Consider the following 140,517-nt stretch of genomic DNA (forward strand, 5'->3'; position numbering starts at 1 on the left):
AAACAAATTTTCTTTTAATGAACCCAAAATTTCAATTCTGGCACTTTTTGTTAATTGATAGTAGTTTCATTAATCAAAGTGCATAAGTGTGGAATGTAATGTATCATAAAGATACAACTCAGGGATTCCAATTTACTGCTTAGGATTTTACAAACAGGTTTTTGTATTTTTTCCTTCTCACTGAAGAGCATAAAAATTACTTTGAAAGTAATTTGATAAATCTCAATTCCAAAACTTTGGAAGAGAGGACTTTTTTATTGCTCTATATATGCATATTTGGCTGGTGGTCTTGAAATTAGATCATAACACATATTAAACATCTGAATTTTGGACTTTATATCCTAATTTACATGTATTAAGAATAAAATCAGCAAATAATAAGAAAAATTAGAAAATCAATTCGAAGATAAAGGTTCAAGCAAATATAATTCAGCAGGAAATTTGCGAGCATGAGGAACGGGCTTTGCTATAGAATACTAAAAAATTACTAATTTTTAAAATTGAAACCAGCTCTATCAAAACATTTCTCTATATAAGCATGAACAACACACATTACTTAATCCCCAAAAACCTATAATAATTATGTTACATTTATTTATTTTATTTGTGTGTATTTTGCTTTTTTAGTGCTGCTATAGAGATTGTAAAAAATAAATTGTATACATGTAAATATAAAATACTGTTTATTACAATAATATAAATACATAATTTCTTCATTCAATAAAATTAATTTTCTACGTCAATTCATCTTCAAGATTCCTGAATCTATATGCTGCATTATTTCTTTCTTCATTCATATTTAAATAATTATAAATGTGGGCCTGTAAATGTACATAAATAATTAAAATTATCTGCACAAAATACCTAAATATAATATATTTATACCTAAGTTTCTAATATTTTTACAATATAGTATGTTAAAACTGATAAACCAAACTACGATTTTGAAAGACTGACCATCACAGTTAAAATCAGAATAGTAAAAATGTTGCAGAAATAGATATATTATGTAGCCAATATGATGCTAATGCTAATAAACAGTGTACCAGAAAAGTATCATTATAATTTTTTATTATAGTATCAGTTTTTCTTGGATTCAGTTTAGTTTTTGGATAATTTTTTTATTTAATTACCCTTATTTTTTGTCAGTAGTTTCAAATTTTGCATTTATTTGACTTCTGACATCAAATGTTAAATGCTGCAGGTTTATAAAGATATCCTAAAAAATATGAAAAGACAATGTAAAAAATTGGAAAAAAAATTACTACAGCTTATAGCTTCAAGGAAGACTTTTTTAAATGAAGAAAAACACCTAAAATTAATTCTTGAAAAACAGATGGAAAATGATGCAATTCTTCTTAACCGACGATGAATATTAAAAATCACAAATCGTTCAGTACATAAATTTCATAGCTCATCTAACAAAGAATATTAATTCCTGACTCACTCAGGCATAATACCAGAAACTTACAGAAAAACAGAATTTCGAATTTTACTATGATTAAGTTTTAATAATAAATCATTTTGTAACATTTATCTTTATTTATATATGATGATCTTTTTTTTTTTATTTCTATGAGTCTTTAGAATTTTTGGTTTTACATTAAAAAAATTAAAAATTGAATAAAAAATGATATTAACAAGAATTCTGTCTTTTAAGTATTAGCTTATATATAATAAATAAGTACTGATGATTTGATGATCCAAACTTGATTGCTGAAATGGACAAAGCACATTTACAAAATATCTAGACTAAGCTAACCATCACCTTTAACAATCAGTATTAGGTATGCTTTATTCTTCATATACCTTGCCATTGCTTTTTTTCCCTCTGTTTTGTAAATAATATACTATGAAGGATGCATAATGTATTCAGATTCTCAAAAATCTGATAGAAAAACTAGATTTGAAAACTTTGACAGTAATAAATGCAGCAGATCTACAGATCCCCAAACTGGACACTACCAAGTATTGTACTCTTTATTAGAGGATAGTTTCTTTCTTGGTTTAAACCTCTCAGTGCCATAATTGAGTTTATCCGGTTATCAGATTTTTGTCACTTGGCATATATTAGCTTATAATTTAAGATATTTTGCTTTCTTAACTTTTTTAATAATGTAAATATCATCTTAATGAATGTAAGTTTATGAAAATGGAGATTAAAAAGAGTAATTACACAAATTCAACTAATAGATACTCTTTCAATATAGGTCTTCGTGACAGACCTAAAATCCCACACCACTTGAAGGTTAACAATGGTGCCATAATTGGCTATTTATCACATTTCTAACATGATGAAACTATTATGATTACACCTAATGAGCAGTACTTCAGAAACTAACTAGTATGTATGTTATACAGACAGAAAACCCCATTCAATGGGAATCAAACCTAAGATAAACTATCGATGTTTAGCAGTCTTATACATTTAATTGATGTTCAGCATATTGGCTTGTGCAGAATAAAACATTACACTTATTAATTCCTACTCGTTATTATATTAACAATTTAGCTATTAATTATGGGAATTAAAAATTTTCAAACCATCATAAAGCACAAAATTAGAGAATTTTGTCATCTTATTCATTTTAATGAATATTTTTTTAACTTTTAAACATATAAAATTGTTTTTCATTTTTCTACATTTTCAAATTAAGCATTGGATGATTTGGACAGCCTTTTCATTGTAAAGTTACAGTTACAGTTAATGCCAATTAATTGCACATAATAAAGATTTGCAATTGCAACTAAATATATGCTGCTTCCTCTGAGCTATTACATACCTGCCAACCAAGAACTAATTTCATTTTCTGCAGTGCTTTGATTTTCTTGAAATATCCAAGAGCTCTGTTACTCATTGATACAGCAGCAGCAAGCGTGTCTAAAAAGGGAGGAACATTGCCAATGCAAAGAATTTAGTACAATATACATATATGAAATATAATATATGTATATATATGATATGTGACTAATATATATGAAACTATACAAATCTATATATAGATATGCACATAAATATATTAAATAAAGCAAAATAAATACTATATATATTGCAACATATGTACAATAATCTTTACAATATATTTATTACATCAGATTTATCAGCCAATACATATTTACTTAAAATTAAACTTGCCTTTATCTGAAGCATTTAGCAAAATACTGGCAGTTTATGGCTTCTGTGAATGTAGAACCTTTTAAGCAATACTTTTTCAACATCCTTATGCTCAAATTTATGATGCTCACTTTAATGAAGAATGAATGTTTTACGTTTACAGTTCAACAAATGAAAAATGGTGCAAAGTTTTGGCACAATAAATTTTCATCAACGTAGAATGAAAAAAAATTAGATTAAAGAATAAGAAGCATAAGTTGAAAAAGTTGAAAAGGAAAATTATTTCATCATCGACTTGTCCTGAACGATGATGCCCAAGAAGAATGTCATTCCTGCTGCCAAAAATATGCTTATGGTGTGCTCTGGTTTTCCAAGAATTCGGCATTTCATCTATCTTATACAAATTTTGTTTGAAGCAAGAAAGATGAAAAAGTAATTAAAGACATTTATATCAGCATATGAGTGCACAGTATAATCTGTGCAAAGGTATCTTAACAACCTATATGTGGATGATTTCAAACTAGTATTTTTTCAGTTAGAACATGCAAAAATTAAAGAAAAAAATGCATTAAAAAATCAAAATTACCTATGATGTTTATCATATTCCATTTTCATGTTTAGAAATTTACTACAATTTCATATAATAAAATTATACACACAAAAAATAAGGCAAGATGAAAAAGGAGTCTATATATATAAAAAATTTTCTATGGCGTAGCGTTGAGATGTACAAAAGTGCATAATATATATAGCAGCCAGTTTGGAGGTTAAGACCAAGGAAGCGTCGTGTAAACATCTGCCCTCCAAGTGGTCACCAATTATATAAACAACATCCCAGCATGACAGGTTGACTTGGATCCATCTGTATATATGGAAAGACAACTGCTGTAACTATGCTTATGCTCAGCAAAAATTTGTCTGTACATGATCTCATTAGTGGCTGTTTTGACGTAACTGTGGTAAATGTCAAGTAGCTGGATTTGTGCATTTTCCCATGGTGGGATCTCAAAATGCTGTACTGCTTGTGGAAACTTATCAGACAAGGAGAATTCTTCAATGAGAGGATGAAATCTGACAGGAAAAGAAGGCCCACAGGATGGACGTGGTTCAAATAAAAAGTCACAGCTATTATCAAGTAAACACAGTTTATAAGTGTGATGGTTCTTAAGAGTCAACATAAAGGCTCTGGACAGGAGATGTCCTGAAGGCTGCAGAACAAATCCGCAGAGCCTAATGATGAACAGGATCTAGTTTTAACAACACTGAAACCGAGTGGATCCAAAAACAACTGAACCATAGCCCAGTCTTGAGCAAACAAGAGCTCTGTAAATACAAAGCATAGAGCAACACTCTGCACCCCAGGAGGTATTCGCCAGGACTTTTAAAATATTTAAAAATTTTGTACACTTCTTTCTCAAGTTTCAGACACGAGAAAAGAAAATCCATTTTCAGTCGAACATCACCCCTAAAAATTTTACTTCAGGTGCAACTGGAATCACTGACCCACTGAGATATAATTCAGGCTCAGGATGGAGACCTTGCTTTCTACACAAGTGCACACTTCCATTTAGAAAACGTAAATCCTTGTCTGTTTGCCCATTCCTGGATTCTGTTAAAAGCGATCTGGAGCTGCCTCTCTACATGTCTCATATCTACACCTTGACAGCTAATTTGTAGATCATTAACATATAAAGATCCTGAAATGGTGGGAGGAAGTTGTTTCAATACAGAATTTATTTTTAGGCTAAACAGGGTTATACTAAGGACACAGCCTTGAGCCACACTCTCTTCCTGTTTGAAAACTTCTGATAAAACAGAGCCAATCCTTACTTGAAATGTTCTAGCTTCCAAAAAATTCTGAATGAAAAATGGTAGGTTGCCACGCAAGACACTATCATGAAGATCACGAAGTATACCATATGTCCATGCCTTATCATAAGCTTTCTCTACATCAAACAAAATTTAGATAAGGGGATTTCTTCTTACAAAAGCTTTATGAACAGATGTCTCCAAAAGAAGCATGTTATCTATCATTGTTCTTCACTTTCAAAAACAGCTTTGATAAGGCGAAATTATATTATTCTTCTCCAAGAAATAGACTAAGCGGCTGTTTACCATTTTTTCAAACAGTTTGCATACGCAACTAGTAAGGGCAATTGGCTGATAGTTCGAGGGATTTCTTGGGTCTTTCCTGACTTAGCAATTGGAATCACAACAGCTCTCCTCCATGCAATGGGAAAAGTTCACTCCTTCCACATCCTATTGGAAAGAGTGAGAAGGGCAATCAGTGATTTATAGGACAGATGCTTCAGCATTTCGTAATACACACCATCAGGACCCGGACAAGATCTACGAGTCTGCAACAAAGCTCTCTTTAACAAGGAGAATTCTTCAATGAGAGGATGAAATCTGACAGGAAAAGAAGGCACACAGGATGGACGTGCTTCAAATAAAAAGTCACAGCTATTATCAAGTAAACACAGTTTATAAGGATGGTCAAGTTGAGACAATATATTAAAATTACTATGCAGCAGCATAGTAAAATCTCTATTATAAGGCTCAAAGTTGGAAGAGTTGAAAGCGATGGGACTTCTCTCAGAGTGTTACTTGATAGAAAGAAATGAAGGTGAGTAATTTCTGCTGGAAGAAATGGCAGCAAATATCTCACCAATAGTATTCGCAATTCTTCTATGGAGCTAATCATTCAGCCATCTTTTTCCAAACAGGAAAGTGAGTGGTCTTTATATATTTCGCATCTTTTTTAACTCTTTCGCAAACCCACTTACTTGGCATAGAGGATGTTATTGACGACACATATGAAATCCAGGAATCTCTCTAGCTTTGCCTTCTTACTTTTCATGCACTTGCTTTAGCTCTTTTAAATGCTATAAGGTTTCGCAAAGTAGGCAAAAATCAGTGAAAAATTCCCCAAGCTTTTTCACTGCTTCACGGCAGTCACGATTCCACCATGGTTTTGAATACTTTAGCATTTTCCCTGATGTTCTAGGTATGGAGAGCATAGCTGCCTGAATAATAATATTATTGACTGCTTCAAATGTGTCATCAATTTGCACATCTTCTACTATGTTCTCTGTGAGCTCTGCATTGGAAGAGAAGAATTCCCAGTCTGCCCTATCAAGTATGAACTGAGGGGATCTCCACATGGGGTTTGCTCCTCTTTGTGCAAGAGATACAAAAATGGGATAATGATCTCTTGTAAAGATCATGTCCCACACTAAAAGTGCAAAATAGCAAAAGAGATGGTGATCAGATGGCAAGGTCAAGAGAGTGGAAAGCCTTTCAAGGTTCATGAAAGTAAGTATCATGCCCATTATTCAGGAGACAAAGGCTTATGATCTTCAACCATCTGCTCAATTTGTCTTCCTCGAGAATTTGTGTCTTTACTTCCACAGAGTGGACTATGGCTCTTAAAATCTCCTATTATGATAAAGGGCTCAGGCAGCTGCTCTATAAGACCATTTAAATCTTGCTGATCAATGCGCTCATTTGGAGGCAAATACAGAGAAACGACTGAAACAATATCAAAATTTGCTTGATTAGCGGCAACTTGGAGGGATGTTGTTAAAGAAAGTGCATTTGATGGATAGTCCAGTGAGGTGAGGAGACCTACACCTCCACTGGCACACTCACCTGCTAGGTTATCCTTCCTGGCGAAACAAAACCTCTGAAGTTTTGCTTGTTGTTCTGGTTTCAGATTTGTTTCCTGTATTGCTAAGCACACAGGATGATAAGCATTGATTATAGCTTTGATGTCTAGGAAATTTCTGTGGAAACTGCGACAGTTCCGTGAGACAAGGGGGACCATTATTGATTAATTTTTTTTCTTTCTGCGCTGTTTTTTAGTTTTTCGTGGAAGTAGATGCCTGGGAACTTCTAGACCATCTTCATATTTCCCTACTATCTGAATCCGCAGATTCAGAAATCCTCCCATCAAGAGAGATATTGCTGGGACTTCTATTTCTATTAATTATTTTCTTAGTGGCATTTTTTGGTTTATTTTTTTGGGAGGAATGACTGTTTCTTTCTTTTTCTTTTTTTTTTGGAGGGGTGGGGGTACTAAACGAGTTGGGTTTTCTTTTTTCTTGTTGTTTCTAATCGGTTGGGTTTTATTTGGTAGAGTCTGTGTACCAACTGAAGTTTGGGTGGCAACTGTACGAGATGTTTCAGAGCATTGGCATAAGATGTATTTGGCCGAACCTGTGTGCTTTGGACTAATTTTCTGGCTTCAGCATAGGTGATGTTCCTAGTTATTTTTGCAGGCTGCACTTCTTTTTCTGATTTCCATTTTGGGCACAAGCGAGAAAATGCTGGGTGCTCTCCCTTGCAATTTATACACAAAGGCTTAGTGGTACAATTATCACAATTGTGACCAACCTATGAGCATTGCGCACATGTGAGGCTACCATGAAAAAACATCTTAGAATGGCCGAAGCTCTGGCATTAGAAGCATCGCATAGGATTTGGAATATACGGTCTTACAGCACAATTTAGGTATCCAGCCTTAATATTCTTAGGCAGATGAGGCGAGTTGAAGGTCAGGATCACGTGTTTCGTATCGATCAACTGACCTTCCTTACGCATCTTGATCCGCTTAACACCACAGACATTTTGGTCAGACAGCTCAGATGCGATCTCTTCTTCAGAAACACAGAGAAGGTCGACGTCTGAAATTACACTGCAACAATTATTCAACATCTTATATGCTGTTACAGTGACATTCGTTTGCCCAAGTTTGGTTACTTGAAGTAAGGAAGCAGACTGGTTACCTAAAGTTGTGCCAATAAACAAGTTTCCGGAGCAGAGACACTTTATATTTCTGGGCTCACCAATACAGGAATGGATGTATTGATTTATCAGAAAAGGAGACATCTTTTGCAGCTTGCCAGAAGGACAAGAGACAACAAGGAAAAGGGGACTATTGTTAAGATTATTTGCGTTTGCATCTGTACGTACCTTTTTAGCAGATTTTTCAGAACTACTGACACTTTGAGCGATGAGACAGACTTCAAAGTCTTTAATCATGTATATATTTGAATTAGCCATATTTAAGGCAGAAATTATCCAAACCCAGCAGCTCCACCCACCACAGAGTCCAACAAGGGGACGCAGAAAACTGCACCAGGGTTAACTGGGTCTATACGCAATCTGAAGCCCCCACAGTCAGATCTCCCGAAAGCTTATCCCCCAAGCCACTGTCTTTAAGGACACGTGACCAGCTGATTGACACTAGCGGAGACAACTAAGTGCCTCCCGTTTCAGTCTGACGCAGAGGCCACAGCAGTGTGTTGGGGACAGTACATCGCCCCTCAACTACCAGGACCCTCCTTTCCAGCCTTATGGGTCACAATGCACAGCAAACACGTAGGTGGTTTTCTCTCTGTGAGAAACTCTAAACAAAGGGATATGGCAGAATCTCACTTTGAGCCCAAACCTCTGAAAAGGAAAACCACAATGGCAGAAGAAATGAAAATAGTACAGAAAAGAAGAGATGAAAAGGAAGGGAGGAAATATCACTAAGAGCTCCAGGATCATGACCTGCGTCTCCCCAAGAAAGTGATCTCTTGAAGGGCTAGGTTACCTCAGGATTGCCACACCCGTACTCACAGAAAGTGAGCCCCTGAAGGATCACCTACATTGATGCTGAAGAAGACTATTTTGAACACTCCTAAAATTCTGTAAGCGTAACTTTAAAAACCTAAGCGTATCTACAAAATTTCAGAGTGATCCTGGTATACTGTATAATGACTTAGATGCTGATGCATAAAAATGTTAGTCATAGTGGCTGATTTAATATTTCTTTATTCTTGAGAATTACATTCTTAATATGAATTTCATAGTGAAATTGGCACAATCTGTACGCCTGTTCTTGATCACATTTTACTTTTTCTACATCTTTATAACAATGAATTTTAATAAAGTAAAGAAAGTTCAAGAGCAGAGAGCAAGCAAGTTGTTAGTATGGAGGTGAAAGATAAGATATGATGAGTTTAAAATAAAAACTGTTCAGAATGATTTAGTTTTGGTTTAGCTTTATTTTGATTGGTTATCATTAAGTTTCAATTTGAAAATCTGAAATTATTACTGGCTGAAGCATTATGAAAGTATCTGTGTTATTAATGTTAGGTAAGAATCATATGACATGGTGTTATTTTGAAATGATATTTTTAAGAGCAATTAATTACTTTCACTTACTACTTTTAGGACAGAAAAAAGCAATAATCAAATTAAAATAAATAGTTAAGGAACTATTATGAATGAAAGTTAGAATTTTAATTTACATATTTTTTATCTTACATATCCCCTTTAAATAGAAAAGGCTTAGCAACAGAAAGACTCAAGATATCAAGTGGTAGGAAATAAAGTTAAATAATATGGTATGGAAACTATAAATTATAAAATTGTGAACTAAATAATAATTTTTAAACAAATGGAGAATATAAATTTGAGCATTGTATTTTTGATAATAAACTCTTAAATGTTCTATTGAAATTTCAGGCATCAGTACAATTTGAAAAGTTCTCTTTTTTAAGAGCCCAAATAATTACCAGGATTCTTTACAGAAAGTCTTTTAAACTTCTCTCATGTCACATATTATGAAAAATACCGAACTTTGCACATCTACTTATTTTAATGCTTTATAACAAATTATCAAAACTTATAATATTCAAATTCCCACCTCTAAATGAAACAATCAAAAACACTAGAAGATAAAGATTTTTCAACTCACTAATTTAATGCTATTTTTAATACCACTTCATTATTCAGACTTTCAGTTAAAAAGCTTTAGTTAAGCATGCTTTTGCTGTTTAAACATATACAAAAAATAAATAAATAAAATAAAATAAAACTGCAAACTTGCATACAATAATTCAATTCCAACTCAAAGCGTTCATTAATTGTACATAAGCACTTAAGTATTAGATAATGAAAAACTGCAATTATTCTAGGATTGCAATTACATTGTAACAATTTCTACTGCACACCAACAGTTTTTACAAAAATTTACAACCTACACATATGAAAATTTCTAAATATTTTTGGAAAAAAAAAAAAAAAAAAAAAAAAAAAAAAAAAAAAACTTCTAATACTAAGTTGTAGTAAAATAAAGCTAGATAGAGATACATTTCATAAACAGGTTTGACATTGATTTAATATCTGAGAAAACTAAACAAATAATACTATATTTTGGCTAAAAAAAAGTTATACCTTTCTTAGATGAATCAGCAGATTTATCTTTGCTTTCTATAGCATCATATGCTAAACATCTTGCATACAAGAAACAGCAACAACCTTTGTCATAACAAGTGCCATGAGTGAGCAATGAGATAAAGATTCCATCAAGTAAATGTAATGCTTGTTTAGGAAGACCCAACTCAAGCTACAAATGAAACATATTGTATGCATGATTTATTACATAATAATTAAAAAATTTTCAGTTTTTATCTACCTACCTTTTTTTTTTTTTTTTTTAAATACACTCAAATACCGAAAATCTGCCGACCTGAAATCCGACAACTCCTGAAATCTGCGTTGCCTCTCAGAATATAAACATTAAGTTTATGGGTTCCGGAAACCGCAACATTGAGTAAGAAATATCGAAGAAAAAAATACTTACTGAATAATGACTCATAATTAACGAATAATAATGAGTCAAAATGGAAATACAAATTTATTGATATAAAAACGTTAAAATAAATAAGATAAGTTTTTTTTTTTTTCCCCTTCTAATCTGCATCGAGGTAAAAAAGCAGACGATTCAATCAACTCTTTGTTCAAATTCACGATTCACGTTGTTGTGAGCTTTGTTCTTTCATTTCACGAGATTGTTTGATTGTTTAGAGCTGCTTTTTTTTTATCCGGATATTTTGTGGATAAATTAAGAATATTTTTAATTTCAGCCCTTTTTAATACAATGACAAATAAGAAACAAACTCGTGATGTTATTGCTTGCAACGTTGAAAAACGTAAACACGTTGCATTGACGGTAATGCAAAAAGTGCAAATTCTGCAAAAGATGGAAGCATGTGCTACTCCTCAATTTATAGCAAAATGGTATGTAATTGTGACACGATCGTGTATGATATATGGAAAAATAAAGAAAAGTTGTTGAAATTTTACAGCAACAGTGATTCTAACACCGGAATCTGAAACCAGAAATCTTTGCATGAGGCAAAATCGGTAAACCTCGATGCTGTGTACATATAATACAATTAATAATATAATCAATTTATATATGTAATAGTAATTTAATGCATATAATAAATTAGTGCAATAATGTATATAGGAATTTAATTAAATGTATCTAATACGCATTATTCATTTTGCATTTTTAGTCCGAATCTTATGCTTTATCTTTTCTGTCCTGAAATCCGCACAACCTCTGGTCCCAAGCTTTGCGGATTTCTGGAATTCTACTGTACTGCCAAAACTTTTTAGAATAAGACTAACACAAAATTCTAAAAGCTTTTAAACTATGATAAAGGAATTAAAATTTTCTAGTGATAGCAACAAAAATATTTTACTTAAGAAATCTTGAAGATTTTCTGCTGGGGGGGGGACAATACAGTGTTAATTTAAATACTAATATATAAACACAATAAGAATTAGCAAGTGAGAAAAAATATCAGTACTTTCCAATTATCCACAACCTTACTAAAAAGTTCACAAAAAGTATTCAACAGACAAAGCAGTATATTGCCAAATTAACTATGGGGTAACCAACTGTAAGATTAAAAAACTTATATAACACCAAGAAGGCGAATTTCAGCAAATGTGGACTTTGGTGCAGAAGCGCTAGCAAAAGAAACTCGCCAAGATGGGCAGTTGGGTGAAGGAGAAAAAAGAGGAGGTGTGGTGCGCATGAGTTGGTATATTCTGCCAAAGTTCTCTTCTGTAAAATTTAGTTATTATTTTTTTATGTGTGTCTGCAAAATAAATTCACATATCGTGAAGCTGGTGTGTTCATTATTGATCAGCCATTTATTATGAATTAGTAAGTTCTTCTATGTCGTGGAATAGTGCAGTGTAAAAACCAAAATTACAGGTAAACTTCACTCCTATAATGTCCACAAAAAATATGTATGCTGCAACTAAAGTATGCACACAGTCTGTTTTGGCTGATACACAGAGCCCAAGTTGTACAATGCTGATTTTGTGCAATTTTTCTTGAAAATAGATTGTTGGGTACACGTAGGAAGAACAGTGCAAAAAAGAAACCCATGCAAAACATGCCTAATTTGGCTGGTTTTCAGTGTCAAAGTTAAATGATGCTGAGTTTGTGCAACTCTCTGATGTTTTCTGAAGAAAAAACAGCAGCACAAAAAGTAACAATTTGTCCAAAAAAAAAAAAAAAAAAAAAGTATTTTACTACCAACATTTCTTGACTGACTGCTCTTGTATAGTTAGTGCACCACTATTTTGAAAACGGCTATTGCCCTTTTTATTACCTTGGTGAGAAATTAGTAACCAATGAGTTTTCAAATGCTCTCCAAAGTTGCCAGTGTGTTCGCAACTTTATAGTGGAAGTGCAGATAATCAGAAAAGTAACAAAATATCAATATCTGTATTCCAACAAAAATCACAGAATTTTTCTCTGCAATAATTACATATGGTCATGAGGAGCAAATAGAAAAGTTAAAACCATTTAAAAAGACATATTTTTAGGAAATCCTTTTCTGGCATAATTATTACCTGTACAGATGCTACTTGAACTGTTGTAATGGCTTCAAGAAGTAGTAGATGATGAGCTTTGCATTTTGCAAGGCATGTCATTAAAGATGGAAGTGCTACTATATAGTTTGGTGTTGTGCACAAGAGTTCAGCTCTCAAAAGAAGGGCTCTGCAACATTTAAAATAATTACAAATAAACCATTTGTTATATAAAAGAATGAGAAAATACAAATAAAAACTATCTTGAGAATAATAAAATCTTAATTATTCTGAAAATTTACTTAGGGTTTGGAATTTAATAGCAATCACAATGGTATTCAGAAAGCACAGATTCATTTTATGATTTTTCAGTAAAGGTTCAAACATAATATGGGACCACTTCCCATCTGTGAAAGAGTTTCATAACACAATCCTAACTTCAGATTTGTTGCAGCAAATTGTACACATGTAGAAACAAATATCTCATAAACATTTTTTGAATCAGGATATAAAATCAGAAGATAAGAACCAGAAAATATGCAAAGATGGTACATTATTTCCTAACTTCATCTTGTGAGCAGGTTACACACTACATTAGCAACATGAAAATGAATCATATGGTGCAACCCTAGTTGATGCTTGTTGCCCACGTTCCATTTGAAAGTATTCATCCACATCCTTACTGAGCTATATGGTTATCTTCCACAAAATTATACAATACTCTGATAGTAATCTTTCCCAGAAAGAGCTTCTCAAAATTTCAACTCAAATCCACTTTAATTCATTCAAGTCAGCTTTAATTCAAGAAATGCATTTGTTACTCAATCAACTCTGCATTGTGCACAGATTGCATACTGTTAATGCAGAGCACAAGGAAAGGCAATAACCATAACACCACAAGAGGAAGCTCTAATCTCATATGATAGCACTGTGACCCTTTTTCCCCATTATGATAATTACCATAATGGTAAGAAGATAATAAAGGGGATATTGCACTCATCCAACTAAAAATGGGAAAGTAGTTGCCACCCTATGCACTTTTTTTTTTCCAGTGGTTTTTGTTCCAGTTGCATGTTTGACAACTATCCTTTTTCAATTTAAATTGAAATGACAATTTGCTCTTCTGCTGAAGTATATTTAGGGGGAAAAAAAAAATATTACTAAAAATGTGAAAAGCTCCTCAGTTACTTTGAGATTATGCATTCAGCATGTATGCAATTTAAGATCAGTGATTTAGATTATACATTTCTTATTACTTTACTATTTTGTAGTTTTCCACGAAAACTCTGCTATAAAAAAATTTACAATTACTAGCTGGAAATATATTTTGTTTATATAAGACAAAATTCTTGGTAATAATCTATTCCAAATCTAGCAGGTCCATTAGATGAATTTAGCTTTACCAGGCTACATACGACATATATAAGGTAAAGCAGCAAACAACCAGATAGTGAGATAGTAGACCTCAAATAAAAGTTGTGTTGGTTTTATGTTAAGATCAATATCTTATACTGTATATAAAAAGATGTGAATATGCAGGAGAGGCACAAATAAGGCATACTTCTAAGGCATACGAAAAGCTTTTACCTTTCAACACTCAACAGGTGACTATCATATAAATATTTTGATATTTTCTTTTAAATTACTTCTAATTCTTGTAATTACCTTATCTATATGAATTACATCATGTAATTCCACAGTATTGAAGATCATCTTACATATATATAAAACAACAAAAATGGATGTAGAAGGCGATAAAATGAGCAATGAAAAATACATAATAGATAGAACATTTATAATTAAATATTCAGTAATGCCAAAAACAATTTTGTAAACTTATCACAGAAAGATATATCAAATTCAGGTCTTTGATAAGTCTATATTTTAATTCAATTTATTACTTTCTACTTAGAAAACTTTATGAGCCAAATTGCCAGTACTGGTGTTGACAAGATGCATAAATGCTGTGCTTTAGTATCTTAGCACAAATACTAGTAAGTAGTTTTGAGTTATAGAATTTTTTTTTTTTTAATATATATAATAAAGTTTTCATTTACCTGCATATTTATCTTCTCAATCAGAACTGCTTCAAGAGTTTTCATACTTAAATTTGGTTAAAATTCAATCTGTATTTTTTTTTTTTTTTTTTCAATAATAGAAAAAAATTCTTTTGCAAGTTGCACTTGAATGAGGTATTATTAAAGGAGCAACCATTACAGTCTGCAATATTTTGTATTAATACACCCATTCATATCTTTTAATTTTGCAATTTATCAACTATATATGATGTGCGATGTGCAGTTAAAAAAAGCTCACACTGAAATGAAAAATACCTTCACTTCACTTTTATTCAACTCAACATTTAAAAAATATAATCTTGTTTCTGCATCAATCACTAAATTTTCTTTTTGTTTATTTCAACAGTTCTTGGGGTAAGAATTTCCATTCTTCAAGGTTTCTTCCGTTCAATCTGTTTCGGTTGTCTGGTGTTCTGCAGAGCGAAAGATTATACCACGAGATATCTTCTCAATCAGAACTGGCACATCTTCAATGGGATTTGAATCAGGGAAGAACACTGGTCAATCCATTCTGTGGATATCTTAACTTTCCAGGAGCTTTTCAAGAGCATGAAACCTGAGCAGCCATGCATTATAACCATAGAAAGAAAGCCAGAATCAATGGCACCTCAGAAAAGATGCATGTGAGGGAGGATAACTTCATTGCAATAACAATCTCTGATAAGTAACAATATGCGATTACGATATTTGCTAAAAATGCAGAGCTTCATCTGTCTGTTCAGCAAATTGCCTCCTCATACAAGCATGCCAGGACCACCACAATAGTCACTTTTCCTGATGTTAGTAGAATGATGATGTAGAAGCATATACCTAACTCTCTCCATATCAAATGGTGCCAAGAATCGTTTTTCAGACTGAAATGACTCTCATCAGTAAAGAGGACGTGACTCCATTGATGAGGTGCCCAGTCTTTGTGTTCTCTACACCACTATAATTGGTGCTGCTGATATGCTGTGTTAATGATACGTGACATTCAGGACAGTGGGCAAATAAAGTCATCTGTTGTTCGGTTAACTTGCACAGCTGCTAAGCAATTTCTGTGTAGGGTTTCGAATGTGCTATGTAGGGTTTCGAACTCTTTTGCCCGCAGTTCGATAACGATCATCATTTAAGGCTGTTTTCCTTGGTCGATCACCACCAACTTTTCTTACAGCTGCATCTGGCATCTAGAAAGCTTTCTGAGCTCGTGAAACAGCACTTTTATCAACTTGAAACTCTTGGGCAGCAGACATCAAACTACATCATCCTAAAGCTTGCCAATCATTCTACCCCATATAAAGGCATCCTGATGTTTTCTTGAGCCATACTACACACACAATCTCACTTTCATTTGCACAAGAATGGCTGGAAATGAGCTTTCCTTTCTTCTTTTTAAACTGCCCTGACTCCTTGTGTTTTGCATGCTCTGACATACCCTTTGACATCATACTACTGCTATCCGCATATGCATCACTTTTCTATTTAATTCGCTTTTCATAGTACTTATCACATAAAGTTTTTTACAACAATTTCATGCTTTTATGCAGAAAAATGAATTTATTGCTTACATTTTGCACATTACTATAGTACTGCAACTGCTGATTTTTAACTGAGTTTTTTTTTAAATTTATTATATGATAAAATTAAAAAGTATTTATCAAATAAATTCAAAATATTTACCACATAAATCCTACTAAATAAGAAAGTTGTAGAGATATTATGATTTTTAGAAGCAAGAGACATGAAAAATGAGCATTGCCCTCACCGGGACTCGAATCACGGACCTTTCGAATACTCGCCGAGTGTGCTCACCAGTACACCATGAAGGCATGCCAAGAAGGGAGGGGGGGGGCGACAAATACCTTATAAAGTAAATGATCACATCCAGGCCTATAATGATTTTTGTTCTTCCATTTTGTTGCTCCCCATGCATGTTCAATGATTTACACATGAATTCTAGGTTGAAGTTCAATAAAATCATACATAAGCCTCGCTTTTAGGTGACTAAACCTACATTTTCCAGTTCTTCTGTTTCGTGGCCCTTCTAGCAATCAATATGCTGCACTGCCTCAATTTACATTTTCTTCGATATCTTACAACAGATATTTGGCTCCTCTATATGGGGGAGGGGGAAGAAAGAAATTTCTTGTTTCCATTAAAACAAGTCTTTCTGTTTATTGATAAATTCCATCAAACACTCCACTGAGGTAGAAAACATTGATCAATATTCCTTTTCTCTTTGTAAACAAATTTCACTGACCTTGATAATAAGACTAAGTCTACTAAATTCTTCTTTTTCCTTCCTCCTTTCATCTTCAAAATAATTTCAAATCTCTTAAGTCACTGTTTCAACAAACAACTATTTAATGACATATTGAGTTTGTCTTTTTAGAATTGAATCGATATAAACTATGTTGGCCACATAAATCATATCACAGTTGCAATAGAAATATAACTACCTTGTTGAATTCCAGCATTTTTCTTGCAAATTTTGCATGCAAACCTGATCTTTTTTCCTATGATATACAACTTCATTTCATGAAACTATGAAAACCTTCAAGAGGCTAGAATAATTCTATAATTTCTGAAAACAGTAAATAGCAGGAGATTCTGCATTTGGCAAATCATGAAGATGCACACTGAATAAAAAGGATGGAGAACAATTAATTAGCATAAACTAACTAATTATATGCTACAAAAGGATGAAAAAAAACATGGTTGCCACTGAAAACACGAATATGATACTATACATTGACTTGCAGTTATTTACTGACTACAACGATTATTTCCATTTCTGGGTTGGACATTGGCTATTTTAATATAAATCTTTATGCAATGCTGTCTGTAACTGGTAAGTCCTACTCAGACAGATAAAATAAAGGGAAAATTAACAAAATTCTTTATAAGTGGCTATTTCTTCAAATCTAAAATAGTTTTGAGTTTTATCAACCATTTCACTTCAATAAATATTACATGTAAATAACTATCAGCTAAATTGAAGCATTTTATATACTTTTATTTGCCTGCAACAAACATTCATTGGTATATACCATAAATAAATACTGCTATGCAAACATTTTGGGCAGAAAAGAGGAAAACAGATATGTGGAACAACACACAATGTGAATAAGAGCAAATAAACATAATTTCAATAATTAAAATTGTTTTTTTTTTCAACAAACCTGACATAGAAATGAGGAGCTACTGTATGTGAGGCTTCACACCCCTCAAGAAGCTTTTTAAGTGTTTTATCAGCTTCAGCAAAATTGCCTTGGTTTAAGAACAGCTGTGCTTTTCTGAAATATAATGGAGGGGGAAAAATAAAAATTTATATTCAAACAAATAAAAATATATGATTAAGTATATCTCTATACAGTCAAATTTCAGTTTAACCAATTCCCCTCTCCACATAACAGTTAAGGAAAAATCTTAATTCAATGGATATTTTATTGAGTGTCAAAAAAGTATCAAATTATTTTGGAAGAATGACACAATAGTGATGTTTAAATTAAGTATCATTATTATTCATATGCAAGTTTGAATTGTCTTCATTTCAAACACAAAAGTAAAAAAGTTGCATGAGCCTTCCCACCAAACTGTGTAAGAAAATCACAAATATAGACATGTAAATAATCCAATCATAAAAAAGGAAGTTTTTAATATGTTATGTGAAATGAATTCTCCCATGCGAACGCACCTGCATATGTCTCTGTAAATGGTTACAGATTTTGTGACTAGAATATTACAAAGATGTTTTTACATAATGACTTTTCACCTCAGTTCATAACCTGAACATCTTTTCTCTAATGAAAACAATGCACAGATGATAATTTATGTCAATAGCTGAGGTAATAGCATCATCAAAGAAAGCATTACAAGTTCTGACAAAAGATGATCACATAAAAACTTTCAAAAGCTACATGAGCACCAGCAAAAGTGTACAAAAGAGGATTATTTTGAAGATGTTTATGCATAGCTATTTTGAACTATTCAAGATTAAGAACTACATCCCTAGTCTTTGAACTTTTGCCTCCTGCCACGTACTTTATTCAGTGCAGCCAAAAATTAAAGTTTTCTCATGGAAATACAAATTACAAAACTTATAGAAGAGTGTCTTATCGCTTTTCAAACAAATGCCATAGGATATATTCCAAAATCCTAAGATGTCATATTTGTACCTTGTGTTTACTCAAAAAAGCTGTAAACATGTAAGATAATTTTATTACTATCAATCTTGCATAAAACTAATACTCTGAACCAATTCCTTCACAAAGTTATGCAGAATAATGAAAGAATTAAAAAAACTGCAAAATAAAATAAGTTAAAAGCTTTAAAATCAGATAATAGCTTAATCTAACCTGAAAAACAGATCTAGATTTTAATACATAGTAATGATAGGAAAAAAAAAAAAAAAAAAAAAAAAAAAAAAAAAAAAAAAAAAAGCAATTGCTAAGACAAATTAATTATGAACTAACTGACAAATATTTAACAATTATTTCAAAAGCTACAGATAGAAAAATCACATAATAATACCACAAAAATTTAAAGCCAATGTTTAGGCTAAAATACTGCAATAAATAAAAACTTAAATGTAATCAAAAAACTTCAATTTGCAGTCTAACACCTCAAAGACTTTACCATTAACATTCCAAAATGTTAATAAAATATCTTAAAATTCTAATATAAGCATCATAAAATTTAAAAAAAAAAAAAAAAACTGCTTCGTATGCTGGTTTTAGTTTAATGCCTTTAAGCAATTTTAAGTTAAATGGTTATAATTAACTTACCAGTTTTAGAATTAATCCTCCAGGAATTCAAGACATGGAGCATAAACTCACATATCAGATATGTTAAAAAAGTATCCACACTTTATTTCCCCTCCCACAGACTCAGCTTATTCAACTTTGTCACCTCTGAAGAACTCTTCATTCCCAGGGCCATTTTATTTCATATAGCAAATTTGATTAAATTCTCGTGGGATCGCATATAACAGTTCTTTTTGAAAACTTACTTTAATCTCATTGATTATATTGAATCTACATTATTTGAATATTAATTTTGATTGCATTCCTCTGCATCAAATTCAGTTTCAGCATTAGAAAAATTCTACAATAAAACATTTTGCAGAGTAGGAAGCTTGGGAAACATAGGTGTATCTGTTTTAGCACAAAAAGTATGAATTAAATATATGGGGAGCTGCATTATCACAATGAAGGAACTAAGATTTGTTTTATCCTATTTTTTTACCTTTTTCTGCAGTTTTCTCTTCGTCATTTCAAGAGTTCAAGATTATCAATGATTCATTATTTGTCCTTCTGGCAAAAATTCACGACATATTACATCAATATATATATATATATATAAAAAAAAGGTCGAGATGATTTTGATCTAATCTGTAACATTTTTTGCCCTTTACAGTCTATACTGAAGACTGCTTTTGTTTTAATATGAAAGCCATAAACTCATATATCATCACTAGGGCTAAGTTTTCCCACGAAATCTTTCATTCCCATGAATTCTCATTTGCATGATCCAAAAGCTCCTGGAAAAATGCAATGCGATTATTTTCCTGATCCTCAGCCAACAGATATGCAGCAAATTTTTGCAGCAATATGACAAATTTCCAATTTCTCAATTAAAATATAGTAACATTCAACTGAAATGTTGCAATCATCAGTGATTTTGTGTATAGTCAATCAATGATTTAAATGCACAATTTTATGAATTTCAGCTACAAGGATTTTTGTCAATTAAGGTTGATAGACACTCTGAATGGAAATCATTATTGTTTGGTTGTTCGCCATCTTTGAATCATTTAAATCTTTTATAACATCACTTAGAAATTAAACAATGGTACCATTAATTTGTTTGGATCTCTGTAAATTTCTTCCTACATTTAATCATACTAATACACTGTTCATAAAACTGATCTACTTTGAAATTCATAAAACTGACACAACAAGCACTTAAAAAAATGACATAACACAATGATTAATTAATTTTAAATACCCAACAAATGAGAAGAACTTTATGAAGATTACTGTCATGCAATGTCATCTACTGGACATCACTATGAAATCACACTGGCATGCTATTAATAAAGTACAGGAACTTTTTGAATACATCTTCTATTTAAATTGGGCTGTTTAAAGTAATAATGCCAAGTAGTAAAAGCAAGACTTAATATATTATTTCATCAAATACTTTCATAAGAAGTTTTATAGCTTATTTAATATATAAAAGACTTAATTACTTAAGGCATAGTTTCGCATTTCACTAGATTGCTTGCACATAAGGCTTGCAATAAATATTTTCCTTAAATCTTGATAATTTTTACTTTACTACGAAGTGAAACCCATTTGGAAAATAATAAATATGATAAATAAATTTTCCTACAAGAGATTAGAAATCATTTCATTATTTCTTTCTCAGAAAAAGGAGATAATTATTATGCTAAAGCTATTATTAAAATTTTTATTCTTGCATATAATAACTGATTCATACCTTAAACGAGATTCCTCCACATCAAATATGGAAATACCTTTCTGCATCTGCTGAGCTTTTGACCATTTACCATGGAATAATGCTTTCTCAAATTTGATTAATAAGTCAGCTAGTTGCCATATGTTACTATACTCAGAATGAGGAGGGAATAGTTCTCTTGCTAAAACTAATACTTTAGCAGATTCACTAAAAAGACCCTAAAGCAAAATACAAATGAATTCAATAAATATTTAAAATTAAGGATAAATTCAACCCTTCAACCACCTGCATCAAGGTCAAATATTGCCTAATTTTGGAAATCAGAAAATACATTTAAATAAAATGATATTTAAAAACCTAAAGAGAGAGTTCTTTTCATTAAGGAGGGGCAAAATTTGTTAAGAAATTTTACTCTAATTCATATACTTTAATGAATAATGTAAAATACATTACATAATGCATTAACTACATATATTACATTCATATTTTCTTATCCACATTAAAATTTGCTACTGATTAGTATCAAATTTCAAATATTACTAAAATTTTTGCCTTTGAGAAATTTAAAATTTTAATTCACAATATATGAATTTAATAATTTAATCCATTAAATCAAAATCAAATGGCTTTATTCCAAGTTAAAAAAATTTACTTTGTTCTATTTAATCTATTGTTTGCTAATCTAAACAAATGAAAGAACTAAGCAATATCTGGCTTCGTACTGTTGGATCTAACTTTACAGTTAGAAGAAATAAAAATAGTTGAAGTATATATAACTACCACATCAGTAAAATATAAAGCAATAAAATACATAAAAGAAGTTCCATAAAGTACATTAACAATAAATACTACATATAATGAATAAAATATTTAAATTATATTAAAAATCATTAAAAAGTTGCATTTTTTAAAGCAAAATAAATAAGAACACATTGAATAAATATTCACAAATTTAATAAAATATATGAAAATCTTTACCTCTGCAGCATAATATACTGCCATATTTCTTAATGCTAGACAAGTACCTTCTCCAATATGATATACTCCACCACGAACAGGATCAGAAGTATTCATAAACAGCAACATTTGACTTGCTAAATTCATCATCATGCTGAAAAATATTTTTTACTTAAGAAAGTTTACTATGTAACTAAGACGAAATACAATAAAGAAATATTAGAATATTTAATGAGATCTTCGAATTTTAAGAAAATGTGACTGATAAATATATTTGACACAAACAACAGCACTTGTTAATAATTTTCAAAATTTACTATTTATTTATTTTCAACCATCATAAAAATCAATAATGAGTGTCATAATATATTTCCTAATCTTCAATTACAGCATTAAGCATCAAATATATAACTTCTACCTATAATTTAACATCTGAAAACATTCTATTGTGATAATGTACACAAGAAATAATAATTTAAGGTAATATACAAAATCATAAACGAAGTATAAAAAACTATAAAAAATATTTAAAAAAATTAATACTTTCAAATTTAAGAATCTGAAAATTCCATATGAAACTAAACATAAAATGAAATCACATTACTAAGTAATTTTAAATTAAACATAGCTTAAATTTTAGATCCTTTTTTTTTAATGAATAAATTTTACTTAAATACTTCATTTCAATTCAGTTATTGGGACCAGATTCAGAAATGTATGTAAGTAGACATATATGTATGCGTGCATGTATTTACGTACATATGTATGTGTGTGTGTCTGTATACACATATACATACACATAAAAAAGGTTTGTATAAAAAGTATTGGGAACAATGCTTTCCGATGCGATTGTACATCAGAGCATGCTCACATGGTGGTGGAGGATATGACCTTCAATATGTGTCAGTTACTTGTGAGCATTCGTTCAGGCTAGATCGTGTTTTTAGTGGACACTTGTCCAGTGACTTAGTTCGAACACAAAATGCAGCAAACAACTGAACAGTGATATGCCATTAAATTTTGTACTGAGTACAGAGACAATTGTAAGATTTGCCAAGTATTATGCCAAGTAAGAATGAAAGAATGTCAAAAACTACAGTTTTTAATCAAGATCTTCGCAGATGGCCAAGAGAGTTTATATGATGAGCCCTGCCTTGGGCACCCATTAATGTCAAGAACTAAAGAAAATGTACAACGTGTGCATGAAGTGCTCAGACCGTCCATCAAGTGAGTGCTGGTCGCAGATGAAATTGGCATTGATAAGATAACTGTGCACAACATTATCACTGAAAATTTGACAATATGATGCACTCGACCTATCACGAAGGTCTTGATAGATAAGGAAAAGCACAGGCAAGTGTCTGCATGCAAAGACCTGCATCATGTAACATGATATGTTGTAGAAGACCCCAGCTTTTTAGACAACATAATCATGGGAAGGGAAACTTTGATATTTAAAAAACAAAGCAACAAAGTTCCAAATGGCATACTTTGGCATCACCTCACCCAAAAAAGGCTCAGATGAGTAAATCCAGAGTAAAAGCTATGCTCATCATTTTCTTGAACACTAAGGGGGTGGTTCACTACCAATTCATACCTCAGGGGCAGACAGTGAATGGTGGTTTTTACCTAGAAGAACTAAAAAGACTGAAGAGAAGGGTCAACCAGGTGAGGCCAGCCATCGGTGGAAATTGCATCACAGCAATGCAACCAGCCACACCTGCTCCAAGGTTACAGATTACCTGATGATAAATGTCATCGTGAAGATTCCACAACCTCCCTACAGTCCCAACTTGACACCAGCAGATTTTTCCCTATTCTGAAAAATGAAATCGTTTTTCAAAATACACCATCATGGGACCCTAAGTACTGTCAATGAAGCTTGCACACATACTCCTAAGAATATTCCAGAATCTACCTACCAGGGAGCCTTTGAGTTGCAGAAAATGCCAATGGCAAAAGTGTTTTGATACTCAAGGGATGTATTTTGAAGACTTTTGAGGTATTGTAGTAATATCTCAAATAATTTTTTTTCCCTTAAATGTTTCCCAATACTTTTTCATACAAATCCTGAACATATACACATGCATACATATATTTATCATTGCAGCCCCAATAACAGTAAAATACCAATATTTCTATTACATAATAATATTACTATTAAAATATTTTATTGCAAATTAAATGAATAACTTAAAAAATAAACCACATGTTGGTGTTATGCACTAAAATAAAAATGAAATAATAATAAATTAACACAGTAATTATGTCTACCTGTGTCCATAATAAGACCATAATCCAGCCCGTAAAGTATAAGCAGGACCTAACATATCAGTCATAGAATGTTGACAATTCTGGACATCACTTTTTGTTAACAAATCAAAAACACTATGAAAAAAAATATGTACAAAGGAATTCAGAAAACAAATAAAATTCATACTAACATGAAGAAATAAAAAGATATAAGTTAATTTTTAAGGAAAGAATTTCACACTACCTTGCAGGCAGAGCAGTAGTGAAGGATTTCAGCTTTGTCAAGGCCTGTATGCCAAGAGAGGCTAAGCACTACAAAAATAAATTTTTCCTAAATAAAATAAGTAATAAAACACAGTATATATATATATATATATAATGTTGTATGATCTTAATATATATATATATATGTGTGTGTGTGTGTGTGTGTGTGTATGTGTGTAAGGAAAATAAAGAATACGTAAAAGATAAAATTTAAATTAGCAGCATAAATTAACTTCTCTTCTCTATTCTAAAAATAGTAATCGCTCTCTGCACTACATCATTTTGAGATTAATCCATGTCATACGACTCTTACATAATTCAGATGATGTAAATGGAACTAAAACTCAAGCAGCCAATAATAATTTTGCAGCAGCATTAATTACCCAATCAAAATGCATTGAGAATAAAAACTAACTCAAATATTTCACCCTGAACATAAAACACTTGCTTGCTACTCTTCTGCTTAGCTGGTCTGCTCACTGCTACTTCCTTCTTACTGCAAAGTTATCAAAAATGTAAACCTCTTGAAATAGGCATAAATAATGTGCCAACTTGTTTGTGACCGCAACACGTCTACTGAATTGAAATGAAGATTAATCTGATTCGGTTCCCAGTTTCCTATTCTTTAAGGATAAACATTTTTACACCATCAAAATCCCTGCTGTTGATTACTTAAAGTTTGTTTCTATTATACATATATATGTAAAATATCTATTTTTAAACTTATAAATTAATAGCAGCCCTTTAACAACTGCCTTCATTCTAAATATAACAGAGCAATAATTTTTCTAACTGAAGGAAAAAGTTCCATCATTTAATCTCTATTGCTCACTTATTGATGAAATCTTAAACCAACATCTGGACATTAGCCTGTCATGTGATCTAAAATGCAATCTGGTATAAAAGGTAATTGCCTTAACTCTCTCTCTTTTATCCACATCAAGTGCTCATTATGTCATGTGCCTTCAGGCATCACTTCATTGAAGCAGCAATGTTGCTCCTAGCAATAGCCCGATCATAATATCGAGTCTAAGTCCCTCTCTCTTTTGCTTCTTTCTGCTACATTGCCTTGTTGCTAACCACATAGCATTTTTTTAGCCATTTTCTTCCATTGTTTAAGAAGATGTAAGCTGTATAAAATTGTGGGGTGCATAGCACACCCACAGTGATGATTTGCATCATTAAGGAATAAAATTATGTGCAGAATTTAGGCTATGTCTGTCTTTGAGTGTCATCTTTTTAACTATACAGTAAAACCATCACTAATCTGTTACAACTTTCTCTCCAAGTCATCTTATTATATATACATTTAACATAGGTACAATTAACTTAAGGAGTAAGGATTTTCATGTACATAAATGATTGTACAAATTCAAAACAACATAAACAGAAGAAAAAACATTCTTTTTAAGTTAATAAATGAATTCTTACCCAAAGTCCAAGTTCAGTTGATTTTGCAATAGATCTCTCAATCAAAATTTCTTTGTTATCAACAGTTAATCTGTACAGCCATGCCTTAAAAATATGAAAATCACGAAAATCAATATTAAAAACAAAGATTTAAAGTCTTAAATCAAATCTTCAAGTCATCATTAGGCTAACAACAGTTTACCAATTTTACTTAAACTAATACTTATTTTACCTGAAAACTTAAGATTAACACTTCTTTCATGTAAACATTAAAGATAATCAATATTTTGTGAAATATTTTATTTTATCAATACCATTTCATTTTTTCTCTCCCCTTTTTTATTACAAATTATAATTCAGCTTTCCTCTTCGATAATTTATATATAAGTTTAGGTTTGGCAAGAATTTTAAAGTAGAACTTTAAACTTATAAAACTTGAGTAATAATTAAATTTATATTTCGTAGTTTAATTTGTTACATTTTCAATTGGAAGGATTTACATAAAAGAACTCTGCTAGACTTACCAGAGAATACTGAAGACAGACATTATCATTTACTTCTTGAGCAACCATTATTGCTTCATTCAAAGCAGCTAGTGCTTCGTCCCTATTGGTAAAAAAAATCTAATTAAAACTCTTAGATTTAATTAACATCATTTGGTGTGACCAGAACAGCATCATTCAATCTACACCAGTAGTATAATTAAATCTAACAAGTTTGAATTTGGGTAAAGCTTTTATTTGAATTACACATTTCTTTAACAGTTAAGCCAAGAATTCATTATAAAACAACATATCATATTTATTTCCTTATTCCCTAATCCCATGCCCAGCTTTCCAAACTTCTGACTTACAGTGGTGATGAATAAGATACAATGGCTAGCAAAATATACTATTTAAGTAAAAAGAATATTTTCAAAAGCAATATTGTGAGAGCAATTTGAAAGTTTTGGAAAGTATGTGGACATTGAGCTAAGGGAAAATTCTATTTATTATCCACAACCTAATAGAACCATAGAGTGAGTTAATCGAACAATGAAAGAAAGCATATCGTCTTTTACATATCTTTATAGAATGGTCAGATAGGCTAACATTTTTTAAACTTCATTATAATAACTCATAACTCAGAGCATATAGTTCAGGTTTTACTCCTGCACAATTATGTTTTGATAGAGAATTAAATATACTTAGGGATATACAAAATTATCCATCAGTAGTTGAAAATTCTTCACAGTGCTTGATTTGTCAGAAAGCAGACAGAGCATTATAGCAACCAGAAATTTAGTCAAACTAAATGAGGAAAAGTACTTTAAGAACAAAGAAAAAAATGTGAAAGGCAGAGAAAGGCCAAAATTCAAGATCAGGTATTTTTCAAAATTTTACAACCACCTCATACTTTGCAAGAGAAATATACTAGACCTTTCAAAATGATAAGACTTTTTTGCAGTGACAATTACTTAATTTAAAATATAAATAATTATAAAACTAAAAAAATTCCTATTAGTAAATTATTCAAACAGGTTATTCGAGAGCTGAGCTCTCGAATCACTAGCTAGTAGTAGCTAGAAAGCTATCACAAAATGTCCTGAAAATGAAAACCTATTGACATAGACCTATTACCATTAAATCTGTCTGTCTCATAAAAGAATCTTAAAGTGTGTTAACAGGTATTAATTGATTATTGTACAGATATACCATGCCTAAAATTAGGATGAAATTGTATGCATTAATTAAACTCTGTAATTTAAATTACTTATGTAGTAAATATATATAAACAATTGTGTAGTGTCAAAGCACAAAAGCATACAATTGTGAAAATAGCATAATTTTGTAAAAGTGCAATGTCAGATCATAAATGCACTTAAATTGTGAATATATCCTGCAAAAATTGAAAGTGTGGAGATAGATCATACATGTGTGAATAGTGAAAGTGTAGTGGCAATGTGGTAAGAAATAACATCAGAGTGTGTCTAGAAAGACTTGTGGCAACACTGCAGTGATTTCAAGTCTTCAGTTTCTACGATATGACTGTGCTTTTTCTTCAATGGCTGGAGAGAATGTTAGCGTAATCCTCACACTTTTTTAAAATCAAATTTCCTATTCTACTTTGTGATAATGATACTTGGTTAAAATATCTCATCTGACTGGTTTTTTTTGCCCTTTTGAAACAAGAGGCAGCTGAGAAGTGTATGGCGGCGGAACTTTTCTTTGCTTGTCATGCGTAATTGTTTCAGAAGAAAGTTCTTTCACTTTTAGTACCTTTTATATAAAAAAGAATTTATTAAATGTTTGCAAAGTGATATATATAAACCCATTCTTCCTGAAGTTGCAGTCAACTGTTAGAAATATCAACATGAATAATAAAGTTTTCATGAATCTTGAAGAATGAAGGAAGTTTTTGTGCCATTCTCATCGCTCTGTCAAGACATGAGGTAGGTGACTGACCTTCATTTCACTGCACAGAGCAATCCAGAAGAATAATATTTGATCACCATTCATCCATGATGAATTCTAGTTGAAATGGCATATGCCAAATGCCCGAAATATAACAAGGATGCATCCAGATAACCATTTGTTTCCAGTATTACAATTCAGAACGACAGGGTTGCCACTCAAACAGAAGAATGAAATTCCCTGACTTTTCCAGGTTTTCCAGGTATGTTTCGAGAAAATTCCAGTCTATCCGCGTAATGTACGTTGGCTGTGCTAAGAGGTAAATTAATTATGGTATTACTTGTACTGTGTAGCAAATTCACTTAATTACTCAGTAAATCCCAGAGGACATTTATTCTTAATTATTCTTGGTACACTTTGTTTGATAATTTTGTTTACTTTTCTGCTTAAAAAACTTAATAAGATTTAAGATCTATACATTGGATAACAACTGTACGTTTTATTTAATTATTACTCACGATCATCCCCAGTTCAACACGAGGCTAATCCGGTTCTTATAAATCACAACGCAATGCTAAAAGTTAGGTTAGATTTTAGGTAAATTTAATTTGTGTGAGGTGTATTCTTAAAAGGCACCTTAACACTTGAAAACACAAATATAATTATAATAGGAGTTGTTTTCTCCACTGAAGATTGAGATTAGAATCTGCCCAATCTGGAATAAAATAAGCTAAACGAAAGAAAGAAATCTATTTAATGATATTTTTTTACTAAACTGAGGTATTTTATATTTATTTTGCAGCATACACAAGGAAAAAATATGTGCATTAAATTTCATGATGTCATCATACTGCTAGAATTAATTTCAGGATTATGCCAGAGAAAATTTCCTGAAATTTGGAAATATTATTTACTAATGATAAATAAATTTAGAGGGAAGAAGCAACATTAAATGATATGAATAACATAAAAATAAAGATAATTACTTTAAAATTTAATTAGAATAATCAACGATATTTTAGCGAATATACAGTGTCTCACAAAAGTGATGGGACACTTGTGCTTTACAAAAGGAAACTGTAATAAAATAAATTAAAAAACATGTAAACATTTTTTGTGGGTGTGTTTCATACTTAAATTTAGTAACATTTATTACATAGCATACATTTTCTCAAAATATTAAAATATTAAATTAATAAAAATACAATTGTTTAGAACGGAGCAAAAAATGGCTCACATAAGTGATGGGACACCATTAGATACTACTACATACTACAATAAAAATATTTTTTGGGGTTTTTATTTTTACTCAAAAGCAATTAGCAATAATTTATAAAATCGTCTGCAGTATTTCTCTCCAGTTTGTTTTGGAATTTTAGTGTTTTTTAGCTCTGTGCAGGCATGAATGCTAAACGAAAAGAAACTTTGCCTGAAATTCGAAAATTAGTTATTAATTTGCATATTGAACCTGGAAAATCTATTAGAGAAACTGCTGAAACAGTTAACATGAGTCATTCAACAGGTTTCAATATCATTAAACGATATAAAAAGAATCATATGATTCAGGATAAAAGAAGACCTGGCCGACCATCAAAGCTATCCAATGGAATAAAGCGAATTATTGTTCAAATATTAAAAAAAAAAAAAATCCAAGAATGAGTGCTCCTAAAGTTGCTGCTGATTTACAAGCATTATATGGAGTAATTGTTAAACCTGAGACTATTAGAAGAGTAATTCGATCTGCTGGATATCACGGTAGAGCAGCCGGGAAAAAATTCTTCGTAAGTGAAAAGAATAGAAAACTCAGACTGGCTTTCGCAAAATCCAACATAAATAAGAACTCTGATCACTGGAATGAAGTTATATTTGCCGATAAGAGTAAATTTAATATATTTGGTTCTGACGATAGAATCTTGGTGTAGAGAAAACCCAGGAAAGAATTTCTCAAACAGAACTTGGTGCCAACAGTAAAACATGGTGGAGGAGAAGTTATGGTATGGGGGTATATGTCATCTGCTGGAGTTGGTAATCTTGTTTTTATTGACAGTATAATGAATCAGTAGAAGTATATTGACATTTTAAATCAAAATTTGAAATCTTCAGTACAAAAATTGATCCTTCATAACGATTTTAAATTCTACCAGGACAATGACCCCAAGCACACTGCTTTGAACGTTAGACTCTGGCTGCTGTATAACTGTCCTGAAATAATAAAAACACAATCTCCAGACTTAAATCTCATAGAGAATATTTGGCAAGAATTGGAATCAAGAATTCGCAAACACACCATTTCTTCAAACCAACAATCAAAATCACTGCTTCAAGAAGAATGGGGTAAAATCGCTCCAGAAATCACAAAAAAATTAGTCGAATCCATCCCAAGAAGATTTAAATCACGTTTTAAAAGTAAAAGGAAATCAATCAAAATATTAAAACATTTTAAGAAGTAAAATTTTTGGATAAATATTTGATGGAAAAGTAAGTGTCCCATCACTTATGTGAGCCATTTTTTGCTCCTTTCTAAACAATTGTATTTTTATTAAATACTATTTTAATATTTTGAGAAAATGTATGTTATGTAATAATTGTTACTAAATTTAAGTATGAAACACACCCACAAAAAATTTTTACATGTTTTTTTAAATTTATTTTACTACAGTTCCCTTTCGTAAAGCACAAGTGTCCCATCACTTTTGTGAGACACTGTAGTTATATTACATGGTTATCCTAGATGATTGATTACTATTTTTTTATTTTACTGCAAAATGACAAGGTATTTATTAAAAAGAAAAGAAAAAAAAAAAAAAAAAGATTTTTCGGCAAAATCCTAGTATACGATATGGCCTTTGCATGATTTTGAAAATTGTCGCCAAGAACAAAATGACCCGTTTACTGCTCATCATCATGTCGCCAGATCCCGCTGTACCATACATGGAGATTATTCTGACCAAAGAACGTCTATGTAAAAAGCGGAGGGAAAATTTGCCAAGGGATTTGATGACAGAACGGCCAGAATTTCCCTCTCCGCGATGTGTAAAGGAAATTGAGAAACACGTGTTAAGAAGAAACGTTCTTTGACAAAAAAGAAAACTACGAAAATCCGTTTTTAAATTATTGCGAAAAATCCAAGAAGAAACGTTTTATCAAAGAACGTTTTTTCTTGGATTTTTCGCAATAATTTTAAGAACGGATTTTTGTAGATTTCCCCCCCCTCAAAATAACTAATCCATGAATTAATTTACTTGCGCCAAAAAATATTTTCTTTTCCTTTAAAGACATTTTAAACGATATTCATTTTATGACCTCTTGATAACATGACCTTCGAACTTCGACACCGGTTTCGAGCTTTGGCGACAGATATATCGCGCATGCACAGCTGTGTTCCATCATAGCGGGAACGCTATGATGGAACCGAGCCACGTCTGTTGCAGAGAGGTTTTCCTTCTTTACAATACATATTTTTTTAAATTCTAACCTTCATGGTACCATATACTAGGATCAAACCCATTTTGTTTTATACGAGAACAGATACTTTCTTTAGTTCATGCACTGCACATGCGATTCTCGAGGTTACTGGAAACCAAAAGTTGCGGGAAACTTGCTTTGCCTTTCTAAAAAGACAATCAAATTGGAGCTGCGAAAATTGGCTCTATGCCAGCTGCCCGAATGACACTCACGTGATACACAATTTGCCAAAAAAGTGATCTCTTCCGACGTCGGCGCAAAACTCGCCTTTTTTGGCGGGATCGTTGTATGAAATTCCCTGACTTTTCCAGATTTTGACAAAAATACTTAAATTCCCTGACTTTTCCCTAAATTTTTTGGTCAATTTCTGAATTCCCTGACTTTTTCTGTTTTTCCCGGTTTTCCAGATAGCGTGGCAACCCTGGAACGATAAACTTGCAACCTTTTATGTGATGTGAGATTAACAGGCAGTTTTTTTTCTGGTCTTATGATGAGTATCATGCACTATAATTATAAAAGCTTGTTTCCACTACTGTGTACGCATTGCAGTTCATATGCGTTTCTCCAATCAAGTGAATTCACTTTGATTGACATCTGCAATTGGGTCGATGAGCAGTGACAGATGACGGACGAATATAAGTTCAACTATGTTGAACTACTATCTGTATGTCTGCAAATTCATTGGGGCCACATGCATACCTGCCAACCTCTAAAGATAAAAATTCAGAAGATTTCTTCCCCAAATTCAGAAGATTTCTCCAAAATTCAGAAGAACACGAAGAATTAATATCATGCTTTGATATTAAAAAAATAAAATTTATACAAATAGAAAAAAAAAATTGTACTTACATTAGTAAATCTCAATTAAGTAGTAACTAAAAAATTTATTAGGAAACATAAAACAAGAACTTAATGTTACACAAAATTATTGCAATGAATTTAGAGTGCATTTTTTGGCTTTAGCCAAAAATTCTTTGGAAAATTTCCTGTCAGAACAATTAGTTTCCTCTTAACATTTAGCAATTAAAATGTTTTCTAGAGTTTTTGGTGAAATTGAAGAACGAAACATAGTTTTGTTTTTCTTCCCAACACTGAAGACTCTCTCGCACTCAGCATTACTGTGTGGAATTACAAGAATAGCACATAAAACTCTTGCTAGTCTATCGTATTTTGGTGTTCCATCAGCTCTTTTTATTCTTTTTAAGGTACCAACAAGGACATCAAGTCTATCTTCTCCAGAAATGGCAAAGTCTTCAAACTGTGCAGCAGAAAATTGGTTCTGTAGTTCATCTAAAGCATCATTATGGCATTCATTTTCTTTAATTGTTAACAAAAATGGAAATTTATCAATAAAAAAACAAATCTTTTCAAAAGATGAATTTTCAATTTGTTTCAAATTTGCCACTTCAGCATTTAAAAGAACTTCATTTTGCAAAGGAAACTTCCTTACAATGTAATCATAGGCTGAGGAAAAGTACTTTCTAACACATTAAAAAAATTCTTTTTTCTCATGATCTTTCAAAGAATTAACAAGTTCCCTGGTTTGATTTCCAATTATAAGATCATTGTCATCCTTTTGATTTGCCAAATTATTATAGGCAACACGAATCAACACACTGTTTTTCACAACGGACGGTTTTACAAACTTAGTATAAAGTTCTTTCAAAAGATCATTAAGAATTTGGATAAGCAGGGGAGATTTTGGCAAAGCTGATTGTAGAAGTGTATTTACACTTTCAAAAATCTTAATGGTACTTAACACAAAACTACAATATGCTTTGTTCAAATCCGAAGAAAGAAGATAGAAAATCCTTTCCTCCCAGCTAATAGAAGACTGTTTCTTCTTCCCTTCAACTTCTTTAACAAAGTTGACCTTTGAGGAGTCTTCTAAGCATTTTCTTTTTAAAGGGTTTGATTCTGTGTGTTGGCTTTTCCCTTTTAAAGCATTTTGATTAGAAGCAAAGTTGGTTTTCGGAATCTTATATACTGACAAATTTGATGGGATCTGTGGTTTCGTTTTGGTCTCATCGTGGAAATATTTTAGCAATGCATCCCACTGTTCAATAAACCTTCCTAGCGCTCTGCCTAAGGATAACCATCTCGTGCATACGTGTTTCAGAATTTTTCTCATTTCACCAGAGCACAGTTCTTGGAAATTCTTTAGGTTTTCCTTCCTATTCACACTTTTTTCCAGATAGAAAAACACATCAATCAGAAGCTGGTCAATATTTAATGGTAAAGCAGCTGCAGCTTTTTCTGCTGCCAAATTAATTAAGTGGCATGAGCATCCATTAACAATTAATTCATTTTGTTCTTTTTTGAGGAAAGAGGCTACACCCTTTCTGTCGCCCACTATGACATGAGCATTATCTGCACCAAATGAAATGCAGTTTGATATTGGGATGTTAAGTTGTTTCAACTCATTAATTACCAAGGAGGCAATATTTTCCCCCGTAGCGTCTCTATTTAACAATGGAAGATGCAAAAGATGAGTTTTCATTTCATTAGAAACATCACAGAATTATGTGACAACGATGGGGTAAAGCTTCCAATCGCTGTCGTTGCTGCCATCGATTGACACCGAAAATGCTGAATTCTGGAGTGCAGCTATCGTTTTACTTTGTGCATCGCAAGCAATTTCGTTCACAGTAGAAGATGTTTTCGTGCGAGCACAAGCATATTTCTGAGCAATCTTGGAGTCGGGAAACATCCGTCTGAAAAGTTGACCGGCATGATCGGCAGCGCTTAGCGGCACGTTGTGTTCGATGAGGAATGCATTAAACAAACACTCTGCCAAAATGACCTCGGCATCCAAATTCGTAGCCGAATTTGAAAAAAAATCATCCACTTTCTTTGACGTTGTCGAAGCCGAAGCATTAACTTCATGCTTTTTAGACTTAACATGCTTCACAATGTCGCTTCTTCCACCGTGACTTATTATGAAGTTACACACGCACACGTTGCAAAATGCATAGTTATTTCCTTTGAAGGATTCTTTAATTGTTGGAAATTCGGCTGATATTGAGAATACGTTTTTTTTTAACTCAATTCGTAACAACGACATATTAAGAAAATTCGTAGCACATGAAAAAAAAAAAAAAAAAAAAAAAAAAAACAGAATGTGACAATCCACGCTCGCTGAGTAATTCCTTTGCTGCTGAAGCGAACGCGAAAAAAATAATCTGGCGCCCACAAAGAAAAGAGTGGGAGAAACAAGTTCAGCGCATTGGATTGGCTGGTTAAGCGGCGAGTTGTTAGAAACCGCAGGTTACTGGATTCGAAGTAGTCGGTAGTTGGCGGTAAAACACGATGCAATTGGCAAAAATCACTGAATTAGCGAAAAATTCTAAAATTTCAACAAAAATCACTAAAAACACTTGAAAAAGGAAAAAAATCGTAAAAAATGGATTACGATCATAAAATCGTAAAGACAAACGCATTTTCGTAAAAATTATGAAAAATTCGTAAAAGTTGGCAGGTATGCACATGGTAAAAAAGGAGCAATCAGGTGTTGTCACCAAAAACTAATGGCAAAAGTAGCGATGAACGCTGGCTTAGGGAAAGAATGTTTTGCTATAAAATACTTATTTCTGAATTAACATTATAGCAAAAAATCTGCGTACTGAAAAAAAAAAAAAAAAAAAAAAAATCAGCTGAATTTAGGTAAAAAAAACATAAGAAAAGTAAGATAACTGGAACTACAACACTAGTTCGCAGAGAGCAGTGATTACAGTCAAGAAAATCAGGTGCAATAAATATAATTCCAAGTCCATGAAATAGCAAATTTTGTCCTGACTATTATTTCCTAGTTCTGCATACACATTTCCCTTTAATAAAAATGAATGTCTGACTATTTCAAACTGCTACAGTAAATCAGATATGGTATTAAAAGATTTGTTATTTTTTTAAACAGATAAAAACTAAAAATGTTAATTATAAATTAAATTTGATAGCCTTTTAAATATTCCACTGCATTAAAGAGCATGTTAAATTTGTATTTCTGTATTTATAAATATACCTTTTTGGCTAACATATATTTGTATGCACATGGAATATATTTTTAGCAGACCGTTTAACTGCAATAGGAATGCCACTTTAAAAATTAATGTTTTTCGTAAGAAATGTCCTAGAAGCTGAAGAACAAACTCTGGTGAATTTTTTAGATGACAGCACACTGAAATAGAACCAAAAAATTTAGTTTTATAAATTCATTTACTTGATGATGTATATAAGCTAAAATTGCTAATTACATCAGTGTCGGGATAGCATAGTGGTAAAGCTGAGGGTAGCGAAGGTTAACTTTTGGGGTTGTGAGTTTGAATCTCATACTCTTTTTCCACCCTGTTTATAACTTTCTTAGCTCTGTGTTCCAATTTAATCTATATTTGTGTTTTAAAATTTATTTCTATTATTATGTGCATTAAATATAATGTTTTATTTATGCTCTTATTTATTTAAATTTTCCCCTCAAGAATTTATTTAAAAAGTTTTAATACCAATCAATGCAGCTCAGTGCATATAAAAACTCTCAATACTTGTTGTTTGACTCAAATTAACATCTCAGCAAATGGGCTTGTCACATGACCATTTTCATGGTTTTTCCTATATTTATAGGTGAACCAGTTTCCCTTAGAATGTTTTCCATGAAGGCATGATTTATTTTAGGCAGACAACTCAAGTTGCTTTGCCATCATTCAATGAATCTAGCACAGTACTTTAACATTTAAACTTTAAAATTTACCAAACATTTTTTTTTTTTTTTTTAATGTAGCATTTCTAGCACAAAAATTCAGCTATGCAATTATCATTGTATGCTTTTTATTCATTACAGCTACAGTGAATTTTCATTTACAGAAATCAATATTTCAGTTAACATCCCTTCTGCAGAATGGCATATATGCATACATTTTCATGGACACATAGTCTAAATATGTGATACTTCAGAATCACTTCTAAATATATGATACAAAACCTTTTTTTTTTACTCATTAGACGGTAGCATTAATCAGAAATATTTTCATACTGGCATTGCACCATTTATAGATTTCATTTTTCAGTTTAAAAAATGCTTTCTCATTTGCTATTTTTATTTCATATGTTAGTTCATAAAACAGTTTAAAATATAAATGCTCTAAAGGCAACTCCATATTCAGATACAACAGCTATTTTTCTTTATTTTAAATATGCTAGGAGTGACATGTGTATACTAGGAGTAGATATCCAATTATAAAAGATAATCAATAAAGATTTTAGTTTAATGATATTATGAAGCAACTTTTATGATTTTGATTATTAGATATGACTTACAGCACACGTAAGTCAAAATTCGGTTGACTATGCAACTGAGTTTTCAATGTATAAAATCATAAATGGTTATGAACACTTTGTGAAATACTCTACATATTTTAATTTTCACTACAATAAAAATGCAAATATTAAAACTTATTACAGACAATCAAAAACTTTACTTTTTCAAATATCAAAACTGCTTATTTTTAACATGACAGATATTTTAGCTATATCTGATATGCAATCAACAAGTAAAAAGCATACACAAAATAATGCATCTAAATTTTATTAATTCTATATATACTACACATCTCTTATAAATATATGCATATTTATTACATTATTCAAATTTTACACATATTTGCTAGAGTAAATAAAATAAAAAAATTAAAATCAGTAAATAAAATTTATTAACTGAATTATTAATTATATCATTATAATAAAAAAATTAATCTTACTTATGTTCAAATAGAGCATGTACTATTGCCAGATTCAAAGCAGCATAACGTGAACTCCGAGCAAGATCCTCAGAAGCAGCAGATGCTTTGCATTCTTGAGGAAGAGTTGTATTGCGATCAAAATGATGATATAAATTATCTCGAGCACCACGATACTCTTTAACTCTCAGAGAGTTCAAATAACTCAAATAACACTGAAAAATAATATCACTAATTAAATATACTATAAAGTCACACATTCAGTTATATTTCGAATTGCAAAATTGCTCTAAATAATGTAGTTTCCGCCCTTTAGACTAAATTACAGTACAGATGAGGTGCGATATGGGTTTCATAAATTGATCTATTCAAAACTAATCTATTTAGTAAAGACAAGGCTATGGTAGGAACTTGAATATGTTTTCCCATTTGCAGTCAGCAACAATGTTATCAATGACATTGCTGTTGACAACAAAGGAGAAAACATAACATCCACTAAACAGATGTGCATTATTAAAAGTTTTTAATTCAGTAACATGCTCAAATAATTCTCAGTGATTTGTTAGCAATATAAAAGAGCCTATATCATGTCTACAGAACAATTTACAAACCACAACACCATCATTTTACATGTATTCACAAAGCATTGTGACTGCATTGCTTCATGAACAATTTCAATTACTTCATAAGATTAACTTCAAAGGGACATCTTCTGTCAACCACTGGTACTACAATACATATATACTACAATACAATACTAAATATGACTTGCACAGGACTTCCTTTTGATCTTCCACAATCGTAATACAGTCAAATACCGAAAATCCGCCGACCTGAAATCTGCCAACTCCTGAAATCCATGTTGCCTCTCAAAATATAAACATTCAGTTTATAAGTTTCAGAAACCACAACATGGAGTACGAAATATTGAAGAAAAAATACTTACCGGATAATGACATCATAATTACCGAATAAAATGAGTCATAATGGAAATACCAAATTATTGACATTATAATAAAAGTTTTTTTCCCTCCAGTCTGCATAGAGGTAAAAAAGCAGATGATTCACTTAACTCTTCCTTCAAGTACACGATTCACGTTGTTGTATGTTCTGAGCTTTGTTATTTCACGAGATTGTTTAGTGCTGCCCTTTTTTTAATCCCGATATTTTGTGGATAAATTAAGAATATTTTTTATTTTCAGCGCTTTTTAATATAATGACAGATAGATAAGAAATGCACTCAAGATTTTACTGCTTGCAACACTGGAAAACGCAATCATGTTGCATTGACAGTAATACAAAAAGTGGAAATTCTGCAAAAGATGAAAGGCAGGTGCTACTCCTTGGTTTATAGCAGAATCATATGGAATTGCGACATGGACCGTGTATGATATATGGAAAAATAAAGAAAACCTGTTAAAATTTTACAGCAACAGTGATTCTAACACTGGAATCTGAAACCAGAAATCTTTACCCGAGGCGAAATCGACAAACCTCGATGTTGTCTCGTACGAGTGGTTCCGAGTGATGGGGTATCAATTTCAGGACTGCTCCTAAGAGAAAAGGGGAAGCAGATTTATGCTGATTTAAAAATAGAGGAGCCTATATATAATCAATTTATATATGTAATAATAATTTAATGCATATAATAAATTATTGTAATAATGTATATAATAATTTAATTAAATGTATCTAATACGCCCTATTTATTTTGCACTTTTAGCCTGAATATTATAATTTACCTTTTCTGTCCCGAAATCCGCAAAATCCTAAAATCCGCACAACCTCTGGTCCCAAGCTTTGCGGATTTCTGGACTTCTACTGTATTGCTAAAAACTCAGCTTCTCAATCCTCTATAAAAAGTGAGAATTTTTTATATTATATGCACTAAAATGCCAAAATCTTTTTACATTTGCCTGTGGCAATAGAAGGTGATACAAGATGGAAGCAGCTTTGATTAGATACATCAATCAACTTTGCATAGAAGAACCCATTTATTGAAACCAGCTTTTACAGACAATGGTAATTTTAACCTCACAAATTATCTTATGCCAAAGTTAAATTATTCTGATAGGCACCTGTAATTTTCTATCCAATTAGACACTAGAGAGTTTTCACCTTGCAAGAAGCTAACAATTATGTTGTTTTAATTATAAAACATCTACCTATAATAAGGTTTCTCTCCAACATTAAAACGTATTTTCTAACTAATACTCTAATCAATATAAGTTCTGAACACGACCATGTGATTGCCATGATATGTATGTAATTATAGGAAACACATAATGGTAGATGGTATTATTTGTTTAACATATGTTACATCTTCTATATAGAGCTACGTAAGCTGTCTGAAAAGTTTCCAGCCTAATAAAGGGAAACAGATATGTTTTCTCCAAAATACCTTTATTTTTTGACATAGTCTCCTTGTAAGTCTATACATTTCTTCCAGCAATTGTCCCATCCCTTTAACGTGCCCACATAATATGTGGCATCTTTCTCTGTAATGTCTCCTCATTTGACAAAAGCCTTTGCCCTCCAAGTGTTTCTTTTAGCTTAGGGAACAAAAAAAAGTCGCTTGGTGCCAGGTCAGGCGAAGAGGGCGGGTGGTCAAGCAGTTCAAATCGTAATTCATGGATTTTAGTTATTACAACCACTGAGGTGTGAGATGGAGCACCCTCTTGGCGGAAAAAAAAAATTTTTCTTTTGCAAATGTGGCCGTTTTACTGTAATTTCTGCTTTCAACTTGGAAAGTATCGCTGCATTGTATGCTCTGGTAATAGTTTTTCTTTTCAAGATAATCTATTGAGCCAATCCCATGGCTGTCCCAGAAAACTATTGCCATCACTTTACCAGCAGAAGGAACAGTTTTTGCCATTTTCGGAGCTGATTTTCCCTTTGCAATCCACTGTTTTGAATGTGTTTTTTTTTTTTCTGGGCTGCAATAATGGATGCAGGTTTCATTCACAGTGAATAATAGTAAAAAAAACATCATTTCATTGCTCCACCAAAACGGTGCAAATGTTCATTCGGACAAGTTTTCGTCCAAAGTGAGCAAAAGTGGCACCCAATGTGCAGCCAGCTTGCGCAAATCTAAATCTTGGTTCAATATGTGGCAAACATGTTCTTTGGACATACTAATAGCCTCTGCTATCTCTTTAAACTTGATTCGATGGTCTTCAGCACCATTTGGTGGATTTTAGCTATGTTTTCATCAGTGGTTACAGTTTTTGGCCGTCCTGAACGTTCATCGTCATTCAAACTGGTACGCCCAAAATTTCATAGTAGTAAATGATGGTGCAGAGGCCGTGTACACTGTGTTCAACTCTTCTTAAGAGCAGGTAATATGCCTAACTCAACCTAGGTAGAGTAACATTTCAAAAACAGGTATCTAATGGCAGCATAATACTCGATTGTTTTTCCGATTTTTGCAAAAAAAAAAATCAAATTATCTTACAAAAGTAATTGTCAGACAAAACATTCGCATTCAAAATAGATCAAATTTTGATTGGTAGTTATCAAGTGATACTCAAACAAGTCTTCCCCCAACTTCGGTTGATTTGAGTTTCCATCTATATATTGAGGTCGGAAACTTTTCAGACCGCCCTCATATTTCTTTTTCCCATACAGCAGCACCCTTTATTCAAGCTAAGAGGCAATGGTCATTTTTCCAAACAAACAATAGGAACTACAGTGTGTGGCAGAAAGAATTTCCCAATTTCAGAGGAGTATAATTACGATTTTAGAGGAGGCACAGTGACAGGGAGCATTTCTTCGAATAGCAATTTATGTGTCATTTTAGAGTATACCGTAACTTGGTCAGCAGAATATTGCCCTTTTATTGAATAGCAGTTTATTCATAATGGTGGATTTCTGATAGCAACATAGCATGCCTTTCATATCCACTTTGTGCTTGGTCAACAAAACACTTCTCAACCCCTTAAAAAACATTACCATTGGACGTTGGACCATTGCCTGAAGAAAATTATACAAAAGGTTGCTGCTGCCATTATGCCCAAAATAGCTCTCAAAATCTTGGACAACTATCGAGAAAGGCTTAATCAGAACATCAACAATGGAGACCACCACTTCAGTGATATTTTGTTAAAAGAATACATATTAATGTTTAATAGCATTACATGTACTTCCAAAGCATTTTTTTTTTTTTTTCGTATCTCATTTGGTTTGGATTTTATTAGCTTCTCAAATTAGGGAGTTCTTTCTTCTGCACTCTTTACTTCGAATGTTTTAAAGGTAATATTATTTTTAACTGGTTATATATGGTTAAAGGAATAATAATGACCAAACAGAAGAATATATTATAATACAGTCACCATACCTACAAAACTTAGACTAATAATCATCATTTGAGTTTCACTCTCACATCTCTTAGGAGCAAGTGTGTTGTGTCACAATCTGATTAGAACCATGCATAAAAGTCATCAGCTGGATAGAAATTATACACTACTATACATTGAGAACAACAATCAGTTTCCATTTAAAATATGTACTCATCTGTTAAAAATTTTTGGAGAAAATCTGCAGTAATACCATGTGCATGCTGCTAGCAAAAATTAAATCTTATGGTTCAGGATGCATATATGTAATCTTTATACAGAAGACGCATATGACGTGATATCATCTGGAACAGAATTGTTTGTGTTATACTGCAGAGTGAAAACATCTATTGACTATTGGCCATGATATCAAATTTTGAACAAATTGTGTTTCAGCAAGAAGTTAGATTTCTTTAAAATTAATTTTCACCCAAACTTTTCTACAAAGTGAAATTCAAAACTTTTATCTCTTTCAAAACATATTTTTAACGTGACTCAACAATCTTATTTGCAAGATTTCTCTCTTTCTGATTCAACTGTTTTCTCTTATCAAGATGGTCCTATGAAATAAATATTTCCAGAGAGTTCAAGCTGTCTAAAATTATGCAACAAATACAAAAAGGGGATTTCTTCTAATGTTTCCAATAATATCAAAAGCACTAAAGTGCATTCATTGTTTCTGATAGATCAGGCGAGGGAGGGGGGATTTTAGAGTTTCAGGGAGAACGTGGTCAGTCGTTTGCTTAGCTGTTAAGTATTTAGTTTCAGTTAATAAATATAAAAAACTACTTTCATTCAAGTTTTGGTATTTACCAACATTTTCTACATCATTTTTGTTTAATTTATAAAACACATTAGAAAATAACCTAAATAAATGATATATGTATTTTTCAAATTTGGAAAGAAAAGAGGGGGATGATCTTCTAGCAATGGCAAAAGAGATGCATGGGGCAAAAAATGTTGAGAATCATGTGATAGATGCTATTTTGAAGATGACTAAATAATAAATAATTTTTTATATTCCAAATAGAACTCGCCCACAAAAAATTTTCCAAGAATTGTTTTACACAGAAATATTTACTTTTCATGAACAACAAAACAAAATTAATTTAAAAAAGAAAAACTATTTAAAATTAAACTGAAATGTAACCTTATTTTAGCATAGATTTTTAAACTTTCTGGATTTGGGATTTTTCAGGTATTAGATCATTAGTTTAAATCTAGTAAGATGATATGTAGAAATTATAAAATTTAAAATATCAAAATTTAGTGAAAAAAAGCAAAAGAAAAAGCTCAGTATTTATTTGATTGTTTTATTAACAGTTCTTTCAATGCAAGTTGTTTAAATTTGCTCCCTTTTTTGTGCTCATATGTTCTCCATGATTTCTTTTTTTCCCCCCTTTTTCTTTTTTGGTTGTTGTTGTTGTTTGTTTTTTGTTTTTGTGCTAATACTTAGGTTTATTTGAGTCCGAAATAGATAAATTCCCATATATACTTAAAGCTTGTCCCAGGACTGGTCCAGTGCAATCTCTGCAGGTCTGAAATTTTGCTGCCAAGCACCTCCCTACATTCTAAAAATTTTGCTGTGCCTAAATTTTGCATTCTAGTGCCTTCCCTAAATTCTAAAGATTTTGGGGAAAATCAAGGGATTATTTTCACTTAAAAAAAACTTCCCAGAATTGCACAAAAATGGCATTGCGCACTCCAGTGACTTTATCCACGTACACATCATTACTATGTCTTAATTTTGTTCCTGAATGCTTCTCTAAATTCTAAAAAATTCTGCCTCTCCTAATTCTCCAGCCCAGTGTGGCCATACCAGTTCTGGCACAGGTCCTGGGCTTAAATGAATAACAAATCAGTTAATCTCAATTCAAACAGCACTAAATGTAATCTTTTGGCCTATAAGCATCATTCAAAAAATTTATTTTTTGCATATGGAAAGATATTTTTGTTAAATTTCTCCTCGTTAACACTCTCAACAGTGCAGTTAGTTGAAGTCTTTAATCGTCACCAAGTGTTATATCAACATAAAAGATTACCATTTGGTGTTCAGTCACTCATATTGAAAATTTAAAATAAAATATTTAGACATCACAGCATGAGTCATTTCTCAAGCTACAAAGTGTTGATAGTCATGCGGTGACGAAAGCAAAAAAAATAATAAATAACGATTTGCCAGGCTGTTGTTAGTGTTAAAGTGAACGTTAATCCGGACTCTCCACATTTTATTATGAAAAAATATCAAATGTTGAAGACACAAAAAGCATACCAACAAAACACAAGCACACAAAGTATCAGCATAGAAAACATTTCTTAAAAACAATCTGAAAGGTTTCATATTTTTGCAGTTGCTCGAAAGGGTTTGTTAAGGTAATTTATGCTCTCACTGAGCTTGCAGTCTGCCAGTCTACTGTTACATTTCTTCCTGATAACTCAGTTTTGTTTTGTTTTTGCCTTTTTTAGCTGTGTTATTAAGCTTTTAAGCATTGACTTCTTTCCACTTACATCATATGCAATTCAACTGCAAAACCAGAAAAATTTTGAAAGCAGTATAACAGTATATGTTCTCAATGCAGTGTTAAGTATTGGCATAAAATTTTTTCAAATTTTTTCAGTCTTTTCTCAGTTTATCATATTAATGTTCAGTTTTCTTAGTTAGATGGCTTAGAAAACTTTTTTTTAAATCTTTTTTATTATTAATGTTTTGTGTCTTAACTTTATTTATTACATATCATCTTCTTTGCACTTAAGCCCCATAAAATTTAATTTATCAGCAAAATCACAAAATATTTAAAAACAGCAAATCTTTAGAATTTCTGATACACAATCTCATGTGGAGAAAAGAACATTTTCTTCCATAAAGTTGCCACTGCTTGCTTTCAAATTATTGAGTGTATATAATAAATACATTTAAGTTAAATGAATTAAATGCATTTTTAATATTTAAATCAATTCAATTCTACAGTAAAAAATTGAATATTCTCCATCTTTTGCTCTCAGGTAATTCAGTTTGTTAACCCACAATAGACAGATTCAATATGAAATATAAATATCTTAAATTTTGCCTCAAAGGAAACCTGAAATGAGGCATTTATAGTGATTTGATGCAAAATTTCATTTGGAGACTACTAGTTTTTCGGCTAAAAAAGGCCACTGGTGATCCAGAGGTCAGGATACTGAATGTCTTGATTTTGAACTTTATCATGTATATCTTTTATACTCAATGAATTAAAATTATTATTATAATTTTAGTTTAGATTGCATAAAAGCAAAAATTACAGTGAATTTATGTACTAAAACTAATTTCTGGCATCAAATAATACACTTTTCCATCATTAAATTATGGAAAACAACATTTTTTATTACAATTTTTATAATGAAAATAATTAAATCAATACACAACTTAATATTATTCAGTTTCAGTTTAAAAGGTTATTAATGTATTATGTATTTATAAACACATATAATGATAAATTGTAGTGAAAAGCAAGCTAAAGGCCTTTCATGGCTAAATATTCTATGCTAAAGGACAGTATTTTACATATCTCTCGCCTCATATCTTGATACAGTTCTTCTAACAGAACTGAACAAGCTTCATAGCTTTGAATTAATTTTTTATCCTGCTAACATTCTTCAATGAAGATTCTAACATTAAATATCTTTTAAAATTGAAATGTACTTTGCTTGTACAACTTGCTAATAGAAACTCTTTTTTAATATCCTTCTAGTAACTATGATCTGAATAAAAAAGATTGTAGCTGATTAGAAGAATTTTTTTTTTTTTTTTTTTTCTTTTCCAAAAAGAACAAAAATAATTTTCTAAAGGAAAGATATAATAATAAAATTGGATGAAAATATTAAGTCTTTACATGGTTTGATAGTTTGGAATGGCTTTATAAGATTTTAATTTCCATTAAAATTTAATGATGTAAATAATTAAATCAAGGAAATTCATCACTAAATCAGCATTACTTGGCATTGGCTTTATACGCTTTCACACACCAAAAATGATTTCTTGCTATGTGCAAGTATATTAAGTGATTATTCAAGTATTCAAATACTTTATTATACTCTGAATGTGCGAGATGATGAAGTTCTATATTTCTAATTAGGCAATATCAGGAATAAAACACACATAAAGACATAATGAATAACATTTAATTTGACAAAATAATGCCAATTTGAATCACTTTCCCCACTCTTTTTAGAAATGCAAATTATTTTGAAATATACAATAAAATTTACATACGGCTTCATATAGTTCTGGATTGCCTTTCATTAGCTCCTTGATTTTCTGTTGCAAATCAGATGGAGAGAGAGCAGCACTTTCGTTTATCTGAAGCAGTGCAGCCTATAATATATACACATATTTGCTTAATCATAAAACAGTTCAAATAGTTCAACTCATAAATTGCAGGTTTTTATTTCAGTCGACTCTGAAATTTTCTTTACAATAAATCACAGCAGAAAGATATTTATAGTTTCCCAAAACTGGTGGTTTAAAAAACAATGAAATACTGAAAAGCATGCAGATAATATAATACTGAGTGGAACAGTTATTAATGTAAAATATGTAATTAATATGATTTTTACTAGTATTCTGTTATAATATATTTATTAAACAGAAGCTATCATAAATGGAATAAAAATGTATTTTTAACAGAAATTATAAACAGCATTTCAGATATAACTTATCTAGTTTCAAAATGATCTGCCATATTAATCTCTAGAAAGCACAGATTATGAATTTTTAAACCAAAGTTTGTGTGCATTTTTTTTTTTTTTTGGCTTGCTTGTAAAAGCATGTTACACATTTAGTGTAAATATTAACTTCTCTTTTTCAGAAAACTTTTATAGTTATCTGAAATGTGTGTTTAGCAATATTTTGTTCTCATCATTAATTTTTTGCTTGTTATAGCAAACAGATATTAAATTAAAGTTTTACATTTTGCCTCCTGAGCACTTCACACACATGATGTATTTATTCTACTTTTCCTAAAACTTAGCAACCATAAATTTTTAATAAAAACATGCATTATTCCATTAAAAACTCGTCTAGTTTTTGAACCTCACTTTTCAAATGCATTAAAAAAGTTTGGTAAATTTACACATAAATCAATTTTTTCTCCCCCTTTTTTTATAAAGAGATTTTATGTTAGAAATCTGTCTTCTTGACAAATAATCTCTCATACGCATTTCACAAATTTAAATTTTTGGTTTTTCTAAATAATTTTTTTGAGTTATTAAAAGTTATACCCATTTTCTGTTGTTGTGACTTATTTCACTTGTCTGATAGTAACATTAGAACAAGTCAACAAATTTTATTGAGGCGAGAAGCATAAGATTGCATCTGTGATTAGCACGAGCCTTGAGCACCCTAAAGGTGACAATAAGGTTTGCCCAACTTCATCTAAATTTTAAACACAAATCCCTTGGGAGAGAGGCCCAAGTGTCTTTCATTTCTCTTTCTCTACCACCAAACCAATTAGGAGAATTTTTGACTTATCATGTATTCTATGAGCCCCCATGCTACAAACACACTATACACTTACAACATTCAAGTATTCTCTGGGATTCGAGCCTAGGCCCGACGATAGAGTAGCTAGAGATGCTAGCCACTGTATCAATAGGGGCAGCACCCATTTTTTATACTGGGAATATATGTACTTTAATAGTTGCAACACTGTTGTTGTGTGTACACTATGAAATGAAACAAGTGCATTTTACTTATACCAGATGCAGGGCCGGAGCTAGAATTTATGATGTCTGGTGCAAACTCCCCAAATTAAAAATTCTGCTGCCCATTTCTTTTCTTAAAAAGTTTTGATACCCTGAATTCCACCGCCTGGTGCAGTCGCACTGATTGCATACGTTCTGGCCCCCACCCTGACCAGATGTTAGTTTAATGCCGAACTTACTTTATCTTATCTTATATCAAACAGACTCTCTTTTCCAATTCTATGCAAATGTGTCGTAATTTAAAGAGCAGAATCCTGTGCAAGCTGGCAGTCTAATGTTGTGTAGTCACGATGTTCTCAAAATTATAACACAATTTTTGAAAATGCAAAAATGGTTACATGATGTTAATCAAACTAACTTGAAGAAATATGAGTGTAAAAGAAAGCTTTCTTATGCTATATCATTATGCCATATGAAACATGGGTCAGATCACAAAACCCAAAACAAATGTGAATTAAAAAAGTGATGATATAACATATGCCCACAAAAATAAAAAAATCATTAGAACTTAGTGAGTGTGAAGGTGTGGTGATTGTCATGCACGATTTTGATGGTTTCACTCAAGGACAGATTTTCAGCGTACAGTATTAATGTTCAATTTTGAAACTTCACCAGCAACTAGAATTGAGAAAAAAAAAAAAAAAGATGAAATTTCAGCAGAATCTTCTTTTATTTTGCAGGTGCACATAGCAGAAGATTTAGCTCATTTATTCATTTGATGGGGCAGAAAAATGCTCTACCATGTACCACATTATTTGGATTTCAGCTCCAGTGACTAAGATTTGATTCTTAAGATGAAGGATTCACTTCATGGCATTTGTTTGTGAACTGTTTTAATTGTCTGAGTTCCAAGCAGCATGATCGTGCTGTTGAGATTTTATTTCGAGAAAACCCAGTACATTTCAAACATTATAGATAACTGTTGGTGCACTTTATTCAAATCAAGGGCAACAGATTGTTAACTAGAAACCTATTTAATTAGGAAATCGAATTAAATTAGACATATTTTCTTGATAACAACATAATACTTAGAAAGGAGTAAATACAGCTATAAAATAAACAGAGCAACAAAAATATTCATAAAGCTTTTAAGGTGAAAATTTTACAGAAAAATACTGAGAAATAAATAAATAAATGCTGAAAAGTGTGTGTTTTTAATATTCTTACCTGTTGAGCTATAAAAAATTCTGCTTGTTTCTGGGATACAATGACTTGAAAGTCTTCATAATAACTGCAGATGAACATAATTAAAAATATCCACATAATAGCTTTAAAAATAACACATAATTTTCAATTAAAAAATAAACTATAGAAACCTGTCATCAAGTTTTTCATCTAAAGGAGAATCACTGCTGTTCATTTCAGCACTTTCATCAAGGCATTGTTCAAAGGCAGCATCGAAATATACATGAAATTTGTAGCACAATTTGGTTACAAGGCTGAAGGATAATTTATCAAATGCCAATAACATATGTCGAATAAAAAGACCTAGAAATTAAATATATTGATTAAAACTTCTCATTATAAACAAAACACCTGCATTATATATAATAACAGGAAGATGATATATATATCTTTTCATCCATTATTTAAAGAGAAGGGAGGAGGGAAGGGGAAATCTTCTTTTTAAACAATAACTCTGAATTAGTGAAAAACAATCTATTTATAAAGAGTAGTTATATTGTAAACAAACAGTAAATGATTATACATGATTGATTTGCTATATTGATATTTTGCATAATTGCTTTGATATGATTATATATTTGCTATGATTACACATGATACATATGATTATATACGAATGTTATTTTATGGGTGTGATCAGATCTTAATCAGATCTTTAAAAAAATTACACCAGAGATAGAGGAGGCCATGAGGCTTATATATCTTTGCCAAAGGCTTGGTTAAAACATCTCTTCTCGAAAGAAAGGGGGAATTCCTAGGCCTCATAAAAAGAGTTAGCAGAATTGTTTAGTAATAAGCTAGGATTAATATACATGCTAGTACATGAAATCAGATCAAGGTATAATTGACCATGTAGAACAAAGTTTTACAAGTATGATGCAATTAAGAAAAAGATAACTATGGAACACAAGAAGGATATGTTAGAAAATAAAATTATAATACAAATACCAAGTGTCTAAGAAAATTTTCAAGCTTTTCATTTACTGACAATAAATTTAGAAATTCTTTGGTTTTCTGAAGCAGAAATGACATACTAGTTTATGAAGGTCAGGCTAAATTTGAATGATGAATTTGCTGTTATATAACCTTTCAATAAACACTCTAAATGTTATGATAAAGTTCTTAATTTTAAAATAAATTGTCCGCTACTCCTTACTGTACTAAATTAAGTTTTTAATTCCTGCCAGTTATTGTCATGCTGTTTTTAACTGATTATAATCAACAGCTTTAGCCATTTTCAACCAGCCGCTATAATAATAGCATTTATTTTATACAAAACGTTCAGAGCAGACAGTTAATATACATTGTAAGTCCAAGATGCAGATTTAGAACTTAGGTGATTCCAGAAATTAGATCATCAGTTTAAATCTAGTTAGATGACAAGTACGAATTATAAAATCTAAAATATGAAATAAAAATTTATAAAATAATGGAGCATTTATAACCTTAACAGAATCAAAATTTTAAAAAAAAGGGTCCAATATTTATTTGTTTGTTTTATTCAAGATTTCTTTTCATGTAAGTTGTTTAATTTTCATTTTTCCTAATGCTTTCTCTTTATAGATAAACATAATTTCTTTCTATTGCTCAAGTCCTGTTAACTTTTGTATCAAGAATTCCCATTAAATTGTCAATCCCAACAACCTCTCTGTCACTTCTATGCACATTTTGCTTTTTATACCCCTCTATGTGGATATCACCTCTTCATAACTTGATGTATCCATGACACATCTGTGTGGTGTGTTACATATAAGTTTATATGTTTGAAAATTATATTTCTTAAAAATTTAATTTGTCATATTTAAAACATTTAAAATTTATTTCAGTAATAGTCAGTAGTATTTTCTATGATTCTTCTCTCTAAGTTTAATTTTTATTTGTTAAATTTTTAATTTTTTCCTTCTCTCCCTGGCTGAAATTGCGAGATGCTTTCTTCTGCTTTCTTTAGGTGTCTAATCCCTTACAGATATTTTCTAAAACAAAATAGACAATAATAACAGCACAAAAAAGAAAAATTTTTAAATTTACATATATATTTATTTTTATCTGAAACCTAATTTTAGTACCTGCAAGAAATTTCTCTTAGTTACTCTTCACAATTCAAATATACTTACAGCTAAATGCTAAATTTTCAAAATGACATTTATTTAAAAAAATTCTAATACATTGAATTAAGCACTAAATAACTTACTTAAACTAAAAATAAACAAATTTCATGAAACCTTTCCAAATTTCCAGAGAAAACTTTTGATGTGGGATAAAATGTGATACAGAACACAATAACAATTATATTTTTTACTTCTTTATTAAATTAACTCGATGCACGAAGAAAAAATCTGATACCACATGACTTCCTTGCAGCATCTACTAAATTATATACAGTTTTTTATTGCATTTCATTTAATCTTATTTCCTCGAATTTCATTAGAGCTATATTTTTCGGTCATTTCATTTTCTCACATTGCAACAAAGCAAAAATACATAACTATATATATACATGTATTTATATGCTTTTGATGTGGCCAATTGCAACCAAAAAGGGAGGTGAATAAGTACATGTTATAGCAGTCCAATATACAAAATTTCAATGTTCTGATGCCATTTGTTTTTGACTTATGCAAGATACATACACACAAACTTTCGTACAGATGTCACGAAAAAATCTCTTCCAAATCCATTTTAAATCAATTTTACAACCTGTTTTGGGAAAAGGAGTCCTTTATTCTGTTTGTATGTACATATGCCACACAAAAACATTATTCAAATGAATCTAAGAGTGGTGAAAATGGAAATTTTTGTTGAAACATAATACCCAACATTTATCATGATTACAATACTTACTTTATCTTGTAGTAAAAAATAAAAGTGTTTATAATTGTTTACATATAAAAGTGTGTACTTTTTACTTCCTTGTATGAAGATATGAGGAAGAAAAAAGTACATACTTTTATATGTAAACAATTATAAATAGTTTAATTTTTTACTACAAGATACTTGATTGCATTGTGATTCTGATAAAGTTTGTAGCCTTAGAGAAAAATTACCCAAAATTATCTTTATCATGGATTGTACATATATATCAGTCAATCATGTTCTTTTCTCAGACTTATATATTTTAAACTGCAAAAAAACACTGTCACATATAAATGCATTCCCCCAAAAAGTGATTATTATTCTTACTGCAAAAAATTCATAACTGGACACATTTATCTTTTGATATATAAAGTTTAACCAAATCTATATCTTCAAATTTTTGTAAAAATTTGCATCATACTGTTAAATTAACAACTATTGTAGATTTTCTGGAGTGTTATTCATATTTATTTTAATTGTAATGAAAACAATGTAAAATTGGACTACACAGCATTAAAATCAAAACTTCTTTCTTCAAACACTTGTCATAATAATGCTATTTATCTTGCATATTTTTTAGATTTATCATGCGAAATAATAAGTCAGTTTTTAAGATGTAAAAATATATTAAATATTTTGATTCAATTTAAGAAGTTTAATACAAGTATACATGTCAATGATAATTTTATTCTTTCCTTGTAGGTCTTTATTAAGATTATTTAAATGTCCAGTTAAGTCCATAAGAAATGCTAAATCTGTTATCCATGTATCAATATCTAACTTGTCAATGGTTTTATTTATTTATTTTTTATCATGAAAATTTTATTACATTTTTTTAATCAAGAAACTGTTTTAATACAATTCCTTGACACAATTACCCCACTTTGATATACTAAATAATTTATCTGTACTCATATTCAGCTTCTTCAAGAAAGCAATAACTCAAAAACGAATAGCCTCAGAACAATGAAATTTTGTTATGTGGGACTGCTAAAACATATAGATGTCCACCTCCCTTTTTGGTTGCAATCAGCCGCACCAAAAGTATATAAATATATGTATGTATATATATATATATATATATATATACATATTCACTCTGTTACTCAACTTACTGAGCTCAGTTTCTTTATTCTCATATGTTTGTAAATTGTGTATTTTTTGCTTTAAAAATGAATGAATTATGTTGTTCTTATCTTCTGGTTAAGGTTTTTATGCCTTTAGTTAACCTGCATGTTATAGTTGTAAGATTATCAACAATTTAAAAGTTGTTTAAGTGTGGCTAAGCCTAATCTTTTTGCCACAGCAGCCATATTTGTTTACATTTGAAACTTAGCAGAATACTGGATTTGTTTGCCGATCTAGAGAAACTAAGCTTAGCAACAACAAAGTAATGTCTTCTTTTATTATTGTGAATTAAATTATACTTAATCCATGCTGAAATTATCATTTAAATTATTAAACTATCATTATATATTGACTCAGCATAGCATCCATAACAAATTCAGTTTCTACGCCTTCAGTGCTTTTTTGCCAAAAAATAAACTCAGTTTTCTGCACCAAAAAATCTGACTTCTTGGCTGCAGGCCAAATTGCTTGTTTTTGCATAGAAACTGTAATTTTAATTGTAAAACAATTTGTTTTAATTGTTTTAGCTGTATTTGCTGTTTTATATTTTCTATATTTTTCAATTCTAAATGTAGATATTTTGAATTTTTATGCATTTTTGCTTTGTTGCAAAGTGAGAATGGAATTATATGAATGAGAAATATATCTCTAATGAAATTAAAGGAAATAAGTTTAAATGAAATGCGGGGGAAAATGCTTATAATTTAATATTCCATACAAGGAAATCATGTAGTGTACACATCAGATTTTTAGTTATTGTTTTAGTGATCTCCTTCACCTACAAACTTAGCATCATGACAAATACATAACTAAAATGTATTTGTTGGCTGCATAAAGTTGTGTCAGGAGTCGCGTACAGCCCGCGGGCTATAAGTTTGAAATCACTGTCCTAAGTCATGTTTATTGTATTCTTTTTCTCTAGAGCTGGATGTTAAACCTGTCTCACACAACTTTTCTTTAGAGCACGGAGAAAGGTGTGATGAAAATAAACGAAAAATGACATAAAAGTGTCTTCTTTTGCAGATGGAATGTGAATTCTAATACCCTAAACATAGATGACTTTAATGGTTCATAATTTTTTGTTCTGAAGTGAGCAGAAATTTGTAGGAAAATAAAAAAAGTTTCAGTCAAAGACATCACATAATTCATATATCTGATTTTTACACTTTTGGAGGTTTGTCATAACAATATAAAATAACATTAAGCACACACAAAACTGGATGGGAACAAAAAGTTTTATTAACAGCCAAGTTCAATATAGTGAGCTTTGACTATATTAAAGAAGTAAAAATCTTATGCAATAATTAGCAGAAGAAATTATTCAATGCTATTCTGATTTTTGATATGGCACAGTACAATCAATAGTTTTCTGTTAACTGGCCATCAAGTGGCAAATATGGTAGCATGTTTATATCACGTCATAAATAACTAAGAAACATTTAAAGGACACTTTTAATACTACACATATAACTGCCACTGCAATTTCTTTTTTTTCCATGATGCTTTAGCTATCTTTAATAGAGTCACCAACTAGTTAGACTTTATACTAACATTTATGTTCAGTGCTAAGTGCCACCCAGTCAACAGAAAAGTACCATACAATCTATGGTCATAAAACTTGAATCAAATATATATACCTCAAGTTTTGAAATCTATTTTCTATTATATTCACTTATTATGTGCTATTCGTACTCTTATAATATTTTTAAATCTTCATGAATTCTTCGACCACATATAAAGTTCTGCACATTTACAAAATGAAATGTTTTGTATAATTACCTAAAACACTACTTTTCTGGATGACTGGAAGAATTGGTGCAGGCTCAACCAACAAGGAATCTAAAGTACCAATGTAATCCATTATAGCGGCCACACCATTTTTTCTCAGCTTTTGCAACCTGAAAAATTTTCCTCTATTAAGCATATTTAAATAGAAATCACAAAATGTCATCATATTAGATAAAAAAGTACACTGCACCTTTTCAATCATGCATATATAACAATGCATAAATTATTTTCTAGTCAGAATGTTACATTAATAAGTAATAAACATGTGTGAAAATTTTTCAGTTAACCAGCATTAACAATATACCAAGCGATCTAAAATGAATAATTAAAGAAAAGACTAAAATTTGTGGCTTGCAAATAAATTGTTGAAATACAGATAAGTAAAAATTAATTATATTAAATCTATAATATTTTAATACATATAATCAATTGTAATACAGAAACCACAAATCAAAAAGTATGGCAAAACAACAGCTTAGTTTGGAGAAGAAAATTTTGAAGGGAGACAATGTAATATGTTAATTCACAAAATTAGAAGTACATTGGGTTGTATAATACAAAGCCAATGAAGTCCTCCTGTCCAGTCATGACAGATTAGTTATCATTTCAAATTATGCTGCTTCTTTAAATGACTTTTACATCATGGAATTAAAGAACTATAGGTAATTAAAGCTGATAATTATATACAGATTGTGCAATGTAAATAATATTTGTTAACGTGCATAATTCAAATCATAAATGAAAAAGATTCACTTACTAAAAATATTAACTACGAGTAATAAAATATATATTCTCCTAAAAGGAAGAATTGATCACTGAATGATTTCTAAAGCAACCATTAAAAAAATTATCACTAGAAGTATTTCATAAAAAAATTTATCAATAGAAATTTTTCGTTTTTTGATAAGATGTTATATTAAGAGACACTATCATATTTTCATTTACTTTTAATCAAAGAACAGCTTTGCAGTTCTATGAATTATTAGCTCATGCAGCATTAAATTTATAAATTACCTTTCAGACTGCAACAATTGTTACTTATAGCAAAACAGATTTGACCCAAATTTCAATCAAGGCAAATTTATACAGCTCCACAGACTCATAGTTATGAAGATATTATATATTCCCATTACATTTGTCTTCCTGAAGGTAAGCATTTTTCGAACAGAAATTGTTAACCATAGAGATAACATCCAACTTTTTGCTTAAAAAGCCATTTTAGTCATTACTATCTAAAAATATTAAACTATGCACAACACAACCAGCTAAAAAATCTTATTTACAGAATATCCTGCGATCGCATAAAGTTTATTAATAAGATGATATATTAAGTTGATAAAAAGTTTTTAATGAACATTTGATAGCCATGCAGTTTTGATACTTATTAGAATAACCACCTAAGTAGAAGCCACTAAATTATCAGCAAGTGCCAAATTCTGGCAACCGCATTTGCATAAGAATTCTTAAAAAACCACATGCATAATAGGTTTTCAGGCACTCCTCCTATTTTAACAAGCAACATTTCAACAATTAGGTTTATTGATTGATTTTTGGGATAAATACTTGATTAAAATGTAAAATGTGTATATATCTTATAAATGATTTTTTGCTACTTGTTGCAAGTTATTTTTTCATCTGTAAAAAAATGCCAAGTGCATCAAGGTTGTTGTATCAATATGTAAACACCCAGTTTTTATCAGTGGCATAAAATGATGTGTCAAACAACTGATAAAACAGTTTTTAATGAATTATGAAATGGTACAATCTTGATGAGTTTTTGCACTGACGATTTCAGATTTAGCACCTAGACTGAGCATGATTTTCAATAACACTAGAAATTTCCTCCTGATGCCCCAAGATCACAATCAACCCTTGTAGGGTTCTCAGTCTTAAATAGTAAAAGCTGCTCCAGATAACTGAAAACTTTCCAAAATATTTTTAAAAAATGAATAGCCAATCTGACTAATTTAATGGGAGAAAAATCTAATAATTCTAACATCCCCAAAAATAAGTTAGCCTTACAGGTGCTTGGACATTAACTGGTACATGCCAATATACTGTCAACAAAGTAACCCATAACTTTGCTTTCTGCAATCATTATGGCAACTTTAACAGCTGTAAAAGACTTTTCAAGAAAGATAACATTATTTGGAACTTTTTGTTATGCTCCTGCCATGCTTTTTGGAACAAGCCTGGCAGGTATGATTTACTGGTCATCACCTGCCATACAGTGGGCCTATATATCTCCATCTATGCATTTTTGCCATCTATAAATTATTCTTATAATTAAAAATTGTTTACAATTAAAGAACTGGCCAAAGTGCTTGGCGGATGTATAATCAAAAAGTACACGTTATTTATTTCTTACAATTTTTTTTATGTTTACTTTTAGTGTGGCTGTGGGAAAAAGGAGATAGCTCCCCTCTCCAAATTAACAGTAATTATGCCAACTAGTTATAGCATCAAATAAATTTGAGTAAGTGCATATCTGGTTGTAACGAAAGTTTTTTGCCAAAAAATGTTCTTAATATAAAGTTAGAAAACTTAATATAAAGTTACAATAAAGTTAGAAAAAAAAAAAAAAAAAAAAAAAAAGCAACCATGAAAGCAGTACCTTTAGTGTGGTTAGTAATCACCACTCAAATCTATGATTTTCTTCCAATGTTTTGCTAATTTTTTGTTTTAAAGCCTTTAGTCCAGAAACTTGGCGGCCATGAGTCCAAAAACAGATCAACCTCCTTTTGGACATCTTGTGCAGAATGGAAGATAGCAACAGCAAGATGTAGCTCAGATCTGAAAAAGGTAAAATCCGAAAGAGCGATGTCGGGGCTATATGGGTGTAGCAAGAGATCCCATTCGAGTCAGTACAGAGTCCAGCTGGGGAATGCAGACACATGTGGTCTTGCATTATCTTGACAGAACATTACCTTTTTGTGTTGGAACTCAGTTTGATGTTTTTCCTTGACAACAGCGTCAATACAGACTGGTATCATGCTGTACACCTTATTATTGAGAGTTTTAGCTTTTTCCAGATACTCTTTCTCGATAGTGCTATGGCAATCCCACCAGATAGAAAGCATGATCTTTTTGTTAGTTAAATTGCACTTTGTGACGCTGTCGATGGGCTCACTGGGTGCAGACCAAACTCCTTTTTTGGCCTGTGTTGCTGAAATAAATCCACTTTTCATCACAAATGATGATCCAGTCCAAAAAGTAACATCGATTTTAGCAGATCAGTGCAGGCTTGAACACTTCGGTCCTAATCTGCTTCAGTTAATGCGGCACCCAGTGATTGAACTTGATGTACAAGTTTATGCAATGCACAGGGCAACAAATAGACATAGCACTAACGTCTAACTCCTTAGCAAGCTCTCGGGTGATTGGTTTCTAATCTTCTTCCACAAGTTCTCACAGGCAGGCCTCATGAATATCAGTAGGACAGCAAGAGCGCTCTGCATCTTGAATACCATAGTCCTTATTTTTAAACTTCCAGTACTAAACCTCTACAGTGTCATATGATACAACATTAGTACTTAAAGCTATACACATGATTTGGTGACATTCTGTAGCTGACTTTTTGCTACAGAACTGAAAGTAAATAATGGTTCTAATCTGGTAGCATGACAGTTCCATTTCAGACACCTTGTACTTAATGATAACAATATATTTTTACAAATTTCACTACACAGTGAAATTTGTAAAAATATATTAAAACCAGTCTTTTTCTTTCAAATACCAAAAATTGTTTCACAAAACATAATTAAAAATGCCAATGCGAACTACTTGTGCAGGGAATATTTGCAGTGCTGGGAAACTTTTGTTAAAACTTGATATTTGCATGGCATCATTTTTCCAGTCTTTATGAACAACAGTCAGCTTAAATAAAGATGCAGGTACCTTTATAATTGGAGGCACCTTTTTGAAGAAGATCCCCATGGGACAATGTTTATTCATCTCATTTTTACTAAAGTTTGCATCATGAAATAATTAGACTTGCCAAGAAATGAAGCAGAAACAACCATCTATTTCCAGTCATGTAGTATTTTGTTAAAAAGTCACAGTAATTGCTAGTAATGTATTGGTACACATTACTAGCAACACAGTCATAGTATTGCTAGTAATGTATTGGAAAATATTGACTAATATTCAGTTACCATCTTAAACAATCTTTCTGTCATATAGCCTCTGTAAGCATCAGAAACATCTAATAAATATGTGCCCTTCAACATTAAATTTTAAATTTATTTTTTATTTTGCCTTTTTTAGCTTTTTATCTATTATTTTTTTCTGCAAATTTTCATTTTTTTTTTCTGTAAATTAAATAAAATATTTATTCAGATGTTTTATTAAAGTAGAGTTACATTATGTATATGAAAGTAGGACATACCACAGCTGCATAAACAGAGGCATAGCTAAAAGAAGAAGCAGTCCAGCCTGGGCAGTACATTTTTGGCATCTTTCACATGAAACAATATTATACAAGAGTACTCAAATGGATTATCGAGGCAGGCAATGAATAATGAGATCTTAGATTGCCATGTGGAAATGAATTTATAAGAAAAATGGTTTTTACACTCGGTAAAGTACTTCAAGAAATCATTATGACATTTTAATGGCTATATACCCTAATCCTAGTTACTCCAAAATTTTCAATGAAAAATGTGAATAATAAAATAAATTTTGATCATGATGACATTAACAACGACGAATTCCTCATTAAGAGTGAAATATTTCAACATTTTGTATCCATTACTGTTAGAGACACCAAAACAGGGACATGAAAGAGTATTACTTTGCAATTTTTTCTACAATGGAATCTCTAGAAAAAGTCCCAAATATTTAAATACTACTGTAAATTTTTCCCACAGTTGCTGAAAGTGCTGCTATTTATGAGAAAAATTTTCTTAATAAAAATTATTTACAAAGTATTTAAGACCTACAAAGAAATTCTCTGATTATAGCAATTGAAGCAATAAAATAGATTTCTATATCATCAAATGTTTTGTGAGTGGAAAAATAGCAAAATAACAATATAATTCTAAAATGTTAGAATTAAAATTTTACTTAAAAAATATCCATTCCCCCTCCCCCTGCTATATGTTATTATGATATTTTTTAGTAATTTTTTGGAGTATCAATGAAGGAAACTACTCCTTCAGGAACCACTCCAAAACAGCAAATGTTGGGATTGCCTCAGGTGGCGAAACCTCTGGCTAATGCCATTGTGTACAGAATATGATTGCAAAAGCAGATACAGCTTTTAACTTACTGTTACCCAGCAACGCATATTGAAATTCAAGGATAATACAAATAAAAACATTGCTTTTTTTTTGTTATGAAGTGTATCTTCTTGTTTCAAATACTGATTTAATCTACATCACCAAATGAATTTATTCTCCAAATTAAACTGCTTTAAAAGTGCAAGTAAATTGTTAACTCTCCTGTGTCTGCTTCCAACTGCTCTTGAATTAATTGTGATTTTTTGTTAACCATGGATGTCATCTTGTTCTTACTCAAAGTTAATTGAGAGTATTCTTGCATATAATTTCTAGTGGAAGTTCTAGCATATAATTTTTTCAACTACTATTAATATGACTACAAAAATGTTTTAATTTCCTAAGCAGTAGCACATAAATTGTTTTAGTTTGGTCTGAATTGGTTTATTCACTCTTTTGGGCTACCTGCCCAAAGGAAGGGATACCTTCATGGAGGACTTTCTGAGAGAAACTGGCTCATATACACTCATTCAGAGATTATGCAAGTTGCAGGAAGAAGAAAGACATTTTTAATGAAAATTTATTCTACAGTTCCCAGCTAACATTTCAGAAAACACTGCAGTTCCTTTACTTTCGACAGAAGAACTCCTATCCATTAAATGGTATAAAAAGCACTTAAAAAATAACAAAAGAGATTGTTGGCTGGAATATGTACAAGGTTTTAAGTAGGGTTCATTTTCAGTTAGAGTTCAACTTTAATGATGAAATGCGAAGGCAATGATTTCATTTCATGGAGGCGACTATAACACAAGGGAAACCATTTTTTACTTATTTTAGCCATTAGTTTATGTACAATATTATTGTGTAAAACCAAGCAAATATTTCAAAAAGTACTTATATAACATCAATTCAAAGCTTTTACTTTCTCAGTTTATATTTTAAAAATTTTAATAAAATTATAATTTTAAAATACTATTAAAATAGTTTTAAGCATTAAAAAAAGAGCTGTAAAAAAACCTTTGCTTAGCATTTAAAAAATTCACCACTTTAACAATGCTAGGCCAAAAACAGGCATAACATGTAATTTAAAACACTTACTCTTGTTAACAAATATAAAAATTCACTTACTTTTTAAAAAGCTATTACATATGTAGAACACACTTACCTGTCAATAAATAGCTGATAAGTTTTTGAATGCATGACTGGATGAATAATGTTGATTAAACGTTTCAGATCCATATCCGGATTCTAGTTAGAAAAGTAATGAATATTAATAAAATAAAATGAATTATCCAATTTCATAATATAAATAAATATTGGTACCTTCTAATTATCCACACCCCTGCCAAAAAGTTCTGAAGAAGTATTCATCAGATGAAAGTAGTATACCACCAATATAGCTATGTGACAACCCACGAAGTCAGCAAAAATTCTTTATATGGCAAGTATAGCACATGTTTGTTTTGATTGCTATGCAATGTGGAAGTAGTAAGGCATCAAGTTTAAGCAGTTCCCCCCTTTTTTATAAGCAAAAAGATTGCAGTCCATTTAGGAAGATCAGCAGCATAAAAAAGGATATTTTGAAAATTTTAAGTGTTTTATAATTGATGTTTCTTGCTTTCTTAATTTAATTGATTTACTGCTCTTGTATGGAATTAGCAAACTTGCATTTTGAAAATAGCTATTGCTTTTCACACACTAGATGCCAAAAATTAGTTGTCAAAGATTTTGCAAATGCTCTCCAAAGACATTTACAAGAACTCCAAAGACAGGTTTACAGCTCAATTCTAGATGATGCACAAATCAAAGCACTCTTTAGTTAGGCTTGGACACACCCTTTTATGATGCAATATTTAGCTATACCTCTTTCTAGGAACATGTTATAGTTATGCTATATCTTCATATTTAAAGAAAATTCAAATGATGTTTTAACTGACTTAAAATGTTAGGTTTATAATGTTATAGTTAAGCTCAATTTCATATTTGAAGAAAATTTAAATTACTTTCTGAGTTGAGATGAAATGTCATATTTATATTACTGTGTAAGTTTTTTTTATTATAAATCTACTTTACTATGTGTTAGCATTTAACACAACAAATTAGTGCTCAAAAGTGCGTCATTAAGATTTACCAAACGAATGAAAATATTGAATGCTTGATTTAAAATTTAGAAGTATAACTACTCAAAAACACAGAAAAGAATTCTTTGGCTTAAAGAGTGTTTTGATCACTGATCAGTATATATGATCTTGGTGCATCCTGCAGTATAGATGATTATTTGAGTTTGGGGTTTTTTTTTTAAACCCTTTAGAGTGAAAGGGTAAAAAAAGCATGACTGAACAATGTATGGAGAAAATTTTTATTGCAAGATTTTAAAAATGTAGAATTTCTGAAATAAGTATGAAATTGGTAGAGGGAAAAAACTACTATATAGATGGTTTTGGATGTGTAGAGTTATGGGAAGTGACTAAAAGCATCGAGTGACTAAAGTATGTTCAAAATGTGTAATGGAAGGAGAGAACTGAGGATAAGTTTCATTTATTATTACTGCATAAAGTAAAATACTGGGTGCACACCAAATTTTGTCATTTTGTTGTTAGGTAATGAAATTAATATAACAGCTTTTTTTCATCTACAGGACATTTTTCTAGAAATGTTACGTTTTTATAACTCGAATCAAAGGAGTTGCATCATATTTGTCTCTGTCATCTGATTTGTGTTTCTGATTGCTACTTTCTTTTTTAAAATGGCCTGTTTTTAAAAGGTTAAAAACAAATTCTCTTTTAATTTTAATAGATTGGAGTGTATGTTGAAGTTGCAATTGTTCTAGGAAGTTTGTGGTCATGGCTGGTGCTCAGTGATGAGGCTGTGTGCAATGGTGAGCAATTCTAGTTTTTTAAAATGAAAATAGGTACGCACACAGCAAAAAAAAAAAAAAAAAAAAAAAAAAAAAAAAAAAAGGACGGTTCTATATCTCCCGTTCTACTGGGCCGATTGACCAAATTCAACTTGCGTTTTTCATGTCTCGAAAACAAGTTTTAGAATATGTATTATATTTATATATAGCTTTGTTCCAATATAGGTATATTCACACAAAATTGGACTTTTCTTTAAATGACATGCCAATTTTTTTCCATATTTCGATTCTACAACTCAAATTATGCCAAACTGCCAAGTTTTGTGAAAAATCGTACGAGTAGTTTTTGAAAATTTAACTCTCAAAATTTTAACTCCTCAATGTTAATTGAATTGGTACAATTCCACTAGAGTGGCGTCAGTTACAAATGTGGCAACAACCAACCCAAATATCTTGCCTCGAGAATTTAACATTTGAAATATTGCGGCTCAAGAATTCTTTCCATTTGAAATATCATCGCTCATTATTTTTAATATTTACATTTAAAATATCATGGCTTGAGAGTTCTAGGTCTCATTTGAAACATCATCACTGGTTATTTTTTTTGCCATATTTCACCATTTTTTTAAATATGATGGATTACACAATTTGGCAGTTACCTAATGACAAAAAGGCTGCCATATGATTCTTTCAGGATAAAGGAATAATTCATAGCAACAGACTTTGCTCACAAAATCATTCAATGAAGTTAACTTTGGACTCAAACAAAGCTCTTATATATATGGCATTGTTATGTACGTTCTTGCTGTCAAAAAAAAAAAAAAAAAGGATTGAGAACCAAAACATGTTTGAAGGCTCATGTCTTACTTTTCTCAATGCCGTTCGTTTCATCTATCTGTGGTGTCAAGAACTGACGTCGATTTAATTTTGCGAACTTTAATTAGAAATGAGCCATAATACGGCAGTAAACTGGAATAACTACTTGAGGGAGGTATGTTCAAATAGTTTGATGCCTCGTAAAAGAATTAAAATCGGTGGAACCAACAAAATCGTAGAAATAGACGAAAGTCTTTTTACAAGAAGGAAAAACAACATTTGATGTATTCTTCCCAAACAATGAGTATTTGGGGATTTATGCCGTGAAAGCAAGGAATGTTTTCTAGCCACCATTCCTGATTGTTGTGCTACGACATTGATGACTGCCATTCAAGAAAACTGAATGGCAGCATTATATTTTCAGACTGCTGTAAAGGATACAAGCAATAACTACGGAATGCTGGGTGCGAACATTTCATGGCGAATCACAGTTATAATTTTGTAAACCCCAAAACTGGATGCCATATCCAAACTGTGGAGCAATTGTGGGGCACTGCTACATGGAGAAATAAACATCAGAGGGGCACTGCTCGCCACTATTCAGAATCATATTTAATAGAATATATGTGGCATCAACTATATTTAAAAACTAAATTTTTTTTTGCAATGTTGAATGATATTCATAACTTTATGCCACGTGCTTAGTTTTTATTTTGTTTTGCTTTGATATTTTTTATTTATGTGTAGAATATTCTAAGTTACAGAATTAAAAAGAAAAATTTACTTTCTTAAAAAAAAAAAAATTAACTTTTTACAGAATTAATTTAAAACTTGGTGAGAATTGGCGGCAAAAAAAAGTGGCCCATTTTTAACTGATGCCACTCTAATGAAACAGTACCATTGAATTTGATATATATTTATTAATACCTCTTTTTTTTATTAAACTTACTTGATTTCACAAATTCAAAATCTAGGCTTAATTCAAATATAAATTGCTCATTTTTTAGATTTATTTTTTAAATTTGTATTTTAAAACTTTTTTTATACATTTTTTGAAAAAAAATTTTGTATTATAACCTATAAAATTTTTAACATCATCTTAAAATAGATGTACTTCTAGGCACACCTGCAAAAAATTAGAGTGTTTTATTCAAAATTATCATTATTATTAAGATATACATGAATTTACATAGTGGCACATTTTGAAATTTGGCATATTTGTCAGAACCAATAATACCACCAAATGTGGTTTATGCACTTTGTTAAAATTACTTGAAAGTATCAACAATGACTTTTCCCCCCTTGTGTACAATGAAAAAAAGGAAAGGAAAATAGGTTGCTACAAATTAAGAAATTCGTGGAGTGAATTACTCTTGACACAAACTGAAAAAAATGCGGCAAGATAAATTTTTCTCTAAATTTCTGATGAAAAATTACAAAATTTAATATTTAAGTATAATTTGAGTAGTAAAATCGAAATATGGAACTGCGATGCCATTTCAGAAAAAGTCTGATTTTATGTCAAAATACCTATACTATTAGAACAATGCTCTATATATAAATCTAATATATATCCCAAGTTGTGCTTTCAAATATGAAAAACGCAATTTGAATTTCATCCATCAGCCCAGTAGAATGGGAGATACACTGAAAAAAAAAAAAAAAAAAAAAGAGAGACCGTTCTATATCTCCGGTTCTACTGAGCTGATGGATGTCTCGAAAGCACGACTTACGATATGTGTTAAATTTATATATGTGTCATTAGATCATGAAGGCATGCTGGAAGGAAGCAGAAAATACCATACACAGTACAAAGTCCAAAATACAGACATCCAATATCCGGAATGTTCTAAAATCCAGACCTCGGAGCCACAAAAATTTTTTTTGTTAATGCTTTACGCATGTGCATTTCATTTTTAGTTCCATCTCAAACAGAAAAATTCACCTATTTTATATACCTGACGCCGACCTGGCGAGTCATTATTTATTATATTTTCTTTCATCACTGCATGTTTACGAATACATGACAGCTTCAGTAATAACTTATGCTGTGATGTCTAAACTTTTTTTATATTAGTAATTGAATAACAAGAGTATGGCAACCTTTTATGCTAACATTATGCTTGGCGATGATTATAGATTTTAAAATTCTCTAAGAAATGGTGACGAGAAAAAATTCAACAAAAATTTCTTTTCATATGCTAAAAATAGATATTGTTAATGAAACTCATAGGCCAAAGACTACATTTAGTGCTATTTTAATTAAGAATAACTGATATGTTATTCAACATAAACCCAGAAGCGGTGGCAGAATTTAGGGAGGACGAAATTTTTGGAATTCGGGGAAGCACCAAGCAGCAAAATTAAGGGATGAGAAGTTTTTATGATTTAGGGAAAGCACTGGGATCCAAAGTTTAAGCGCGGTAAAATATTAGAACTTAATAAAGCGCTTTGTAGCAGAATTTAGGACTTGTAGAGACTGCACCAGGCGGTATCGAGCGCTGGCTCTAGATAAAGCCTTAAGTATATGTGGGAGTTTATTTATTCAGAACTCGGATTAGTTTTAAGCATGCGCAAGAAATAAACGTAGTTTATAGTAAATAAGTAAACTTATACAATTCAGGCTTAATTCAGTATGCAATAGGAGCAAGACAAAATTTAGCGAAACAACTTGGTTTTCGTCGCCAATCTTGTGATACACAGCCAATAATGTATAACAGATGCTATTAAACTAGGCTACAATTATCTTTACTGATTATAAGGCATTTCAATTAATGTAGCAGACTGCGCTGCTCCCTGATCTTCTAATTTGATACAGCTTATTTTTTTTTGCAGATTGTTACTATTACGGCAATTTTATAAAAACTAAGCTTGAACTTTTGATTATGTCGAGAAGAGTTTCCAATTCTGGAGTTGCCAAAGGATCGACAAAGCAAAACCATGTTTTGATGTCCATTAAACAAAAAGTGGAATTGCTGCAAAAAAATGCATAAAGGCATATCCGTCTCAAAATTATGCGAGGAGTATGGCATTGGAAAGTCCACCCACTGTATATGACACAAGAAAAAAGAAAAAGGATCTTTTTGAATTTTTTGTGGAAGCACCTTAAAGAACTTAAAACTTTTTGTTGGAGCACGTAGATAATCAGAAAGCACCTAATATTTTTAGAAAAAAATTATAAATTTTGATCATATTTATTTTTACACATTAATATTAATACAGTACAAAGTCCAAAATCCAGACTAGTCGGGATTTAGGCGATTCCGGATTTGGGATTTTTCTGGATAACAGATCATCAGTTTAAATCTAGTAAGATGGCATGTAGAAATTATAAAATTAAAAATATGAAATCACCATTTATGAAATAATGAAGTATTTATGATCTAAATGTAATCTTTGGGTCTATGAGTATCATCAACAAAATCTATTTAAGCATATGGAAAGAAATTTTTGTTTAATTTTTCCCTGCCAACATTTTTTAGCGCAACTGAAATCTGTAATCATCGTCAAGCATAATGTCAACATGAAAGGTTACCACACTCCTTTATTATTCAAATACTAACATAAAAAAATTGTTTAGGTATCGCTACATGAGTCATTGCTCAAGTTGTCATGTTTTGATGAACATATGGTAATGAAAGGAAAGTATAATAAATAATGATTTGCCAGGTTGGTGTCAGATCAATGATGTATCTATGTAGAATGTTTCGGTTTGAGATGCATGCCAAACAAATACGCAGGAACGGAGCCAAATTACTGATCATACAAATTTATGCTATAATGATTGTTTCTTTAATAATAAAGTATTTTATTTAGTGTGTAAGAGAAATTAAGAATTGGGACTCTCCAGATGTTTTATTATGCGCAGAGGGGGAAATTAAATGCGCATGCGTAAAGCTTACGAGAAAAATTTTGTTGGTGGTTTTGAGGTCCGGATTTTAGATCATTCTGGATAATGGATGTCCTGATTTCGGACTTTGTACTGTATTGGGTTGAAACATAAGTAATGGCCGTTTATGTTGTGTTTACAATTATGTGGTAAAAATAAAATGTTTTGGCATAACGTTTTGTGTTATTCGAAAGAGTACCTTTCCTTCTACAAGACGGCATATTTGATTTTTTTGTCTGAGCTCATTTTTGTTACTTTTCAGATCATTAAATTGGAGGGTCAAGTCAACAAAAATAAGCATTTTCAACGCCTTCTTCTTCTTTTGGTGGTTAATGAAGGTGCCAATGCTGCATAAGAGATTTGTTAAGAAGGTGCGATGCTTGAACAAACTGCAAGAAATTGGTTTGCCAAATTAAAAAAATGGAAATTTCGACCTTGAAGACACTGCTTGTTCTGGACGACCAAATGAGTTTGATGAAGACTGTTTGAATCAACTTCTGCATGAAAATGTGCATCAAACAACTCGAGAATTAGCTGAAGGAATGGGCTGTAGCCAAATGGCTATAGTTTGACATCTTGGGTCTATGGGGAAAGTCCAGAAACTCGGATGTTATTGACTAATTTATTGTTTTTTGTTTTGTTAAAATAAAAATTTTTTAAATTAAAAGAACAGCCATTACTTATTTCTCAACCCAACAAATTAAAAAAACTTTAAAAAAGAGGAGTAAGAAGATAATTTTCCAAAGCAATATCGCTTTGAAGTTTTATAGCCAAATAGCGAAGCATAATTAATATGATTTTTAACTAAAAGAAATGTTACAAATTGCAGTTTTAAATATTTCAAATGATGAACAATAACAGGCAGCCTATTCAGCACAACATTTTAGCATCTTTCTGAAGCTGAAGTGGTGAGGCTAATGGGAACATATTTTGATACTTTATAGGTATACTGACATTTAGCAGGAGATACTTTCCGTGATCTCACTAATTCCTTGGCGAACCCCTTGAAATGCCTGGCATATGAAGAAATCTAAGTTACGTTCTCTAGGTGAAAAGGTTCTAACTAAAGGAAAGAGAAATGTGGCACTTTGCCACTGCAGAAGTTGTTACATCTGAAAGAAGCAGGAAAAGGCTATACCAGCATCAGGAAACATTGAGCATGTTGTCAAGCAGGAAAGCTACGAGTTGGGTAGCATAAAACTTCAAAATCAGAGCAATAACTGTTGAAAATGTCATCTTAAACCTGCAAGTGATGAAGGTTTAAGATGACATTTTCATCTTAAACCTTCAGTGCAGAAGTGGTGCAGGTTAAAATAACATTGAAAATGTCATCTTAAACCTGCACCATATGTTTACAGCTGGGGAAAAGTTCTAAGAGTGCAAGTGAGTGCAAAATTTGAGAAGAAAGACCTCTCTCAGCCAATCTTCATCTTGATGGTTAAAAATTCATACTTATCATTTGTTTTTGAAAAATGTCATTACTGAGTTTATAGCGTACTGAAGTTTTTGCAACAGTTAACTGGCTTTAGAACACAATTTTACAATCTCTATAAAACTTTACACAAAGGATATGAAAGTAAATCTTAGATGATTCATCACATTCGATTGCATTTTCGGTTCAGATGACTCATCCCATTTTCATATGAATCATCACAAAGCTTAGCGGATGGTTACTTTTAATTGGAATAAATTACCTAGCAGAGGTATGTGCAGTTTCTTGTTATCTCATACTAATGTTAAAGCCATTTAACGCAATAAATTTGTGGAAACTGATAAAAACTAATTTTAAAAAAAATAGATTGGCCATGTTTTTATCCCCCAATGGATTTTTGGAGGATTTTGCTGCAAAAATACAGAATGATCCTTGTTGCAGTTCATAATCATTTTATTTTGCCTAGTAACAAGACAACGACGTGAGAGAAGAAATAAGCCCAAATGCATGATATGGCTTCAATGAGATGGTACCCCCAAAAAGTACATTTTATTCATTAAAATAGCACAAGATCCTTTTATGTAAGGAAATCAAGAGTATGGTCAATTATTACTATTATTATTTTTTAACCGATGGAAGGCCCTCAGCCAACTTCAGCTTGGCCACTACTAAGGCCAGAAGCGGTGGTCATTTATTATGGAAGCATTAAAAGGTGTGCCACTTTTGCCTCCTATGAGGGGACGAACAGTTACAGACATGCCTTCTCCAGGATTCGAACCCGAGCCCTTCGATAACGCAGTCAGCTCCCCTAGCCACTATACTGTCCGGGTGGCACACAGTCAATTATTATATCAATTTGTTTAGAAAGTTCATATTTTGGTGTATGATTCACTAGAAGTACTAATCTATCAAAATACAGTTTTTAAATCATTTGTAGGATCTGTAATTATTGCTCATACAGGACAAAATTAGAAAGTAATACAACATGAAATGAATTATAAAAAGGGTTAAAGAAAGTTATTTCATTCTTGAACAATGAAATACCTGCTAAATAAAATTGCTCCTGAAAGTGTTCCACATTTCTTATGCTAATTTTCTCTTAATCAGTCATTTAAAGGAATTAATTCTCCCTCTCTCTAATTATAGATATCTCTTCACAGGCAGATCAAATTCGACGGTGTAGGAAAAAATATCATTTTAACTCAGATAATTAATTATAAACACAACTGCTAAACAAATGGTGCAAAAAAAGTGACATGTACGATTTAGATATTTTTTAATACTGTGAATTTTTTTAATTGTTTTCGAATAATGAACCATAATGATGTATAATTTTTAAAACATACATTGTTACTTCTATTTTTTACAGTTTTGAAAAATAATTAATCTGTACGTACAAAATAAATCAAATTAAATAATATTTATAATTTTAGTTTACCCAATTTGGTACTTTTACATTTTGCCAGTGCAAACGTTAAAGTGGCCAAAAATAATACAACCAATGCCAAAGGGAATATCCTCGCTGGTAACCTTCTACGCCTCATTTTCAAAACAAGCTGCAGCCATTTCTTATCAGATTGATTGTTTCTTTATCAATACTGGCATACAATTATATAGAATTTTTACCCAGATAGTTCAATTTTATGCCTAAGGAAATTCGCGGTAAGTAAGTCAAATAGGGTGCAATCACACTGCTCCCCCGAAGGCGAAAATATAGAAAAGGCAAAGTCAAGGGTTAAATTCATTAATTCTAACGAGAATGCATTAGCAAAGTGAAGCACTGTAGTTTCACATAATTTCTGAGTAAGCTAGATATTCATACGAACTGAAATAATTCTTACACTTAACATCGTATTCCAAATTAAGATGTAACTTAAAATGGTACTATTCGGTTTTGAGGCCCGTAAAAAATCGCCAAACTATTGTTGATGCCAGTGCTGCCAAAAAGAATTGCGGCAACCCTAACGCAAGAAAGGAAGTATAATAGTAAATAACTAAGATTGATGTTTTAATTTAGATGAAAGTTTAATTTCATATAATACATTTTTATTATTACAATTTATATAAAAAAGGCTAAATATGACTGAATGGAAGCATAAGAGTAAATAACTATTTCAGATCATTATTATAATTTATATAAAAATTGCTAAACATAACTGAATGGACACCTGCATCGCTATTTCGCTACCGAGTGATCCCTAAAGCACAATTTCATCTTGCTGGTTGTTCAAAGATAATTTTCGATAATGAACGATGCCTTTTCTTTGAAAACATTCTCGGTTAAAGTACAGAATCGCCCACTTATTTGTTTACCGCTTTTTACACGGTTAAAAACAATTAGATTTTTGTCAATTTTCTTTTACTCTTTAAGTGAAAATAGGTCGATGTGTACATATATAAAGTCAAGGATGTGCGCAGTGCCATTTTTGTACAATTCTGGGATTTTTTTAAGTGGAAATGGGTCGATATGTACATAGATACCAAGTATGTGCTATTCTTAAAAATGCATCAAGCAATGGGTGATTCTGCACTTTACCCAAAATTCTATTGCACACTTTTCGTCATGGGCAATTCCTAAATATTTAAATCCATAGGATATCAAAGAAGAATTTAAAATCAAAAAAGTATTTAAAAGTTAAACTAGTATTTCAATGGCGCCTTAAGAAATATAGAACTATATAAACTTACGCAAACTGAAATCAGTGCGTACGCCTGATTTGGCGTGCTGTTAAATGGGCGCTTTGCTAGATTTGGCGCTTTTGCGCATACATTTTCGCTGCAATTTTTTTACGGCCCTCGAAACGGAATAGTACCCTTAAAATTAATGTAGATAATTACCAAAAGTTTACAATTGGGTGATCTTTGTTGTTTGGCGATTCTTTTTTGATACCAAGATCGGCGCCAGGAAGGCACAATTTCATGATGGCCGCTACACCAAACCAAAATAAGAAGTCAAAGAATTGTACAAATTCTGTGTCCATGTACATATCGATCTGTTTTCACTTAAAAAAACATCCTAGAATTGCACAAACTAGGCATTGTGCCTTGCCTTAAAATTGTCCATGCAGACATCAATCTATTTTCATTTAAATAAAATCAGGAAGCTAAAACAAAGTTAAAACGATCCTGGTAACGAGAAGTGAGGTTTCATCGCCAAAATATTTTAAAAAATTGTCGCTAATCGAAGGGGCACCCAATTGTACACTAGAGCTAAAAAAATTGTCGCTAATCGAAGCGGCACCCAATTCTACAAAATTTTAAACGATATTAAAATGCTTATACCATAAAACTAAAAATTTCTTAGAACTAACATTTATTATGTGTATATTGTGTGTTGTCGCCAATAAAGTCTGCTTGGTGAGATTTGCGCCGACGAAACGGAAAAGTACCTATAATTCAATGTGTTTACTATAATTAAATTGAAATTATTAATTAACCTTTACGTACGAACAAACACATCAGTTATACAGTAGAAACTAAAAATAAGAAAACAAATTATAAAATCAGAAATTACTTGAATTAATTTCAACATAGTGGAAGCAAAGTCTCTATCTTGTCGAAATGAATGGTCCCAAGCACTGTCGTCGGGCTTTGCGTCTACCGGTTTAAGCAAAGTACGCTGTCTAACATGACAAAATTCTTTAATTAAAACTAAAAGAGAAATCTTATGCACTGTTACATAGTCGCGCGAAGATTTCGAACTGGATGCAGGTGGTGTGAGATCTGGTGGTACCATGTTCTTTTATCTTTAATTTACCACACTTTTCCAAAACAAAACTGAATCACACTACGATCATAATTTTGTTAATTTCATAAGTTCTTTTATAAATCAACTGATTTATCTTTCAACATTCACATTACAATGCAAAAGCATAAACTATATTTTACGAAACTGTATACATTTAAAAATTTCCAAATCGTTTTGCACTAAACACGTCTTTCTTCCGTTTCTTTGCATAAGCATTTCTAAAGGGAAAGCAAAATCCCCGGATTGCAAGACGACTATTTTCGACTCCTATGCTTTGCCCATGCGTCCCATGTGTCAAGGAACAAAGGCGCGCCGTGTCGAAAGGGTTAAATAGCATTTCCTAAGACGAAGCAATAAAACCGAATTTCGCAGAGCACTTTACAAAGAACATTTCCACCTTCGCGTCATCGAATACTGAACCGTTTTAATTCTTTACGCACTCTTTTGAAAGAATAGTCTCGGGAAACCAGTATTTAGTCTCTTGAAAAGCATAGATCATACATGCTTCCTTTGGTACGTTAAATGAAACTCCCAAAGACTTTATAATAGCCTTTTTTTTTTTTTTTTTTTTTTCTAAACAAGCATTACACGGTCAATTTTAAAATTTTATTCATAACATTTGGCCAAGAACAGTTCAAGGAACTTGAACAAAATCGAGCAATGAAGATAAACCGATGACGGCGCATATCAACATGCTAGAACCTCAATTTACCGACAGCCGCGTCATCAGTGCGAAGTTCGATAAACATCAATTTCAGTATAACGTCAATGATTTGTAAAGTTAACGTTTTTCAAGTTAGTTTTTTTTTTTTTTTTTTTCTTTGCCACCTGGGTTATATCATACAAAAATCCAATTTCATTTACTGTCAAAAATATATGTCAAATTTCAAGTATGTGAGACTTTTCCTAAACTTAATGTTTAATTATAAGAAACACTGCAACATAGACAGCGAATAGTTTCGACGAATATAAGCAAGCAGTAGAAACATGACTAGACTAAAGCAAGCAATATATTTTTCTATCAACAAATACCTTTACTAATTTTTTACTTCCTTGTACGAAGTAAAGGAAGTATTGTAATTCGTTGAAATATGGTACCCGGAAATTTCCGGGTACCATATTTCAACGAAAATATTCATTTTGACCGCTATCGAATGCCATTTGATGATATTTTGCATGACATCTGCACGTAAGGACGGAATAAAGTACACTTTTATCGCAAACCAGGGTCGGCAACCTTTTGAAAGGGAAGAGCCAAAAGTTACAATTTACAAAATTTCCCAGTTCTTCAAGAGCCACTAAAAAGTTTCCTTTCAATATTATAGTTTTGGTTAAATATATTTGATTTTTGACTTAAAATAAACGGCTTTAAATATGGAATAGCATATATATATATACACACACTCTTAGACAAAAAAAAAAAAAAAAAAAAAAAAAAAAAAAACGCACCCAGAAGGAGTTATCTGAATGGGACGAAAATTGGTAGAAGTGATGTACATGTACGGAAAAACAAATGATTACTGTTTGAGAAAAATTGGACGATTTATTGAAGTGATACAGCTTCACAAAGTGAAAAAGCCAGTAACGCGTTTGTTCACCTCTGGCTCTTATGCAAGCAGTTATTCGGCTTGCCATCGATTGATAGATGCTGAGGATGTCCTCCTGAGGGATATCGTGACAAATTCTGTCCAACTGGCGCGTTAGATCGTCAACATCACGACCTGGTTGGAGGGCCCTGCACATAATGCTCCAAACGTGCTCAATTAGGAGAGAGATCCGGCCACCTTTGTGGCCAAGGTAATATTTGGCAAGACTAAGGCAAGCAGTAGAAACATGTGCAGTGTGGGGAGGGCATTATCTTGCTGAAATGTAAGCCCAGGATGGCGTGACATGAACGGCAACACAACGGGTCTTAGAACTTCTTCGACGTACCGCTGTGCTGTAAGGTCGCGACGGATGACAACCAAAGGGGTCCTGCTATGAAATGAAATGGCACACCAAACCATCACTCCTGGCTGTAGGCTTGTCCGCCGGAAGACAGTCAGGTTGGTATCACACCGCTGTCCGGGTAGTCTCCATACTCGCCTTCGCTGGTCATCGGGGCTCAGTTCAAAGCGGGACTCATCACCGAAGACTATTCTACTCCAGTCAGTGACATTCCAGTGCGAATGAGCCCGACACCACTGCAAACGGGCTTGACGTCGTACAGAGGTCAATGGTAGTCGGCGCAAGGGGGACCGTGACCTCAGCCCCCTTTCTGTGAGCCGTCCATGAATGGTCCTTGCGGTTACTGAAGCCCTAGTTGCACGTACAATCGATGATAATGATGCATCTGGGGCTGTGAGTGCCGCTCTGACGATTGCGCGGTCTTCACGTTCTGTCGTTTCTCTAGGTCTACCGCTTCCTTCTTGACACTGTGTGCGGCCATGGTTCACCTATTCCTGCCAACATCGTCTAATAGTGGCATCGCTCCTACTCAAATGTCGAGCTATTCGCCGATAAAACCAACTGGCTTCTTTTCCCACTATACGACCTCTCTCAAATTATGACATGTGCGCATATCTTTTGCGCACCTGTATGCGAGGCATAGTTACTTTCTACCATAGTGTACAGAATGAAATTCGGGAAGAATTTATGTCCTGGAATCGTAATTTCTCCTCTTAAGCATCCTGCCAGTTGTGCAGATCAGATGCGCTGTAGCGGCAACCGTTCATTCATTGGTAGCCAAAATGTAAGATTTTGCATTTTCCGTCGAAACCTGTATGCATATCGATTTGTGTCCAATTTGCTTTATATCTTCTCGTTGCGTCGTTTTTTTTTTTTTGTTTTTTGTTTGTTTGTTTGTTTGTTTGTTTGTTTGTCCAAGAATGTATATAAACACAAATATAGATAGTTACATCAACGGGAGCATTGGCTTTGCATGCCTTTTTAGATGACTGATTAAATCTGGCTTATAACTTGTTAAGTTTCAAGCATGATTCTAGATTTTTATTTGTTAGTTCACTTCAAATGTTACTTTTTATTATGTTCATGCAAGAGAACGCTTGCTCTCACGAATATGTCGACCCGAATATCGTCAATACTCCATATGCCAACTTCTTCACTTCACTGTACCTTTCTAGAAGACTATTCCATGAGCCGAATATGAGGACCTCAACACGCGGAATTTCTTTTAAAGCTGTCCACTTGTGCTGCTCGATGTGCATGCTTTTTTGGACTTCTAACATTTCCAACTTGCTCTTGAGTTGTGTGAACTTGCCACTCCACACGTCTTTGGTTTTCAAATATAGCAGTTGCATTTGAAGCGATCTAGCCATCAGTTCCTAATGTCTCATTGTTAATATCATTTGTATTTGCGTTGAGAGGATTTACTATGAACGCAAGAGTACTTTTGTTTTGAATTGCTCGAATCTCTCAGCGAATCCATCCTTCATATTTTTTAAAGCTATGTTGAAGTAATTCGTGTCAATAATTGCATTGCTCTCATTGTGATATACTTCAGATTTTTAAAATTTACCAATCTCCCTGTCTTCAACAAAAATAAGTAATTTGTTTTCGAAACAAACTTCTTCTTCAAGCAAGGCGTAGGCTGGTTTGCCCTTTCCTTCAGTTTTAAATTTAGTTTATTTAATTTCATTGTGGTATCTACCATGAAGTAAAAGTTTTGCAGCCGTTTGTCTTCTTCCAATTCGGGGCGGTCAATGCGTTTTTTTTTTTTTTTTTCCATTGAGGAATGTTTTTATTTCACTCAAGCACAAAGTAAAACGTTGCAATACATTACTTCCGGAAAACCATCACACTTTATTTTGCAGAATCAGGTCAGAAAACTGGTTATCGATCAAGGAAATCTTTAAGGCTGGTGATGTGCAAAATGTTGTTAATAATTTTAATTACCAAGCTACCTCAACTATTTCGGCCGGAAATGTTTGGGTACAAAGCGCTTCTTGGTGAATTACACAGTGAAACGTTAGAATTTCATGGTTTATTTTTTTCTGAAGAATTGACGTTATCCCTCTATGTATTCCTGTCATACTTCTGGCTCTATCAGTTGCTATCAAAACAATTTTATTAATATCGATTCCATTGTCTTCCAATCATTTTTGCACAAGCATTTGCTATATCTTCTCCACGAGAGTTTGCCCTGAGAGAGATAGCAATCCTACAATTCTTCGTTTGGACCTTGGAAGGACATATACCCTATGAAAAGGTTAACTTGTGTTGTGTCCTTTCTGTCACAAGACTCATCTATAGCAAGTGATAAGGCATAAGCCAGCTGAATGTCTTCCACTTGCTTATGTGTTACATTTGAAAACATCTTAGCAGTTCTATCTTGTACTCTTTTTGCAGATAAAGGCAAATCTTTGATTTTTTTCATGATTTCTGCTTTGATTTTAATATCACGAAACAGTTATTCAGATGCACGTACAAAACAATCTTTTACGTATTTGACGTGAATGGTTTTACTCTTTTTGCAATTTCTAATGATACCTCAGAGCTTGGCAGATTTACATTATTGGAAGATTATATCCAGTTACTTAGCATGGAACTTGACTGTTGTTTCTTAGTCCAAAGGGGCTTTCTCCCTGAAGGACTATTTTTTTTATTTTGCGATTTTACGTTGAATCATTATAAATGTCCGTTTCACTTTTCAAACTGTTGCCACCAAATTTTAGAGTCCTGCATTATATTTGAAGAAATTAAATAATGAAAAATCTTTGAGTGCCGTATGTATATTTCTCTTATGCCTATGCATGTATATTTCTCGCATTGTGATAAAAAAAATGGTACATAGAGCCATCGAATTTTGAATGACGTAATCCTCCTACGAATATGGGCATGTGAAAGACCAAATTTGAAATTTGGAGGTTGTTTTACTATCGATTTCATATTTTGTAAAACTTTAACGAATTTTTGATTAACAAACTCAAGGATTTCAAAGCGAGCAATGGCAACATTCTACGGCGGGGGGAACCCTTTTTATCTCCAGCGCGAGGAACTGTGTATCGGAAATTCTAAAGATATGCTCATTTTAAAATTATTTTGCGACATTGCTATTGAACTGAATTTTATGGTTTAAGTGCAAAGAACATGATATTTAATAAATAAAAGTTACACACAAAACGTTAAAAAAACGCTCATTTGGACGTAATTTAAAATCTGAAACCTTTCAGATTTTATTTTATTTATTTATTTATTTATTTATTTTGGAGCTTGTCAAGAGCTTTCTTCGTGCGTTCCTGGTTGGATATTTACGAACAAACTTGCTATATTTTCTAGTGAAGTGTCTCCCCAAATTCGACTTCTTATTGTGTGCGAGTTTTGGTGGCAAATGAGACAACTCGGAAGGTTATTTGTGTTGTATTATAAATGCAAATGACTCCTCCCAATCTCGATTGAATTCTCGGTTTTCTTCTTCAGTTTTCCTCTTTTTTTACAAGCTGCCATGCTGACGGCGGAGCTTAAAAAATGAACAATTGTTCAAATTAACAGTACAGTAACAATGAAATTTATCTCATTGCAGTCATCTTAAGCGTAATTAACGATTATGAAAATAGAAGCTGTTGAGAAATTAGGTACTTAAAAATATATTTTCTTATTCCTTAAGGGTTCTGATAATAAATTATTAATTTTTCCGTATGGAACTGGAGAGCTGAACTTTACATCAAAATGCATGCCGATCCCTGCCCCAAACGAATTATAAAACTTATTTAAAATGTATTCAGAAGAGATTTATTCGTGGTGTCTGTACGTACGATACGTATGTATGTATCTATCTATCTCGCATAACTCAAAAAACGAGTAGCCTCAGAACGCTGAAATTTTGAATATAGGACTGCTATAATATGTAGTTGGTCCTCTCTTTTTGGATACAATCTGCCGCATATATATATATATTCTTACATATATATACGTGTAAGAAAAATAATATGTAAAAGATTAAATTAGCAGCGTAAGTTAATTTCTCTTCTCTATTCTAAAAATAGTAACTCCGCTTTGCACTGCGTCATTTCAAGAAAATTCTATGTCATATGATTCTGATGTAATTATGATGATGTAAATGAAACTAAAACTCAACCAGCCAATAGTAATTTTAGAGGAATATTAATTATCCGATCAGAATTTATTGAGAAACAAAACTAATTCAGTTTGACTTCAGATTTCATTCTGAACATTACGCACTTGCTTTCCACGCTATGGCGTAGCTACACTGCTGTCTGTCTGTCCTGCTTTATTGCTACAAAATTATCAAAAATGTAAGCCTTTTGAAACAGGCACTGTAATAGATGCAAACTCAGAAGTAGCTGTGATATATTCAGGAGCAGAAGCAATGACCAGGAGCAGGAATTTGAGAGCGAATGCAGATTTAATATTCAGCTTTATTTTGAGCAACATATTGCGGCTACACACAAGTCGGCACATTAAACGTGCCTGTTCCAAAAGGCTTACATTTTTGATAATTTTGTAGCAAGAAAGCAGAGCAGACAGACAGCAGTGTAGCTAGGCCAAAGCGTGGAAAGCAAGTGCGTAATGTTCAGGATGAAATCTGAAGTCAAACTGAATTAGTTTTGTTTCTCAATACATTCTGATCGGATAGTTAATATTGCTCATTACTATTGGCTGGTTGAATTTTAGTTTCATTTACATCATCATAATTACGTAAGAATCATATGACATAGATTTTTCTCGAAATGACGCAGTGCAGAGAGGAGTTACTATGTTTAGAATGAGAAGGGAAATTAATTTACGCTGCTAATTTAATCTTTTACATATTATTTTTCTTACACACATATATATATATATCTGTTACTCGGCTTCATGAGCTCAGTATTTTTATTCTTACATGTTGGTAAATTGTGCATTTTTTTGCTTTAAAAATTATTGAATTATGTTGCTCTTACTTCTGGTTAACGTTTTTATGCCTTACGTCTTCTTTTATTATAGCGAATTAAATCATGCTTAATCCATTCGGAAATTAATATTTAAGTTATTAAATTATCTCATTTAATGACTCAGCATAGCGTCCGCAACAAATTAAGTCAGTTTCTACCCCTTGAGTGTCTTTTTGCCGAGTGTGACCAAAAGTAAACTTTCAGCTTTCTGCACTGAAAAATATGCTTTATCGCCAGCTGGCCGAATTGTTTGTTTTTGAATAGAAACTCTAATTTTAATTGTAAAAGTTGTTCTTTAAATTGTTTTAACTGTATTTATGTTTTATATTTTTCAATCTTTAATAAAAATATATTGAGCTTTTATTTATTTTTGCCTTGTCGCGAAGTGAGAATTTAATTAATTGAATGAGAAATATATCTCTAATGAAATTCGAGGAAATAAGTTTAAATGAAATGCAGGAACAAATGCGTATAATTTAATATTACGTACAAGAAAGTCATGTAGTGTACACATCAGATTTTTTTCTTGTGTTTTTGTAGCGTGACTATATTCCTTTCTTTTTCTTTAATGTTATTTATACGGTAAGAAACTTTGATTACGGCTGAATGTTTTCTATATTCAAGACATAATAAACGATGAGTTACATTGATCAAACTCTTTTTTTTTATTACTGAAACTCCGTTTATAATTATTGCCAAAATGTTTGCAAAAGAAAGGTTGAATTGTTTCAGTTTAATTTTAAATGAAATTTATATCTTTTTTAGCCCAAAGGCGGTTAGCCCAGAAGGGCTATCTTTCTCGAAACGGCATTTTTTTTTCGTCGAATCACTAAAAGTATTGAAAGAGTTTTCAGGTTGTTGTCAGCAAATATTATCGCACTATATTATAGTTATAGAAATTAAATTACGAAGAATATACATGAGTGTATGTATATTTCACGCACTGTGAAAACACAAAGGTACCTAGAGACAGCAAATTTTCAATAACGTAGTCCTCTATCGGAATATGTAGACCTAGAAGCCCGAATTTTGAATTTCGAATTTTTTTTATTATTTGTTTCATATTTTGTAAAACTTTAACGAATCTTTGATTAACAAACTCAAGGTTTTCAGAGCGAGCAGTGGCAATACTGTATGGAATAAAACATTTATATTTCCAGCCCACGAGATTGTTTATCGGAAATTCTAAAGACACGCTGTTTTTAGATATTTTTACCCCAAAGGTGCGTTAGCTCGAATGCTCTCAAAACGTGCATGTGTGTGTAAATAATAATAAAAAGTAAAAAAAATAAAAAAAAAATAAAAACTTCTCTTTGGTCGTGATATGAAATCTGAAAGCCTTCAGTTTTTTTTTTTTTTTTTTTTTTTTTTTTTTTTTTTTTTTAACCTGAAAGGGGACGTTCGCCCAGAAGGACTATTAGTTTTCGCCAGAGATTTGGAACCATTGATCTATACGATTTCCGATCTTAAACTCTAGAGTCAAGAATTTACTTATAGGATTATAGGGAAAGGAAGACACTCGGTGACGAAGTTGACGTCTTTGAATTTCAATGCTGTTTCACAATTACTATATTTTAAACCCTATATTGTACTTCAACATAAAAGAAGTTTTCAGGAATATTTAACATTTAAATTAAAACTAGAAATATTTTCATTAATTTATTCTTTATTTAAAGCCACTTGCCATGATGGAGAGATCCATAAAAGTTTTTAGAAATATACATAATAATAATATAAAGGTATCAAATATAATTAAAAAATAAGAAATAGAAAAATCAAATTGAAACAAACATTTAATTCTAATTAAACATAAAGTATACCAATGATCAGAAGAAATAAAATAAAACTAAAATAAAATAAATAGCAATAACAAACAAATTGAAAGCTCAAAAAAGCAAACGAAAATAAACAAAGAATAAATAAAAATAAAATAACAACAAGAAATAAATATAATAAAGAGATATTAAGAAAAACCATCAATGAAAAAATAATAATAAAAATTTAAAAAAAGATCTGAAAGCTTTCAAATTTTATATTACCCCCAAAAAGGCTTTTTTTTTTTTTTCATTTACACACATGTACGTTTCGAAAGCATTTGGGTTAATGTTTATTTCCAATAAAAATATTTAAAAACAGCATATCTTTAGAATTTTTCATAGACAGTCTCGTGCGCTGGAGATAAAAAATGTTTTTCACCGTAGCGTTACCATTGCTCGCTATGAAATCGTTGAGTTTGTTATCCAAAAATTCGTTAACATTTTAAAAATATGAAAAAGTTAAACAAATTCGAAATTCCAGCTGCTCGTATTCGGGTGGAGGAATATGTGATTCAAAATTTGACTGCTCTAAAAACCGTTATTTTTTCAAAATGCGATAAATATACACAGATTTTTCATTATTTAATTTCTTTAAATATAATACAGGGTACAACACTTTGAAAAGTGATGCAACGCAAAAGGCCGATTCCAGATTAATAGCCCTTCTGCACAATCTAAACACACCATATTGTTAACAAGACAGTAAGTTTAAGATTAGTCAGGTTCTTTCATTCTGATGAATGAAAATTATTAGATCATTTTGTGGAATATTTAGGACCAATTCTTGTTATAAATGTGGCGCAGTCCAAATACGTTTGATGATGGTATCACAACACTGTCATGAGGAAACAAATGAAAACCCTGAATTTTCCAACATTCTGTTTCCGAGCAGATGCTATGATGATGAAGGAAATTTGCCGGACTATTTCATGTTCTTTATAACAAGAGATGGTCATAAAAAAACTTCCCCAATATATAAGGTCCTTGGTAGACTATCCGCTCAAACAACCAAAATGAAATTTCACGAATTGTTATTTGAAGTTATGCGCTCGAATTTCTGATTATCTAAAATAACAGAGCTCTCACGGTTAAGGTTACAGTAGAAAAAAATTAAAAACTTTCCAAAGGCAACAACTACTTTTTTCCTGCGCGAATTGATTAGTGCATAATGAAAAACCATAAGTGATGTTGGAAAGATACACATATAATGAAAATTTCAGACTTAAAACATTTGTGAAGAAGAGCTTTGTAGAAGACAATGACTACGCAAGAGAGGACAAGGACAAAATTTTTTGTTAGAATTACAAGTTTTCAACGTGCCCACCTTCGCAGACGATTCTGCATTGTACGCGGGAGAATGTTGATATTGATAAACATAACATTGCAGAAGAAATTTACATAACTTCACGTTTTATGGCATTCTGACTAATTTGCCAAATTCTGTGGATTCTGACAAATCTTGTGGATTTCATGAGTGCACGTTCGATATCAGGAAACCTCAGGAAAAAAAAAAACTTTTTTTAGACCAAAAGGGCAATTTGCCGAGAAAGGCTATTATTTTCGTTTTGGCATTTTGCGTTAATTCACTATAAACAATGAATCATTTTTTAAATTGTTGCCGCCAAAAATTAGAGTCCTGTGTTACATTTAATGAAATTAAAGAATGAAGAATCTATATGAATGTATGTATGTTTCTCGCACTGTGATAAAATGACGGTACATAGAGCCATCCAATTTTGAATAACGTACGTCTCCACCCGAATATGGATGGGCATCTGGAAGCCCAAATGTGGAATTTGGAGTTTATTTTATTATCTACTTCATAACTTAAAGATCGACTCAATGCTGAATTTCCTCTTCCTACACTAGGGGTTAAGATCACCACGCTAAGACCAATTCAAAAAGACGGTCTGGCCGTAGACTGTGCTACTCCCGAAGATCTTGAGAAACTTACCAAAAAACTACAGGGTACCCAAGGGAAGCAACTAGTTACGACTAAACTACCTTCTACTAGACTTCCCAAAGTTGCCATCCACGACGTACACCCAGTAGTTTCCCAGGCAGACATCGAAAAAGCACTAGGATCTGAATTTCACCTCAACAAGAATTTAGCTAAAGTCCTCTACAGATTAAAAGACAAAGGAAATGGAGTCAAGTGGGTCCTGGAATGCACACCACCAGCATATCATCAACTCATTCAGTCCCCAAGAATGTACTTCGGTTGACGAGCACATCGAATCGCAAAATTTTATAATACACGAAGATGTTACCGCTGCCAGGAATTCGGCCACACCCAACAGAACTGTAAAAACAAGATCTATTGCGCATTCTGTTCTGGCAGCCACAGCATTAAAGACTGCAACGCCCGCCAACCCACCTGCATCAACTGTGCAGACTGGAACTATAGGAGCCACAATAAGACACTCTGCGCACATCCAGCCTACGACGTCACATGCCCTACATACGGAAGGTACATTGCACGAATCAAGCGTAGCACACAGTACGATTAATGGTACCCCTGACATCCCAAACAATATGGCAAGCAACACTACGCAGTCAAACGACACTGTAAAATGTATACAAATCAACCTTCAAAGAGCACGACCCGCAACTTCACAGCTTATCCAGCACGCAATTACGCATGATGCCAACGTACTTCTACTTCAAGAACCCTACACCAGAGAAGGGGAAGTTGCAGGTCTTCCAATTGGCTGGACACTCTTTCAACAGAAATCCGTTCCCCAAAATCAAGCCCCAAGAGCAGCCATTGCATGCTGCAATCCCTCCTGGTCCCCCATAGTTATTAAACAAGAACGCGACATAGTTGCCATACTACTAGTCTTTCAAAACTTTCATCTCATCCTCATCTCTGTTTACTCACCACCTTCTGAAGATATTATGAATCTCACCACCAACGTCCTTGATGTCATGCAACGATATCCCTCAACTCCGATTCTTGCAGGCGGTGACTTTAATGCCCATGACAGCATATGGGGCTACGCGGATACTAGCACAAAGGGCCAAGAATTGGAAGACTTTGTGGCTTGTCATGACCTCCACCTCCTCAACACTCCAGACGCTCCACCCACTTACGATAACTCCTACAATACTGGCTGGCCAGACCTTACTCTCTGCACGCACAACATCGCACGTAAAATTCAAGATTGGACAGTAAATGAAGAAGAGAGTAACTCAGACCACAAGTACATACATTTCTCCATCAGCTGCGACACCACCATTTCTGTTATCACCAGGTTTAAGCTCCCAGGCAATAAGATCCGGCACCTCACCTCCTCCTTCTCCACCATCTTACATAACGAAGAAAGAAAACTTCACAGCATTAACAGTCCAGCCGACATGGAATTATTCACCAATCAACTCCTGGCGACACTGAAAGACATATGCCACAACATTCTGCCTACCCGGTCCGCGACGAAACTACAAGGAGTCTTTTGGTGGACCAAGGAGCTTCGCACACAGCGACAAAAATGCAGAGCCCTTAGACGTCGCATCCGCACTGCAGACAACAGCATCAGACAACAAATTTTGCTGGCATACAGGAAAGAGAGAGCACTTTACAAAAATAATATTCTAACAGCCAAAATTACTAGTTGGAGGAACTATTGTACAGCTAATAATAACCCATATGGCATCCTGTACAAACTTACCACCGGCAAAGTCTTTCGCCCAGCACAGATCCATATCCAGACTCCAGCACTGGCCGATAATACCAACATAGTGGAACACACTGCCAGCAAAATCCTGAGCACTATATTCCCTGATGACAAGCCAGAGGAGGACACGCCCTCACACGTATCATCCGCGAAAATGCAAGCACTCCCACCACCTCGTATGATATTCCCTTCAGTAGCAGTGAGATTAGACACGTCCTCAAACTCCTCCCGCGCAAAAAGGCACCAGGTCCAGACGGCCTCGACTATGCTATCATCAAGGTGGCCTACAATGCATGTCCATCATTCTTCAGCACTTTCTTCAATAGACTTCTTCATCTACAAATTTTTCCACAGGCCTTCAAACAAGGACAAGTAGTTCTCTTCTTAAAGAAAAATAAAAGTGCACAAGATTTGCGCTCTTATCGACCCATCTGCCTTTTATCCGCAATGGGTAAGATTTATGAAAAACTACTTGTCCAACGGCTGTCCTATCACCTGCACGTGACCAATTTCCTCAGCTCAAGACAGTTCAGTTTCCGACCACGTCTCTCCACCACACATGCTCTCTGTACTATCCGGGACACTATACAACGCAACAGAGCTACGGGATATCATACGGCCTTCATCTCCATCGACCTGCAGAGCGCGTTCGACACCCTCTGGTGGCCTGCTATAAAACAAGCCCTCAGAATAGCACGCTGCCCAGCAAATATCTTTAACACCTTTAATAGCTATTTGGAGAACCGAAGCTTTTTAATTTCCAACGACAACGGCACAACCACCAAAAGCCAGGAGCGAGGATGCCCCCAGGGCTCCTGCGCCGGACTGGTTCTCTGGAACCTAACTTTCAATTCTGTGCTGGAAGCTGACTGGCCACAGCATACTACAGTTGTTGCTTACGCAGACGAAGTCGCTCTGCTGGTCAAGGGACGCACACGGAAGGAATTAGAAAGAAATGGGACTGCAACATGTACCATATTCGAAAACATGTGCACTGCATTAAAACTCAAAATTTCCACTGAGAAATCCATGGCCCTTGTCATCCCTAGGGCAGGTACAAATCCATCACGCCGTCCTTGTATCAAATTGCACAATCAAAACATCAAGATAGTCTCAACCCTTAAACATCTAGGCCTTCTCTGGGATCAAGGATTCACGTGGCTCCCGCACATTCAAGACATCAGAAAGAAGACTATCACCATTGCAAGGAAGGCACGCACCTTTCAAAATTGGGGGCAGAACCATCATATACAGAAGATCCTATATCACACTGTGGCAGAGAAGATCGCCACGTACGCTGCCGCTGCCTGGGCCCACCTAATGGGCGCTCGTAAAATCAAATTACTAACTACCGTCCAACGCCCTTTCGCCCTCAACCTCACGAAAGCCTTTCGCACAACTGCAACAAGTGCGGTGACTGTCCTTGCGGGGTTGCTGCCTCTCCACATCAAAGTAGAAATGGAAGCGGCATATACAACTCTAGTATACTTGAGAAAAGACGTCACATTTTACAAAAGCACCTACAGCCTAGTCCAGTTTGAAACACCTGGACACCCTCTCCACACACACCCGGCAATTAAAGGCAAAGGAATTTCTGTCATCATTCCACGCACCCCTACCAACACTGGAATGCAAGTACCTTCACAAGGTACCCAAATCTTTACAGATGGTTCTAAACAGGAGGAAGGTGTAGGCAGTGCCTACATCCACTACCAGGATGGCCTAATAGAACAAGAATGGAAAGGTCGTTTGCAAAATCACAACAGCATCTTCCAAGCGGAGGTCCTGGCCATCAATGCAGCAGCAATGCGGCAATGCAGCACACTGTCCATAATGATCTAACTCATGCCACACTTCATACAGACAGCTACTCAACACTTCAAGCCCTTCAGAACCATCAGCACAGATCCCCACTAGTCATCGCCCTTCAGCACCTCCTGCAGCAAAATTCACATATGCACACGACGCTGATGTGGATAAAAGCACATGCCAACAACGAAGGCAATGAGTCAGCAGATCGTTTAGCCAATCAGGCAGTAACCGACTCAAATGCACAGCAGATCCACCTTCAAGCCCCACCTTCCTACCTAAAGGGACAGCTCATGAGTAAAGGGCTCAAACAATGGCAGGAGGAATGGAACCATAGCACAACTGGCCGCCGCACCTACGATTTCTTCCCCAAAGTCAGCACGGATCGACACATCGCAATCGCTCCGCTGACACGATATATCACGGGACACGGCCCATTCCCCAGCTACTTCCAAAGGCACAACATCTCATCAACAGATATATGCGTCTGTGGAGCCCCAGGCAACCCAGACCACTATCTTTTCACCTGCCAGCTGACAAAAGACCATCACCTCCCATGTCCAACCATGAACAGAGATGCGTACCACCGCTTTATCATCACTCACAAGCCAGCCATAACCAAAATCTGCAAAGCTATCACTCAAATCGGGGCATTGGGCCAAGATATCTGCTCACCACAATAGACCAGATTAAACACGATCATCTTTTCGTCCCCCCTACCGACTATCCAACCTTTTCAAAAGCTTTTCACTCAGGGGCCACCCCCACAAGTTGTTAAACAAAAGCTCCCCACCACCAAGCCTTCAACTTTATGTGCACACGTCAATCTTCTTTAGAACTTACCTTACCGGTGTGCTAGCAGAGTACTAACTGTGTCAACTCAAAGTGCCTTCGAATGCCTACATCACCTTCCAACCTATTGCAATGAATGGTACACCGCACGTATACATCATGCACCAACTCCGACTATGCCTAAGCACTAGTGCACACATCAGTGAAGATCAGTACCTACACCGTACTAGTTCACAGTCATAGTAACTGTGCAACCATTATGACTGTGTACTGAAATTACTGTGCCTAACATAGTGTCTGCGCTGTAGTGACTGTACCAACCTATAGCAAATGCATTAAAACTTAGTGACTGTGCCAAACTCCAAATTTAGTGCTATTAGTACCACAGTGTACACTAAACTTTAGTGTAGCCTGAACTCTTGCAAATTTGAACTATAGTGCAGACTGTACATTCAGCGAACTCTAACACTAACTCCTGGCACCATAACTCGACATCCGGTATTAATAGCTTCATCTCTGTGTTTAAGTGCTCACAGCACATTTGCAACCCCAAGGATACCAGCAATACACATATGACTCTATAAGTATTTATTACTCTTGTTTTTACTCTTGTATCTTACATATGTGTCTCTCTTCATATTTATCTTAATATCAATGCATCCTTATGTTCGTATCTGTTAGTATTTGTTTGTTTTTGCCTGTATATGTATCTACTCTTGTATTTGTTTTGTATATTTTTATGTATCTGTGTTATTCCAACCGCCATGCACACCCACAAAGTTATTCTCACGCAACCATTATCAAACAATAATCCTCAGCCCCTGTTTGGCCATGTATTGATCTTTAGATCTGTATTATAAACTCCCGAGGCAGCCTCACGGGGCTCCAGGGAGTTGTTATTCCTAAATAGGGGAGAGCGTGGGACACACGCCTGTTTACCTATGTTAAACACCAGGCGTCCCCGTCCTCCGTCACCTGTCACCTATTTACTTCATATTTTGTAAAGCATTTATGAGTTTTTGATTAAGAAACTCAACGATTTCGAAGCGAGCAATGGCAACACTGTACCGAGGGGGACACATATTTAACTCCAGCGCGAAAGACTGTGTATAGGAAATTCTAAAGATATGCTCTTTTAAATATTTTATGATAGTGCTGTTGAATTTAATTTTACAGTTTAAGTGCGAAGAACATGATATTTTATAAATAGAGGTAAAACACAAAACGTTAAAAAAACTCCCTTTCGGGCGTAATATATATATAAGCAGGCAAGATGATAAATATGCAACCGCCTTCGCCGAAAATCGAACCTCGGACCTCTGGAATACGCGCCCAGCGTGCAGACCACCACACCATGAAGGCATGCCAAGAAGGCGGGAGAAATACCTTAGAAACTAAGCATTTTTAATTTCTCACATCATATTTTGAAAATTTCTGAAATATTTATTCAAATTTTTAAGTACCTGAAAGACCTTATTTTTTATTCAGAAACCAAGTTTTCGGTCTGAATTTCTTGCTATTCCAGTTTTTATGTATAAGTTGCATTGATTTCCTTATTTTTATTACTTACTACACATAGATAAAGGCAAAAACCATGTTTCTGTAAAATAAAATATATTCTATGTATTCAAAGTAATTTAATATCAGAAGTACTGTGAGATAGTGAAAGTGTTAAGTATTTCAGAATGTTAAATATTGTAACATGACACCGAATTTCCAATATTTTAATTCGGATGTAATTTTTTGAAATATGTATTTCGTTAGATTTGGAAAGAAAAAGTATATGTCCAAACAATGAAGATATGATTGTCTTTAAACTATGCTTTATTTCAGTGATGGTCTACTTTGATTCATAATCTTCTTCATCACCAGTAAAAGTTTTGTAAGTGCATAGGTAGTAAATCTAAAACAGATGTATATGTCAGATATTTAAAATCACAATAGCATGTTAAAAAGTATTGTAAAACATTTTTTCAAGAAATAGTATTAACCAGAAATCTAAAACTTTACATCAATCGTAAACCTTACATACAGCAAATACCAAGTTTCAGTTTGCAAATAAAATAAATATAAAATAAGTATATAAAAATCTCATCATCAAGGAGTGAGCAGAGTATTAACTCTTTGTAATGTGTGTGGTTTCACCCGAATATCGGGCGATATCTCGCGATCGAGAAGAGGCGAACGAAAAAGTCATTCCTTTTTTTGTGTGTGTGTGAGAAGGAACCGCTTTTTACTAGAGCGAAAAGTCGCTCCTTCGAGGTTGGTGCTATTTTGACATTAGAGGGAGGTGGGATAGCACTCCTTTAGAGTCGGATACTACTCTTTCGAATTTAGAGAGTAACATCTGAAAGCTTTCAGACTTTTTTTCCCAAATTATGCACAGTTTTTACGGAACATATGCCTTGTGTTAGCTTATGATTGCACTGATTCGACAGTATTTTCCCCTATCAAATAAAACAGCTTTATGAATTCACCTCATTCCTTCCCTGTAAGCAGTGCCGGCGGAAGTGGGCCCGCAAGGCCTTCTTTGCAGGCGGGCGCCGACTAAGGGAGGGGCGCCTACCAGCGAACGACACAGAGCTTTTTTTTTAATGAAAAAGAATGTGCACTTATCGGGGAAGAAGAAAAATATTCCTTGAATGCTTACACAGGACAGGGACCATGAGAGTTCGCGCCCCCTCCCAACACCTAACAGAAGGTGTTGCCCTTCCCCACCTTTCCTCTCCAGCTCATCCGTCAATGCCTTGTCACCTATCCGTCAATCGTCAGTGATAGTATCATACAAAGAAGTTCGAGTTGGGAATTCACGCTGTGAGCAAGTTTAAATCTAGGTAATACCCTCAGACGTTGTTCATTACTCACAATGACCCTTCTGCGCATCTAGTACCAGATAACGGTCATTTTCCATGTGTCTAGAAAGCCACGTGTTATGTATCATCTACACATTCCATTTTCGTATTTACTGAGTATCACTGAGTGGTTGGCGAAGAAAGTTTTCGATGCACAATAACCTTACCATGGAAAAGAAAAGTCCATTTGATGAAGTATGTTATTTTATTTTACTTAATATAATTCATTATTAAGGATAATTGTTATCCTTATTTTATAGTTTTTGTTATATTTTTATTTAAAATGTATACAGTGAACTACGGCTTTTTTTTCTTGAAAATTTCTGTGAGGGAGGGAAGGGGGGAACGGATTAGCCCTTTCTATCAGGGAAAATTTGCCGTTTTGCCATATGTAAGAATGAACACAGGCACCAACTTTTCATATTTTTCATGGGAGTTGGAAGGGAGGGCAAGATTTGCATGGACGAAAACGCAAAAGTCTATAGAGAAGTGCTTCTCAACCTTTTTTGGTCCGCTGACCGGTAAAACTTACGAAAAAATTTCGCGGACCAGTGTGTTTTTTTCCCTCCCCCCCAAAAAAACTTTACAAAGTATTAAAGAATTACTACATAAGTTAATTGTAATATTCTTATTACCATTTGCCTACAATCATATTTAAATATATGTGCCTTTCGTTTCCTTTTTACTCATCCTGGTTATTGATTTTTAATCTACCTATAGTTAAAGAAATAGTAGTTATAGCACAGTATTAAATTCCATGGTTATTAAAAACTTACGCTGATGTATAGTTTTCAATTGTCCAAGCATGCAGAAGAATGTAAGCAAGATAAAAAGCGAAACCTAACCTAAGACGCCTTAAACACTACGATAGATATTCATCGTTCAAGTAATCAGCGATACTCAAGGCAAACAGGAGCACACTAACTGGTGTACTAAGTGTACAGCACGGCAATTCATAAAAGGCGATTAGGTACCTAGTTGCCAGGTTGTTATATTTTTCATCATCGATCATATTTATTTTATAAACTAGTAAACTATTTTTATTGTAATGTTGCGTGCGTACGGGTTCGTTACGAAATGAATGAATTTGTCCGATAAAAAATGAAGAAAATTTATTATTATCACAACAAATATGATTAAATGTGTTCAAATAATCGTGCAGTATCACAATATATCACAGTAGTATCTTCTAACTACTCAAACGTTCAAGAGAACTTAATTCAAAACAGCTAAAGAAAGCTAATCCGCGAATTCGCTACAATCAACAAGAGCAGTTTTCTAAACAAACTCTTAAAACAACAACAAACTAACTAACTCTCGAATTGAGAGGTTTTCCTCCTATTTATATGATTTTAAAATCGCGCGCGAGAATTTTCTAGTACTTTTTCGAAATCAAAAAGAGATATTTATTAAATGTTACATGCACGCGCTCTTGTATTTTCAATTTTCCGACTTAGCTTTCTTTTAATATTTCACGCGCTGCATTACGCGGGAAATAAAACCATTTAATTTACAATTCAACTAACATTAGCTATTTAAATACCAAATCTGTAACACTGCCCCCTTCCCAAGGACTGCACGTCCCGGGCAGTACAATCCCTGGACAGGAAGCCAAACTTACAACTGTGGCATAAATACAATAAACAACATAAACACTAAATGCAATAACTAACTTAAACAAATCAAAGGCTAAGTACAAGTCAAATCAAATACTAAATACAAGTCAAATCAAATACAAAATACAAAAAAAAAAAAAAATAAAAAAAAATAAAAAAAATAAAAAAAATTAAAAAAAAAAAAAAAAAATACACATTTAGAAACAAAAAGGACCATGGTCTTACACTATTTACAATTGTTTACATTGCGTACTATGGCCATAGTAATGAGCTAACCTGTCGTAACGAACGACTTTAGGTTTAGAGTTCTAGAGTTCGAAGACTTACGGATCCGAACCACGACGTCATTCAGCCTGTTTAGGACTGTGTGCGGACCATCCCAAGATGACTGTAATTTCGGACAAAGTCCCTTCCGTCGAGTCGGATTCCACAACCAAACCTTGTCTCCATCGTGGAATTGATGTTCAGTAGCTCTTGTGTCGTATCGGGTCTTCATCTTCTCCGTCGCCAAGTTGACTCGCTCTCGTGCAAAGTTGTGCATCACTTTAAACCGGACCTGGAGATCTTGAATATATTCCTCAGGCGATGAAGGAGCATCCGGAGGACGACCAAACAAGAGATCACAAGGCAGACGAAGGTCACGACCGAAGAGCATCTGTGATGGGGAATAGCCGATAGTCTCATGAACAGCACTGCGGTAAGCCAGTAAAAACAGTGGTAATTTCTTGTCCCAGTCCTGTTGGTTTCTGGAAACCACTAATGAGAGGTTATTAAGGATGGTTCGATTGAACCTCTCTACCATGCCGTCCGACTGGGGATGCAATGGCGTCGTTTGGGTTTTGTCAATGCCGAGTAATTTGCAGAGTTCTTTGATTACTGCCGACGTAAAATTCCTTCCTTGATATCAACTAGGACCCTTTAAGATATCAACTAGGAGAAATCTATGGTGCTCTCTTTGAAATATCCGAAGATGAATGCTTTTCAAACGAAGTGCAACATGAAGCACGAAGTCTGTGTAACAAAATCAAGGATTATAAATTTATTTGTTCCTTGATAGTTTGGCACGATTTACTTGACAGAATTAATCCTGTCAGCAAACAATTGCAAGAAAAGGGTTTGAGTGTTACACTAGCCTTAAAGGCAATAAGTAACTTAAAAACATTCATTGAAGAATATAGAAGTGATATCAATTACAAAAGTATTCTTGAGAAAGCCAAAGAACTTAGTGAAGAAGTGGATGGCGAGCTACAATTTAAAACTGTTGAAGAAGTCCGAAGAAGGAAAAAGAAATGTCACTTCGATTACGAACATGCTGACGAATTTCCTCAATGTCCAGAAAAGAAGTTTAGGGCAAATGTCTTTTTTAGAATTTTGGATACTGCTTGGACATCATTAAACGAAAGATTTGATTCAATGAAAAATCACTACGATAATTTTAGTTTCCTGGGTAATTTATCAGAAATCGATAACGCAAATTTGAAAACAAAATGTGATAAATTAGAAAAATTGTTACAGTGTGGTGACAATAAAGATATTAACGCAGAAGAACTCTATGACGAAATAGTAGCTTCGAAAGACATTTCTACAGCCGGTATGAATGACCCATTCGATATTTTGAACTTAATTGTGTCAAATAATTTGTGCTTCCCGAACTTGAAGATTGTACTGAGAACGCTACTTAGCATTCCTGTTAGTGTTGCTAGTAGCGAAAGATCATTCTCCAAATTAAAATTGATCAAGACATATTTACGTTCAAGTATATCGCAGGAAAGACTCATATATTTAGCTTTGATTGCCATTGAAAATGAAATCTGTCAAGAGCTAGATGCGAAAGAAATTATAGAAAAATTTGTAAATATAAAATGCAGAAAAATAAATTATTCTCAATAAATTATTAAAATCAATTTCAACAAATGCTTTCTTCAAAACTTCCTTCTCCTATACAAAAATTTAGAAAAAGGGGAGGCGACTTCAGGTATTTTGCAGGCGGGCGCCGGATAACCTTGCGCCGGCGCTGCCTGTAAGTGTCATCTTATTAGCACGTTCGAAAGCCTGACTGAAGAAACAATCTTCCCACACTGCTTATTAAGGGTTTTCCGCAAGAAATGCTTTGCACATGGTGTTCTGAGATTAGAACTTCTACTGTCATTCTTGCGAATTATGCAAAATGCGTCAACGCACCTCCTCTCCGTGTTGTCCCTCATCCTTTACAATGCTCTTCTTTGCAAATGTTTTAAGACGGCAATTTTAGTCATACGTGTATCGTTCGAACTCTGTTTATACTAGATATATTATATAAAACGCTGTTCAATTTGGGCAGGAAAAAAATGGGTATTGCCTTTCGAAGATTTCCGAATGTTTTCACTATAACCTGAAATGTGAGTTTTCCGTTGTTTTAAATCTTCACAATTCCGAGCGCATATTTTCAGAAAACGATATCTGAAATTTCATTTAGATTGGTTGAGCGGATACGCCGCTAGGGATTCCTATATTAGGAAAGTTTTTTGTATGACCAGCCTGTATACATTTCTTTGTTTATATAGTTGAAGTCTGAGGTCTTGTTCAAAGTGGAAAAATGTGGTAATAAAGGCAGCCATACTAGACAAAGCATACTGGGGCTGTCTGCTTAATGGAAAGGGTGCCTTCGTGGAGAACTTTCTAAGGGAATCTGGCTGATAGGTCTAAAAATGTGACAAATCTATGACCGCCTGTTTAAAAAAAAATATTTTCCTTTGAGTAGCATTTTAAATGAAAAAAAAAAGTGCATATAACGCGTTTCAGCTTAAAGAACAAAGGAAAACAGCATTATAATGCACACAAATTACATATTCACACAAAATTAAAATCACGAAATACGAAGACATAGCATAATTAGTACGAAACACACTGCATGCAACTTTATCAGTATTTTACATTTTGTAACGGAGCAACATTATCAATAAATTCTCAAAATCTGTTGTGTGTGAAAAAGTTGTTGCATTGTTCTATATAAGTATTTAATTATGCCGTAGAACGCATTTAATTACTCCCAAAGAACAATACGGGGAAAACCACGAAAACGCTCATGTACCCAGCAAGTTTATAATCGAACCTAAATTGGAATTACCAGTCTTAGCAATTTTATCGCTCTGCCGCTGATGGGCCCAGAACAAAATGAAAACTTTAGTTATTGAAAATATTTTTACTAAATATTTTTACTCAAATTTCATTTGAGAAGCATAAACGTTTTTCTTTTATTCTACCTCTTAGACTGATCACATGACAACATTTTCAAAATTGTAAAGAGAAAGCATTTGGAATATCTATAAGTACCTCACCTATTCATGTTAGTCTTAGTAATAACTGTTTTGCGGTACTGCATTTATAATCAAGACAAGGTAGTTTTGTTGTAAAGGATTTGCTATATGATATGAGAAAAGTAATGAAAGATAAAGATTTCTTGATATTCCTTGTATTCATTTATTTGAAATTAGCAGTTCGACTCTTCGATGTCCATAGTCTTTAAGCGTTATATCAAGCTTTCGACGTAGTTCGAATCGCAGTTAAATCAATTTTCTTTTACCAATTTTCAAAACAAGTACTTTGTTTAAATGAAATAACACGCGGGAAGTAACTGGATTGAAACATATTTAGAAGGATCTTTCGCTCATCATATTGCTTAAAAATAGTCAGTAATCAGTTATATATTTGCTGCCTTGATTTCAGTGAGATAGTTAAATTATGGATACGACTTTTTATGAATTTTTCATATTTGTCACGGTTATTTCTTTTGAATATAAGAAGATATTCAATTTATTATATCAAAATTGCTACCTGATATATGTAGGTAATTTATTTTGAAACTTTCTTCTATTAAGCAAAGAAAGCAGCTTACGCTTATTTATTTTTTGACATGATAAGCATAAATCAACATCAGACCAATGTCACGAAAGTTTCAGTTATTAAGTGCACTCCCAAAAGTTTGCTTCAAACTTTCAAATTTATTATATCAGGTATTATTCAGCAACAAGAAATGATTAAAATGAATATTAAATAAAATTTATTTAAAGTCAGGAAACAATCAGGAAACAAGAAATGATTAAAATGAATATTAAATAAAATTTATTTAAAGTTCCGTTAATATTAATAATACATAATTAAAAGAAATTGATAGGAATTTAAATTAAATGAATTATATAAATATAAAATTTATTTGGAATTATAATTTGATGCTTTATACTGTTAAGCTGATATTAAATTTTTTTCAGTGCAAAATATATCAGTAATCTCTTCCTTTAGTTTTGAAATTCTGAAACATCTGCTGAATTCCGGTGGAGGAAGTTGAGTATAAACATCACCTGAACATATATTTCCAGAGACAAACATTAACAAGGTGTTTTCGAATTGGAATATCTCGAATATGTTTCAGCTGTATTCTTTCAGTTTCAGAGAAGATTTTGTACAGAGCAACATTTTCTTTTCTTATCTTATTATTTGCTACCTTTACTGACTTCTATTTAAAAAAAAATTAAAACACTTTTGGTTACGAAATGAAAGGAGTTAGTATCTGCTGTTTCACGAAAACCTACTTTTGTAGAGATATTATTATTTTTCGAAATCAGGAAAGGTGAGAAATGTGCAATGCTCTCGCCGGGACTCGAACCTCAGACCTCACGAATACGTGCCGAGCGTGTTGACCGTTACACCACGAAGGCATGTTAAGAAGGCGGGAGAAATACCTTATACTTTAAAATACTACGTATTTTCTTTCAACAGAATCATAGATTAAGGCTTTTTTTCTTACCCTCTTCATCTTCCTTTTTTTAATCTGATTTTTTGGAATTAATGGTTTTGTACTTAAATGCTAATTCAAAAGCATTAACAAGTGCCTGATCCCTAATGGAATTCATTTGAAAAATACCATCATGCATTTATGGCCCGAGATCAGGATAGTTATCTCAGTTACCACTGTAATGTAAATTAATATGATTATTATCAAAAATCTTAATCTCAGAAGGCGAATCGATGAGATCAATATTAGTATCAGTATGCAGTATGTAAATTAATGGCATTGATATCATATGCATCCATGTCAGTACATGATTCAGTAAAGTCAGCATTAAGAGCTCTACTACAAGCATCCAATCAAGTTCGTTACAAGATTTTTTCATTACTATTCATATATGTTTGAATATATCTGCTCTAAAAGGTTTAAAAAAAGACATCATTCCTTTGTTTCATGATAGAGATTAGGAATACTATCTTCACTAAAATGTAATGTAAATATCAGTCAACATCATCATTCGTAAAAGCTTTAATTTCAGTGCCTAAATCTTTGAGTTCAGTATCAGTAGCGTTATGTAAAATCAGTGGGATTGATATCGAATGCGTTTATATCAGCATGCGTGATTCAAAAGTCAGCATCAAGTGCTTTGTTACAAATATCGTAACTGAGTTCATCCTGAATCAAGATTGTTTCATTTCTATTCATATCTGTTTGATTACTTTATAAAGTATTCCTCCCGCCTACTTAGAACGCCTTCGTAGTGTAGTGGCCAGCACCCTTTTTTACTTCCTTGTACGAAGTAAAAAGGAAGTATTGTAATCGCGAAAAGTTTTAGGCAGCATATTTCAACGAAAATATCCATTTTGACCGCTTTCGAATGCTATTTAACAATGTTTTTGCGTGATATCTGTACGTAAAGACAGAATAAAAGACTCTTTTCCTCCAAAAAAGTTATAAAACTGCTTTAAAATGAATTCTGAAGAGAATTTTTCGTGGCGTCTGTACGAACGTATGTAAGTACGTACGTACGTATCACGCATAACTCAAAAACGAGTAGCCTCAGAACGTTGAAATTTTGTATATGGGACTACTATAACATGTAGATGTGCACCTCGTATTTTGGTTGCAATCGGCGGCGCCAAACATATATAAATATAGTTATATATATATCCACTCACTCTTATATGTTTGTAAATTGTACAATTTTTGATTTAAAAATGATTGAATTATGTTGTTCTTATCTTCCGGTTAAGGTTTTTATGCCTTTAGTAAATCTGTATGCAATATTTTTAGAATTATCAACAATTTTAAAGTTGTTTAAGTGTCTCTAAGCCTAATAATTTTTTTGATGGCGGCCATTGTTTGTTTACATTTGAAACAGCAGAGTAATGGATTTGTTGCCAAACTAGAGAAACGTAGCTTCGCAACAACAAAGATAACGCCTTTATTTATTATTGCGAATTAAATCATGCTTATTGCTTTCTGGAATGTTTTCGAGGAAATAAGTGTTTCAGATTTACTTCGTAACTTTTAATACAGATATTTTGAGTTTTTATGCATTTTTGCCTTGTCGCGAAGTGAGAACTGAATTAATTGAATGAGAAATACTCAATTGTCTGTGAAAAACTGTTTCTTTTTTGTTTTGTTTGCTTAATTTCTTTTATACATCGTTCTAGCTTTATTATAGTATTTGAACAGAACATGTGGCAACGATTAGATAATTCTTTAAATGATATAAATTTTGTGCATTCTGAGTTATAATATGAACGAAATATAATACTGTTAAGTGTACCTAGCGCCAGAGTGTCGCTATGGTAAACAAATAGAGGGAATTTTAAAGAATGCATTTATTCTATTATGGTTTATGCACTGTCGGCGAAGTAGATTTAATTCAATCCAATAAGTTTAAACGAAATGCAAGAAAAAAATGCGTATAATTTAATATTCCGTACAAGGAAGTCATATGGTGTACCCATCAGATTTTTTTTTAAGTCACATTAGTTTCAGATATTTGGCAGTCATAAGATCGTTTGGTTTTATATAGCAGTTTTCATTAAACATAAATGCAAAATAATAAACAAAAATTAATTTGGGAAATTTATGAAATTTTTTAATTTATATTATTCAATACTATTAATTTGCATGAAATCCTATAAAGTGAGCTAATGTTTTACGCATCTTTTATAACTAGTGCGTGTTCGTCCAGCACCCAGAAAGAAAATTGCCTTCAAGCGTTCCATGCTCTAAAAATATTAATATATTTCAGTTTAAATTAAATTTATTAGGTCTAGATATTATACATGGCGAACTAGAAAATATGAAAAAGAATTGTAATCACAAAATTAGATGTTTTGTTTTATCGTAAATTTTTAACTTAACTATTAAAGATAAATAAAATAAAATATGTATCTAACCATGAAAGAACTACAATTTTCGTAGTTTCAAAAAATGTTCCTTAGACATTCTTTCAAGATGACACACGCATATTTAAATAGGATCACAAAAAATTTTCAGGAATATCCTAATAAAAATTATAACACTTTATCAGGATCACTGTTCCTTCTAACCTTCTTCGGGAACATACAAGGACCTGACTAGGAACAGAGAGCTTACTAAAGCTATGTTCACTAATTTGTAGTAAGTAGACAGGATACAGACGAAGGGTATACAAAACCCTTTATTTTTCTCTATATACAATAACTTCCGTACTTCGGAATACAATGACCCGCCACTCGGGGTCTAACGTAAAAGTATAAAAATAAAACTAAAGTCTAATTTAACTTTAGAATAATACACGTGGAAGATTGGCCTTATAATAACAGGAAGCGTATGTAGCACAGAGACTGTGAACACTACAATACGTTTAATTTATCAAGAGGATTAAAACCTCTGGCCTGGAAGGCAACCAGCAACTGCGTAACTTCTAAGGTAAGCGGCCTGCGTTGACTCACTGCTTCCTCTCTCTCTTGCTTGGCAAAAAGCCACAACTTAAGTACTTGGCGTTCGCCAGACAAACTTTGCATAAAATCCTCTGCTTATAATTCTGGCCGGAAGTAGAAAATAAGAAGTGATAGTAAAGATTTGAAATAAAATAAATGTTAGTAAAACTTAAGATCCTTACAACTTCATTACTGATATTAAATTATACATTTCTTTCAAAATTTAACTTCTGTTAACTATTAAAAGCCATATTTTTATGATAAGGGCAAAATAAGAAGTAGTCGACAACATGAAGGCAGGTTTCTCAAAAGTGACTTTTAGAGTCCCATTTTCAAATCGAACTAAATTAGATCTTTCTCCCCCCCAAACTAATGAGCATCTAATTTTAGTACTAAAAGTTTGTAGTAAAGGTAAGGATTTTTCCGAATTACTACATAACTATATAAATTCTTTAGCTGTACTACAGGTATATTGCTTTGATTTCCTAATATAAATATATACGATTTATAATTTTTCACCTTCCTTGGATAAAAGAGGTTTCCAAATAGAAACTATATGAAACGATTTCCGTTTCCGATAATTAAATCTTGTAATTTTAAATAGTAGTAGTTTTACTTATAGCTATTTATAGTTATTTTTAAAATATAATGCGCACATTATTGATGCCTTGCAAAGCAAATGCAAATAAATTTCGATAATATAAGGATATGTTTCCTTTGAAAAAATCCCATTAAAAGTGAAATTAAACATGTCATACCTAACACAGCTGCTCAGCATCTGTGTTTGTATAACATAATTTAGGTATATAAACACTTAGCAAGAAACATAAATGTTCACTTTAGAATTCAAAATGGTATCCAAGATCAGCTTCTTTCTTACTTTATTAATATTCATCTCGGTAAGTCGTTTATTGTAAAACGTTTCCTCTCTAAAATGCACTTATAACATTAAAATAATTTTATTTCTTAACTATACAAACATATACAAATTTTCTAGTTTCAGCTCTTTTGCAGCTGTTGAGTTTAATAAAGAAGAAATTAAAAAAAAAAAAAAAAAACACTTCGAAGTGAAATAAGAATAGAAAAAGTTTTGAAAAGAATATTTAAATAGAGAAATAAATACTTAAGCTAGAAAAAGAATACTTTATTACACGCTTTATACTAAGTTTAGATTAGATTAGGCTAGGTTAATCTTCATGTTTTCCCCATGTGTAACGTGTATACGAGTCAGTTTTCCTTAGAAAGTCCTCCACGAAGGCATCCCTCCTGTTAGGCAGATAGCCCTCGAGGCTTTGCCATAATCACCCACACACACACACACTCATCAGTAACTCCTGCGAAAACCATAAGATCATCATCTGCTGTTAAATAGTCTTCTATACTAATTCCAAACTTTTTACCGCTTGTTTCCTCAAGTTGGGATACGGATTTTTTTATGTGCAAAACACATTCTTGATCATCTGAGAGATCATTGTCTATAGAATTTTCATCATTATCAGATTTCTTATCTTCCATAACACAAAGACCGGCCTTTTTCCAGCAATTCCGAATGGTTTTTTCTGTTACTTCCCACCAACTTCCAGCAATATTGTCACACGCTTCCTTGACATTTACAGCTTTGAAAGGGTCTTCTACTTTATTGTCAAGTATGGAGTCCACCAACCGTTTTCTGTAATATCCTTTGAAGAACTTAATTATGCCCATATCAAGAGGCTGTAAAATTGAAGTGCAATTGGCAGGGAAAAAAGCGATTTCGATATTTTGTAGCTTTGGAAATGACGTGTGAGCACCGCAGTTATCTATCAACAAAACGATTTTTTTCTTTCTCTTCTTCATTTCATTGTCTAACTTCTGTAACCATTCGGAAAAAAATTTAGACGTCATCCAAGCCTTCTTATTTGCTTTATACTCCACGGGAAGACTTTTCACGTTCTTAAAGCACCTTGGCTTCAATGATTTACCAATGACGAGAGGTTGTATTCTATGCGTTCCTGTGCTATTTGTACACAGAAGAACAGTCAGTCTCTGCTTTGATTTCTTCCCTCCATAACACTTTTGACCCTTGAATGCCAATATTCGATCGGGTAGGAGTTGGAAAAACAGCCCAGCTTCATCTGCATTATAAATGTCTTCTGGAGCATACTTTTCTAAGATTTCTTTCATCTTGTTTTGCCGCCATTCATTTGTGTCGTTTATCGGGGCTGACTTTTTCTCTCCGTGAACTTCTTGGAAAGTTATTCCATGACGATCTCGAAAAGGCATTAACCAACCATTGCTAGCTTTGAAAGTTTCGTTCCCTAGCATTGCTGCAAATTTCCGTGCTTTTGCACATAATAAAGGTCCATTTATTGGGACATTTGTTGCTCTCATCTCTTGAAACCATTTTAAAACAGCAGCATCAATGTTTTCATTTGCCGCAACTTTCAGTCGTTTTCGCTCTGGGTTAATTTCATTTGAAGTTACAGCATCTTCGATTTGCTTTCTCTTCTTTAGGAACGTTGCAACTGTAGATTGCGATAATCCATGTTTCTTAGCCACATCAGTCTGCTTCATTCCCTCATCAATATCATTGATAACGTTCAGTTTATCTCGAAAAGATAGTTGCTTTCGCCCTGCCATCTTAGGGAACAATATCGCGTGAAAGAAAGAAAAGTTTAAACCAAATGTTTCGCGTAGAACTCAAAATCGTTAAAGACTATAAAACAACCTTTGAACTCACTTTTCAGTACGTCACTTAACAACACCCCGCCTCCATCTTCCCCTGTTCCTCTAACAAAGGGCACTTGTTCTGTGACAAGGTGACCAGACAGGTCTAGATGTCCTTAAACCTTATCAGAATTCCAAAGCTTACTGGGAAATGAGACTAGGCATACATTTACACTTCACCCCCCTCACCCACTCCAATTCCCAAAAGGGTGGTCTTCATCTGTTTTGAAATCTGAACAATAGCTATTTATTCAGGGATAAGTTGAATATCCACAATGAGTCTTAATAGACGGAAAAAATAACAAAAGAAAACGAAAGAAAAGCATTTGAAAATCAAAATATTATTATAAAGGGAGAAAATAATACTGAAATTTAGATTGAAAAAATCGTTTTACAGAGGTTTATTGTTCTAGAGAATATAGCAATATTGAGGGCAGATTAACATTAGTTTATATGCAAAATCACCGGGACCACAAAACATTATTGTAGTAGAAGGAGTTATTGTTGTATCGGGTATCGTTGTAGCGAGAGTTTACTGTATATACATGGGATAATTAATGCACTTAAAGGTATTAAAATGTAAACAAGTACGGTAAAATTTAAAATTTTACATTTAAAATTTTAGTACAGATAAGTTGCAGTTCGCAAGATGAGAATAATTTAATTGCGTTAGTATAGTATATTTATAGAATCTTATATTTAAGTTATATTTATATAACTGAATATTTGGTTTAATTCGTTTAAGTGCTCGTTAAGTTCGTTTAAGCCCACGAGCGCTATCTGCCTAAGCGTGAGGGATGCTTTCGAGAAAATCTTTCTAAGTAAAACTGTCTCATATCTATTCTACACATCTGGAGAATAAGAAAATATAAATACATGCACTCGGAAAGTTAGAGGGAATTTGACCAGCTCACGTAAATGATGTGACTTGTGTCATGTTTCATGTCTGAATATGAACTTTTCTACATTTGTCTCATACTACATAATTTAGCACTTTAAGCATAATCAAGTATCGAATTCGTTAATTCACTTATACATCTATGCTTTAACTGTATATACGTAATGTAGTTAACATACTGTATTCTATTGCATTTTATTGCCTATTTACATTACTATATCCTATTGTATATTATTATATTCTTTTGTGTATTATTATGTATATAATCTTAGTACCATTCAGTATAAGCTCGTAACCTACATCATTAGCTTCCTGCTGCCATATGAGCAATAGAAATACTCTTATAGAAGTACTGTCTTCTTTGCTCGACTATGGCGGACATTTGCCTTCCTGGCTGGCGCTCTCCTACTCGATACGCAAGGAAAAAAACCGACTAACCTATGGTAAAAAGATGGTCTCCCCCCCCCAATCCTCCGTCAGCAGTTGGCATATACCGTAAAAAGAAGTCTTGTATTTTATAATAATGGCGATTATGATGATTTTGTAATAACTTAGGTCCAAAAGGAAAAATTTTCAAAAAGTTAACTTGAAAGCAAAGAAAGAAGTTATTTATTTAAGATAAAAGTGCAACTGTAAGCTAATTGGATGATAAAACTTAAAAAGAGAAAGAGACGAAAAAAAAAAAAAAATAGATATAGGCTGAGAATAGGAAAACTTGTAGTTTGTTCCGGTTTCTATTTCTTGTTGTAGAACAGACTGGTCGCTGGAGCTTTCATCACTTGTAAGGACCTCATCCTACTGGCCATTATCTTTCAGAAAGGGCTATATTCCGTCAGATACACCTGCGCTACATTATCGCAGTCAAATAACCCAATCCACCACTAATGTCTCTAGAAAAGTAACTTCATATAATTTGACATTAACGTGGACATTTTTTTAAACAAATAAAATCTTTGCATTATGATGAATTCCATATTAAAAATCTATAATCTGTTATTTTTTTTCTCCTGAATTTCTCATTTATAACTTGCTGAAAAAGACGCAAATAAATACTGAACCAAACGGATGAACTTAAAGTAAATGTTTTCATATTTTAGGGAATAGCCTGGGTGACTTGTGAGGAAAAATGTGGTACCGAAACGTGTTCGGAAAAAGAATGCTGTGTGCAGTTGAAGAACCGGCTCTCTTGCAGACCTTTTCAGAAAGAAAGTAAAAACAATTTAAATGATTTTTTAAAAATATTACATTAATTAGTATTTTTCTAACATGACAACTGTTTCTCAAGTCTTTGGAACATAGTCTTCATTTTCTAGCCCTGAAGGATAGTTAAATTCTTATCTCGCAGTAAGCAAAATATGAAATAGAAGAAAAATACGCATTTTCGCGAATTGAATTTTATTTATAATTCATAATTTTTATGCGAAAATGCTGAATGTGATAAATTTACAATCATATTTTTAATTATAATGCAGGATCTTTAATATATAAAAATATATTAACTGCTAGTCCAGTTTTTCAGTCTGGACAAAGTTGCTGAATTTTGCGTTTTTCTCGTGCTGCTGGTTCAGTGCAAATTCTACACATTTTCAATTATTTTCTTCTATGTTACCGTTGCCGCAAAAAGACAGTTTTATTACACAAAATAAGCAATACTATCTCTCAGCAACTAAACAAATGAATTAATTAGAAATACCAAATGCTTCACCTTTAATTTAATTTTTTTGTCATTTAAAACAAGCAATTAAAATTATCTTTCTCAGCACTCAATTCAACTAAAAGTATTTTAGAACCAAAGGTTAAGAAAGGATGGGATAGAGAGAGAAAATTGATTAAATGCTTGAAGATGATTTTTTTTTTTTGCTAAATTGCAGTTTTGATCAAATGCATTAAGTAAATATTAAAACTGAACTATTTTTATTTTATGTACGAACTGGAATGTTAATTGAAATGGAATATTAATATCAAGACACCACCCCAGTGATGCATTTTACTGTTCTGGTGAGGGTTTGAGACTGGATTTACACGGGAAAGGCCGGATTTGACGTTTCGATTTGAAGCGAAATAAAATGCGTTTTGAGTGGCGTGGCGGTTCCAAAATCTTCTTTTGACTCGTGCGCGAAGTCATTACCTTCATTTTAATGTATTGTTTGTATATCGCAAGGTGAAGATATGAAAATTAGTATTTCCACTGTGTTTCCCATCTTCAAGTTGCAATAGATAGGAACGATTTATATTTTCACGTGCTTCAAGGTGCGTTTAAAGTGGTGTAATGTTCTTTTCAAATCCATTTTCGAGCTGTGTGGAAAATTATTTCCTACATTTTATCATGTTGTTTGTGCAACTAAGACATGTTAAATAAATATGTAGATGAAAAATAAGCAGCCTTTCTTTTCGATCTGATACAAGAATTTGAAAGTAAATTTCAATATTTTCGGAAAAATAATCAACATTTTTTGTATTTTTACGACTCTATTTACAGTCGATACAGATATACTGCAAGCAAATGTTCAAACAGATTGCATAGAGTTGCAATTTGACATTCAAGAAATACTTTAAAAAATTGATCATATCTCTTTTACTGGACTTTTATAAATCCAGAAACTAATATTGCTTTACTGCGCAGTGATGCTTACATTATTAGATGACACTAAGAGTAAAATTAGAATGTCGGATGAACACATAGCGAATTGCATCTACTTCAATCGAAACAGACCTTGATGCATTACTTTCTCAAATTCAAGGCAAAATATCATATTAATTTTATTATTTCTTGTTAACTTCAAAATTATAAATAATAATGAAATATTATGTGTAAAAAATGTGTAAAAAGGTTATGTATATCGCACAATGTCAAAATAATTCTATATTGTTGCCATTATATTAAAAATCTTAAATTAATAAAGTTTGAATTATAGAAATATGTTTTTACTTTTTTTCTCATAAACTATTGTTAGTCTTAATCAGTGATGGCTTGCCATATGAATCAACTAAATTAATGATTTACTTAAACGATATATATATATATATATACATAATACACACTGAACAAATTTGAACTAACGCAGTCAAACCTGCACATTTCACTTCTAGAGGTGAAATTCAAAAATTTCGTTCAGCGGTCAAACTTGAGCAAATCCGGAAATGATTCACTTGTTTTGGTGGTTTCAAGCTGCCACTGGTTTTAGAAATAATTTGTACGACCCAAAATATCTTCCATTGTGGACCAGAAAAGCTATAAGTTGGACACCTTTACTTTAAAGCAGCGGTTCTCAACCTTTTGACTAATGCGTACCATCTAAACAAAAATTGAAAACCTTTAAGTACCACCACTACAAAGTACTACTACCACCTCACTCTTGGACAACGCTTTTCAGATCGTATACATTTATGAGTGTTAGAGAAAAATCTCATTCAAGATGTTGGGGTTTTAATTTTTGAATTTAATAGTTAAAAATACTTTGCTTCTTTGCGCACCACGTATTTTTCTCTTGCGTACCACCGGTTGAGAACCCCTGCCTTAAAGGATTAAATTGTTAAATTCCAAAATATTCCAGAAGGACTTAAGATCTCATTCTTAAAACGGATTGATCATCAAAAACGAGCATTTTAAGCATCAAAAACGTCTATATCTTAGTCTTTCTAGGTTTCTCATTGTCAAGTTACTCTGAAAAGCCTTTATCCATTTGAGCAGTTTGGCTGATCAGTTATTAGACATGCTGCCTCCGTTAAAAGTCCATTCAGTGGTGGCATTAAAAATAATTGTAATTTAATGTTTCAAATTAAAAGAGGACATTTAATTAGCCGAGTGTTTAAATGTAATTTAAGCATTTCTTAATCATTCATCTATTTCATTTTTCAAGAATATCTCTGACTGATACAATTTATGATAGGTCCTTTTCATGTGCTTTTATATTATATCTAACTGATAATGTTTATAAGTTATTGAAACCTTATTATAATTAATAAATCAATCTCTAACACTATACATAATGTACTTTGGTAGAGTGTAATCATTTGTAACTCCACTTAATAATATGATTTTGAATTAAAATAAATGCCAAAATCTGGTTTAATTTTGATATTTATGAAATCTATATTGGATTGGATTTCTTATATTTAAGTAAATCCAAATTTCACAGACTATGTGTTTATATCTGATGCGCATTTGTTAAGAAATTGTCATGAAAGCATTAAGTCATGAAAACAGAGTATTGGTAAAGATTTCTTGTAACAATAATACTCAGACAATTATAGAGTTCCACAATTTTATCTTGTTAAACGTAATGTCGAGGAACCTAGTGAAATGCTAAGCGAATAATCTCAGAACACCTTACAATATTATCAAAACTTGGTCATACATAAAGCTCTTCCAAAATCTAAATTTAACTAAATCAAATAATTTAAGTTACAACAGATTTCACATTACTGGCGATAGGATCAATAAGATCCATATAATAAACTGAGTTCTTCCAGTTCAGTCAGTCACATTCAATTCAATTCATATGCTCCTGACAGATTTATGAACAAACCTAACGAATAAATAGCATAAACGCTACCACCATGCAAATACTTGACATTTCAGGTATTTGCCTGGTGGTAGCATTTATGTATGCTATTTTTTCGTTAGTATATTAATTCATTTGTAGGGCGAGTTTGATACATCTGATGCTACTGGTAAATATTTTTTCTTATATCATCGAATATGTCAGCAACTGTGTTATTTGATAAAGGAATGTTAGAGGCTAAGTAAGAGCTTTTCATCAAGAAAATATTTAAAATTATTGAATGTACAAGATTTTGTAAGGTTTAATAATAATCTCCGCAACGGTATGAGCTTCATCAGCTCGAGCTACACTATAGTAACTTATTAAGAAGACTCCAGTAGTCTTTTACTATTAATTTCAGCAAGTGTTGTCACAGGTTTCTGTGAAGATAAAATTCCTTTGCAATCCCTTTTGAAAAAATTAGACAATTTATATTTCAGCTCGGGTTGGTTTTCCTCAAGAGGACGCCCGGTTTAGCAAGAAACATAACATGGAACTTTTAATCAACACATTTCCGCAGCACACATACAGAGGCCGATCATCACTTGTTTTTGTGAATCCTATAATCATTTAATTTGTTTTGTGTCCTGTACCTTTCCTTCACAGCGGTATTTCTGTTGCATTTTGCAAACGATAACTCATGTAGCTCTGCAGATTTAGAAATGACTTCTTTCGCGGAAAGTTCTGCATTTTCATATTTATTTTTACATTGGCTACTTGACGATATAGTGGAGTGGATATATTTTCCCCTTCAAAGTACTAAGCTAGTTAATTATGACTTAAGGAAAAATCAACTGGAATACGAGGATGGCTGACTTTATATCTTTCATAAATAGAATACAAAATAAAACAAATAAAATCTTTATAACAAAATGCAAATACTCAAATCAAAAATGCACTTGAGTCAATAAATAATGTTATGCTTTTCTGCAGTAGATAAATCACCATAGTTTGGGGTTAGGACGTCGCGAGGAGAGTGAAACACAACACTCTATTGATGAATATTTGCTAACAAAAACTCTGAAACTCAGAGTTAAAAATGCACAGAAAGCTGGCGAACGAACCTCTAAGAAACCATAATGTTCTTGATATGAAAATTCATTATGAAGTGACTCTAAAGCAATTAACTAGCCTCTGTTTATACGAAGCTAAGTTTAAAGAAGCTTGGAGTGCATTCCAGAAATTTTCGAAAGGTCGAGAATGAGAAGAAACTTATCAAATATACAGTTTCAAAAAACCAACCACTCGATCATTCGATTCATCTTGACAAATTTCCGCTCAGAATGTAATTCCCTAATCTGTTTTCTTATTTTGATTCTTATTTTTTTCTTGTTATTTATTGTCATAACATTTTATTAATTTTATTTTCCTGGAGAGGTTTCGGAGCCCTTCAAAAGTGCATTCAAATCTCTTAGAATTCCAAACGGCACAAGTTGGGTGTCATGATGTTTTTGATAATTCGGATTCTCGGCATAGAATAAAACACTTTCTCTGATTTGATGCGGCAAGGAACATAAGATTCACAACACGTAAAAGCTGCACATGGAATATTATTTCCTGATATCTGGAATTTCAGTCACGTCAGTGTTATTTCTTTTAAAGCTGAGTTCTTTTTGGAGTTTAAAGATCTGAAGCAAGTGGTGAAAAAAACAGGAAATTTCATTCATATTAAAACTAAAAATTCGGTTTCCATATACACAGGGTCCATCAGAAAAATATATGCACACTTTAACAGATGATTGATTCGTATTGGTTTCGAAATTGAATTATCTTCAAAACATGTATAGTATGGCTGCTTGCTCAGCGCATGTCGGTGCTCTCATGACTGTAATATGTGACGTGTGATATAGGAAAGTGAATCAAAATGGCTTTGGCGGACCTTGAAAGATATCGCATAACGCAGGAAATAGTTTATTCTGGAGGTCTTTCGTCAAGACATTACAGCGGCATGTGCAAGAATCCCCGCGGGCATATTCACCAACGTTTGTTTCAAGCAACTGCTATGTGTCTACCATTGTGCTATGTGTCTGGCCGCTAAAGGTTACCATTCTGACACTTCGAACACTTTAATCAACTGTGCAGGTACAGGTGCAGAAAGACTGTATTAAACTAGCATAACCTATAATATGTATGATTATATTAACCTATAAATTAGGTACTAACCCAAAACAGAGAATTTCCTTTTGTTAATGTATGTTTCAGTGTGATTTAAGAAGGAATTCGTCCGACATTACGGAATACTTCCTTAAATTGTTGAAATTTTAAATCAGTATTTATTTTTAAAACATTAGCGAACTTAAACTATAAAAAGCAACTCTGTGCCATTATTTGATTGTTCACAACTTATTTCAAAACTTTGCAGTTTAGCTATTACAAATTTTTCTTTAATTAATCTTATTCTGCTATTTCGATCATATCTAATTTGTTTTTAGACTTTTCCCTATGCATTTAATAATTCATCTGCATTTTTAAAAGCAAAAGTTGAGATAATTATCCTTTTTGACATTTAGTTTTACCTAACATTTTTTAGATTTGATAATTTGACTCTTTATTTCGTTTAAATTATTACAAAAATTAATATAGCGACAATTTTTCAAGACTTTTCCTCTAATTTTCTCTGTCTAATATTTGTAATTAGATCTAATAGGCATATTACTAGGTTTGTAATTAGATCTAATAGGTGTAATATTAGATTTGTAATTAGATTTAATAGGTATAATATTAGATTTGTAATTAGATCTAATAGGTATTAGATTTGTAATTAGATCTACCTCCCAATTCAGTGGCCAATATATTTTTTTTTTTTTTCAAATTTAATTATATGATGTACCTCTTTTCAATAGAGTCGGAATTATGTTCGCTACTTGTTAGAATATCACATCTCACTGATCATTTATGTTAGACTGAGGCACTTGGTATTAATATTTTGCATTCGAATTGACTTTTAAAAAAGAGCATTTGCCTCTGGAACATTTTATATCATTAAAAATGCAAGTTAAATTAATTAGTAAAAGAGAAATTTTTCAAAAAAATTATGCTTAATTTGAATAAAAATGTATTCATTAGATCAAATATTACCACAACGACCTTTGACAGAAGACGACGATGGGAGTGCAGATTACATGCAGGCGTTAACAGTTTTTTAAACATGTCATGCTTTTGCAGTGTTTCCAATATAGTGCACAGAAATTTTCTTCTTCTCAGAAGACCAAAAAGAGACCAAATAAAAGACCGAGAAAATGGGATATACGAGTACAATAACATTAGTTAATCACCTAACCATAACCATAAGAATAATGTTTTAGTAAAAGATTTTAGCTACTTTAGTCTTCAGATAATTTCAGAGTTTAGTGTTCTTTGCAATCATCCAAGTGTCCAAACTCTTGATAAATGTTAAGTGAATTAGCCTTAAGTAACAATTGAAACTTACGAAGGTGTAATGACCGTTTATTTAAAACTGAATAATAATAGAAGGTCCATTTTGTTTTATGACTCAGCCAAATATTTGTGGCGAGATAACTTAAGAATAACAGTAAGTTCAAATGTAAAATTTAAATTCATGTAAAGTAATAGTTGAAGGCTATACTGATCGGTTAACTCGAAGTTAGCACAAAACTTTACCTGCGTGGATATCAGTTATCGGCAAATATAAGGCAAGGCCGAAGACTGCAAAATCTTATCTTATGTAGCAACGTAGCCTAGAAAGGCGAAACATATCTGTCTTTCAATCTAAAAATCTCACCTTAAATACACGCGAACTAAATCTGCATTTTGGGTGGAAAATGGAATAGAGAAATGACAGTAAAGATCCAAAACATAAAATAACTGCTTAATTAAAATAAAGGAATGCATAACATCGTTCCGTTTTTTTAACTCTAAATACAAAGAAGTGTTTTCTTCTTACCCTTCAAAAACTTTCAAAAGCAGATAACAGTAATAATAATAATAACTGTAAGAATTTCTCGAGATTTTGAATTTTAGTTTTGAAATATTAACTCCATTAAAAGGCAATCAGATATTTTTAGCGGCATTACATTATTTTATATTATTATGTTTTCCGCTTTTTACTTCCTTGTACGAAGTAAAAAGGAAGTATTGTAATCGCGAAAAGTTTCAGGCATCATATTTCAACGAAAAAATTCATTTTGACCGCTATCGAATGCAATTTAGCGATGTTTTTGCGTGACATCTGTACGTAAGGACAGAATAAAAAACTCTTTTTCTCCAAAAAATTATAAAACTGATTTAAAATGAATTCTGAGGAGAATTTTTCGTGGTGTCTGTACGTACGTATCTCGCATAACTCAAAAACAGGTAGCTTCAGAACGTTGAAATTTAGTATATAGGACAGCTATAACATGTAGATGTGCACCTCGTAGTTTGGTTGCAATCGGCCGCACCAAACGTATACAAATATATATATATATCCACTTTGTTACCCGGCTCATAGATCTGTTTCTTTGCTCTTCTATGTTTGTAAATTGTGCATTTTTTGCTTTAAAAATGATTGAATTATGTTGTTCTTATCTTTCGGTTAAGGTTTTTATGCTTTTAGTAAATCTGCATGTAATATTTTTAGAGTTATCAACAATTTAAAAGTTGTTTAAGTGCGGCTAAGCCTAATCAGTGGCGGACATGTTTGTTACATTTGAAATTTGGCAGAATAGCGGATTTGTTGCCAATCTAGAAAAACTAAGCTTCGCAACAACAAAGATAACGCCTTCTTTTATTATTCTTCAACTATTATAGCTTAATCCATCCTGGAATTTATTCGAGGAAATATGCGTTTAAGATTTACTTTAATTTTTAATATCGATATTTTGAGATTTTTTGTATTTTTCCCTTGTCGGGAAGTGAGAACTGAGTTAATTGAATGAGAAATACTGAATCGTCTGTGAAAAACTGTTTCTTTTTTGTTTAGTTTATTTAATTCCTATTATATATCGTTTTAGATTCATTATAATATTTGAATAGAACATGTGACAAGGATCAGATAATTCTACAAATGATATAAATTTTGTGCATTTAAGTTATAATAAGATAAATGTAACGCTGTTAAGTGAACCTAGCGTCAGAGTGTCGCTATGGTAAACAAATACAGTGAATTTTAAAGAGTGCATTTATTCTATTGTGGTTTATGCGCTATCGACGAAGTAGATTTAATTCAATTCAATAAGTTTAAATGAAATGCAAGAAAAAATGCATATAATTTAATATTCCATACAAGGAAGTCATGTAGTGTACACATCAGAATTTTTATTTTGCTGTTTGTTGCTTTTTGACAGTTGAAATAATTCTGTTTTGTCATGTTAGGTTTAATCTATCACTATCAGAACTGTGTTTAGATATTTCTCCACTAAATCAAAAATATATCCACGCCCTTAAACACAATAAAAATTCATATGAGTGTATTATTTCTTAAACGAATTTTAAGATTTATTAATTTTAATTTAACTCTATTTCTGTAGCAATACTAAAAGTTGTTTTTACATAATAATATAAACTGATTGCAGGAATGAATTAAATAAAACATTTTTCTGAATATGTTTATAGATTTGTAATCTTTGTAAAGAATTTAGGCTATCTTGTGTGTTTCAGACTACGGAAAGAATCATAAACTAGAAATATTCTTTTGTCATTGTGCTTGACAATGCTCTACATGGAAGCTTTCGAATAGTCCCCGATGTCCATTTGTTGTTTCACACTATAACAGATCTTTGATCAGGGAATCGACAAAAATTAAATGCCATCAAAGCAATGATACAATTCGTTTTCATCCATTGCTATCCCTAAAATCTAAATTGATATCATCAAAAAAGACGAAAAAGAAAAAAGTTTCTTCCTGCCCAAAGCCTCCAAAGTGCCAACAACACAAAAGTGACGCAGGATAGGACCGTTCACAAATTTCCACGTGGCACACGCCAAGAAGAAGGAAAAACAAGCATTTCCAACTAATAATTTCTCCCATTAATTAGCCTCAAGAAGGTAATAGGATGGATGATACAATGTGACATCCTCAAGAATGTGACAAATCTACTAGCGCTATCTAACAAAAAATATTTTTCTTTAACATAGTTTTTTGAGTTTAGAGATAAAGTGCATGTAATGTTTCCAGCTTAAAGAACAAAGGGGAAAACATAATTCAGTTAAAACTACAAAATACGAAGACATAGCATGATTAATACTAAAACCACTGCATGCACTTTTATCAATTTTTTATATTTTGTAATTCCATTCAAAAATAACGTAAGTTCACGAAATTTATCATGGCTAGGAGCTCTGGATATCCTTAGCATGGGCCTTGGGTACTGTGTAGAAGACAGTGCGACTTCGTCCGGCTCCATTCCAGTTTTAAAAAAGAATCCTCCAGGGAGGAGCTCGAGTCCAAATATTCTATTACCCTTCTTCTGCCACGAAACTACTCGACAGAACTTTCGGCACTTCCGACTTAAAATACAATTTCGTGTATTTTAAATGCTTCCATGTAGCAAAGACAGGTTTCTGAAAACAGGAAATTCTAAGGTAACATATATAAAAAATATATGACGAAATTGTCACATCGAGCTTTTTCAGCTCAACAAAATACTGACACAAAGCATTTTATTTAATTCTACAGCATATTTCTGCATTAGAAAGCATTAATGTTCCTTACGCAACCACCTTAATTTTAGACTAAAATCTACCAAATTTGCAGAGGCCCACCAGCGGCCGAGCGGTAAAGTCGTTGAACAGTGGGAGTTCGATCCGAGGTTCAAATCTCGCGAACAGACTGGAGGCATGGGCGTTTTCGTAGTTTTTCCCCATGTGAAACGCGAATACGAGCCAGTTTTCTCTAGAAAGTCCTCTACGAAGGCATCCCTCCCCTTAGTTAGATAGCCCCTGTGGCTCTGCCGTAATCTCATAAAAAATCCAAAGTTGCAGAAGCAAGATCATGTACCTGCATACTGCCGATTCAGAAAATTACCAATGTGTTTAGTGTAGAATTGAAGAAGTGTGAATTGAAGAACTCTGACCATTGCGTTAAATAATACTGACAAAAGGAAGTCTAGCTTTTCGGACCTCAGCTACAGATAAAGCCTCTATATCTGTCTTTCAGTTAGAGAAAGTTACCCTAAATTCCGGAACTCCAAGAATGCAAATGTGTCATTTTTAAACTCACATTAAAAGAATTAATGATTCCAATAATGCATTACTAATTTATATTTCTTGATAATTCATAATTTCCAAACCGACTTAGATTTCCATCAATTGTATTTTGTACATGATGTATTCCATACTTTGTGTATGACAAAATCAGTTAAGAGGTTATCACACATGGCTACAGTCCCTGCTAGACGGGACTTTTCTGAGAAACGAGATTCTGATAGCACTGGTTTAAACGTAAGGATTCCTAGAAAAAAGAGCCCGCCTGAAGCGAAGTCCTGCCTAGCCACGGAAACAATGTTGCGGCTACACGGGAGTTTTTCAAACCTCACCGAAAATGTCTCGGCTGGACCTCAGTTCCGGGTAGAGACAACCAATCAGACGAAAGTTCCGCTTCTGAAGCTTCACGTGAACTCAATCTGAGCGATAATCGATTAGTGTTTGGTGTTCAAGTTTTTGCAGTAAGTGAAAATGGTAACGTGGGTTTTGCTGGAATTGTGCGGGTTCTGAGAGCCTCTACTTGGGCTTAAACACAAAAGTAAGAAATAAGAACTTAACTAATGACTAACTAAGAGATTTAGTCGAAGCTAACACAGTTCTAAAGTAGTTGGCCCATAATATTAAATTAACTAACTATCAAAAGGCACGTAATACAGCTGAGCGCAACAACAGCTTAGGGAGACGTAGCCCAGAGGCAACCGCGCGCTATTCAGGAATCCTCTCTCGAAGCCAGTTGAACTTCACTTAAATACCATTCTTCTCCACGTTTGCATTTAACGCGATTCTAAAAACTCATTCTGGTAGGGAGTTGTAAGTTGAAGCTAGATAAGATAGGAAAGATGCCTTAAATTAAAATAACTGTTATAAAATTAAATATACCTTACATATTTAAAGAATTTTCTTGTCCCATTTATTGGTACAGACTGTTAGCGATAATACTAGTTTGATATGCTTACTTTGCACCAACTTTGCTGTTATTAATATAACAATAGTTACAAATATTGAACAGAAACACAGCTTATAACAGTATGGTTTATTACTGCATGTATACAAATACGCAGAATACGCTGATTACATTTTTTTGCTTTTGTTAAAAAGATATGTTTATCCTCTAAATACATCAGATTCTGATTACGCTTAGGACTACAAGGCCTATATCTACGGCCTCGTATTTTAAGAGCTCCTTAAATAATTTTATTACTTTTTTGTTTTCTTTTCTAAAAGCTAGGATGGTGGTTTTCCCATTTTCTAGAAGAATTCTAAGCCCAGGCAGGAGATTGCCTTAATCAGGGTTTGAATTATATCTGGCATCAAACATGCGACAGGAATTCAAGCATGCAACATGCAACAGAAAAAATAGGTATTTAGGAAACAAGGCACGTGTGGTTATTGTTTACAAAAAATAGCTTTCTTTGCTTGAAAATTTTTTTTTTCCTTTTGGTGATAGTGTGACTATCATTGTTAGGTTATTATTATGCTATTATTAGTGAAGACAGGTTTTTATTATATTTATTTTATTTTGTATTTCAGATGAACCTTGTGGATATCCTTTCACATGTTCTTGTGAGCCAGGCTTGATATGTGTAAGTAAACATTTTCGTAGATATATACGGAAGTAATTTGTTTGAGTGTATTTAAGAACTTTGATAAAGTGTGACTCGATGGAGTGGATAACTCGTTATTTGCTTATTATGCAAATTATTCTTTTAAATTTAATTTCCCGATTTTATAAACAATTTATAATGTTTTACTACATTTTCATTAAAAAAAATTTTAAATAAGCTATGGACTTATATAAAAGGTCTTTCTGAAAGTAATATATCATTATAGGGGGAGGTAAACAAATTTAATTTAACAAAAGAATAAAACGAGAATCAGATGGTCGAAAATTTCCTGTTAAATCTTCAGAATTTATTACCGTTGAAAGTTTTCCTTTTTAAAAAAAATATGCTTGAAAAAAATTTTCAAGCAAAACAAGCTATTTTTTGTAAACAATAACCACACATGCCTTGTTTCCTAAATACCTATTTTTATAATTCATTTTCCTCATTCTTTAGAAAAAGCAAGCATTTACTTCGAGGTGCAGACGTGCAAACATGAGAAATGCACCGTTGCCAATCTATGTAGAAATTTACAGTGATTCCGAATCATCAACGGATGAAAACAGCGAAACATCAGAAAGCCTAGAATATGATGTCAAAGCAGATGAAAGTTATCAAAATGATCCAGATCCTGAGTATGATGAAAGTTACAGCGATGATTATTGAGTTCAAATTTCTTCATGTTAGATTAATATAAATTTACTTATTGTATCCTGCTCTCTGAAAATAAAGTATTCTAAAGTTATTTTTAAGAAGTAGTTGTAATGAACAATTTAAGAACAGATATACAGTTAATACTTTTGTTATCATCTGATAAGTAAGCGTGAGCATCAATGCTCATGCGCGGTTCAGACAGATCTATTGACAAAATGGTATAAACATGAGGAAGAGACACTTTTAGGTTCTTTTTCCTTTTCTCTTTTTTCATAAATACATTCAAGAAACTGTATGCAGAGGGCCGGACAGGTATGAAAAATTTGAAGAGCAGGGACGAAAAAGTACAAAAAAGATCATTTTACACCATATAGGTTTTTAGGCTATTTCCAAGACGAGTGTTTTTCTAGCTGATATCCTGCTTGATGGGTCTAAATGCTAGTCAGGATTACGCTAATTTTCATCTGAAACTATATGAATAATATCGCGATTTTTTTTATTTCAGATTGAATTGTTTTATCTAAGGATTTATGAAGCATACAACAAGGAACTTTCTGGAAAAATTCATTTTTAAGGCTAGAAAATAATTTCTTTTAGATAAAGTCAATGAAAATGTTTCTATAAAAAAGTGCATAATATTTCAAACACAATGAAATTATTTTAATATGTAATAGTCTAAAAACTTTCAAAATATTCTTGAACATCTCTGTTCTCTTCACTTTCCCAATTCTATTCAAATCGACTTAAAAAATTTAGATTTATTATGATTTAGAATGGTTACACAAAAATTCATTAGAGAGAAATTTACAATCGTATAACAACAGAAATATTTCCCATTAATGTTTTTTGGATTTCAAAAATCCACAAACATTTAAAAAATTGCTTATCAAAAGAAGTCATTTGTAATACTTTCAAATGTGAGTCATTCAAAATAACTTTATAATTATAAAAGAAATTCAAAAAATTCCATTGAATGCATTTTGGTACATTATTAATTCTTTCTGTAATAGCCGCTTTAGACATTAATGCTTATTTTTTAGAAGCGAATCACATTTGAGACAAAACAATTACCTATTTTGAGTCCAAGTGGTATAAGATTCCTCATTTGTCATCCAAATAGTAGCATGTTTTTCAGAGTGACAAAATGAGCAGTTTAGAACAATACTAAGTTATTAATAATATTTTGATACTTTCTAGTGGAAGCATGGTATATTGCTTCCTATACTAATAGCCTATTAATGAAAGATATTTCTGGAGCCATATAATTGCGTAATGCCTCTCAATACAGAATTTTTTCATAATCGTCTGCATCAAAAATGAAAAAGAATAACACTACTAATAATAGAAACTTTTGCAAAAACGTTTAAATTTATACGTTCTGTAATTTTAATCTAAGTTTGTTTAAATAGCAAAATTTGGTGCTATTAAATGATAAAAAATAGCATTTTTTCTACTGAAGAACAGAAGTGAAATGTTTGCATGAATTCCTACGGAATCAGCAATATAATCTTAGCATTCTTAATCCTAAAAATATCCATTTAATTTGCATGTTCCCATATTTATGAATAAATGTTTTTAATCGTAATATTGTAATGGGTTTTTCATGGATTTGTACATTTCCGATAGCAGATGTAAGCCCTTATGGTAATTTTCAGCTGTTATTCAAGAAATTTCTTCTTTTTCTCATGATAAAATTTTAAAAATAAATTTCTTAAAGCATTGTTATTTGAATAAGAATGTTTTAATCTTTAACAATGAGAATTCAAGAAAATATGCTTTAAGAATAATGAATATTTTAAGTTGATTTTAAATGAATTAATTTATAAAATTCGATAATATTCTTCATACTTTTAATGCATTTGTTTCCTCCCATCTGTAGGAAGAACAAGTATTTACTTCGAAGTGCAGACTTGCTAGGAATATGACAGATATACCCGATAAAATCTTTATAGAAATTGATACTGAATTTCTTTCATCAATAGAAGGAAGTGATGCTCCAGAAAATCTTTCTAGTACGGAGTATGTTGATGGAGCAGAAAAAAATAAAGAAGCACCTGCTGCAAATCCTAAAACAGATGAAGGAAAAGGTGGAAATAACAGTGAAGAGGAAGAAAGCTCGAAATTAATATACATTCATGGCTAGATTATTATACAATCATGCCTATATATTGCTTCATATTCTTGGAAAATAAAGAATTCTGAAATTAAATTTGAAATTAGCTCTGAAAAAATTAAATAGCTGACAGCAAAGGATGGCTTTGTCAGATTTATTTTCATGTTACCTATTTAATTATCTATTAAATATCAATTATGTTTTCTTTCTTGGTCATGCTTCCACGCGCATACTGTTCTTTCTAGAAAAATATAGTGCATACAATACTTCTATAGAACATCGATTTTTTTCGAAGATCGAGACAGCTTTGCCTTCATCGGTAATCTAACTAAGGATTTTTTTAGATGTTAATTGGATATATTAACTATTTTACCACGACAGCACGCAATGGGAAACGCAATAATTCCTTACATACTTACATAAAATGATTATTCCAAAGCCGAGATATACAGTGCGTGACGTTAGGAGGGTTTTTATTGCACATAACAATGGCGTGAATATTTATAAATATGCTTTGATCATCGTTCTGAATTCGAACTTTATTTCCTTCTCCTTTGTTAAGAGTGATTGTAACATAAACTCAACTGGTTCGACTCCATAAGCATGTAAATATATTGCCATATTAATTATAATAATTGAACATGCATTCACAAAAATTGTAAGCTGGCTATGTTATGATGTAACTGAATTTTAAATTGCGTCAGTTAGATGTATTGTTAAACAATAAAATTAATATTTTAATTATTAAAAATTGTGCTTGTTGGTTTTAAAAAACTAGTCTGTTAAGAAAATGCAGATTGATTAAAGTTGAAAAATAAACTAATAGTTTAAAAGATTTGCTAAAAACCAACTTTTGAAAATTTGGTATTAGAAAAGTCGCATAAAAGAAAAATTTAAAAAGCTACGTTTTGTCTAATGACCTGCACTTAGCATATGAAGAGATAAATGGACGGTAGCAGGGTGATTCTATACATCACCCTCCTGCTCTATGTATGATTATACAGGATGATTCTAAATTGTTTTTACAAATTGAGAGGGGTGATACTACTCATCCAGATGAGCAATAATTACCATAGATTATAGGCTCGCATTCCACTCAGAGAGGCAGAAAAGAGGAATATTAGAATTTCAACCTGAACTTACAACAGTGTTGGGAGAGCGAATGAGCGAGACCAAAAGTTGCACAATCAGTTTAGTGAAAAACACACAGTGCGCAAAACGGATAAAACCTAAAACTTGGCGTTCAAGTGTTAATTCGAGCTCAGACTTTGATGGCAAACACTCAAATGCACATCTTTGGTTGGCAAAGTCTCAAGCAAGGATGAATGCGATAATTCTTTACAAGTAAACGGAAATTCCAAAGTTCTAAATATTTTTTATAAATGTTAGGTTTTTCATCGTCAAGGAGAACATTCTGCTAAGATGTAAGAACTCCTAGATTGACATGAATGAATTTTGAGTTAATCTGGAAGTAATTAGGTTTAAGAATATTTTCACAGCTTTGCGGGACTTCATAAAATTATCTATTATTTCTTTATATTAACTATACCTTTATCAGAACACAGCCTTCTACATTTTGTGTCGTTATACTAAGTACCAAGCCATTTATGTTGCTTGGAATTCTTTTTTTTCTTTCGAGACACAAAATCTTTAATTTATCTTCCAAAATTACTCATTTTATCAATCAATCTGCAACTATTCAATAAACTGACAATTTAAAAATCAATAAACATACGTCCTAATAATTTTAATCCTCATTTTAATTTTAATAATGTGTCTTATTGATGTAATTTAAAATACACTTGACTTACAAAACATCAAAATGATAACCTTTTATTAATATCTGTTGGTCACCAATATCGACTGTTGGTGGGCCTATGCTAAATAGGCTTTATACAATTGCATCTTTACCGTTTTAAATTCATATGATAGGTGACTATCAGTGAGTCGTCGAATGGCGGCCTTTTTGGTTGGCGCCCACTTTTGACGCAAGCTTGTAGGCCCGCTCTATGTCATGACAGGATTATGTGCATGCTTTGTTAGGTTCATTGTTTTGAATGCTTTGAGAAGTTATCGTTACCATTCTCTTTCCATGTTGCCTGAAGATTTTTAATTAGTAATTTGACGCAGTGAAATAAATGCCAAAACATTTAAATTGCTTTCCGTCAGTGCCCACACATCTCATTTAAAAGACATCGAATGCATCATTGTTGCAAGAGTAAGAGCCAGCCGAACGAACTCGAATCTAAGCAGAAGAAAAAAAAAAAAAAAAAAGAAAGAAAAAAGAGGAGAAAGAATCAATATGGGTTGGGAAATTATGAATTAAAAAAACGAAAAATAAATTTCATAAAAATTGTTGCAAATAAATTCTAAATTCTTTAATTAAAGAATTACTTAAATATCAAAACATCAAATATTTTTTGTGCAAAAGCAGTTGAATTTCTTCAGGAAGTAAACTTGAATCTGTAAGAACTTCTCACAGACTCCCGTGCATGATGTCTTGAAGCAAATAATTCACACCTCCATCAAACGAAGTGGAAGATCAGTTCCGTGGTTCAAATCTCGGCACAGCTGATTTTTCGTGTTTCTCAACTCTGAAAATCTAACAGTCTTTACATGTTTAAAGTTCTTTAAAATATTTGCATTACTCATGGTTTGCATATTAAAATGAAATGCAAGTTCAAATTCAAACTAACCGAGGCTCTCCACTGCCCAAGGGGTAAAACACAGCAGTAATAAAAAAAAAAGCAAACTAAAACATCACTTTTCTTTCGCTAAGGGGATAAACAACGACACGAAGCAGTTTTAGCAGCCGAAAAAAGTTTGCTTTATTTGATTATGGCAAAGCACTTAAGGGCTATCTGTCTAATGGGAGGTGTGCCTTCAATAAGGGTTTCCAAGGCTGACTGGCTTATACACATGTTTCACATAGTAAAAACCACAAAAGCGCCCATATAGCGAGCCCGTTTGACAGGATTCGAGCTCCGGACCGAACTGCCAGTGTTTAACGAATTAATTATTCGGCCGTAGGAGGACCGGACCGGATAAAGCGATAAAAATTCACCAAATAATCTCACGAGTAACAGTTAGCCCTCTCCGCCCGTTTCTGCTTAACCAGTACAATAAACAGCAAGGACAAAAGAACTTCCTTATCTCTTCGCAACATAGCTGCTTGAGAACAGCAGTTAAAAGAATCAAAGATTTTAATAATCAATTACTATTTTAAATTTTTTAATAATTAAAAAAGAATACACGAAATTAAAATTCTATACTAATTTTTCATAAGGGTAAATTAATTTAAATTCTTATCAGTCATTCACAACAGTTCCTCTAGGATTTGAAGGAAAAAAGTTTTCTTATAACAGAAATTTTCGTACCTATCTTCTGAACAAAACTCAACTATCAGTATCATAGTGTCACGGAGACTAGTGACTACCATATTCACAACGATTGAAATTAAGCTTTAAAATCAATCTTAAGTCTCAAAAATATAAAATTAAACACCAACTTAAATTGTGAAAGATTGAAACATACTCTATTCAAGTATACTACCTTAATGCAATTCTGGTACTAAAACTCTCCCCAGTAGAACGGTGTTTGAGACACCAGGGTGCCTAGGCCGAAGGCCTTACCCCTTGTAGAACACTTGGTGGCTTCGAAAGATGAACTAAAACTCTCACAAAATAAAATTAAATAGTAAAAGACATATGTTTGTTTGTATTTAATTTTAGTTGTAAGTTTAACATATAATCATGAGTAAATAACTTATGCCCTAATACAATTAAACTAACAAGAATAACACATTCTGTATCTCTCAACTACAAAAAATATGCAAATTAAATGCAAAATGGAACAAGCAGATAATTAGCATATGGTTAAATCTCAACATAACATAATTTAACATACAGGGAATTCAACAAACTCAATGAAAATAAGTCAAAAAGAATTTAGAGAAATTTTTCAGAAGCGACAGAGGAAATAAAGTTTGGTTCAGAAAAAGAAATTTGTGGTTCCGAGTCCGGACTATGAAAACAAGAATATCGAAAACCGAACCATGAAGTTATGATCCCAAGAAATAACGCACAAGCAAAAAAAAAAAAAAAAGTAGTTTAGATTACATGAATTAATCACATCAAAATAAAACTTTCCTATAAGAAAGATTCTCCAAAATGTCAAAACTGAATCCAAAATTCACATTTAAAAATTTAAGATATCCTCACTTTTTTCAAGGAAATAGGCAGTGACCGAAATGAAATAAATTAAAACACTAACAAAAACAAAAACTGTGAAAATAAACGTAAAAGTCTATACAATACATAAACACTCGGCCACTGTTTGCGCACTACGCTTTATATTGGTAGTTTAATTTGGGTTGAAATCACAACAAGCGAGCTGCCTGCATTGCAGTTTTCCACGTTTTCTCCATGTATAACTGAGTACGAGTCAGTTTCCTTTAAAAGGACCTCTACCCTCCTACATCTTCAATGAATACTTATAAAAGGTATTCGTTCTCTTAGGCAGATAACCCTAGTGTGCTTTATCGCAATCTAATAAATACAGATTCAGTCAACTTGGTGAATATGCAGAATTTTTTGCATATTCTGCATTACGTATACGCAGAATAAGCAGAAAATTCTGCATTTAGGTAAATCAGTAAATTTTGCTTAATAATTATTTTACCAAAAAAAAAAAAAAAAAAAAAAAAAAAAAACCTGTTACGAAGGAAATAAACATGCCACATCAAGCAGCTGTTTAGCACCTGTTTTTTGACCAAAACACAAAAGCATAAGAAATGTGAATGCTGCCAATAACTGTGTCAGCAGCAGAGTACAAACAAAATATAAATAACAATTTTTTTCCTATTTGATTTATTGTCAACCTAGTCAGTCAGTTTCTAACAGTAATTATTCTTTATCAATGTATGAATAAAAGAGTTAATTACATTGCTTTATGGAAGCAATTTTTTGAAAGTTCACTCTTTTATGTTTTTTCTAAAACTTTGTTAGACTTCTCACGGTTTGGCATATTATGCAGGCCTTTATCTGAAACCAAATGCAAAATCACGCTGTACGAAAAGCGCACTTAGCAGCAAAACAACGCATGCGATCTATAATATATTTTGTGAATATCTATTTTATTTAGTGTCTTATATATAGAATTCATTAATTGAAATTAGTAAAATAAAAGGCTAAAATTAATTGATTAATACCTATGCGCCTAATTTTTTTCTGCGAAAATACTAGGTATTCTTTTTTCCATTACACCTAGTGTAACACTGAGAGAGCATTTAATTCTGACTGCTTCTTCTACCTTAAGATTAGTTTTGTTTGTCTGAGGAAAAGCACTCGAGGGCTATCTACCTTAGGATAGCCTTTCTGGGCAACTTTCTAAGGGTTGGTTTGTTTGCTTTAGCTGATTATAAAAAAACACACTAGGGCTATCTGCCTAAAAGAAAGGATGCCTTCGTGAAGAACTTTCTAAGGGAAACTGGCTAGTATACACGTTACACTTGGGGAAAATCATAAAAACGCTCATGCAGCCAGCTTGTTCGCCTCGAATAGAACCCAGATCGTAACAACCTGCGTTCTCGATTTTACCAATCGGCCGCTGGTGGCGATTTTCTAAGGGAAACTGGCTCGTATACATATTACTCAGGGGAAAAACAATGAAAACGTCCATGTAGCCAGCTCGTTCGCCAGCACTCAAACCCCGAACCGAACTACCAGTGTTCAGCGGCTTTACTACTCGACCACCAGTGGATTCTTAAGATTAAAGGTCATTGAGTTACATAACTTATAAAGCCCAAATATCCAGAGGTATTTCCAAAGGATTTTCCGCTTTTCGAATTTAAGTTTCAAAAGAAGTTTAGAAAATGTTGTAAAGGAGAGGATTGCGAAACCACCATAACTGGTTCGATGCAAAAGCCATACTTCGTAACAAAAGCCTTATTTCTAAAAAATAAATCATTTTTAAAGTAAAGGCTCATAAAAACGCAAGCTCATCATATATTTTAAATGGATAAAACACGTGCATGGAATAGTAAATGAAGAAGATTGAAAATATAATAACTTACTAAAGAAAACTATATTTATTGAAATTTTATTTTTTTGCATGAATTCAAATGGACAAGGATGTGATGTGTTACTTTAATTATATCAATACTTGAACATTAAGCTATAAAACTGATAGATATTAAATTTTAATATTCATATTAATCAAAATGTATATTTAAACGTTATGTGATACCTTCTGAAAACTTTAATTGATAAATTTGTGGTCTTACTGATTTAACATAAGATTACAACACGGTATATTAGTATATGATTTGTATAACGCCTTCTAGTGTATGATGACATCCTCACATTGTATATAAAATAATCTACTAGAAATATACATTTAAACTCTCAATTATCAATGAGAGAATTATCTATATACCTCTTGGGGCAAATTATTCTAAGATGAGTATCTGGGAAGACATCGCTCCCCCTAAAGTCAACAGCCCTCGTGAACCAAATCAACCTTAACAAGGAATCTTAGGTCTAGAACTACGAGCAGCCTTTTAACTGCTCTTATGCTTTTGAAACATCCTGTATATGATGTGTATTAGATTCAACTTTACTATATATAAAATTTAAATACTTTAATTATTTTCGTTGCATAAATTTAATGACTAGAAAAGGCACTCTTTGCAGCAGACATTAATACGTATATCATGAACAACATTCTATTTACCTATACCTATCTTTGTCCGAAGTTTATCATAGAACAAGACAATATGTTAACTAAATAATGGTTGATTTTTCATTTATTATTACGAACACGTAACTGAAATTTTGCAGGCAAAAATTAATGTTGTTTTAGTTAATGTGTAGAATTCAAGAACCGAAAGTTGTCTGTATTTCTGATTCCAATGTTTTACTTCTATAAGCAACCCTTTAGAGATATCTTTGAACGAGTTATCTTTCAGATTAAAAAAATAATCCGAAAGCTTTCAGATTTTATATTATGACCAAAGGGTTTTTTATTTCTTTACACGTATAAACAAGTTTCGAAAGCCTTTGGACTAAAAATATTTTAGCATATCTTCAGAATTTCCGACAGAAAGTCTCCCGCGATAGAGACAAAAATATTTTATTCCGTACAATAATAAACCAAATTCGAAATTCAAGATCAGAGCTTCCAAGTTTCCATATTCAGCTGGAGAATTAGGTTATTCAAAATTTGATGGCTCTAGGTATAGTTGTTTTTTTTTTTTTACAATGCGAGAAACATGCATACACTCGTGAAGATTCTTCTTTATATAATTTTTTAAGTATAATACAGGGCTACAATATTTGGTGGCAACAGTTTGAAAAGTGATAGCAGTCGTTTATAGTTATTCGACGCAAAATGCCATTTCGAGACTAATAGCCCTTCCGGGGGCTAATGTCCCTTCGGGCTAAAAAAAAAAAAAAAAAAAAAAAAATGTTTGATACCGAATAAACTCAAGTTTGTTACAAACCACAAACATTCAAAAAGAAATAGAAATAACTTTACTTTTTTCAGAAAAGCAAAACATTGCTAGCAAAGTCAATATGGAGCAGATATAAAAAAAAATATTAAACTTAGATAGAAAGTACAATCAACTACCTACAATTAAGTTTATCATTGCATTAAACGCATATTTCGCTCTAGCAGTTTTGAAATATGAAAATTATGTTAATTTATATTTGGTAATTGTGGGCAGTTACAGAATGATTATTTACAGTTAAATAAGAGAAAAGATTCATGAGCAAACATTTTACAAATATTTTCATATAAATAAAGAAATGCTTTGCACAAATTTGGAGCCGATATAGCAGTTAGTGACGCAGACAGCCGTACCAATGGGCATAGTTCAAACTCAGGAAAAACATAGTTATTTGTAAGTGTATATTGTATGTGCGGCAAGGGGTACACATATTACACGGTGAGCTGAAAGTCTTCTGGAGACGTTGATGGTAGGGTTAGGAGTCTTTCAAATTTCTCTCAAAAGTGAGGCGGAACTGCAAAATTAGTGCCGTGGGACTGCACCTGTATGACAAATGGCGAAATTTTGCTGGTGGAATCCTTAGTCATCAAATACAACAGTTTTTGCTCCTCAAATTTGCTTCCAAAACATTTAAACTGGTAAGAGTATGGAAAAATTACTATTAAATTTTGAGTATATCTCCGTGAATGTTTTATTCCTGTGTAAGGAATTATTGCATTCCTTCATACATATTCTCATATTGTAAATGGCTAGCATGTCCAGCTAGAAATGGAGGATTCGTGATGCGAATCCTTGCAACTTAAATTCTCATATATACGCTTTTAAAACTCTAATTCCTCTAAATATATGGCATTAAGTTTCTAATTTTTTAAGCATAATGACTGTTTCAGTACTTGGAGTTTTTCCTCATCGAGGGTTTCCTCATCATCTGAACAGTTTAACTCTACTTCTACAAAATCTTCTCCATTAACGGCGTTAAATCTTTTTTATTTTTAAATAATTTAAACTTTATTATAAAAAACTACTTTCACAAACTTATTATTCTGCATCTAGTTTTGCAATACATTCCTTAACCACACCGTTAATTCTGAATTTATATAATTCTGCCTCTTTTCAATAAAAATTTTACCAAAGGTATAGAGAGACCTAGGATAAAATATTGAAATAGAGCTACCCTATAGACACATTTTTTGTACAATTTATCCTATCTAGAATTTATTATCATAAAAAATTTTGAAATAAAAGTTTAGTACGAATTAGTGGACTTCAGTCTTTTTTTTAGGACCATCAAATAAACTAATTGTTAAAACTGTGAGCGGATAGTAAATTCATATTGATTAAATCTCAACTAACAGACTAAATAACGTCCAACTCAGTTCAGCAAGGGAAAGCAATCACTTTCGTCTGTAAACATTTTTCAGCTATCAGTCAAAGCATAGAGAACAGGTGCAAATGATTAGCAGCAAATCGGAATATTTCCTGAAAAATCACTGCCATAATGAAAGGAATGAATATGTTACTGACAGCTGTTCAGAATACACTTTTTCTTGCCCCGAATTACACATATAAAAGACAAGTGTTAACCACGAAATAAGCAATGCAAAGTAAAATTTCAAGAGAAAAATGAATTCGTTTTATCTTACTTGTTTCATCGTCGTGTTGGTAAGTTGTTTCAAACCGTTAAACTTTCATAAATTTTAGAATTATAAAACTTATTTAGTTACTTATAATGAAAACAATTAAAGAACATTTTAAAGGGTCCAAGTTTCAACGGTCGCCTAAAAAGCCTCTTTTAAAGTTTAATAGGGTTTATCAGTACACATGTCTCAGGCGGAATAGTGAAGTCTTTTTTTAGAATACTACATGAATATATGTTTAGACTAAAACGTAAACATCATATATATTCTCTATATTTTAAAGGTAAAAATATATATTATCTAATTTTATAAAAAATGTTTAAGGATTTTAATTGGATACTTCATGAATTAAATGCATTTGTATTTAAATCAATCAGATTAAAATGTTAAAAATATATATATATATAATATTCTTAAGAAATGCATCTCTTACTTTTAAATACTTCAGTTTTTTTTGCCGTAACAGACAGATTAAAATTTGAAAGATTAAATTTCATACATTTTGCCGAATGGCAACATACAGAAGGATAAGTAAATGCATTTTACAACAAACCGCGTTCAAAGTGAATAACCCAAGAACGTGTTTCAAGATTAATAGTCCTTACTGAAATAGTAACTTGAGCATTTCTTCAACATTCAGGACACGTATCAGATTTTAATGGCTGCAATTTAATATGAGGATTTCGTCGGGGGTCATATAGATTTGTATTGGAATTGCTATACAAGTAAAGGAATATGACAATTTAAAATTCTCATTTTAATTCTAACCTCAATGAAGTGTACAATTTTTTGCCTTTATATTTTAAATTTGGAGCAAAATAATGTTTTTATAATTAAAAAACAAAAGTTAGAAGTCCGCAGAGGAGAGAGGGTGATTATACAATTAAATCAGCAAGTCCGAACAGTTGTGAAAATAAACCTTAGTATGACCGTAAGATTTTCTGTTGAATAAAGGTCAGATAAAAATGGCCTCAATTCATATGATATCTTACATTAAGTGTTTTTTCCATGCTCAATAAAAATGCTTCATTAAATTTTTAAAAAAATTCAGTGCCATGGCAAAAAAACTTTTAATTTCGTTTAGTTACGAAAAGCTTTCGAAGGTTAAAACTATATCAAATCAAAGACCATTTCAGAGAGAAACATTGTCAAGTTTTCAAATTTAGACTTTGTTTTTCGGAAACCTTTCAAGACGGGGGGGGGTGGATGTAGTTGGCCAGACCAACACGGCTAACTCGCATAGATAAGCCAGTAAGGCACCTTGGGTGAAAAAGTCTTACGATGGAATAAAATCTTCTGAAGACTTGAAAGATGTGAAATTTTTTTCGAGTTTCAGAATAATAATCTAGCATTTAACAAAATCCTGCAAAAGCGAGAAATTTGATGATGATGAGATTTATTCTGGTTAGGATTCAATCTACTTTAAAACTTAGTTAAATTCAATCTACTTTATTCATTACAGCGAATAATTTAAATATTATCCCGATTTTGTAGGGGATTTCCATGGTATCCTGTCAACAAGAATGTGGCCGAAAAACATGTAAAGAAAATCAATGCTGTGTTCAAATGGGAAGGTTAAATATCTGCAGACCCTATCAAAAGCTAAGTAAGTAGCATTTGAAAATTAACTAAGATCGTAATTTTTTTTTCCAAATGCATGAACAACCCCTATTTTACACTTTAATATTCGTGTAATAAACCGCACGCCATACTGGATAGAAGCAAATCAAACTAATTAAAGTAATCTTGAATGTACACAGTATATTCTGACCGAGATAGGATACGTCTATTGGCCTTTGTTCAACATTCCAGTTTTTTTAAAAAATAACATCTGGGAATTTGCTTCTCATTAAATATGATTAAAAGATGGAAAAAGAGATTGAGTCATTAGACATATCAGTACCTCACCCATTTTTTATTGTTTTAACATTTACCTTAGAAACAGCAATGAAAATAAATTTCATTTGTTCACATAGTATCCATCATTACATAAATAGAAAAATGCGTTAAAGTTCCTGTTTCTGAATATTTTTTTGGCAGAGGGAAAAGGGGAATCAAATAATCAGAGTAAAGATTTTTATTCGCTTCGTAACTGGCAGTTTAAATGGTCTTACAGCATTTCCTGGCCTAACAATTTCTCTTTATAATAATACTTTGTAACAACATTTCTGCAATATTTCAGATACCTTAGACACGAGATCCCAAAAGTTGCCGACTGGTTAAGACAGCTGAATATTTCTGAGTCCGATCGCAGGCGAACGAGCTGGCTGCATGGAAAGGTTTGCTGTTTATCCCCATGTGTAACGTGAATACGAGCCAGGTTCCCTTAAAACGTTCTCAACAAAATCCTTCTTCTTTGGTAGAGAGCTCTCAAGTGATTTATTAAAATAACGTTATAGCCTAACTACCCTTAGACACAGATTTGAATGTTTAATTTTTTTTTAACCTTGTGTTGCAAACTATCACACCAACTCTGAAGTACACTTACACCGTATTAACTGTTTTTCATAATTCTTATCTGTAAAGCTTGAACAGTAATATAACTAAGATATGTATAATTATGTATTCTTTTCCATTCTATTTTATTTTATTTTCTTGTTATTATTAACGTTCTTATTCTGTTTTATTTCCCTGTTCTTATTCTTTATTATTCAGTATTTATAATAACGAATAAAAACCAGACAAACAGAAACATTTCAGAACCGGACAGAATCTTAGGCTACAGCAATTTCTTTTTTTTATTATTATGTAAGTGTAATCCAGAGTCTTTTACAAGTAAGCTCATCTCTTCACACAAGGCTTGCAACCTATGAGCATTATAACAACCTTCTGAAATCATTAAAAACGTTCTTTAATAATTTAAGTTTGATCAAGATTTACGCATATTGTATATTTCTTCTGAAAGCATAAAATATTTATAAATTTTCTTTAAACAGAAGATAAATTTTGCCCACCGGCTACAAACTGATAAAACTGCCGCGTCTCCTGGTATGCCTAGCAAGTTGAAAATTAAATATCATGGTGATGATTTCAAGTTTAGATCTCGATTTGGATGAGCATTTGTTACGTCTTTTCATTACCTTTGTGGATGTAGTCGTCCGGAGTTGACAAAAAATTATTTTCAGCTCGTCCTGCCAATGAGCGCCCCCATAGCATATTCGCAAACATTGGGAAAAAAAAACGCTAATAGACAGTAGCGTATGTTGACCGATAGTTTTTAAACATGCTTAGTTGCCTGTTATCAAATCAGGAACATAAACGAATGAATCAGATCTTCTTTCAAATGTATCAGAACTATTTCCTTAATTCTAAGGCCCACCAGTGGCCGAGCGGTAATGTCGCTGAACACTGGTAGTTCGGTCCGAGGTTCGAATCCCGCGAACGGGCTGGCTGCATGGATGTTTTCGTGGTTTTTCCCATGTGTAACGTGTATACGAGCCACTTTTCCTAAGAAAGTCCTCCACGAAGGCATCCCTCCCCTTAGGCAGATAGCCCTCGAGGCTTTGCCGTAATTAAATAACCTAATCTAACCTTAATTCTAAGAAATTTAGAAAAATTGCAATCGCCCAAAATTCTGAAGAATTTATACGGTTCTTTGGCATTTTGGAAACAAAGAAAAAAGGTGGCTAATAATTTTTCCGAGAAATAAAATACTTATCATTATTTTCAGTTGAATTTAAACTTAAATAAGTTCCGATATTAACCTAATATGCTTAGTTTTTTTTACACAGGAAATGAGAATTTCAAGACGTATAATAATCATGAAATCAGAATTAAGAACAAATAAGGGGTAACAACCTTTTTGAATATGTGTCAGAACTAAGAGCGAATTTAGAAGATATTGCAAATTTAACATACTCTCGGCTGCACAACATTATATTTATTTTGCTTTAGCGTCCATTTTTATTTTTCAACATTTTAGCCCAGAAGAACTATTATTCTCAAAACGGGATTTTGCATTTAATCATTATAAAAGCCTGAATCACTTTTCAAATAGTTGCCATCAAATATTATCGTTGACTGTTATATTTAAAGAAATTTAATAATGAAGAATTTTCATGAATGCATGCATGTTTTTCGCACTGTGAAAAAACAACGGTATCTAGAGCAATCAAATTTTGAATAACGTAGTCCACCTCCAGACTCTAGACACCTAGAAGCCTGAATTTTGAATTTCGAATTTGTTTTATTATGCATTTCATAAATTGTAAAACTTTAACGAATTTATATTAACAAATCAATGATTTTAAAGCGAGCAGTGGCAACGCTGTACTGGAAAATATATTTTAATCTCCAGCGCACGAGAGTGTCTATCGTAAAATTTATTATCCAAAAAAAATATTTTTTTTTGCATTTGTTCCCCCCTTTTTTTGTTTGTTATTGAAAGAGAGAGAAAGATGACTATTCTATGAAACGAAACTATGAAAACTATTGTGTAAAAGTCATAATATTTAAGTCAAGCATTTAAATTGAGTTTTTCTAAAGGAAACAATTTTTCAGACTTGTGAATTTTGCTTGAAGATAACAAGATATTGATTTCATTCATTTAACGATGTGAGGTTGTAAGACATTATCGCATATCTCCGTATATCCTTTCAAGGTGTAAATGGTTAGCATGTCCATGAGTTCCGTTTCCTTCCCTGCTTTGAAGAACCTAATAGCCTGTTTAAGGTTTTATGCGGATTCATTACAAGAAGATTTGATGTTGTACATAACAGTTAACAATACATTCTAATTTTCATAAATTCTTCACTTCCTTCCATAAATTCTTAAATTTTCTTCACATGCAATGCTATTGCATACACTAATTTTGAACGACTGTTGTTTAGTTGATTATATAAAAATATGTAAGAATATTTACCAATCGACGAAAGGTTGTTTCCATTCATGGAGGATTTTTCTAGGTGTGATTGGGTAGTATTCATATTCTACATAGAAAACAGTGTTTAGTTTTTATTACGTTTAAAGTCAGTTCGATCAGTCATTGCTTAGCAGTCTTTTCATTCGGTTACAAGAAATATATTGGAGGAGGAAAAAGTAACTAGTCAACTCCTGATTCGCCGGAAGTATATTAATAGGATTGTGGGTTCACCAGATTAGGTCTGAAACAAGCAAAATTTTCTTATTATTACAGAATGATGGGAAAATCTCTGTCACAAATCATTCAGCGTAAAACGAAATTGTCTACAGAAAATACAAAAGGGAAAGAAAAATTGCGTGGAAAAACATCGACACGTAGAAGTTTTTCAGATGAATTTTGCCAAAAAAAAGTGAGAAGTTTTAACCCACTTTAAAAAATAGTTTAAACTCAATGACCTGTTCAAGTTAACCTATAAATTTAGTCCTTTAGTTATAATGTTTTCATTTTGAATGAATTCAGTTCTTTATTTAACTGAGAGATAACCGTGGTCCTAAATTTACTTGTTCAGTTTCTTTCCTTTTTTATAAGTTATGACGACTCTGGATTATTCAGAACTCTAGACTTCATATTTTAATTGATGTAAATAATAATGTTAGAAAACTGGAATTTTATTTACAATAATAATGCAAGCCTCCAAGGTTACATTTGCGTAAAATTTGTAAGTATAAAGTTAGGAATAAAAAAGTAAATAAAAGTCCAAAAATTAAAACTTTCAAATAATTAATGTAACTTAATTTAACAATAAATATCCCCTCCTCAAATTTTCGTCTAACTTTCAGATAGCATATTATTTTAAACTTATGTTCGAGATTTATTATTTTAACTGTATGTTACAGCTGAGAAAAGTGAACCTTCACTTAATTTTCAATACTCCTCTTTTTTTTTTTTTTTTTTTTTTTTTTTTTTTTTTTTAAATTTCAGATCGCTTGTGTGGATTAAACCTTTTATGTGACTGTGAACAAGGGCTTGAATGCGTAAGTAAAAATTTCATTAAAATTTCTAAATACTTATAAATAAAATAAATATTAATTTCATTTTCATTAAAATCATTGTTTTACATTCATGTATTTTGTAAACATTTCAAACTTTCCAATACAAACCGATTTTAACCCGGTAAGATAAGCAAAAATGTGATTCAAGAAAGGAGACTAGTTCATAAATATGAACTTATTTTGTTGTTGTTACTTATGCTCACTTGTCTGACAGTAACATCAGCCCAAGCCCACGAAATTCCTCTTCGTGCGCAAGATGCTCCTGTCGCTGGCAACAGCCTTGAGCACCTTACAGGTGACAGTGCGATTTAGCTCACTTCCGACCCCAATTTTGATGGAGAGCACCCCGGGGGGGGGCGAAGAATCCGAGAGTCTTCACCTTTCTCCCCTTCCACTAAACCATACGAGAGAACTTTCGGCTCGCTGCATATTCGGAGTGCCGCCATGCCGCACCGACACTATACATTTACAAGCATCCTTCTCCGGGACTCGAGCCCGGGCCCTTCGTTATAGCAGTCAGCGACGTTAAACATTCTACTGGGCGGCATATGAACTTATGGTATGTCTATAGGTATGTCTATATTGAAGGAAGAGTTCTATGGCATTTCTACTAGAATGTTTGGAAAGTTCAGAAATAATATTTCAGAATACGTTCGTGTTTAAAATTTGATATTTTGAGAAAATTATGTTACAAAATCTTTAGTTTCTAAGCTGTTTGACATAAAGGCACTTTCTTGTCGTGGATAATATTTTTAAAATACAGTCTGCATTATTTATAAACTGAAATAAAATCATTATTCTTGATTGAGGTGTAGATGACTGAATTTGGAATGTTTGAGAAACATTTACATATTGTACAAAAGATATTTGATCTGCTCATAAATTTGGAAAAGGCGATTCCACAAATATAGGCTTAAAAACAGGAATATAAAATATATTCAGGTAATACAGCAACAAATATTGCTACATCGAGAATTATTTCAACAACTAACAGAAACAATTATGAGTGTTTCTGTCATCAATGATTATTTAAACAACATTAGATCACATTTGACCTTTACGGAGGTTTGAGATACCCTCCCGCCGTGCAGTTGCAAATTCACATATAATATTTACTTCCTCACATATATTCAGTTCCCCATGAACTCGAGCGGATTAACTGAAACTTGTCTAAAAAAATGGTAAGTTTGTTTATTGGGAAAATTAATTTATCATCACCAATCACAGCATAAACAAAACTTCTGCGGGAAATTCAAAAAAGGAGATGTGTGGGACACTCAGTAGTCATAACAGACGATGTTACAGTACTTAGGAATCATGTCTACCCTCAACAGTACTCGGTTTAATTGGAGATATAATTTACATGACTTATTCTCTAAAATAAACTGTTCAAAAATAGTGATAAATTGTTAACAGTATTTTTTCTCTTAATTAATTATAAGGCTCTATCCTCTTTCCTGTGTTTTGTCCTTCTTCCTGCTGACAGATTAACAGGGATTTTAGGTTAACCGTGAACGTCGTCCTGGTGTTATCCTGATTAATCGGGAATCTACTGTAAATTGATATTAATAGTGTACTGTTTATCAGAAGCTGTTGGTGATCCTGAATAATTACCATGTGATAATACATAAAACGCTCTTTTCTATAATGTTTTTAAAAAAGTACCTTATATATTACAAACTGAATTTATTCTTTTTTCGACAGTTTCTAAAAAGCTTTTTTTGATTCAATTTTGAATTATCCCAAGAGCAGAAAAATAGAATATATTTCGGGGATGATTGAAATTTTTAAAAACAATAGTTTTCGAGAAAGTGATTCTGAATCGGAGAGAACGCATATTCAGCACAATCTTTAAATTTTCCGAATGTGTACTAAATACAATAGATATGTATTATATTACCTTAAACATACTACGTTTGAAAACTTAACTTGAGGAATGAGGTTAAAAAGGAGAAAATTCTCTCAAAGGAGGTATTGATTCTCGATTATCTTCTTTAAACAGGTGGTATGTTTCTTTCTTGCACACCCATAGATAAAATGCATGTCAAATGATTTTAGACCATTTTCAGTCTTATCGTGTGTCGTTTTATACAACAGATTTCGCCGTTGTGTCTTATTTTTGTAATAATTTTTCTTTTAATTTCAGACGCTGAAGATTATTTATCATCTTTACATTTCTGCCAAATATTTTTGAATCACGCCGTATTTGAAGAATATTTGCCAAAAATATAATTTTATTTATGGAAATGTAGAATCCAAACATAAGTAAATTTCACACAAAATTTTCACTTCAACTAATTAGACTACAATAGTAAGATTTTAAAAACGTTGGCATTAAAACGTTCTATATAAAAATAACATTTTAATAAAACTTGACGTCGCATTTGGGGCAACTGCATGAGTAACTGAGGTAGACTAAGCATCGGACAGTAAAAAAAGAACCAATGTTGTATTTATTTTTATATTCTAAATATTTGAGTACAAATACAATGCTTTAAAAAGTGCTTTGTATAACAATTCATCTATTTTAATACACTTTTCTCTCTTAGGTAAATGAGGGATTTTTTTCACGATGCAAACGGCCAACAAGCACGACAGAAGGAACCACTGCTGAAACTACCGTTTCAACGGAAGAGACCACTGAAGTTCCACCTGAAGTGACCAGCGAAACCGTTTCAACTGAAGAAGTTACCACAACTACAGAAATCTAATGGAAGCCATATTTTAAAATGTAATATTATTTTAGTTCTTGAATAATAAAGCATCTTCTTTCATTTTGGTTTGTTCTCTTGAAACGGCCATTATGGCCGAATCGGTTATTAGATCGTTGAACGCTGGTAGCTGGAGCTGGCTTTAAATCCCGTCGAATCATTTGGTTGATTGTGTATTTTCATCTTTTTTCACACTTGTGGCGTGAATATAAACTGGTTTCCTGCAGAAAGCGCTCAGTGAAGGCGTCGCTGCTCTCAGATATTAGTACTTTCCCGTACTAAAATCATCAAACAATTTTGCTAAAAAATTAGCATTTTCTACTAAGAATAAATTTAAAGGAAATTCTTCTGTCTAAATTCTTTGATTATCTGCGCTTTAGTTGCTTTAACTAATCTTACACAACAAAATAGCCAATTCATCGAATACACTTCCTTATTCATGGAAAAATTAATATATTTTATCAGCATTAAAATACTTCAAGAAACTCAAAACGTAAACCTCTTTGGCAAGTTCGACATAAATGATGAACGGAAGAAAAATAAAGTGTAAATATATTCTCAAGGATTTCTTCCAACTAAGCCTCATGGGAGAATTTGGAAACTTAATATAATTCAAGATGAGGTAGAGAAAAGAAAACAGAAATACAATTAACTAAATAAACTTTGGACACAAATTACCTTGAAAAAAGAGGACGCAAATTATAAATGCACTTCCACACCAAAGCGGCTGAGTGGATCAGAGCTCTGAATGCACTAATAGTTCGATTCGGATTTGAGGTTATCGGATTAACTAATGCACATGTTTATTGTTTTCTACATGCGTGACTTTAAATACAAGCCAATTTCTGTCGGAAAGTCCTTCATGAGCAGTTTACCCTCATTTTCTTTGCCTTAATTAAACAAATACTCCATAAAAGCCATTAGTTGTACTTTTAAGTATTTCTAAAAGCTAGCTACTGTTTTTATGCAAAACGTTTAACACGACTTTTTAAAAATTTAGTGCATTAAAATAAATTAGTGAAAAGTACAATAGTATTTATTTCGCAAAGATACTTACACAATGAGATAGCTCTTTATCCTCGATAACCGATGGCTATCCGCTTAATATCACTGGAGGCGGACAGCGTATGATACTCACTGACAGAGCAAATGGCATATTACTGAAAAATCGTCTGAATATTTCATTCATAATAAGTTTAACTGAATTCGTTTTATTTCAGCTGAATGTGCATTACTTATCTACTAAATATTAATCACTACCAGAGGCGACCACTGTTTCTCAAGGAAAGTATTTCTGTATTTAACACCCCAGCTGACAATTTATTGGGTCTAATAGTAATTACACAGGGACAAACAAAGCTTAACTCAGATATAGAAACAGATAGTACATACGTTTGAGAAAACACAAGTTTGGGAACTGTTACAAGACAAGAATTTCAGTACCTTTACATTGCATTTACTTTGCCAGGTATGTTAATCAAGAAACCAATATATTAATATAGTAATAATGATGATATTAAAAAAAAGAAAATAAAAATTTAAATAGCAATAATTGTACAGTAATAATAAGAAGAATTTAAGTGCAAGCAATGAGTATAATAAGATTAAAGTAATATATCTCCAGCATATTGTGCTTGAAATTCGCTTCAATGTCTATACAGAATAAGTAAAATAAAATTAATTCATTAAGTACAATATATAAGTCATGAGGAAAATGTGTTTGAAACATGTATCCATACTTTACTATACTTTTATTCTTGTACAGTAACCGATTACTTTCTCTAATTTTCTTTATATCTCCTTTTTATTTTTGTAATGATATCGCTCTTATTGTGGCCAGCACTGATCATCAAGGGTACGTAGATGTTCATTAAATTTGCCATTGTAATTCAAGAGATAGTTGTCTTAGTCCTTATCTCCCCGCAATGACACAGATCAGTGTCACGCAGATGGAAGCGTTTCAAGTACATAGGAAAAAGCCCGTTACCCTGTGAAATATTGCGTTAGGTATCCATTAGAAAATTTGAATTCAGAGCTCACTTTGGGAAAGAATTTAAATGTCCTTCTCCCTGTGGATGATTCTCCCAACGCAACTGCCACTGCTCAAATAACTTTTCCCTTGTTCCGTTTTTGAGAAAAGAGATTGAGAATTTAATTGGTTGCTCCTTGAGGTTGGTGTTGTTAAACGCTGTTTTAGCTAAGCTGTCAGCTTCCCCATTACCTCTAACTCCAACATGGGCTGTGATCCAGTTAAGATGTGGACTGTTTATTAGTGAAAGTCGTAGAAGCAGTTTTCTGGTATTAATTACCTGGTCACTGCTTTTCAGCAAGGCTGGAGACTGAATCTGTATAAATTAATGTGGTACCAGGAAGATTGTTACATGCGTACAAGATGGAACTTTTAATTGCCACAATTTGGCCTGGAAGACTGTTGTTCTCGTTTAATCGTCTCGACCTGGAACAGGTAATATATACGTCTTCTATAACACAGAAGGCACTGCCAGTACCTCTCTTGGTTTTGGAACCATCTGTGTATATAGAGATATTGTTCTCGACTAGGGGTATTGACAGGAATATTGACTGGGGTTATTGGTATATGGGATATTGTTCTCGGTGTGTAATCTGTCAAGTCTATATGTGCTGGATGTCCTATTAACTGTTGGTGTCTGGATTCATAGTCCGAGTAAATGAGACTATGTCCCCATAACTCTGTATCGATCTCATGCTGGAGAGCTAGGGCTATTTTTGTTTCACTTTCCGCTACCAAGTTAAGCGGATGAAGTCTGTAAGCACCTGGAGAGCTGAAGTTGGCGTAGTTTTATAATCGTTGCAGATTATTAGAAGTTGTATCCTCTGAATGGTCAGGTGTTATTGTCTCGTGCTGTTTGTGAGATCACTTCGCCAGCTTGCAACTCCATAAAGAATGATTTTTTCTGTAATAGTACTGTACTATGGTCTCAAATTTTGGGGCTTACTCCTCACTGCCTCGCCGTGGTACGGAGCATGGAGCTAAGACATTTTGTTTTACCTCCTTGAGATGTGAGGGGCCTGAGAGCCTATTATTGATGGTAAATCTGAGGTAGTTTAGATTAGTGACACATTTAATAGGCGAGCCACAGAGTTTGACTGACTGATTTCTTCTAAGCCTACCTT

The 140,517-nt window shown here is 32.5% G+C and overlaps 3 protein-coding genes across 4 annotated transcripts; 2 read left to right on the plus strand and 1 right to left on the minus strand.

Annotated features, from left to right (window-relative positions):
• Positions 1–666: 666 nt before the first annotated feature.
• ida (anaphase promoting complex subunit 5 ida) lies at positions 667–72,969 on the minus strand. The gene is made up of 18 exons (XM_085814993.1): positions 72,547–72,969; positions 61,204–61,286; positions 54,814–54,932; positions 49,185–49,356; positions 49,036–49,099; positions 46,379–46,480; positions 37,814–38,007; positions 26,733–26,814; positions 26,230–26,313; positions 24,779–24,846; positions 24,556–24,669; positions 22,303–22,435; positions 21,346–21,542; positions 18,024–18,137; positions 12,827–12,974; positions 10,343–10,514; positions 2,784–2,881; positions 667–821 (listed from the first exon to the last, which is right to left on the minus strand). The coding sequence occupies exons 1-18, from the start codon at positions 72,766–72,768 to the stop codon at positions 735–737; spliced, it is 2,253 nt and encodes a 750-aa protein (XP_085671119.1). The 5' UTR covers positions 72,769–72,969; the 3' UTR covers positions 667–734.
• Positions 72,970–100,725: 27,756 nt separating this feature from the next.
• On the plus strand, positions 100,726–119,730 carry LOC118181947 (uncharacterized). 2 transcript variants are annotated; one of them, XM_035351189.2, is made up of 4 exons: positions 100,726–100,833; positions 104,636–104,747; positions 116,756–116,808; positions 119,360–119,730. In XM_035351189.2, exons 1-4 carry the CDS (start codon positions 100,765–100,767, stop codon positions 119,621–119,623), a joined length of 498 nt encoding a protein of 165 aa, XP_035207080.1. In that variant the 5' UTR covers positions 100,726–100,764; the 3' UTR covers positions 119,624–119,730. The 2 variants fall into 2 exon arrangements, with proteins under 2 accessions (XP_035207080.1, XP_035207081.1); XM_035351190.2 differs by lacking the exon at positions 119,360–119,730 and adding an exon at positions 117,283–117,571.
• An 8,878-nt stretch (positions 119,731–128,608) lies between these two features.
• Positions 128,609–137,427, plus strand: LOC118181946 (uncharacterized). Its single transcript, XM_035351188.2, has 4 exons — positions 128,609–128,765; positions 130,235–130,346; positions 134,583–134,635; positions 137,203–137,427. The coding sequence occupies exons 1-4, from the start codon at positions 128,727–128,729 to the stop codon at positions 137,362–137,364; spliced, it is 366 nt and encodes a 121-aa protein (XP_035207079.1). The 5' UTR covers positions 128,609–128,726; the 3' UTR covers positions 137,365–137,427.
• Positions 137,428–140,517: the final 3,090 nt, after the last annotated feature.

This window comes from Stegodyphus dumicola, chromosome 1 (genome assembly GCF_044657685.1).
Source record: "Stegodyphus dumicola isolate Sdum_Otavi_A_Nest chromosome 1, ASM4465768v1".
Lineage (NCBI taxonomy): Eukaryota > Metazoa > Arthropoda > Arachnida > Araneae > Eresidae > Stegodyphus > Stegodyphus dumicola.

Excerpts from the sequence above, each read along its gene's own strand:
- ida (XM_085814993.1), bottom strand. The coding sequence starts at position 72,768 with ATGGTACCACCAGATCTCACACCACCTGCATCCAGTTCGAAATCTTCG. Across the intron at positions 54,933-61,203 it reads TATCAGCTATTTATTGACAG|GTTGCAAAAGCTGAGAAAAA; the intron begins GTAAGTGTGTTC and ends AAAATTTTTCAG. Across the intron at positions 10,515-12,826 it reads TTCAAGTAGCATCTGTACAG|CTTGAGTTGGGTCTTCCTAA; the intron begins GTAATAATTATG and ends TTTCATTTGTAG.
- LOC118181946 (XM_035351188.2), top strand. The coding sequence starts at position 128,727 with ATGAATTCGTTTTATCTTACTTGTTTCATCGTCGTGTTG. Across the intron at positions 130,347-134,582 it reads CAGACCCTATCAAAAGCTAA|ATCGCTTGTGTGGATTAAAC; the intron begins GTAAGTAGCATT and ends TTTAAATTTCAG. Across the intron at positions 134,636-137,202 it reads GTGAACAAGGGCTTGAATGC|GTAAATGAGGGATTTTTTTC; the intron begins GTAAGTAAAAAT and ends TTTCTCTCTTAG.
- LOC118181947 (XM_035351189.2), top strand. The coding sequence starts at position 100,765 with ATGTTCACTTTAGAATTCAAAATGGTATCCAAGATCAGCTTCTTTCTT. Across the intron at positions 104,748-116,755 it reads CAGACCTTTTCAGAAAGAAA|ATGAACCTTGTGGATATCCT; the intron begins GTAAAAACAATT and ends TTTGTATTTCAG. Across the intron at positions 116,809-119,359 it reads GTGAGCCAGGCTTGATATGT|GAAGAACAAGTATTTACTTC; the intron begins GTAAGTAAACAT and ends TCCCATCTGTAG.